This window comes from Myotis myotis, unplaced genomic scaffold (genome assembly GCF_014108235.1).
Source record: "Myotis myotis isolate mMyoMyo1 unplaced genomic scaffold, mMyoMyo1.p scaffold_m19_p_3, whole genome shotgun sequence".
In the NCBI taxonomy this organism is placed as follows: Eukaryota; Metazoa; Chordata; class Mammalia; order Chiroptera; family Vespertilionidae; genus Myotis; species Myotis myotis.
In genome coordinates this window covers 200,671,895-200,784,543 of record NW_023416335.1, presented here as the reverse complement: position 1 = coordinate 200,784,543, position 112,649 = coordinate 200,671,895, and the positions used below count along the sequence as shown (strand labels likewise).

Below are 112,649 nucleotides of genomic sequence, written 5' to 3'. Positions count from 1 at the left end.
GGGGCTGCCGTCCCAAATGACCACCAGTTCGGGGTTTAAAACAACAGAAATTCCTTCTCTCAGAGTTCAGGAGGCCAGAAGTCTGAAATCAGGGTGCTCACTGGGTTGGTTCCTTCTGGAGATGAGGGAGAATCTGGTGCGTGCCTGTTGCTTAGCTACGGGGGCTGCTAGAAACCCTGGCATTCCTTGGCTTGTAGCTGCATCGCTCCATGTCTGCCTCCATCTTCGGAGCCTTCTTCTCTGTGTGTCTGTGTCCTATTCTCTTCTTTATCAGGACACTAGTCATTGCATTGGGGGCCACCCTAATCCAGTAGGGCCTCATCTTAACCAGTCACCTCTGCAAAAGACCCCACTTCTAAACCAGGTCACACTCTTCAGCCCAATATGATGGTCCAGCCTGCATTCATCCTCCCGGCCCCAGGCAGGTGAATCGGCCTCATGCAGAGTGAGAGAGGGCACGTATGCATTAAGTCGTTTGGTCGGACCTGTGCATGCATCCAATGTCACCTCCTCAATAATGAAGGTCAGAAGGGAGTTCTGACGAACCCGGCCTTCTGCAGGCAACGAACACCTGGTGCTTCAGTGGGAAGATGTGGCCAAGAGCAGTGGTTTGCTTTGCAACCCCTTTGAGACCCTGAGTCCTCCAGGTTCCTCCCCAGCCCCCCCACCCCCCTCTCGAGAGCAGTCATCCTTCTCCAGCTTCCTTGGGTGGCTCTTTTCCGTTTAATTATGCAGCTACCAAGCCCGGGCTGTGAGCAGAATGCCTAAGCGAAACCCGCACCCTGCAATTGAGAGGCGTATCCAAGGAGACTGACAGGTAAACGTGAACGTGATAAATCAAGATCTTGGTGTTGCATTCTTAATGCCTTTCTCGTCTGAAAGGGCCTCTGTGCTCTCCCCTCAGCAGTCTTGCTAGGGATGTAATCCAACCTTGGGCTGTCCCTGAATGAGAATGTCACTCTGTGTGATTCCAGAGCTAGGTGGGACGCAATCCTCCAACCCCCAGAAACCCAACTCCAGCTCCCCACCCCCCCTCAGGATTTGGCCTGGAAGTGGGGGTGGGGATGGATTATGTGGCAGAGTGAGCTCCGGAATCTTCCTTTCCAAGTAGCTTCATCTCACAGGGCTGGGTCAAGGCCTCTGGCCAGTTCAGCCAAGTGAAGTGGCCATCCTTGAATTTTTCACATTTCCATTGGTTGCTACAAGGTGCAGGTACAGTGGGGGCATACTCATCCCTCATGGCTGTGTGAAGAAGCTTCATAAGCATTTGTGGTAGCTTGTTACAGCAACCGCAGGAAACTAATACACACAGAGCTGTTATCATCCCCATTTTACAGATGAGAAAGCCATGGACTGCAGAGGTTGAACAGCTTGCCCAGAGTGTTCGGCCCAGAAACAGCAGAGTCAGGATTCCAGCATCCCTGCTCTTGGCTACTACGGTCCTTGCCACGAGAAGCTTTGCAATCTGTATACATCTACATATATAAAAGCCTAAGCGACCGCTGCGACCAAACGACTGAACGACCGGTCGACCAGTCACTATGACACGCACTGACCACCAGGGGGCAGACGCTCAATGCAGGAGCTGCCCCCTGGTGGTCAGTGCACTCCCACAGCCAAACTCCCGTGGTCCCCACCCCCCACCCCTGGCCAGCTAACCTCTCGTGGTCCCTCCACCCCCACCCCCAGGCCTGCCGGCCCTGGTCGCCCTGATAGGGACTGGATGAGATGGCCCCGATCAGCCCCAATCGCCAGCCAGGCCGAGGGGCCCCGCCTATGCACGAATTTGTGCACCAGGCCTCTAGTAAAGAATAAAGCAATGCAAAACAGTAAGAGCCTAAGGCAGCCGTGGGCAAACTACGGCCCGTGGGCCGCATCCGGCCCGTTTGAAATGAATAAAACTAAAAAAAAAAAAAGACCGTACCCTTTTATGTAATGATGTTTACTTTGAATTTATATTAGTTCACACAAACACTCCATCCATGCTTTTGTTCCGGCCCTCCGGTCCAGTTTAAGAACCCATTGTGGCCCTTGAGTCAAAAAGTTTGCCCACCCCTGATCTAAGGTCTAAGGTCAGTGCAGTCAAAAATAAAAGAGGTGTTGTCAGGAGGTCAGGAAAGTTTCACATAGAAGGTAACTTAGGGCTATTTCTATGACAACAGACAAAAAACCCACAGACTGGTAAAAGCAAGAGAAGAACTATAATGGCTTGTGTGTGTGAATTTGAGAAGACGAGCCGCAGTTGGAATCAGGCACTCAGACAATGTTGGCACCAACCTGTCTTTCTTCACTTCTTGGCCTGCTTTCCTCTCAGGCAAGCAACTCTCCCACCCGAGAGGGCAACACCCACATCCTCCCAGCAACCCCTGAAGAAATGGAATCTTCTCTGACAGTTACCAAAAATCTCCTAGGACTGAGGCTCATCGAACCAGATTGAGTCCTATGCCCATCCCTGAAATAATCACTGTGGGCAGGAGGCGGAGGGAGCTGATCGATCGATCAGCCAGGGTCACCTCAACCCTGGGTGTCTCCACCCATTGCATGTGTTCCCAGGGTCAGGGAGAGGCGATTCTCCAAAGGAGAATGAAGGTTCGGCCAACAGAAGAAAGAGGAATGGACATCAGGCAGGCAGGATCAGGTGTCCACTCGTCTACCTGACCCGCCTCATAGAGTCAAATTTAACATGTGAGGGTCATACATGTGACATTTATTCATTACATGTGACAAATATTGCCCCACCCCTCCATACCCCCATTCCTTACTAATAGAACCTGAACTTGAGTTTTGCTCTGATATGAGATGCAGAGCCCTTGAGTTCAGGGAGTAAGGACTCCTCCCCAAGCTCCAGGGGATATATCTAAACCAACATGGTGACCTACTGTGATTTTCCAGATACTGCTGCTGGAGGTGGCCATGAGCCCACGTTCTGGCCAATGAGATACAAAAAGAGGTCTGTTCAGGGGCTTCCAGGAAATGTTTTGCTTCCTGATAAAAGTGGAAAGAGTTTTCTACCACTCTCCCTTCCTCATTTCTTGTCTTGGACATGGTTGTATAAGGAGGAGATGCTTGGAGCTGCAGCAGCCAGGTTGCAACCATGAGGCAACCAGCCGAAGATCAAAGGGAACATGATGAGGATGACAGAGGGGAGGTGGGAAGTCATCAGTGAGCCCCTGCACCAACCTGGAACTGCTTATTGCAGAAATCTTGTTGTGAGAGATAATTAAATGTCTTGATTGCCCCAGCCATTGTGAGGTATTCTCTACCATGCGGCCAGACACATCTTGACACTTCATTATGAAAATGAAAGATTATAACTCCTCCCCTAGACTTTTTAGAAGCTCTCACCGAAACCATTAACTCAGACGCTGCCTCTGCCAGAATTTCAGGAGCTGGCCATTAATATACCTTCCAAAAGCAGCAGGTAGGGCATTCACAGGTAGTGTTGCCAATCGATAAAGCTGTTTGACAGCAAAGTGTGCTATATTATTAGCTGCATTAAGCAGGCAAGTCCATTTCTGTTCCCTCTGAAGTACACAAAGGAGCCGGGGATAATTTAGTCCTTTCTGGATATGAAAGTGAAAATCAGAAGGGACATTTTTCAAGCTTTCAAGAAGGTGTGCTTTTTTTGAATCATGAAAAGCAAAAGATTTTTTTTTTTTTTAGATGACAAAGCCCTGAAACTCCAACAATATACTAGCAGGACACTCTTGATGCAATTATAGAAATATCTTTTGCTAAATGAAAGCGAACCAGATCCTACTCAGAAAAGACTCATATGCAGCAAAATGACTTATACATGACCCACCTATCTGGGAATCTGTGGAAATCCACAAACTTAATAGGAGATGGAGGGCAGTACTTTGTTTGTTTGGGGCTTAATTCATCAGATATAATCAGGTGTTTGTAAACTGTAACAATGATTGCAACCATTACTTATAGAGTGCATACAATCACACTGGCTAGCACGTTCACCCATCAGCTTGTTTAATATTCTCACCCTCCCCAGGAAGTAGGCACTAATAATATCCACATTTTGCAGACAAGGAAAATAGCCCAAGGATATTAAATAAATTGATAAAGGTCACACAGCTCCAATGGGGTGCTCTTTGGTAAGTCTTTAGGACTTTTGCGAGACAGTTGTTAAACATCGGTAGCTTGACATTATATGGTGGGAATATTAACACCAGAGAAACTGGCAAATGCTACAAGTCAGGGCTTCCCTCCCAATTAGCCAGCACACCACTGAGCAGCTAATAACTGTGTAATACAAATATTCACCTTTGACCCAAACTAATGCAGGGATCTATTGATGAGAAATGGTAGACCAGGTATGTTGTTGATGGATAGAAAAATGGGTGGGATTAGTGAATATTGCAGAAATAATAAGCTCCCAGAGAGATCCAGGCAATGCAGTCTACGTACGTAACAAGGATTTTTAAGGATACGAGAATCATCGCTGTAAGTCTCAAAGTCTAAATTCCTCAACGCTTAATCAGTGGCACACCCCCCAGCTCAGACATCTGAGTTATGTAAATATCACAGATTTGAGGGCTGGGTAGTGTAGAATACATTTGCAAGAATATAACTATTTTAAAGACATCTGCAGAAGCCTTCACATTGGAGTCGTTGAAAAGATTCCACCTGACCCGGAACAAGAATTAAATCCAGAGTCCACTCACCAGCCCGCTGCCCTCCACTGTTGTACCACATAAACCCGCCTCTCTCCTGGGCCAGGAACTGACTGGCCCCAGGCCCTACCAATACCCAGGGCTGACCCCAGAGCAAAAGGAGGAGGCATCTGACTTTGCTCACCGCATCGTGGCTCTGAGCAAGGGCACCTGGCTGCAGATGAGTCCACTGGGAGCATTGCCACACGGCTGCAGTCCATTGGCACTGAGAACCCCAAGGAGACCAGCGCTTCTCCTGCCAGCTACTGGTGACGGCCGATGACTGCAAGAGCCCCTGTATTGGGGTGTCACCCTCTTCCATGAGATGCTCTATCAGAAGACAGATGATGGGCATCCCTTCCCCCAAGTTATCAGATCCAAGAGTGGTGCTGTGGGCATCAAGGTGGACAAGGGTATGGTACCCCTGGCAGAGACTACTACCTAAGGGCTGGATGGGCTGTCTGAGCGCTGTGCCCAGTACAAGAAGGATGGAGCTGACTTTGCCGAGTGGCGCTATGTGCTGAAGATTGGTGAACACACCCCCTCAACCCTCGCCGCCACGGAAAACACCGACGTGCTGGCCAGTAGCGCCAGAATCTGCCAGCAGAATGGCATTGTGCCCATTATGGAGCCTGCGATCCTCCCCTCAGCCTGCCTTCCGTGAAGTACTGGTGGTGGCTTCAATGACTACAGGCGGACAGTTTAACTGTCCAGGTTGCAAACTGACCTAGGCCAATGCGGCCAGGCACAACCTCTTGGGCTCTTTTTGATAGATGTAAGACTTTTCCAGAATGTTTGAGGTGGGCTGCTTCTCTGCTGCCTCACCACTGGCTATATGGAAAGTGACCCTCACACCAAACTCACCTCACCTCACCTATTTTTATTGATTAACAAGCATAATTATAAACTTGGTGATGTTCCAGCTTTCTGACTTTTTAGCTGATTTGCTCGCCTGTTGGTTGTTTCTTAAGGACGAGACAACCACATTTCAGAGGCAGGAGTCTGTCATCCCTGTGTTTGCTGTTAGGCAATCAGCTGGCCTCCCACCCCAGGGCTGCACACAGGCCCCTCCCTGAGAATACAGGACAAGCCTCGATGGGTCCTTACGCTCCATCCATGCAGCATGAGGCGGGTCTCAGAGCGCTTCAGCCAATCTGCTAATCTTGAACAGCACTAAGGAGAGCCCATTTCTACACACATTTCACCGATGAAAATGCACTTGTGCTGTTCTCTGTGCTAATCAGTAAGACGCCTGGTGAGCAGCGATGAACCCTTCTGATCTACTATTATCTTATTGCCCTGGAGTGTGGCATCCAACTGGCTAAGAGGGTCACTAACACACATTTATATCACACTATCTAGAACTATCTTAAAGTATCAACAGACATTGTAACACTAATGTGTGTGTGTTTTACGGACACCCCCCCTTCAGGGAATCCATGCATAGAATTCAGGGGTGCCATGATTTTCGTGGGGGGAAAATTACATCTTTTATTTTCATTGACCTCAGTATTTGCAAACCCTGCAACTTTGCCATCAACAAAGTCAGATAGTCTCCTTATCACATTACGTCTGCCATCTACATCTGGAAACGTCATTAATGCTCGTTGCTTCTTCTGAATTATTAGCCCCTCTGGTCTTTCATTAACTGTAGCACTACATCCCAATCATTTCTATATTGCTGAGGTGTAGGAGGAGCCTTTTGACCCAGAGCCCGGGCCTTCAGAATATTATTTTCCTTCTCAGCTCTGTACTCAAGATTTGCAGTATCGTGTCTAAGATCCTGGCCAAAAAGCAACACCTGATATTCTAGTCCTTAAAAGCCTTCTGCCAAGATCTTACCATCTGTTGCAAGTTGGGTTCCCTGGGAAGCAGACTCGGAGATGGAGGCTGGCATGCAGGGAGTTTATCGGGGAGCGCACTCACTCAGGAGCAAAACCTGCCTTGGAGGGCCAGTGAAGGAAGCAGGTCTGGCTGGGGGGAGGGTGCAGGGGCAAGGGACAGTCACAAGCAAGTCTCCGCCCATCCCATGGGCTCTGCAGCTAGGCTGGGGCTGCAGACTTGTCCCAACGTGGCGGGGAAGCTGAGCCTTAGCACCCACACACCTATTCAGTCACTGGATGTAGCTGATCCCAGGGAAGGAGGCACATCCTTGGGCGAGGCAGGGCTCTGCAGGGACTCAGTGGTCAGCCATCAGCTACCAACACACCCCTCAACTGGGGGAATAAACACATCCATCCTGGAGCGGTTCCAGCGACACCCACACTACACTGCATCCTGTGAGTCACTCACTTACCTGTGCTACCTTGCAAACTCACGGCACTTCCAGGTATGCCTGCACCCCAGTTGCAGGCCTGAGAAAGGAGGTGATGCATCCCCTGCCACTGTCCTCAGTATCACAGGCTGAGCCCTTCCTTAAGCTCTAGACTTCGGGTTATGTAACCCTATCAGTTTCCCAAACTAGAATCAGGAACCGATTCCTCTATTTTTACTCACCTTTCCCCAGAGAACCTGACCCTCCCTTTAACCCGTTCTGATCAGAGCACCGCCCTCAAGGGTCTAGGCCCCTGGTCCCTCACCCTCACTCCATCACCAGTTTCTCTTTTTTAAAATATATTTTTATTGATTTCAGAGAGGAAGGGAGAGGGAGAAGGAGAGGGAGAGGGAGAGGGAGAGGGAGAGGGAGAGGGAGAGGGAGAGGGAGAGGGAGAGGGAGAGGGAGAGGGAGAAGGAGGGGGAGAGAACATCAATGATAAGAAAGAATCATTGATCAGCTGCTTCCTGTACACCCCATACTGGGGATTGAGCCCGCAACAGGGTCATGTGCCATGACAGGGAATCAAAACAAGACCTCTTGACCTCTTGGTTCAGAGGCTGATGCTCAATCACTGGGTCACGCTGGCTGGGCTCAATCACCAGTCTTGTTTCTCACCAGCCTTCCACACCTAGCCCTCCCCAGCTTCCCGCTGGTCCCCTTGCTCCCCTGCTACCACCACACTCCTTTTCACACAAATTGCCTCAAGAGCCTCTGGCAGCTCCTGGTCCCCATTCTCAACCCACCTTCTCCCTCTCCCTCTCCCCATCAGCCAGATGGCTACTCCTCAAGCTGACCTGTGATCATATCTGACCAATGCACCCATCACCAGGAGGCCTACACAGAATGCTCCCAACCTTCCTCACCAACCACCTCCTCTACACACTCTACTCGGGCTCCAGCTAAAGTGGGTGACTCATTTTATCCCCCACTTTTGCTCACCATCTCCCCTTTGCCAGCACTGTTTGTCCTGCTTCCTGTCTCACTCTATCTCCCACCCACTCATTCATTCAATCCACGGGGGGAACATTTGCTAAGCACATGCTTGACACCATTGAGGAGAGTGACAAGCGAGATGAACGGGTCTGCCTTCCAGGGCTTTCCCTTCTCCTGGGAAAGGCAGACAGTAAGCCAATCAATCAACGTGATAATTGCAGATTCTGGTCAAACAGGTTGATGCAACGCGGCTGAGCTTCCTGGCCACGTGCCCAGAACAGATTACAAATGTGCAAGAAACGGAGCCCCGAGGTTTTGCTCATCCATTTAGTCCAGTATTGTCTTCTGCCTCCGCTACGATGTGAAGAAAGCTTGGAAGTACTGTGTGAAACAGGCGGGGGTGCCGGTGGCCTGTCTGACGTGTGGTATCTGAGCAGAGACTGGAGAGAAGCCCTCCGCGTGGGAAGGAGCAATCCCAGCGGAGGGCCAGTGGGTTGCAGGCCTTGAGGCAGCCAGAGGGTGGGTCCAGGACACAAAGGGCAGAGGGTCAGGTGGAGGCCTGGTGTGAGGCGAGACTGGAGGGAGTGGTCAAGGTCCAGGCCCTCCCCACTCAAAGTTCCTGAAAGTTCGGCCAGCGCCCAGCTCACCTGGGAACACATTAGAAATGCAGAATCTTGGCCCCACCCCAGACCTACTGAACCATAAGTTGCATTTTAATAAGATCCCTAGGCGATTCATATGTACATTCTTTAACGCTGTGATTCTGGACCAGATCACACAGGTCCTCTTAGACCCTGGAAAGGGATTTGCAATCCCTTCCCCCCTCCTTCCAGGTCAAGGGTACATGCTTCTTCTGGGAAGCTTGTCCGGATCGCCATAAGCTGACAGGAATCCCCACAGGGAGTTAGAATTCACATCCTTATGGATGACTAAAGTGTGTGCGGTCCCAGTCACTGAGTCACAGGCTCCTTGAGGTCAGAGAACATGTCTTAGTTATCTTTGTCTTCTCCAAATCCTCTTGCAACATCTCGCCTATGGGTAAATTAGCAAAAAAAAAAAAACCTCAAACAAAACGCCCAAACAGTACAGTCATGTCAGGTGGAATGACGTATCAGAAAGGACTCTGAACTCTTTTAGGGGAAAGTGACAACATCTAACTCTACTGGCTGAGGCAACAAATGATGCATTTATTATCTTCCACAGCTGGAAACTATAGCAGAGTAGCTTCAGGCATGGCTGCATTCGGGTGTGCAAACAATGTAATCAGGAGTCTGTTTCTGTCCACTTCTCTACTTTGCTTTCCTTTATACTGGCTTCATTTTTTGGATCAAGTCCAAATATTGACAAAAATGACCTTCAGCTGTCCTAGACCTAGAGTCTACCAGCCTAGCAACCTAGAGAAAAGAAACCCCTCTTCCTTGATATTTATAGCTTTGGCCCCAGGCCCATCCTGAGCCAAACAGACTGGAAGGGGGAGAGGGGAAGGTCCCTAAAAGAAAGTCAAGGTGCTATTATGAGAGGGGAAAAAAAAAGGTGGGGGGGAGAAGGATGTTGAGCAGAAGGGGAAGCCATTCACTATAACCATCATGAGACAGGCCTGCTGTGCTATCATTACAAATCAGGATGTTCAAGAATATTTATTAACCTAGGGAAAAATTCATGGAGTCTTGCAAAATGAAAAAAAAAAAAAATGTAGGCTGAAAACATTAATGTGAAGTTATACCTTTCAGGGGTATGAATATATTCTTTACAGAAAGATTCCATGTGCTTAGAATTAAAGTAGTAAGAAATATCCATCCCAGTGGAACCTGGTAGAACTGAACGTTGTTTTTTTAATATTTTTGCAGTTTTCACATTTCTATACTGAATATGTACTACATTTGCCATCATTAAGAAACGTATTTTTAAGTAAATATATCTGTGATGGTTAATTTAATGTCTCAATTTGGCTGGGCCACAGTGCCCCGATATGTGGTCAAACAGTATTCTGGATCTTCCTGTGAAGGTGTTTGTTGGATGCAGTTAACATTTAAATCAGTGGACTCTGAGTAAAGCGGATTCCCTTCATGCAAGGGTGGGCCTCATCCAATCAGTTAAAGGTCTTACTAGAACAAAGACTGATCTCCCCAAAGCAAAAGGGGCTTCTGCCAGCAGATAGCCTTTGCACTCAAACTGCAACTCTTCCCTGCGTCTCCAGCCTGCTGGTCTACCCTGTAGACAAGAGCCAATTCCTTTGAATAAAATCTTTCTAGATATACATGTGTACACATCCTCTTGGTTCTGTTTCTGTGGAGAAATCTGACTTGCGCGGTATGGTTCCTGCCTTCTATTATTAACTCCCCATCAAAGACACCAGCAGTCCTGGGTCAGGAACCTGGTTTTGAATCCCAGGCTGCCTCTGACCAGCAGGCTGATCTCGGGTGAATCCATGCAGCTCTCTGATCCTGCTGTCCTCATCTCTAACACAGAGGTGACTATTCCAGCCTCAATCTCAGACCAATGGTACGACTGCCATGACTGTCCTTTGCATTGTTTTCTCAACGCTGAGCCGCCAGGTCCCTATTTCTGAAGATTGAGTCCTGCCATAAATGTCTTCACCTTAGAAGTCGGTGTGAAAATAAAATACAACAACAAAGTCTCTCGAGTGGGGAGACTTGTCCAGTCACTAAGGAACAGATAGAAAGAAGCATCTATGTTCACACTTAAACACCTGCAATGTCAATATGTTTTCCATTCTCATCATTGGCTCAGAGCAGACTGATCTGTGTTTAAACCCAACAAGACTTTGCTCCCACAAGAAAGGAACCCTCACTCCTTGGCTGGACTTGGTACCTCTCTGTGCACTGAACATCAAGTATGGCATGAAGGGGACACTCCCCTCAAACCCCCGCTCTCTGATCGCTGACCGGGGTCTCAGAACACTGGAGACCAATGGCCTTCTCTCCGATTCCTGGTGCTCACTGGAGATGCCCAGAAAGGAAGGCCCGCCTTTGTCCCAGATGTGTGTCTCATTGAAGACACCAGCGGAGTTTCCCAAGGTCCCCAGAGCTGCCCTCGGCCTGCCCAAGTTCTTACAGCTTCTGAGACGCTCAGGGTGACCCCCAGGGCCTGTTAGAACAGAAAAGTAACTGAGAATCATTCTGCCTAACCCAGAAGTTCTCACACCTGTCAGACCCAGCAGCCCCTTCATAAAGATTTGAATGCTTCCTTCACTGTACTCCAATGAAATTCATAGATCATTTTATTTCCCTGCACACACAATTTTGAAAATATCAATAGAACATCCTATCCATAATACGAAGGAGGAATAAAAGAAAAGTAATCTAGAATAAAAATTAAAGTCACTTAGGATAAAATAATAGCCATGCATTCAATCATTCAATAAGTGTTTGTGAGCACCTCTTCCCAGGCAACTCTGTAGGTGCCAAGCAGTGGACAAAAGTGGCAGGAAGAGGGATAGGAAATGTTGAGGGTGTAGGGTAGGAGCTCAGGCAGCACCTCAATGGAAGTCCTAATGACCTAATTAGACGCTGGCATCTTCCTGTATTAATTCAATATTTACTGAATGTTGACGATGGGGCAGGCACTATTCCGGGAGACAGAGAATGAGCTGTGCACTAGCCTGCCCCCGTGGAGTGCCATTCTAGGTACAGGCGTACATTTGAATGTAAGAGGAATAAGAATGTCAGGAGCCAATCCGTATGAGGAACATGAAGGAGCTGGAGGTATAGAAGGCATGAGAGTAAAAGCGAGGCTCACACTTCCCACAGAAAGCCATGGCACTTGGACAGGAGGCAGAGCCATGGGTCTCCCCAGTCTCAGCCCTTGCCTAAAGTTAGGGTGCAAATGCTTTCCTGGAGACAGCCAGACATTCATCCGTGTCCTACAGGGCAGCCCCAGCTTCCCAGATCTCTGGACCTTCGGAAACAGACTCAGTGCCACCCCCAGGCATCCTCCCAACTCCCACCTCATTGACTCTGTGCTTGTTTTCCCTTTTCTCTAGAATGTTCTTTTCCCAGGCATCCTCATGGACTCACTCCTTCCCTTTATTAAAATGTGTGCTCATGACATCCCTCTGAAAGGCTGTCTTGTCCACTGTACCCCAAAGCACTCCCCCTCACCTGTCACAACCCTTCCTCTTACTCTGCTTTTTCACTCATCACTCCTTGACGTGATGTTACATATTTATTAGTTTGCTTGTTTGTTTATTGTCTGTTTCGTCTACTTGATTAGGGCAGGGGCTTTGTCTATTGGTTCACTGCTGTGACTTCAGCAGCTAGGACAGTGCCTGATACAGAGTATGCCCTCAACCAATGTGTTTAATATATAATGTATAACCAGTGATGTGCTGAGCCAGCTCACACCAGCTTTGGAAGTTAATTGCCCACATCCCATCCCAACCGTGTATTCCATGATACCACATTGCTATCTCTCATGATGGCAGTATTTACACCACAGCAATTGGCCAATGCTATATATCAAGAATTTTTCTGCCTGGAAAGCTGGTTGTTAAACATTAACGAGCACTTCACTAAACATAAATGGACATGTACTATTAGATATGTCTTCTTTGTTAAGAGAGGTGGTTCCCATATACCTCCGAGGAAAACTAACTCATTTCATTTCAGGAATCCAGAAACAAATTGTTCCAACCCCAGGCTATTTTTCTATCACAGGTCTAATAGCTGGATGGTAAGCCCAAATACTTTCTACTTATTCCCTGCATGCTAAGTTACTGATATTAATGTGCAAATGCATTCTTAATGACACTAGAGCCATCTCACCTAAGGGTAACATTCTCTTTTGCCCTAGTAATTAAAAAATGGCAATTGCTAGTCATCAAAACAGGAAAGTAGATAAATGGTTGTGATAATTACGCATTCTTCTCTTCAGAGAAACAGCAATACTGTATGCACTCATTTTCGATAAATATAGACAATAAGTAATTATTGCTGGAGCTCTTCATTAGGAATCTCTATTCCCAACCTCACTTCTGTCAACACCATTCATTGTTTAAAATACTCCTCTTGAAAGGGCAAGCCAGACCCCTCCTTGCCGGCTGACGGGCACCCTTCGGATGGTTCAGCCCGATAGTTGGTTGGTTGTCTCAGTGCTGACTGTGAAAAACAAGTTTGAAAGATTATCTTTTCCAACATGGAAAAAGCCAAAAGGAGCAAGAAACAGCCAGCGTGTCCCTGTGCCAGTGGCGGCTGCGGGGTCGGAGATCTAATTAAGAAGTGTGCAGCGGGTGAGTTCTCGGGGGCTTGACGTGGGGCCACTGAGCCCACAAGCGCTTCTTTCATGTCTAACCTTGACTGAACCAGGCTTCTCAGAAAGCCCGGCCCTGATGGAAAATAAATTCCGCGAACTCGAATGGAGCCATTAACGTCTCCCTTCTCAGGCCCTGAAACATTTATTTGCTTTAAAATACACACTCTCGTCTGAGTTTTATTAGGAGGCAGAGCCAGCTTTTACCTCGGAGGGAGATTTATCTCTGCCACACTCTCCCCTCTGCTGCACGCTCTCCTCCTCCCCCAGGCAGGGCTGAGCTGCTGGGAGAAGGGACAGGGGACAGGGGACAAGGGATGGGGAGTCCCATGGGCTCCACTCATCAGCTTCTGGGAAGAACCTTGGCACCACCTTGGGGTGCTAACTTGAGACCAACCCCAAATTTGGAGCATGTAGGAGTCTATGAGAATGATTAAAATCGGTACATTCATAATAACTATTTCTGAGGACCCACTATGTGCCAGGTACTGTGTTGGGTTCTGGGACCGAGCATTGAGTCAGACATAGATCTTGTCTGCAAGGGGCTCATCGTCCAGTGGATTCAAATCTGTAATCCTAGAAAGGACGTCTCACTGCCCAGGTTGTCTACACCCAAACCATCTACTGGTTTCCCATTGGGTGCCGGGCACTGAGCCACACTGACAATTCCACGAGGAATAAGGCAGCTCCCCATCCTTAAGCTCAGAGTTAGCAGGGTATGTGATAAGCATGTCAACAGTGAACCAGTCCTATGGTGCGGTGGGCTCAATCCTGTGATACAGGTCTGCCCATCACAAGGTGAGAGCTACCATTTATCACACTGACTATGTGCCAGGCCTCGGAGAGGTCCTTCCCGTACATTATGTCATTTTAGCCCACAACCACCTCATGAAGTGAGCCGGTGTGTGTGTGCCACTGTTAGCATTTCTGCCATCCCCACCTAACACTTGCTCTAATTTACCTGATATTTTTCTTAAACCAACTCACATGATTAAACCAACCCTTATTTTAAGTAAGAATACATCTAAAATCATAAGACTGATGAGCTAGTTTTATGTAGACATGTGTTTTTTCTAATAGCCATCAATCAAACGTATAACACTGAAATTTAAAATCATCTTGTGTATCAGCCACTGGGATACACTGGGTAAGGAATGTTAGCTGCTATAGAAACAGCACAGTCAGGGTTGGTTTTCTGCTCATGTCAGTTCGATGTAGGTGGTTGGAGGGCCTGGGGTTCTCCACAAGTCTCTCAGGGCTCCTTCCATCTCAAGGTTCCCTATTCCCCTAGGGTCTCAGGGCCTCCCCTGGATTCTCTGCACCCAGTTGACAGGTGAGGAAAGAGAGAGTATCACATCCCATTGGTCAGAACTCATCCATGGGACCCTTACCTAACAGCAGGGGATTCTGGGACATGTGGTTGGCCCATGGGCCCTAGAGAAGTGGAAACCAGGTTTAAAGGAGATGTAACATCACCTCTGCCACACTGAGGTAAGGATCCCTACTTTGGAAATATTAATGCAAGTAGTTCCATTTTCCAAGGGAGGAAATGGAGGCTTAAAAACGTTAAGTGCCCTCCCCCAGGTCACACAGGTATTAGAGATAAAGCTAGGGTTCAAACCCAAATCAAAGGCTGTGTTGCAACCACCACCTCTCGGTTGCACAAGGACTCCCGCTCCTCACCTCCACTCAGCTTTCTCCTCACCTCCAGGTCTGACATGAGACCTTCCGCAGATGTCCTCACCTGGGTGTCCCGCAGGCACCTCCAACTAAACATACCTGAGCCCACGTCATCATTTCTCTCACATCCCAGCCCAGTCACCTTCTCCTTCTGAATTCTCTGTTTCGGTAAATGAGTTCTCTGACTAAGCCAGAAAACCAGATCTTATCTAGAATTTTCCTGTCTCCAAATGCTTCAGGCTGCAAGGAACAGAAAACCCACCTCAAAATGGTTTAAAACCATCAGAAAATGTTCTATCTCATAGAAAAACAGGTCCCCAGTGTGACTGTCCAGGAGCGGATAATGTTTCGGCTCAAGCTCAGCATCCAGGGACCAAATTCCCCTGTCTTTCCATGGGGCCACCCTCAGCCTGTTGGCTGGATCACTTCACCTGGTTCCAAGCAACAGGAGAAGGCAGCAATGTCCAGGAGCAGGAAAGGAAGGTTTCCCCTCAACATTCCCCTTAAAGAGCAAAGAGCCCTTCACAGAGGTGCCCCAGAGGAGAGTTCCTTCACGTCTCACTGACCTTGACTGTGCCGCGTGCCCATCCTACACCAGCAGGGCAAAGGGAGTGGAGCCATCAGAATGGCTGAAATGAACAACTCTTTGCCTTCCGGGGTCGTGTGAAGACCGGCATCTCTTGTCACACTAGCCACCTGATACCAGCACCAAAATGGTACTCTTTCCCAAGAAGATGAGAAAGTAGATAAGCAACACAGAGTGTCAACCACTCCCTCTTCCTTACTCCAATGTCCAACCAGTCACCTCCTTCGTTTGCCTCCTTCGTTCTCTGGGCTCCATGCTTTGCTCCTGGTCTCCACCTAGGCCATCATAATTCAGCACCTCAGTAAGCTGGGCAAACTTCTACTAATAGTCAGTGAAATTGTTAACATAACTACATCCTTCTCAAATGCTAAAAATTAAACATTCTTTCCCTTCAATGGCCTGTACTGTCAATTTGCTCCAGCAAATCTCTTCCTTAGAGTCAACATAATGAATTTTATCCCAGTTTTGTGCAAACTGTAAAAGAATAAGTAAATTCTACAAGTGAGACGTCAGAATTAATGGGTTGGTATGTATTTGAGATTCTCGGTTTCTAGAAATAACTGTGACTTAAATGATCATAGAATCTTATCTCTGAACATGCACTCATTAACATTTCAAGAAATGGTCCATGGGAGAGCATTTAGATCATATTTATTGGTAGGTCACTACCATCTGAAAAATCCATGAGAAACATTATCACAGAGACAGAAATATGAATGTATTGTACATATGCAAAACCAAATTTTCTATTTTCCCATAAAAAAACCTTCAATTTACACTCACCTTATGATATGAGAAATGGTCATTTTATTCGTCCAGTTGCCCTGACCAAAAATCTTGTGTATTAGTTATGTATGGCTGTATAACCAATTATCCTCAAGCTTATCTTAAAACACTCATGTTACGAGCTCCCGGTTTCTAAGGGTAAGAAAGCTGGACATGATTCGCTGGGCCTTCAGCTCTAAGGTCCCTGACAGGTGCAATCACAGTGTCAGCAGAGGCTGTGATCTCATCTCAAAGCTCAACTGGGGAAAGACCCCTCTGAGCTCATGTGGCTGTTGGCAGGATTCAGTTCTTCGAGGGTTGTTGGACCGAGGGCTGCCCTCAGATCCCTGCCATTGGGGACCTCTCCAACACAGCGGCTTGCTCCAATGAAGTGTGCAAGCCAGCAGGGAAGCAGAGAGAACCCACTAACAAGAGGAAGCCACAATCTTCTGTACCCTAATCGTAGACATGACATCCCATCAACTTTGCCATCTTCTACTCATTAGAAACAAGTGACTGGGTCTAGCCCAGACTCAAGAGGAAGGAAATTACACAAAGACATGAGTACCAGGAGGCGGGGTCATTAGGAGCCACATCATCAGCTGCCTGTCACCCATCAGAGTCATTCCCAATTTCCCTCCTTTTACACCCAGTCCATCAGGCAACTCAACAGGCTGTACCCTCAAAACCACAGACCCAGCATCCGACCATTGTTTGTTCAAATGTCACCTGTTCAGCGATATTTGGTCATCCTACTTAATATCATGGCCAACCCATTAACACACACATATTCTCATCCCTCCTTCCTTATTTGTCTTTATAGATCGCCACCAGATATTCTAGATACTTTTATCATATTTTAAATTCTCTTTCTCCTTAGCAGGTAAACTTCATTAGGGTAGGGATTTCACCTGTTTTGTTGGCTGCTGCTGCATTCTCCATGCCCAGAGCAGCTCAGCAATACTGTTGAATGAATGAATATTAGAATACATGGAAATGTGTTCTCTTTTTTCAAAATCCTAATACAATGGGAAAAACTTTATTCTAAAATGTGCAAACATTCCAACCTCTATGTACACAGAGGTGTGGACTCTATTGGTTTTGCAACGTGTTCTTGTCTCACTGGACTTCCAGACTGAGCCCCTCAGAGCTCCACCTCCCCATCACCAAACCAGAGGGGACCGAACAGAGGAAAAGACTATTTCAGACCCAAGACTCCAGGGTGGTCTCTAATTTTGCCTTGCAAACCACACTACCTGGGCCTCCTGGGCTGAAACTACCGAGGACATTCTGCCAAGGGAGCCCTCAGCTGCGAAGACCCTGCCCGCCAATGGGCAGGCCATGGTCATGGGTGGACACCAATGGAAGGCAGCCCAGGACAGAAGGAACCAGGCGTGTTTTCCTACTTCCATGACCAATGGCCATGAGGCTCAAGGGACTCTTTGTAAAGCGGAGCTTCTCAAACTTTTCCACACCAGTTTCCCTTGGGGCAGACAAAAATGAACCCAGGGTGCTTGGGGGTCTAGGTCAGCTTCATTTTCCTAAACGTCCTGTTGCTGAGAGAGCAAGAAGCTTGGGGCAGACAGCGGCTTTAAGGGTCTCTGATACCAGTCTTCTCTTTTGTTGTTGTCTTTGTCCTAGAAAAACAGTTTTCAAAGGAAATGTTCCATGAGCAGAGATGACGGATTCTTTGGTTTCCATTTTATCACCAAAGCTGTACGTTTTGTCACCTGCTGATGATCTGAGCCCCCAAAGATGGTCTCCATGATCAACTCCAATCACTCATATCCCAAATGTCACTGTTACCATATCAATCTCATCGTGTGCAATAAAAGCAATAAAATTTGTGCTAATTCAGACTTTTTAGAAGCTGCTACATGAAGTAAACTTGGGGGATAGGCTTTACCATTAGGTCAAACATTGAATCTACATTTGTACCCTTGGCCTTAGTGGCTACGTAATCCTTTGCAAAGAATATAAATTCAGTCCCTGAAAGCTGGGACTGCCTCTCCCCCTGACAAAGGCAGCAAAAATCTGCAGATCAGTCATCATGGGAGTCACTCCCTATTTCAATGTAGAAACAAATTTTGTGTCTACTCTTTTGAAGTCTCCATCCAATGCAATGAGAAGCCACAAGAAACTTTCTGATGTGCGGTGTTCCTGGTGGATGAGGGCGTGCCTGCTGGGGGCTTCGGGACAAGAAATAACCATGATGTAGGCTCCCACCACGGCCCTTTGCCTGCACAGAATTGGCCTTATCTTTGCAAAAGGTTTGCACATTTTCTTCCTGATCCATACCATGCTCGTTAAAATACAAATCTGGTGGGATATTCTTCACGGGTTATTATCCAACACATTGCAAGCTTATACACTTCTCAGTCAGACCCTCAGTACAGCAATGAGCCTGGGCCCCAGAGCATACTGCTTGCATGGGAACCCACCCAACTCTACCAATCTCCTCATCTCCCAAGTGCCTCAGTTTCCTTCTTGGTTGTTCTGGGGCTTACAGTAATGAGGATCTGTGTGAGTTTGTGCGCATGAAGTGTTGACAGCCGGTGCAGGAAACGCCCTGTGTGTGAGCTGCTACTGCATTTCATTGTACCTAAGATGCCATCAACTGTCAGAGGCACCACTGTTTTATGTACCACTAGGAAAGGAAAAAATACTCCCAATTAAACTATTCAATGCTTCTTATCTCTTAAAATTTTTACTGTAGACTTATCAAAAGTACTCCTTTAGTGACTTATTGGATATATCACCTATCTCCCTTGGGCACACCTAGAAAGAAAAATAGAAGTGAAAAAAAAATTGGTTAAGTTATTCTTAAAACTTCTTCAGAGTTCACATTTTCTTCATGATTTTCAACTGAATCCTGAATGTTGTCAGTGTTCATCTTTTTTAACACGAAGTCACCCTCCAGGCAACTGATGGCATTGACAAAGCATTTCTTTCCAGGGTCTGCACTTTAGGGCTGAGGGGAGGTGTCAAACAATGGCAGCCACATCATGACCTCATGCCAATGACAATGAGACCTTTAATCATGGACTCATCCCAATTACACAGCTGCTAAGGTGTGTGCTTGTGGGGGTAGGTGATCTTAGAATCAATGAAATATGTTAATATCAATGCATTCTCAATATCAGTAGAACAGATGAAGATTCCTGAGCTGCTTGAATCATCTGAGTCCATCTTGGATGGACCTGATCATAAAGAATTACTGCCCTAACTGGTTTGGCTCAGTGGATAGAGCGTCGGCCTGCGGACTGAAGGGTCCCAGGTTCAATTCCAGTTAAGGACACATGCCTGGGTTGCGGGCTCAATCCCCAGTAGGGGGTGTGCAAGAGGCAGCTGAATTGATGTTTCTCTCTCATCAATGTTTCTAACTCTCTATTCCTCTCCCTTCCTCTCTGTAAAAAATCAATAAAATATATTTTTTTTAAAAAGTAAAAGAAATAGTTGAAATTAATAAAAAAAAAAAAAAGAACTATTAACCTCAGTTGGGATCTCCACCCACTCATTCGAACAAACCTTTTGAGCACATCCAGTTATCATTCCACAAGGACATGGCTTTCAGTACAGCTGTTCAATTTTAATCCAGATAAGGTGTATCTAAGTCTTGACTAACGTTTCTCCTGGGACGTGAAGGTCACCATCAAGGATTCTGAAAGGAAGGTCAGGTCATGTTTCATTCCTGTGTTTGATTAGGCATTTGAAGGAGAAAGCAGCAAGCACCATGTTGATTGTCTTCAGACAGTCTCTTCCCTTCATCCCCCCTGGGCTTTACCCATGATTCCAGGGCATGTGCCTCAGTGCAGGGGAACAGTGGTCCTCACTCACTCCAGCTGCAGGACAAGCACCTGGAGAGGTGGGTAAAATGCAGAGACGAAGATCTGCCTAGAGCAGACCCTGGAAGGGAGGCCCAAGAATCTATGTCTTAAAGAACTGGCCTCCCCATGCTTCCAACCCAACCAAAGCTTGAGGGTCACAGCTCCAGAAAAAAAGATGGTACAAAAAATGGGCAAAAGATGGGAACGAGGGACATGGGGAAAGGGGAGTGTAAAAAAAGGTTATTTCTACAGAACACATTCTCCAAAGTGGCTCCTTTTTAAAGATAGTCTGCTGCCCTTACAGTGCTGTTAAAATAGGGTAAAAGATGAGGAGAAGGCCGTGGAGAGGGTTAGGTTTATGATGCTTTCTCCTTCCACCCAGGAGGAAGTCAGAAGTGCCTGCCAGCAGCTCGCTGAGACCATGAGGGCCCTTGTCCCCTTCTGTCCCTCCACTCTCCACACATATCATCCATCCGAAGGCTGGAACCCTCAAGTTCGAGGGCAGGAAATCAGGAAATCAGTGTCACATGCTCACCAGGCAGACCCTGGAAAATGGCAACCAGCTGGTCCACCCGTTCAGAAATGACTGCAGCAGAGCACCATCGCAATGCTAAGGAAACAGCAGCTATAAAGGCTCCACTCTTTATATTGTCGTAGTTCTAGAATTTTATTTGAAAACTAGAGGCCCACTGCATGAATTCATGCACAGGTGGGGTCCCTGGGCCTGACTGGTGATCAGGCCGATTGGGGCCGGCTGGCCCGGGGGAGGAACCACAGGAGGTTGGCTGGCTGTGGGAGGTTGGCTGTGGGAGCACACTGACCACCAGGAGGCAGACATTCAATGCAGGAGCTGCCCCCAGCCCACAGGCCCCAGGCTAGCCAAGGTGGGTGCCAGCTGTGGGTGGGGGGCAATTGCCCCGCTGGTTGCCCCATAGATCGGCTCTGATAGCCGGCCAGGCCTAGGGACCCTACCCATGCACGGATTTTGTGCATCGGGCCTCTAGTATATACTGGTATGTAGATAAATAATCCACATATCTAGAAATCTTTCCTGAAGTGGAACAACAATGAATGTACGAAGATGTTAATGCTGGGTTGGCTGCGAAAAATTTAAACCATCTTACTAGTAAGAGTAGCAACATAGATAAATACCAGAGTTATAAATTTATCTACGAAATATTATGAAGCTCTTTAAAAAGGCATTTTCTAAAAAGGATCATTATTACTGTAAAGTGGGGAAAATAGGGCACAAAATTGGATATGCGACACCAAGTTTGTAAATCAAATTTAGGTAGACCCTCAGAAAATAAAATCAGATTATACACACACAATAATAACAACAAACAAACAAGAAGAAATCCCTGCAGGAATTCTTTAGAAGAAATAAAATATAGTTGTCCACTGCAGAATAGTTTAAAGGGTATTTTTAGCTACTCATAACCCCAAGCAGTCTTACAAAGTAATTATTTCCATTCGTTAATAAGGGCCTTCTAATTTTAATCCTTGTAAACCCACATAATGTTTTCATGGCTATAATCATAGAATATGTATATTCAGTTTTGTGCATACTTTTTTCTCAGTACTATTCAACAGAGTTTCCCTCCAGTCTTACAGTCACCACAGCACTGCATTGCTTCCTGCTACACCACTGCCCACTTAACCAAACTCACGATGTCTTCCCGCCGTTCACGGTTACTGGCAATGCTGGGATGAAAATCTTTTGCATGTGGCATATGTACACACCCACTTGCCTACACTGATTTTCATTCCTGTCCCGTGGAAGAGAGAACTATCCCCGGAGTCTCCACACACTGGGCCTCAGCTCACTGGGTCCCATGATTAAGGTAAGAAGCTTCAGGTGGGGAAATTACCCTGGATGATCCAAGGTAAAAAGGATCCCTAAAAGAGGGAGGCAGGAGAATCGGAGTTAGCCCGGCTGGCGTGGCTCAGTGGTTGAGCATCGACCTATAAACCAGGAGGTTTGATTCCCGGTCAGGGCACATGCCCGAGTTGCAGGCTTGATCCCCAGTGTGGGGCATGCAGGAGGCAGCCAATAGATAATTCTCTCTCATCATTGATGTTTCTATCTCTCTCTCTCCCTCTCCCTTCCTCCCTGAAATCTATATATATATATTTAAAAAACAGGGTTGGAGTTAGTAGGAAAAGATGTGATGGTGGAAGCAAGAGGCTGGCGTGATGCGAGAAAGGGGCCACAAGTCAAGGAATGTGGTGGCATCTGGAAGCCCGGTAAGTCAAGGACATGGGTCCTCCCTGAAGTGCCCAGACAGAATGCCACTGGATTACAGACTCTGGCCTCTAGAACTGTGAGAGAATAATTTACAGTGTCCTAAGCCACTACGTTTGTAGCATCTGTTCCAGCAGCAGTGGGAAGCAAATACATCTGGTCCTAGGGTAGGGATGGGAAAGGCACAAGGATTAATCATCAGAGTGATGATAAAGGTACCTGCTCATGCCCACCGAGTGTTTATGTGTGCTGCACATCTACCTGGATTCAAGCTTCACGGCACGAGGAGGTGAGTGTCATGGTTATCCCCGCGCGACAATGAACCTGAGGCTCTCACAGCTGAGGTAACTTCCCCCAAGGTGGCACAGCCCCGGCGTGGTTGAGTCAGGATTTGGACTTAGTCCAGAGCCAGCAAAAATGCTGCACGAGACCTGCCCAAGGCACACAACGAGTGGCAGAGGCAGGCTGACCCCAGGCCTCCCCACGGACTCCCAGAGCCAGGCCTGGAAGGGGACCAGGGCAGATGGGTTCTGGAGTCTGCTCCAGGCCTGGCTGGGTGTCACTGCTTCCTAACCAGACAGAAGCCCCAGGGGGCATGTTTGTCTCAGAGTGGGCCTTCTGCTCTTAGGTCCTCGGACACCTCTCAGGAGCCTCCAGCCAGCCTCTCAAGCCTTAGCACTTTTGTCTGAGAACGCGCTGCAAACTCCACCAGCCCAGAGCTCCTGTGGCCCTTGCAGGCTCTAGAGCAGCGGTTCTCAACCTGTGGGTCGCCACCCCTTTGGCGGTGGAACAACCCTTTCACAGGGGTCGCCTAAGACCATCCTGCATATCAGATATTTACATTACGATTCATAACAGTAGCAACATGACAGTTATGAAGTAGCAACGAAAATAATTTTATGGTTGGGTCACAACATGAGGAGCTGTATTTAAAGGGCCAGAAAGTTGAGAACCAACCTGCTCTAGACTTGTGTTCATCTCACGGAAAGAACAAAATGCCCCCACAGACCTGTCCTGCTGAGCTGAGCTTCTTGGAGCCACGTTGGCCAATGCAAGCAACTGTGCGTTCTGAGCGCCACCTAGTGGTACCTGGGGCCCCTGGAGATTCTTCTCAAGTGAGGGAAGGGGCTCCACCTCTCTTCCTCTGAGGTCTCTCTGGGAGGCTTAGGTCTCCAGCCCTTCGGGTTCCAGGACACTAGAGAAGCCCACGGACAGCTGATTCCCTGAAACTCTGTGAGTTTTCACTGGGACTGTCCCATCCTGGGCTCTGCCTGAGTGTCCAAGACACAGACTACAGCTTTATGTCGTTTCTCATCTCTGACCTGAGTGAGGGTGGGTACGGCATGCAGGGAAATCAGCATCTCATTTCAATGTGAGAAGAACGAACACAGGAAAGTGAGCTTTAAAAATGCTATCGAGAACACACATTATTTGACAACTTAGATAAAAGGGACCGATTCCTCGAAAAATGCGAACAGCCACCACTCACTCAATATGCACTAGATCATTTGAATATGCTCACGACTGTTAAGGAAATTGAATTTGTAATTTAAAAACTGAAAGGGAAAAAAAAGATGTCTTCAGACCCAGATGGTTTCACTACAGAATGCTACCAAACATTTAAAGAGAAAGTAACACTGTCTCTCTCTATATTCTCTATCAGAAAATACAGAGGAAGGAACATTTGCCAATTCACTCTATAAAACTAGTATTACCCTGATATTAAACCAGACAAAGACAGTACAAAAAGAAACTAGATTAATATCTTCATGAATATAGACACAAAAATCCTTAATAAAAGATTAGCACATAGGATTCAGAATATATAGAAAGAATTGTATACCATGAACAAGTGGGGTTTATCCTTAGCATGCAAGGCTGACTCAATATTTAAAAATCAGTGGGAAGAGATCAACCAAAGAACCTGTATGCATATATGCATAACCCATGGACACAGATAATAGGATGGTGAAGGTCTGGGACTGGGGGGGGGGGGGGCAGGCAAGCTAGAAGGGATCAATGGGGAGAAAAAAGGGACTTTCAACAATAAAGATTTTTTAAAAATAAAAGTGTTAGAAAAAAAATATATATATATATTTGAAAATCAATCAGTGGAATCCATCATATTAACAGACTAAAGTAGAAAACATCACATGTACATATAAACTGATGTTGAAAAGGTATTTGACAAAATTCAATGCCCATTCATGATAAAAACTTACAGAAAAATGGGAATACTTAATAAATAAATCTACCTGAGAAAACCCTACAGCTAACATCCGTGATGGTGAAGGACTGAGAGCTTTCCCCTTAATACTGGGAACAAGGCGAAGATATCTACTCTCACCACTTAGTCAGCATGGTGCTGCAAGTTCTAGCCAGTGAAATAAGGCAAGAAAAGGAAATAAAAGGCATACAGACCAGAAAAGGAAGATGTGTTTGCAGATGACATGATAGTCCATGTAAAAAATTGCCAAGGAATCTACAAAAAAAAAATATCCTCAAGCTATATAAATAAGTGGGTTTAGCAAAGACACAAGATACGAGAGAGATATACAAAAATCAGTTGTATTTCTATATAATAGTTATGAACATCTGGCCATCAAAATTTGAAAACAATACCACTTACAGTTGTTCATAAAAATATGAAATACTTAGTTGTAAATATAATAAAACATGTATAGGACTTGTATGCTGAAAACCACACATATTTATGAAGGAAATCCAAGGAGATCGAAATACACGAAGAAACATAACGTGTTCATGGATTGGCTGACTCAATACAGTAAAAGATGTCAATTCTCCCCAAACTGATATGTTTTATATAAGGCCCTGCATTAAATGTCAAGGATGTAGAAATCAGTAACACGAAACTCCCTTTCAAACTCTCAGCAAGATTTTTGTAGAAATAGACAAGATTGTGTTAAATTTTATATGGGAAGGCAAAGGAACTGGAATAGCTAAAACAATTTTGAAAGAAGAGAATAAAGTGGGAAGGCAAGGGGTCAGACAATGAAATCTTATTCAGCACAAAAAGGAGTGAGTTGTCAAGTCACAAAAAGACAACGAGGGACCTTAAATGCATATCACTACGGGAATGGGGCTCGTGTGAAATGGCTACACTGTGTGAGCCCAATTATATGACATCTACAGAAGGCAAAACTATGGGGGGGAGTGAAAAAGATCAGTGGTTATCAGGGGGTGAGCAGAGCACAGGGCATTTTTAGAGCAGTGAAACCGAAATTCTGAAAAATAAAATTACTCTACCTGTGGACCCCCCTTCCCAGCCCCCCGACCCCAGGACTCTCCTCTCCCCACCGCCCCCTTGACTTTGAGAGACAGCAAAGGAAAGGAGAACACACGGGATTAAAGAGGCAGGAGCCTAAGTCGTCTTTGTCAGCCCATCCTTTCTTAGGAACCTAAGGCAGGAGAGCACCTTTGTCCGGGCTCCTCCGCAGCACTGGCATTGCCATTGACATGCAGACTGGGTCAGAGGCGCTGAGTGAGCTTGTTGTCTTCGCCATGGAGTTGAACACAGGCTTGGGAATAAGGAGATCATCCATCCAGACCAGTTGCCAGTCTTCCCCTCACCCTGCCCCCAGAGTGAATCGTCCCTCCTGTGTGTCCCCACCAGGACATGCTGCCCATAACCTTATCCAGCTTATTTCTTTATCTGTTACCCTTCCCAGGACTGTGACAGGGACCCTGTTCACTTGTCCTTCATCTGCTGAGCCCCCATCTATGCGACAGCAGGTAAAATGAGAAACGTGGAAGACAGAGATGAGTAAGGTATCACCACAGCCACTGGGAAGAAGACAACTTAGGAGCCTCCTGTTACTGATTTCTACATCCTTGACATTTAGCGCAGGGCCTGATAAATAGAAGACATGTTTGTCAAAGGAACAGATGAAAATCCCTAAACGACCCACCTCAGGTTGCAGAAAGTGCAGCCACTGCAATCCACCTAGCGCTCTGGCTGGGGGGTGGAGGGGGGTGGGCGGGTGGGGAGGTGGGGGGGAGCATGCCCGCCTCACTTTGCTGGCTCTGGATGGGCAGTGCTGAGGACAGGAAGCATCCTAATCACATCAGTGGGAAAGCATCCTTTTCATTGCAGATCCACGGCCAGCCAGCCAGCTCCAGGCAAAGAGCCCAGTGCTGTCCTTTGGGTGAGAAAGCTGGAGAACTGTTCTTCCCGGGGTGGAAATGATTGACAGTGAGATAGATATATAAAGAGAGATATATATACTAGAGGCCTGGTGCACGAAATTCGTGCATGGGTATGGTCCCTAGGCCTGGCCTGCGATCAGGGCCATCTTCCCTGGCTGCCCCTAGCTGGCCCTTCCCCCTCCCACCACTCACCCCAGTTCCCCTTTTGCCATCAGGTGATTGGTGCCTGACAGCTGGGGGAAGGAACCAAGAGGTCAGCTGTTCTTGCCTGCAGGTTGCCCGCAGGTTGCCCTCTGTGTGTGGGGTGACTGGTAGGGCAGGGGCCTTGGCCTGGTGCTGCCCGCTTCCCCTGCCACCCACCCCTGGCTCCCCATTCACTGTCAGGCAATCAGAGCCTGCCAACTGATGGTCAGTGCACCTCATAGTGACTGGTGCAGTGGTCATTCTGGTCATTTTTCCATTAGGGTCAATTTGCATATTACCCTTTTATTTATATAGGATAATTGATTTCAGAGAGGGAGAGAAACATCAATGATGAGAGGGAATCGTTGACTGACTGCCATCTACTGGGGATCGAAGAGTCCGCAACCTAGGCATATGCCCTTGACCAGAATTGAACCCAGGACCCTTCAGTCTACAGGCCAAGGCTCTATCCATTAAGCCAAACCGGCTAGGATTGATTAACTGTTCTTTCTTGCGATAGCCAGTTTGACGCAGTGGATAGAGCATTGGCCTGCGGACTGAAGGGTCCTGGGTTCAATTCTGGTCAAGGGCACATGCCCTAGTTGAGGGCTCAAACCCTAGTAGGGGGCATGCAAGAGGCAGCCAATCAATGATTTCCTCTCATCATTGATGTTTCTATCTCCCTCTCCCTCTCCCTTCCTCTCTGAAATCAATAAAAAATAATAAATACATAAATACATCTAATCTAATAAAAGACAAACATGCAAATTGACCGTACCTTCACTATGCCTTAAGCCACACCCACCAGCCAATCAGAGTGACTATATGCAAATTAACCCAACCAAGATGGCGGCCAGCAGCCACAGAGCTGGAGCGAGCAGGAGGCTTGGTTGCTCCAGTGATGGAGGAAGCCAAGCTTCCTGCCTGTCGTGGCCAGCTCTGAGCTCCACTGAAGGCAACAAAGTTTCAATTATAGAAGATAAATAAACCCCAGATACCTGCTTTCAGCCGGCCGTGGCCACAGAGCTGGAGCGAGCAGGAGGCTTGGTTGCTCCAGTGATGGAGGAAGCCAAGCTACCCACCCATCCTGGCTGGCTCTGAGCTCCACTGAAGGCAACAAAGTTTCAATTATAGAAGGTAAATAAATCTCAGAATAAAAAAAAAAAGAAAAAAAGGAGAGGCTGGGAGCTTCCATCACCGGGGGGCTTGGCCAGCCTGCAAACGGCCATCAGCCCCTCACCCAGGCTGGCCAGGCACCCCAGCAGGACCCCCACCCTGATCCGGGACACGCTTCAGGGCAAACCAGCCGGCCCCCACCCATACACCAGGCCTCTATCCTATATAATAAAAGGGTAATATGCAAACTGACCCTAACAGCAGAACGACTGGGAATGACTGGTCACTATGACACACACTGACCATCAGGGGCAGATGCTCAATGCAGGAGCTGTCCCCTGGTGGTCAGTGCGCTCCCACAGGGGGAGCTCTGCTCAGCCACAAGCCAGGCTGAAGGCTGCCAGTACAGCAGTGGTGGTGGGAGCCTCTCCTGCCTGCTCAGCAGCACTAAGGATGTCAGACTGCAGCTTAGGCCTGCTCCCTGCTGGCAAGTGGACATCCCCCGAGTGCTGCCGGGCTGCCAGAGGGATGTCTGATTGCCAGCTTAGGCCCAATCCCCCAGGGAGCAGGCCTAAGCCAGCAGGTGGTCATCCAGACTGCGAGAGGGCATAGGCCAGAATGAGGGACCCCTCCCCGAGTGCACAAATTTTTGTGCACAGGGCCTCTAGTAAATAAATAAATAAAAACTGTTCTTTCTTGTTGGTTTTTCTCCTTTTAACAAATATAGGACCATATAGTATGTACTGCTTGTAACTTTGGGGTCTCTCCTCCACTTACAGCACTTAATGAATATTTTTCCAGATTAGAAGACTTACAAGTCAAGCACCAATGGCTCATAGGGTTCCATTGTTTGAATGTATCAGCCTTTTTCAAAGCTATTTCCTGAGTTTAGGGTATTTACTCTATTTCCAGATTTTCACATGCTGAATCCTTAGAAGAAACTCTTAGGAGAGGAACTGCTGAGTCAAAGGGTGTGTACCTGTCAACCTTTGACCTTTGTTACCCAACTGCTTCCAGAGTTCCTACAGGGCCTGGCCAAGCAGGGGGCCAGGAAGCGAGAGTGGGCAAGGTTCCACAGACCTCAGCGCTCAGCTCAGTCCTTTGGGACCATACGCCATTCAGAAATCGGGATTTCCCGGGTTCGAGAGGAGCTCTGCTGTGTACATTCCGTGCACTGTGCCTCGCCTCCAGCAGATATGGGGCGGACCCACAGTCCAACTCATCATTAATGTTTCCTCAGTAAACGTATGAACATTCCCAGTGAGTTGGATAAATCGAGACCACAAGGAGCTTCATGGCAGCTCTGCACAGGTTTTGCTGCTGTATGAGTTTTGGAGCTAGAAGTGTGTGTGTTTGGTTTTTTTAAAACACAACTTTTGGGTGTTCAGGATTTGTGCAGTTTGGGTTTATGGAGAAGTGAGCACGGTACACAGTTCTGCTGCTTCAGAAGGGAAACTGGCTTAGCAGGACAGAAGGAGGTAATAAGGATACGGATTAAGTTATCAGCGTGGGAGCAAAACCCATCTGTGTTTGGATCCTGGTTTCACCATCTACAAGACGGGCACCCCAAGGCCAGCAGCTTGCCCTTTCTGGGCCTCAATGCTGAAGCGTAGACACAGCCCACAGCTGCAGAGATGAGAAAGGAGGAAGCAAAAAAAAGAAAAAGGATGAAGCATATAAAACGTGCAGCATCTACCAAACTAGATGAATGGATGAGAGCTGTTATTACACTCGCCCTGTAAGTGGCTGAGCTGGGACGTGGAAGTGAAGGGACATTCTTGCTCATTCCCTGTAATGCCAGGTGGGGCCAGAAAAACACCAAGACCCTTCTAGCCTGTCAGCCCCCAAAGCTGACCCTCAGAGTTCTGCTCTAACTCACGTAAGAGGAATCCCAGACATGGGTGCAGAAAGAAGGGCCCCACAGGAGGTGCAGTGGACTTTCTCTCAGGGCCCACCTGGCTTCGCCTGCTGTGTGGCACTGGGCTTTGTCTCGCTGGTGCCCAGTTGTGTGGGGCTGAGCCCACCCAGCTCCGCCTGGACCTCCACAGAGACCTATTTCCCCGTCCCAGAGTGTGGTTGTTGCAAACAAAGGCCTGGATAGTTCGAAGCTGTAGTTCCAGAAGCAAGTCAACCCAACAGCTGGGCAGGATACCAGGGGGTCCCACAAAGAATCAAACGTCCGTTAGGACATGGGCAGAAGCAAAGGTTTGCTTTGGGCGAGTGCTGGGTCCCCGTCAGACCACAGGAGGGTGTGGGTGGGAGGGGGGCAGAGGCCTGGGCTCCGCAAGCAGCAGGGACGAGCAGTGGAGGGGAGGGACCAGGCTACCTTCCACACGTTCCAACCACAGACCAGGCTGTTTACTAAATCTGGGAAAGAAAAAAAGAAGAGAAGGAACAGACTTTGGAAATAAAAGCCCGGAAAGCCCTCTGTTGGCCACGTCTGACCAGCACAGATGATGGCACCTTGGTCCCCGGGAGGCCCTCTGCACTGAGAACCTGAGGCCACTGTGTTTGCCTGGAATAACCTGTTGCCCTGAGCCAGGAAGTGGGGAGACGGAAATTTCCAGAAGGCCCCTTCCTGTCCAATGAGGCCTTCACAGCTCACCAAGCAGACCCTGGAAAACAGTGAACTGGCTCATCGGTTTAGAAAGCGTCTTTAAAAGAGTTTAAAGATATTCTCGAAGCCAGTGTAAAACATTATCAGAAGTGTTTAATTGCTCATAAGCCCACTAATTTTACACAATAATAACTTCCTTTCTAAATGTGCCTTAGCATCTTCATCTAGATTTACACATTTATATTGTTTTAATCACGACATTATTAAATTTCATCTATAATCTTTTCCTGTATTTTCCATAAACACTTTTTCATGTTTTATACTCCTCCTGTTAACTCTAATACTAACATCCACTACATTGTATTCAATACCACAGACTTCTTAACCAGACTAGAAAAAACTAGTTCTCTATTATAAACCAGAGCCCGGGGCACAGATTTGTGCACTGGTGGGGTCCCTCGGCCTGGCCTAAAACCAGTAGTCCGACATCCCCTGGGGGGTCCTGGATTGTGAGAGGGTGCAGGCCAGGCCAAGGGACCCCACCGGTGCACGAATCCAGGCACTGGGCCTCTAGTATGCATATAAGATCTTTGGTTAATCTTTTTCTGTCCTCCCCCTTCCTCCCTTCTCTCTGAGATTCATCAGTCTGTTCCATGTTTCCATGCTATGGTTTTGGCTCCTGTGTTGAACACCTGCCCCCTGGTGGTCAGTGTACATCACAGCTACTGGTCGAATGGTCAAACGGTCAGACAGTCACTTAGGCTTTTATATATATAGATAATGCTGTAACAAACGTCTTTGTATATATGGGAGCTTCAAATACCAGCTACTTAAATTCATTTTCAGTTATTTAATCAACCTGTATTTATTGGGTACCTATTCTTTGAGGCCCTGGGGATAAGTGAACAAAGCAGACATAGTCTCTGCCCCAAAGGCTAAACATTCTATATTTTAATAATCTTGATCATTCCTGATCTTCCTGAGTGGGTCTCAAATACAAAAACAATCCTCTGAACTAGAAATGGTAGCATTTGCAGCCAAGAAAGCCTAGATTGGGGCCTGCTATTTCACCTGGAGGCCCCCATCCCGGCCCATGCTACATGGAGGTTATCCAGTCTCTTCCGCTTACAGCCCCTGCCCCACCCAACACCAGCTCCTGACACCCCCACCTCTCAAAGCCCAGCCCCAGTCACTGCTCACACGCACCCACCGGCTGAGAGAGGATCCCAAGTGGCTAGCACCCCCCTACACACAGCTGGGACCGCTTCCACCCTGCACCCCATCAGGGTCTGCTGTTTAGTGAAATGATGGATTATGGGGCAGACAGTCAAGAGGCAAATCCCTCTCCCACAGCCGCAGGCTGCTTCTGACTGAGTTATTGTTGCCGCATTAACTTGTTGAACGCCATATGTGCCAGGCATGCGCCAGCTTTTTTCTATCAGTGTCCTATTGCACCTTCTGAGCGGCCCTCGGGCCAGGAGCATTTACCATCTCTCCTTCACACACGAGGGCAGAGAACTACTCCAGGATCACACTAGTGCCGACCAGCAACAGGGTTCAAACTGAAACTGAAATGCATCTGATGGAAAAGTCTGAATTCCTATGCTGTTTATACAACACTTGGTCAACCCTCTTCCCACTTCCCCCCTTCACCCCTTCTCTGGGCCTTCCTTCTAGAAAATACATGCGTTGCTTTCAAAATCTCTGCTCGGCACAAGACATTCGCAGGCATAGCTGGGAAAAGCCAGCATCCTGTGGCCAGATCCGCTGCTTGCCTGCCGGCGCTCACGTCCAATAATCGCTGACTCCCACGGAGCCCTGCCCACATGCCAGCTCTGTTGCCAGCTCCTTACTGACCTAAGTTGACTTGTTTAGTCATCATCACAACCATGGGAGGAAAGTACTGATGCTATGGGGTGATTTCATACCCGAGGAAACTGCGGCACAGAGAGGTCCAACAACAAGCCCAGGGTCACACAGCACGTGCCTGAGCTGGGATTTGAACTGCCCTTCTCTAATCCCTTTATGACTGGAGAACAAAGCAGCCAATCCACTCAGGATACAGACCGCTGTGGTGGCTGGTAGCAGTGGTTCCCCCTCCATCTTTTGGCATGAGCACCTTTAGATTTTTGCACAGAACAGTCCCTGGGAAATGTCCATTATTTCTTGAAATGGGGATGTGGGGCGGTGAGGGTTGGGGTAGCTTATGGAAGTCTTGCTTTATGTCTTAGCCAGTAGGCTCGTCTGTGCCTAATTCTTATACACACGTACTTCACTCTTCTTTATTGATCCTCCCGGGTTCTAAAAACGTCTCTGCATACAACATTCCATCTCCATAATGTGGCCTTTTCTTACGTGTGGCAACTTCGCCTCCCCACAAATATTGACACTTTTCTCCCTGTTGGTGAATTAACACGCTCCCAGCCCAGTCGGCATTCACCGCGCCTGTGTACGCCCTGCAGTGTACCTGGAGGTTTCTCACTGATTTTATTTAAGGAGAGAACGGACTGGCCCCTGCTGCACTGAGGATAAAGAATGGCCAGACGAGGAGGGGTCATGAGAGGTGAGGTGTAAAAGCGAGTGCTTCGACTGCTTAATGATGATTTAACTCAAACCCAAACCTTCTAATAAGTAAACAGGGGTCAAGGCAGCCCACTTTGATGGTTCACTTTGCTTTCCCCGTTGGCAGCTCTGACATTCCAGATGATGACTATAACTCATGCAGCACATTATGGAGCTCTTTGAGCCCTACAACTGTAGGGGGAGTGGGGGAGCCTGCAGGAGGAGGGCAGACAGGAAACAAAGATTCGTTTTCCTCCGTTTCCCTCCACTGTCTAGTTTGCCTCTATTTTAGATACTGAGATATACACTGTACATTGGCTGATCCACTCAATAGACTGGAAAAGCTAAAAGGAACTCACTTTCCCAGCCTCCCTTGCAGCTAGGGAGGAAGGGAGCCTGGGGGAGGGTACAGCCCTCACCAGGAAGGCTCCAAGCCATCGAGGGAAGCCATCCAAGGAATCTATCGTTGGGACCTGGACCCCAAGTCACACAGAACGTCAGAAGTTTTGAGGGCCTGTTTCTGTTGTTGCATCCACATAACGGAGGCTCTGTTTTAGGGATGGGGAACATCTGGCCCACAGACTGCATAAGGCCCATGAAATCATTTGATCTGGCCCTGCCAAGGCAACTGCAGGTGGGACTTGAAATTCAATAAATCTAGGAGCTTTATTCATAGCAACACAACTTTATATTAAGTGAATACTATATAATAAAAGGCTAATATGCAAATTGACCAAATAGCCAAACAACCAGTCACTATGATGCACACTGACCACCAGAGGGCAGATGCTCAATGCAGGAGCTTCCCCCTGGTGGTCAGTGTACTCCTACAGGGGTAGAGACACTCAGCCAGAAGCTGGGCTCGGGGGATGTCCTCCTGCCAGCTTAGGCCCGCTCCCTGCAGGGTCCCGGACTGTGAGAGGGCACAGGCTGAGCTGAGGGACTCCCCCCGCCCCCCACCCCAGTGCACGAATGTCACGTACCGGGCCTCTAGTGATGTTATAAATACCCAATGGCCCTCGGCAGAAGAAAAGTTCCCCACTCCTGTTAGATCAGACCTGACATGTTTTTGCTTCCAGAAAGAACATGTCACCTGAACACTGTTCTCCTTCTGCTGCGCGAGGGGCCTGGGCAGAGGTGTGTACACATGTGCCTGTGTGGCTGCCTGAGGGAAGGAGCAGAGAAGCTACAGAAACAGAGCGATGACTCCAAACTCAGACCCAGCACAGCGCTGGCCTAGTCTACCAGCGCTTAATAGTCATGAATAAAATATTCATGCCTCTTATTTATGCACTAATGAATTTCATTATAAATACAATTAATGCCCTCATTCTCCTCAGATACAACACCTCATGAATCTAATGAGAGTCACATACTGTCATTATCTAAAACTAAATTCAGATTTCTGAAACATACGCAGACTCAAAATCAGCCCTTCTAACGCAAAGCTGCATAATTCTAGTAGTTTTAGTAGCTGTGTTGAATCCAAAAGAGGTGGGACAAGTATACCATCGCACGGAGCAATTCTAAGATCAATGTCCCAAAGGATAAAAGGAAAACATGCTGGGAACTGCCTGCACTTGTCCCAGCCACTCTGTGAGGCCCATGGTCGTCACTTCCATAGCAACAGGCTGGGTTGTCCTGTGATGAGATTCTTGCTCATTCATTGGTTGGAGGGATCCTCAGACCATCAGGCCCAGGCGAACCTCGGGGAACCTACCTGGGCATCTTTCATAGAGAGTTATTCACAAAACACTCCAAGCCCCAGGTGCTCTGTCAAATAAACGTGGGCCTCTCCACTAGCCGTGAGAAGACGGACGGAGGCCACACCATCTGGGTCTTCCATATTTGGTGCACGTCTCTAAAACTGGGTGTTTTGGTTTTTTTTTAATAGGCTATTGTTTTAAGGGCAGTTTTAGGTTCACAGCAAAGTTAATCAGAAGATACAGAGCTTTCCTCTAATTCCTGACCCTACACACACACACACACACACACACACGCACGCACTCCCCTATTAGCAACATCCCCCACCAGAGCGGCACATTTGTAAAATCCATGAACCTACCCTGACACATCCTTATCACCCGAAGTCCAGAGTTTACAATGGGGATCACCCTTGGACAAATGTATAGTGTCACGTAACCAACACTGTAGTATCATATAGTTTCACTGCCCTAAAAATCTCGTGTCTATATACTGATTTCCTTTCATTGAAATAGAAACTATAAGCTTTTTCTCATATCGTTATTTTCTGAAAAAATTTCCTCCAATTGCTGTATTAGTTGGAATGCTGCTATATTTGGTAAAGCTGCTGTATCAGAGTCCCCAAGTGCAGTCCCTTCCAAGAGGGGGCCAATAAGACACACGCGTCTTTCTCTCTCACCCAGCAGATGGAGGTGGGCAGGTACTCGGGGCCGGTCACCTGGGGGCCCAGGCTCCCTCCACCTCTTTGCTCTCCCTTGACTTGATTTGCTGAAGACACCAGATTGTCCACATTGAGCCTGAGCCACCACCCCGAGGTTTTTCTGGGAAATGGAGCAATATGCCCTGTTTTCTGGCCCACCTGGGAGCCGAGTGAGGTCCTGGCGTGCAGCGGGGTGGGCGCTTTTATCAGAGGAGCCTTATTTCAGAAGCTTGGGGGAGAGCAGGATTTATGATGCTGGCGACAAGCTTTTAAAATTGTGCCTGTGGCAGCCGGAGCCCCCACCGCAGTCTCTCAGAGCTACCTGTCCCCCACCCCCCACCCCAGGGATGAGTCCTGCTATGATCAGCTGCTGACATTCTTCCCTTCCTTTGCTGAATGGTCCTGGACGTGAACCCCGGCAGAATGCCACCAAAACCATAAAAATACATTTATAACAAAGCACTCTTCAAGCTGCGTGAGCCACACAGGAGGCAAGGCAATTGCATTCCTAATCATTTCCCAGCTCCTCACTTCACCATGAGAAATTCATTTCACCAACTACCGGGCTCAAATTTACTACAGTAGGAAGGAAGTCAGGGAAGGGAGGTGCCTGCGATGGACCAGTCACCACCCACCTCCAGGATGGGGAACTCATCCCACAAAATCCCCAGGGCTGTTTCCACACTAGGGCTGGGGGTGCAGGGAGGAAGGCGTCAGCCCCGATAACACCCATCAGTGTCGCCTTCTAGGGTTCCCAAATGGAAAGATACTTTATGGGGCCATTTTTAATTTTGTAATTATTCTCTTAGGGGAGGCCTACGTGGGGTTCCAGGTGGGCGATGGGGGCAGAGCGTGGAATGCTTCCCACGCTGGCTCTGTGCTTGTCCCCTGCTGGAGACAAGCCTGTGCTTCTGGGTCGCCCCCTGCTGGCCCAGCGCTCTCCCTAAGGTCACCCTCACTTCCTTGAGCATCAAATGGGGCTCTGAGCCACACTCCAAGTCAGAGGGGCTCAGAGTCACTTGGTCCTTCCCAGACCAACAGACTCCCTGGCTGCTGCCTGGGCAGGAGGGGGCCTGGCTGAAGTCTAAAGAGGCAGGTCAGCATCCTGGGCTTGAATCCCAAAGCTGCCCCTTAATTTGTTTTGTTTTTAAATCCTCACCAGAGGATATTCTTCCATTGTTTTCAGAGAGAGTGGAAGGGAGGGACGGAGGGAGGAAGGGAGGCAGATAGACACATTGGCTGCCTCCTGCACACCCCCCACTGGGGATCGAGCCGGCAACCCAGACATGTGCCCAGCCGCAATGGAACTCGGGACTCTTCAGTCCACAGCTGATGCTCTATCCACTGAGCAAAACCAGCTAGGGCCCAGCACTGCACCTTTACTTCTTTGGACCTCCTATGCCGAGATTTGAGCTCCTCCTCCTCCTGCTACGAATAGTAGCGCCCACTCACCCAGCACCCGCTTGGTGTCAGCCACTATTCTGAGTAGTTCTACATACGTATTAGCTAATGTGATCCTCCCAGCAACTCTGGAGGTGAGCACCATTATTATCCCCACTTTATGGGGAAGGAAAGCAAGGCTTGGAGAGTCCTTGCTCGCCACCTGGGCTGCAGGACAGCTGGCATTAGTGTGTGCCCTCTTTTTCTTTAACTTCCTTTTATTTCCACTTGCTTCCTCCTCTGCCCTTCACAGTCGACCGCTCTGCTATGCTGGCTGGGTGCTGCTTGTAGAGGTTCTTGTAAGAGGTGTGTCACTTTAATACACAACAGCAGTTGTAGGGCTCATTCTCTTCCTTGGTTTTCTTCATTTGCATCTACCCATGTCATGGTACCTCCCAGAATGCCGTGTGTCCTGCATCCACCCTGGCCTGCTTGTCCACCCTGCAGGGAGAGACAGCAGGATTGGGTCCAACTTCCAAAAAGATGCTCAGCGGACATCTTTAAGCACTTTCCCTTGGGGACATGTGTGAGAATTTCTCCGGGGCTGATGTCAGGAGCAGGACTGCTGGGTTCTGGGGTCTGAGGTGCCTGATCTGTCTCCCCACGGAGCAACAAGCAGTCTATCCTCCCGTCAGCAGAGCCCCAGGTCCCCTCATTACGCATTAATCAGCTTCCTGATGTCTGCAGATCTGGTGAGTATAACGTGCCCTCATTATCCTATTAACCTCTTAATTAGCCAGAAGCTTGTGTATATCTCTCCTGTTAGATTATGGGGTTTCCTCTTTCAGGAATAACCGATTCAATGTCCTTTGTCCATGTTCTTTTGGGGCTCCTGTCTTCTTGTTGATTGGGCAGAATTCATTGTCTAAGTCCCTCGTCAGTTCTAGACACTGAAATTAGCTTCTCCTGATTTTCTTGTTAATCCTGTTAACTCCTTCCTGGTGGTCTTTGGGGTCAGAACTTGTGATACAGTTGGCCCACACGATGTCTTTGCTTTATGGTTCATGCTTTTAGGCCGTGGCTTAAGAAGTCTTTCTCCACCTTTACGTCACAGAGATATTTTTCTACCTTTACCATAAAGACTTTATGGCTGCACCATATACATGTAGGTCCTTCATCTGTTCCGTGTCTACCTTTGTTATTTGGCACTCGTTTTATAGTTGAACATACAGTGATTGAGCTGTTTCTCCTCCTGCCCCCTTTTTAAAAAATATTTTTATTAATTTCAGAGAGGGAGAGGGAGAGAAACTTCAATGATGAGAAAGAATGATTGGTTGCCTACTGCATGACCCCTGCTGGGGATCGAGCCCGCAATCCAGACATGTGCCCTGACCGGGAATCTAACAGTGACCTCCTGGTTCATAGGTTGACGCTCAACCACTGAGCCATGCTGGCCAGGCTGTCCTTCCCTTTTGATTCGCAAGCCCTGTAACTTTTAAGTCTGTGGCCTTATTCATAGCAAGGAGAGAGGCCTCAGGAAAAAAGAAAGTGAACTGGTCAGCACCTTGGTCTCAGAGCTCCAGCCTCCAGGGTAATATCCATCTCAGCTCTTCCAGGACAACTGCCCCTTTTTCTTGCTCTGACTCAGCCATCGCCAACCTTTCGGACCTCATGGACCACCAGTTGGCGACCGCTGCTCTGACTTGCAATTGCCTGTGACTTCATCTCTCTTTACTCTGACCAAATTGTATAAGAAGTCAATTTGACCACATGCTTACTCTCTGCATAGTAAGGTCATGTTCTAAGTGCTTCATGTGTTTCAACTTGTGTAACCCTCACAGCCACCCTAGGAAGGCTCAATGAATATCCCCATTTTACAGATGAGGAAACTGAAGCAGAGAGAGGTTAAGCATGGAAAATTTGGCCAAGAGGTGGCAAAGCTGATTCAAACTAGTGTTATCTCAGTCTGGAATGCAATAGGATGCTAATCTGCTCCCAACTGAACAGCCCATCAGTTATGCAGGACCAGGAATAGGGGAAATGATGGTGCAAGTCTAATCCAGTATGTGCACGCCTCTCCTCACTCCAGTCCCAGCCTGCAGTCCGGTACCTTCCCAGCTCCCCACGGCCCCAGAATGCCATTCAAAGCATTGGCCTGCTGTTTGGGGCCTTTCACAGGCTGCTTACAATTCACCTGTCCATCTTCCTCTTATTTTCTGTTTCCATGTTGTCTGGTTGCCTGCCTGCAATGTCCTTTCCCTGCCCACATTTACGGGTCTAAAACCTGCCATTCTTCATGAAAGGAAGAATCTGTGAGAGGTTCTCTGGCTCTGCTCTATTCTCCTTTGGGGCAGCTGCTGGTTTCTAGCAGGGATTTCCTCATTTCTCCCTGCACTCGTGCCCTGGGGGCCTCCTCCTGGGGACTTGACACACCCTCTCTGGGCTGACCCACATTTAACTCTCCATCCTGACCTTCTTTCTGCAGCTCCAGACTCATGTCCAACTGCCACCTCGCCACCTCTACTCCGAGGTCCGACAGTCATCTCAAATTCAGGACCCAAACCTTGAGCTTCTGATGCTCCCCTCAAACCTGCCCCTCCTCCCATCACTTCCCATCTCAGTGAAATGACACCTCCTGCCTCCATCCTCCCAGTTGTCAAAGCCCCAAAAGTTGAAATCGTTCCTGACTTCTCTCCCACCCACATCCAATCCAACGCTAAATCCCACCAGGACTTGCCTACCGCATCTACCACCACCTTGAACCAAGAGCTTTTCCCCTGGATGACTGCGGTCACCTCCATCCTGCCCGAAGCCTCAGGCTGCCTCAACCCTGACCCACACCCCTCCTCTGCCCAGAGACCTCCAACGGCTCCCAATGGTGCCGGTTCTTACATGCGCTAGGCCAGTGGTTCTCAACCTTCCTAATGCCACGACCCTTTAATACAGTTCCTCATATTGTGATGACCCCCAATTTCATTGTTACAAATTGAACAGAATTAAAGCATAGTGATTAATCACAAAAACAATATGTAATTGTATATGTGTTTTCCGATGGTCTTATGTGACCCCTGTGAAAGGGTCATTTGACCCCCAAAGGGGTGGCGACCCACAGGTTGAAAACCGCTGCTCCAGGCACCCACCACCACTTCACGTTGTGTAACTAACTTGGTATTTCTGCACATTTCCCTCAACTGTAATGTAAATACCTTGAGGACAAGGATTATTGTTTTGTTCACTGCTGGCCTCAACTGCCCTCCTAACCATGCACAGCTTCAGGGCAAGGTCTGTTTTAATCATATGTAATATACATACACACATACAGAAAAGATTTACTATAAAGAATTGGCTCGTGCAATTGTGAAGGCTGAGAAGTCCCAGACCTGCTACCGTCTGCAAACTGGAGATGCAGGAAGCCGGTGGGAAAGCCAGTGGGTAGTTCAGTCCGAGTCCAGCGGCCTGAGAGCAAGGAGTCCAGAGGGCAGGAGAAGGTGGATGTCCCAGCTCAAGCAATCGGGTAGGAAGAGCTGAATTCCTTCTTCCTCTGGTCGGAGCCTCAGGGGACAGATGATGCGACCCACACCGGGGAGGGCAAACTGCTTTCCAGTCCACGGGTTCGAGTGCTCACTTCATTCAGGAACATCTGACCCTCCCAGTCAAACCAGAAATGAGGTTTAGCCAAATAGCTGAGCACCCCATGTCCCAGTCAAGCTGAAAGATATATTAACCAGTGTTTATTCACTTTGTGTCCACCGTGCGTTGGATGTAAGCATTCCATACTTTCCTCTCGTCTCTTCACTCAGTAACAGAGAGAGACAGCCATGGGCGTACCAAGTCCCGGGACCCAGAGTGACTTGGAGTAGGAGGGGTGGTTTCGTCACCCTGAAGGCCAAGACTGACAGGTGAAATCAGGACGAGCTAAAAACTGGAATGTGAAAAGTCGATGCCATAAATTTGTAAACGTCAGCATACCGCCCAGTCCTGAGAGGCCATCACTGCCGCTTCCTCAGCAGCTGGTTCTCGCGATCGCTGATAAGAAGGCTCATGCAAAGAACCCCAAGACCACCATTCAGTAAGAAGGCACACAGGGTTGGTTATCAATACCTTTTAATGGTTCACATTGGTGTTTGGGTTTTTTGTTTGTTTTTTTTTTCAGAAGAATTATAACAAAAATACATAGAACTTAATATGTTTCAATACAATGGGCAAGTACAGAATCTAAACAAGACAAGTCCATAAAGTACAATCCTTCTTGTGGGGGCAGAAGCTTCCATTCCACTGAGCAGGGAGAACCACATGATTCGGCACAATCCTCTCTCACTGCCTCCTGTTCAAATTTCAGAGACTGGCAGACTTGGAGACAAAACATATTAAAAAAAAAAATAAAACTAGATGTCAACTGCCTCAATTTCCCTTTCTGTTTTTCCTTTTCTCATTTTCGTCATAACCAGGTGGGATGAGGGCGCGAGGCAGGGCCCTGTGGGAGGGTTATGCTCTGTGATGGAATGCCAGGCACAAGCAGGGGTTCCCTGAGGTGACGAGAAATGTACTTGGAATCAACTACTCGGTGTTGTAGCTGACAGATACCAGCAGAGGGGAGGGAGTGAAACAGGAGCTACAGGACTGCTGGTGGGAGGCCTGATGGCCACAGCACACATTTAAATCCAACTTACACAGTGAGAAGATGCCCGAGTATGATCCTCAGTCAGCACATTCACACAGGAGTCTGTAACTGTGGATACCTCCTCTTGGTAACACAAGTTGGAATGTTAATGAAGCACAGACACTTCCGCTAAAACCCCACCAGGTACAGTCATTCACTCAACAGAAGTATCAAAACCATTTGGTTTTTAAACAAAAATCCTTCACATCCACCTGTGTTCAAAAATAATAACTTATGATATAGAATGAGCTACCTTAAAAAAGTAATTACCACAAAAGTGTTGAATGGTAGTGTGGAAAGACCCATTTTCCTATAAATGTAGTTCTTAGCAAGGGACAGATACGTAACATACATGAAAAATAAAGCCGTGACATTTTGTGCTTTTAGCTTAAAGCTAAAGCTAACCCCCTCAAAAAAAAAAAATGTTTTAAACAAGTATTAAGCATTTCAGCTCACTTAGACCAGCATGCAACAGACTCAATAAAGACATGTATTGTTTTTCCCCATTTAAGGAGCACACCTGCCTCCATGATGAATAATGATGGCGATCGTACTGGACCAGTAGGGTCCGTGCAGTGGAATATCGCCCAGATGGGCTGGCTAAGTAGCCATTTCCTCTCCTAAGCAGAACAAAAAACAGTAACTAGTGATGGGACACATGGGGCAGATTTGGCCAGAGTCGACCACACATTTACTTGCTTTAACATGTAACTTGTTAGGGGAGACACTGAATGGGTCAGTCGAGTAGAACAGAACATTTGAATCTCAGGGCAGTTCTGGATCATGGGATGAGCCTATCAGCCTCCAAGTGAGCCAAACCATGCCTCCCAAGCAACAAGGCAGCCATGAGCATACGCGAGCCAAGACTTGCTTTGGACAAAAATCGAGCCCTAACATTTTTTTTCATCTCTAGTATCATTAACACCTTGGAGAAAATAGAAAACAGTAATCAACAACAGAAGCTTGGCAAAGGGGATAAGAAACCCACAGAAAGAGTCTTGCGAAAACTGCTTCGCCAGTAGTTCCATCACGGCCCACCGCGGGGGCTTTAGGCCAGTGACTTCATGGACGCACCCTACGATGCACTGCCGAAGGTCAGTTTCGAGTCCGTCATGGTGACCCCAGTGTGATGCTGCCCGCCTTCCACTCACCACCTCCTACCCATAAGATCCAAGGGTGCCTCGGGTGATACAGGCCCAGGACACAGAGGTGTCGAAGCCAAAGAAGCTTCCTGAAAACTTCACCTTGGACTTGGGCAAGGAAACACCTCAGTGGTTTGGAGTCTTGGCAGCAGCATCCACACTGGGGCTTAACCTCAGCAGCCAGCCTGCAGGATGCTCCCCCCGGAGCGCTTGGTCACCGACAGAGTCGTGAATACCTGTGGGAGGAGAAAGCACGAGATTCTCAGACACACGAGCAGATGAGTTAACAGGAGTTCAGATCACACCACACATATGGAGTTAAAATGACGACTTAAAAGGAAAGAAACAGAGAAGTGATATAACCACTGATATCCTCAACTTCTCCAGAGAATAAAAGGGGAAAACATTTTAAAACAAAGGCGAAAGAGATAAATACTTACGTTTTAATGACAAACTTCATTAGGAAAAGAGTAATTAAAACAAGTTACCCAAGTTGCCTGTCTATTCTCTAAGAAAACGCACATGAACTATTTGGGACGCGCAGAAATGTGCAAGGTGTATCATTACAAACACCCGTGTACCCAACCAGCTCAGGGTGCTTTAGGAATGTGGCTAGAGTCCCACGTGTGCCCCTCCTGGTCGCCTCCTCCCTACTTCTCCCCCAATCACTGCCAACCCTTCCTACGAATTTCTTCCTGTTTTCTTTTGTAAGTTTTTAAAACTTTACATGAAAATGGCAAGATAGTGTCTTCTGCTACCTGCTTTCTAGGCTAAACATGTTTCTGTAACTCACCCATATGGACGGACACACAGCTCTAATTCTTCCATTTTTCACTGAAGAGTATTCAATTACTACAGTATGCTACACATGCTGTACACTACATATCCAAATCATTCAAGTGGTGCATCTATTACGATTACATATCCAGGCTCCTTTGGTTGGCCATCCAAGCTATTGCCAACATGCCATGTGCAACATGCTCTGCGGCATCCAGGAGTCTCCTCATACCTACAGCTGGAGGTACAATTGCTGGGTTGGATGGGGAAATGCAGCTCTGACTTGACTGGATTTCCAAGGTGTTCGACCAACTGACACTCTTATTTGCAGTGACTGACAAGTTCTCATTTCACATCCTTGCAAACATGTGGCACTGGTGGATTTACAGCTAATTAACATCTTCAGGCAGCTTTAACTTGCTGCTTTACAAGATGGCGTATATGTAAAACAATGCTTCTCCAACTTTAGTGAACACAGCCTGTTTAGACTGACTGAAACACACAGAAATTATACGGATTTTCATTTGGCAGAGCTAGGGTAGGGCCCAGGAATCTCATTTTTAGCAGGAGTCCTAAGTGATTGGTTGTAACACAGGTTGCCACATATGAGGATTTCCGTGGAACACCAGTGTCGCAATCCTGGCCTACAAGTCTACCGAAAGGTAGCCTAACCAACAGCTGCTTATTGCTGTAGTTTCACCAAACAGGAAACAGAGTCGAGATTTAAAAAAACATCATATTTCTACATCTAGAAACAGATCTTCATTCCTGTCCTACTGGAGTAATTGGTACCAAACCATCTCTCTCAGCTTAAAAAACAAAAAACTAGACAAAATATATGAAACCATTATTTTAGATATGGGACGACAGGCACTGGGCTGTGATTCCTGTACTCAAAGAAACAAGTAAGATGAGCCTTCCACAGGCCTGGCTGTCTACCTGGAGGCATCTAGGAGACGCTGGTGCAGGAGCCAGAGAGCACAGACATCCTGGTGACTTGCAGCGACAAGAAGGGAGACTGGGGAGGTTGAGGCAGCTGGATTTGTGGGGCAGAATTTCCCAGAGGCAGGAGCTATGCAGATAAAGAGCTCCAGAGATCTGCATGCAGGTCCCTCATCTCTGGCTGAATACCAAGCTGTGCAGGTCTAGGGGGCAGGCCCTCACGAGGCCAGGGAAGAAGCCACAGCCAGACAGCTGTAAGCTGAACCACCACCAGAGCCCACTCGGGGTTGGGAGAAGTCCCAGTTCTCACGACCTAGAGTCCAGTGGCTTCCCTGAACCCCTGAGACAACCAGTGGAGACCCCCACAAAGCCATACCTAGGAATAAGGCTAAGCATTACCAGAGTAACACCTACCCTAGACCACCCTAACAAAGCTTAAAACAAACCCCCAAAGGATCCAATGAGCCACAAGGACATTAATGGTCCACAAGAAAACTCGGGACTCTTGAAAGGAGGACAACAAAACATGGGTATCTGGCACAGATTCAAAGTGCTGAAAGAAGAAAACCCTGTCAACCTAGAGTTCTACAGTCAACAAAAAATACATAAAGAAAGCAAAATAAAGACATTTTCAGACAAACAAAAGCTGAGTGATTTTGTCACTAGCAGACCAACACCACCAAAAAATGTTCAAAAGTTTTTCCAGCGAGGGAAACAGTAACAAGAGATGACACCTTTCCCTACAAGGGGAAACAGAGTCACCATCACCTGCCTGGTGCGCCACACCCACTGCTCTTATGATCAAACCTCCCCCCTTACAATTCAGGGCAAGAATGCCCCCTCCAGGCTGGGATTTGGGTCTCATCTCCTCACGTTATTTCACACATCACCTGACCTCACCCCTTTTATTCTTAACCTTGCTCTTTCCATTGGTCTTTCTTAGATCGCATTTATCATAACACAATCCTCCCTCAACACTATGATCAGCTCTATCACTGATGTCTCTTGTCCTCCTTCAGCCAAAACCGTAAGCTGTTGGAATCTGTGGTCTATTTTTATTCCCCATTTCACTGACATCTGGCTTTGCCCCCACCACTCCACGTGAACACCTCTCCTGAGCTCGTCAGTAACTCCAGCTGCCAGATCCAGAGGGCACCTTGCAGTCTCATTCCACACAGCCTCTCCGCAGCATTTCCCACTGCTGATCTCACCTACCTTTTACAATTCTCTCCTCCCTTTGTTTCCTTGACAGTAATCTTCCCTGTTTCCTTCTTCTGTGGCTATTCCTCAGCCCTGGCATAGGGGTACTGAAGCACCGACTGACCCAGCCCTCGCAATGGCCAAGCCCCTGGGCGGGCTGGCTGTAGACCAGAGCTACCTAAATGTACTTACTCCAATGTGTTGCATAAATACTGCCACTGCCCATGCATGCAGGACATGACAAGGCCAGAAAGCACCACCCCAGGGCCCTATCCTCAGCTCTCTCCCATCTAGATACCCTCCTATGACAGTGGTCTCGTTCAGTCAACTACACCCTCCTAGGCAGATGAATTAGCCATCTCTCCAGCCATTGTGTCTCTCCTGAGCTACACACCAGTAAGACCTAACTGTGCCTCTTCTTGGATGACACTTCACACTTAAAATGCCCAGCACTGAACCCGTTCTCTTCCCCTAACCCCGTTCCTCCCAATGCTGGCATCACCACCACTTGGATGCCCAGGCCACGTACCTGGAATTAGTTCTTAATTCTTCCACCTTCATACTATGATAGGTCGTCAATTACTGAGTCACATATTTTGCTTTTTATCTGTTAAATCTGATCTCTCGTTGTGTTGACACTTTATAATAACTCATATAGTGTTTTCACCTCCCTGTGATGACCTTTGTGTGGACCACACATTTCCACCCTATTGGGACACAGACCTGGGGACCGGGGCTTGCTCTGGCCAAAGACACGTGTGTGGAATTGGGATGCATGACTTCTTGAACGCCAAGTGTGCTTGCCTACCTCCCTTCCCCTCTGCCACGTGCCAGCACTGCCTCAGGAAGCGGCTCCATCAGCCTGGTCCTGGTGAAGATGCATAGAAGCTGAGCTCATCCATGAAGACCAGAGAGCATCAGCAAGGAATAAACCTTTGCTTTTATAGGCAAAACACACCAAACCAAAACATCACCCAACTGTCCATCTATACTGCCTAGACATGAAAACACAAAAGGGCTTGTGTCCAATAAATTAAAGTTAGAAACATATTTGATCTCTGAGTACAACTGATATTTTAATCCAAATCGTTCTGGTTGCACTAAGTAGACTGGGAGGTAACATTGCTAAGATTCTGTCGAGTCCATCAGTCCTACCCTACAGGGATGGACCAACCTCTGAAGCCAGTAACTGTCTTACTGAGACTGGGCGCCATGGCTTATTTGGGGGCCTCTTGTGTGGACTCACTGAGTGCCTGCATCCTTGTTGGCACCTGGATTTCTTTTTTTAGTCTGCTGTCTCTTTGGCTCCTGAGAAACAAGTGATTTGCTGGTTTTTAATACAAAAATGAAAGAGCACAAAAATATCAAGGCCACTTTGACTTATACAAATCAAAACAACAGCTATCAGCATCAAAAGTACTTTTGAATAAAAGGGGGAAATGCTGTTATGTAAAGGAGAAACAATACTGAGAAAAACCCTTGGTCTGTTTTAGCTTAAAACAGTAACAAAGCCTCTCCCCTTCCTGATATACCAATATGTCATCAGCACCTCAAAAAATTCAGATCCAAGAAATAATGCCTGTACCCGAAAACATTTAAAATAGGAAGTTGGAGGAAACTATAAACAATTCTTATCCAGAAAAGTAATGATGAGAAAAGAGTTCATACTTGTTAGCAAAGATATGTGAAAATTCCTGAAATAAGTTATCCCCATAACTTATTTTACACTGAATTTGCAGCATTTTCATTAGTACTCTTGAATTCAATGCTGATGACACTGTAAGTTAGTATGACTCTTTGGAAAAGCAATAACGTTCCTTTGCTTAAAAAATGTGTGACTGTGGAAGAGGGCAGAAAGACAATATTCAATAATGAAAATAGCTGTTAGAATGATATCATGGGCAACTGAAAATATCAACAAACACACTCTCTTTTCAATTTTTACAATGAAAGAACAATAAAGAGCCAGGGAATGCATTCAAAGAAATTTCAGGCTTATGAATTTGCCAGCTTAAGTTTTCTTTCTTGGGAATTAATTTAGAAATAGAACCTACGATTTGGAAAGAAAATAAAACCTATCAAACATGCAAGCAGATAAGAAATAGCTCTTATCTATTTTTCTTATACCGATAACACACTCACATTAAAAAGATGGGGGAAGCCAATATACTGCCACTGTTTGTTCGTAGACATGAAAAAACTGATGGGGTCGATTTTTACAAAGATTTCATTTGCATATAACTGCTTTAGAAGCTTCATAAAATTTTAAAAAACGAGCACCGAGGCTGCCCCTTCATATTTTTCTGTGCAACACAAAGAACACTAACAAAGGGTCAAACACTGCTTCGGGCTTCACCTCACACGCACATCTGCTCCCAACACCTCCCAGCCTCACAAGAACCCCTCACTCTAGACCAGTGGTTCTCAACCTTCCTAATGCTGTGACCCTTTAATACAGTTCCTCATGTTGTGGTGACCCCCAACCATAAAATTATTTTTGTTGCTACTTCATAACTGTAATTTTGCTACTGATATGGATCATAATGTAAATATCTGATATGCAGGATGTATTTTGGCGACCCCTGTGAAAGGGTCGTTCGACCGCCAAAGGGGTCGCGACCCACAGGTTGAGAACCGCTGCTCTAGACTATGATTATGTTGACTATTAAAACGTTTGATGTTTGGCACTGAAGTTCATTTAAAGACATTTCACAGGGGCCTTTCTAATGTTCTTTCCTCTTGAGCTATTATATTTCCCCTACATTTATACTTGACAAGTTGAAATTATGACTCCAAATGATGTACAACCAGTTTCCCATTCAAATACTGCTGCTCAGATGTCCAGAATAAATTATCACCATACTATCTTCACACTGAATAATGCTAATGCATCACTGATGCTCCCGAGCTAAGATTCCCTCTCATATTGACACCAACGGGCTTCTGGTTAAAACAGCAATTCCTGCCCTAATGGTTTGGCTCAGTGGATAGCATCAGCCTGCGGGACTGAAGGGTCCCAGGTTCGATTTCAGTCAAGGGCACATGCCTGGGTTGTGGGCTCAATCCCCAGTAGGGGTGGGGTGCAGGAGGCAGCCAATCAATTATTCTCTCTCATCACTGATGTTTCTCTTTCTCTTCCTCTCTGAAATCAACAAAAATATATTTAAAACACACACACACACACAAAAACAAGAGCAATTCCAGAAGAAAACCCTTTAGAAGTGATATTGCTCCAAAGAGCAAAGTCTCAACTGAGGAATTTGTCCACTTTTCTAAGTAATTACTCTTCAAAAGCAAAGGTTGCTCAATTGCCTGGGTTATTTTGTCAAAACAGTGTTAACAGACATCATTTGATGATTCATTCTGCCAACCGCCCACAGCTGGCCTGGGAGCTGGGACTAGTTCTCAGCACTTCAAAGCAGTGTTCAGGACCAGTGTTTAAATTATTATTTCTAAGCCATCCAATGGACTGACACTTGTGAAATGCAATAAAATGTATTAGGAAAATGAATTTTTAAAAGGCATATTACTTTTAATTATTAAATCCAATGCTGTCAAATTACTCTCCAAGTTTCTAAACCTTTCTTCATTTCCATCCTTAACTCACTAAGGACAGTAACAAACATTCTGTGGCCAGCATTGGAGCAGCGCCCCTCTACAGTATATAGCTTGACATGAAGAGGCAGTGAGTGGTCCAGTAGCAAGTCCATGTCAGACCCCAGCATTTAGCACAGAGAAGGGTCCCTAAAATGCCCTACCAATCAAATTTCACTTTCCCTCAATCAAGTAGCTTCAAAAAAGATTTCCATAGCCAGGGGTTAGAAGCCTTTGGTTTTTCAAATTCGAATTTCTAAGCAAATAGTTCATAACCAGGGATTTAAAAAGTCCAGAGGAGCTTTTTCAAAATACATATTCCTTCCCCACCCACCCTCCCCCTTCCCCTTAAAAATACTGTAGTGATGACCATTTAGTCAAGGCACTTCTATAATGAAATACCCTGGGGAAACCCATCTATCAGATGTAGTCAGTCACTGAGTAGCTATCATATGCCAGGAACTGTCTGAGACGCTTCCACTTTCCACATAGCATTGCTCACCAACCCTATGAGTTAGATATTATCTCTAATTTATTTAACGTGGAAACTAAGCTCCTGAAAAGCCAGGTGACATGCCAGGTTCACTGAGAAGAATTCGCTGAGATCACAACCCAGGTCTGTGTGTCATCATTATGCTCATGTTGTCACCAATATCATTTCCATTTTTTAAATTCTGTTAAATATTGTAAGACGGTCTGTGGAAATGGCCTATCATCTGTACTACATGGTGCCTCAGGAGTCAGATGGCTTGGATTTGAATCCCGGCTCTGCCACCTCCAAGCTGGTAACTGTGGGCAAGTTGCTCAACCTCTCTGTTCTTATCTGTCAAATGGAGATACTACTGCACCGACCTCCTGGGCTTCCTCCAAGGGCTGAGTCGATACATATAGAGCAGAGTGCTGGACACACACAGGAACCCACACAAACATCAGTGCTGTCATCGGAGTTCTCCCCTAGAACCTGCTCTTTCTATCGCTCCCTACGTCAGACACAAATGTGAATCATTCTCAGTTCTTCCCTGTTCACATTTCCAACCAGCTGGCCAGCACTATCAACTCGCCCTTCTATTTCAATGGATCAGTGTCTCAATTTCCACTGCCACCATCCTAGTTCAGGCTGCCACTCTTGCCTCTAGACATGTCTCCTCCAGTCTATTTTCCAGTGTAGCAAGAGTGATTTCTCTCAACGTGTCTGATCATGTTATTCCCACTTTAAGCTTCTCTCAGCTGAAGCCCAGTGCCTCAGGATAAAGTAAAAGTGACCTGCACCTTGATTTACAAGGCCATGACCTTCCACTTATTTCTCCAGTATGTGTATGTGTATGTATGTATAAGTGTGTACCTACATATATATGATTTTTAAACCTATAAGCTCTTCAAGCTACAGCAGTACTGAGGGTTTCTCAGTTCCCTGAGTGAGCCATGCTGCTCCCACAAAGGCCTTGCATTTGGTGCTCTTTCTGACTGGCTAACACAACACATTCTTCTAGTTTTAGGCAAGACTCCCTCCTCAGCCCCCCTGCCCCGTATCCCTACTCCAAACACCACATGATTGCCGGGAGCCAGTCCATGCTTGCTGTTTCAAGGGACCAGGCATATATGGCATACTGTTCTTAATATGTTTGCTCACCTTCTTGGCACTATGTGTTTTAACCAAGGTCTCTGAGAAAGGTTGTTTCCCCAGGTAGGGATTTTCCCCTGAAGTTAGGGAGGGAATAAAACCTCTTAACTAAGTGCGAGGCGGGTAATTAATCACTTTAACTATGAACAATCATGCTTAAGCTACATAATCTTTACTCCCTGGAATGGAGATAAGAAACGCCCTAACCTTTGTAATAGAGATTGATAGGATTGAATCAACTGGTATAAATACAGATGTAACTAGACAGCAAGAGACAGAACATAGAACACAGAACTTAGAACACAGAACTTAGAACACAGAACTTAGAACACAGAACTTAGAATACAGAACCAAGAGAGACAGAACCTAGGCACAGAACCTACACAGAACGTTCTCTAGAGACAGAAGTGGGCAAGAGAACCTGACTAGAACCTGGTGACTGAACCTGGCTGGAGAATCTGGACAGAACCTGGCTGGAGAACCTAGCGAGGGAACATGGCTACAGAACCTGGCTGGAGAACCTGGAGAACCTAGCAAGAGAACATGGACACAGAACCTGGCTGGAGATCCTAAGCAGAACTTCGCTGGAGATCCAGACCAGAACTTGGCTGGAGATCCTGGCTAGAGATCCTGGCTAGGCTGCTGATCAACTGAACACTGTCTCCGTGTCCTTCCTTCTTCGCCGACTCCGTCTACGCCTTTGGGGACCCCTGGACCTGCTGGGGTTGGACCCCGGCACATGATACTATTACCATGTCCTAGGGCTTGACACACTGAACTGCACTTCACTCACCTGCCTCCCTGCTCTTAAGTGCATCTTACATCCCTGCTGTATCCTCAAGGGCCCAGCACAGTGCTGTGCACATAGCTGCACAACAAGTGTGCTCACAGAGTGACATTGCACCCAACTTTTATCTCATAAATCAGCCAATAGCCGGGGAAAAAGGGGGGCGCGGGGCTATCAAAGCAGTGAAATTAGCTTCAGAGCTTCAACGTCAAAAAAGAGAATCAACAGATGGAGATGCACAGCGGTAAATGCTTAGAAAAGGCTCTCAATGTGCCAGGTGTACCAAGGAAACAGGCTTCTGGCTGGCCTCCCTGTAGGGGGGCGTCAGGAAGATGTCCTGCCTCTTCACTGCACCCCTCTGCCCAGCTGGCCGCTACCCTGCCAGATGCTGCCGGGCCCACCACTGCTGAGTCACAGCACAACTCTACCAAGGGGGGGCCGCAGGAGCCAAGCCCTCAGCGGTCTTCCTTCTAACCAGCCCAGTGAGAGCTGAATTCAGATTAAAACATTAGACACACAGATGTAAACTGGGAAGTTATCTTTTCATCCACATTGGAGATGATTGTGGTAGCTTTTAAGCCTCTTGGACTGGCATCAAGAATTTAAATACACTCATTGTTGTGAGTTGAATTAAGCCCCCCAGAAGGATATGTTCAAGTCTGAGGCCCTAGCAACTGTAAATGTGACCTTATTTGGAAATGGGGTCTTTGTAATCAAGTTAAGATGAGGTCACGGTGGATTAGAGTGGGCTCTAACCCAATGACTGATGCCCTTACGATAAAAGGAAATCTGGACACAGACACATAGGAGATAAGGCCACGTGAAGGCAGAGGCAGAAACCGGAGTGATGCACCTATAAGTAAAGGGACACCAAGGACTGCCAGCAACCATGGGAAGAGCAAGAGGATTCTTCCCTAGAGCGTCTAGGGAGCGTGGCCCTGCTGGCACCGTGACAGCAGACTTCTAGCCTCCAGAGGTCTGAGAGAATACCTTTGCTTTAAGCCACCCAGTTTGTGCTATTTTGTTAAGGCAGCCCTAGGACATTAACATACTCGCTAAAAGTTATGTGTTAGGGGGGAAAAAGTTAATTGGCTCCTCCCCTAGGCAGACAGTGACAGTCTTATTCATTACACTGAATAAAATATATTATCACAGCGCATTGTTTAAGAGCATTAATCTAGACAATTTTCAATTTTTACATTATATTTTTGAAGCTTAGATTGAGTTCATAAGACAGTAGTTCTCTATGAATAATGCCCTAATTACTGAACATGTTAAACTTTCATGCTACTATCCCAGCCAGGTGCATAATAAGGTCGAGGACACTATCCCTAACATGGCAAAGCAAAAGAATGAAAATATTTTCCCAGGCCTTGAAGCTGACATTTCATACTCAGTAATGAGTTCAGTTGTACGAGGGCAATGAAGAACAGAGACCACCAGTTAGCAGGCTGCTGAACGAAATCTGGCAGGAGTGAGTGTGTGTGCATGTGTGCGTGTGTGCATGTGTGCACAAGCACAACGTACACTATGGAAACCACTGACTGGTGGCCAGATAAGTTGTAATTTCAATTCCATACCTAAGCTAGTATGAGATACCTCTTCCCAGTCTTCATCAACTTCTTCAACATAGACACATTTTGGGTTTACAATTTGTAGTTAACAGTAAGCATCACAACATTCAACTCCACAATAATCACTGACAAACATGAAGAAAACTAACACCCAGGCCCAGAATGGTCAATTTCCAATTCTATTATCATGTGCCTGATCTTTTAAAATCATCATTTTCAAATCTCATTCTCTAATATCCAAAGCTAAAGAGGCACCCATTATCATTTATCCTCGAGGTGCATCTGAGATACCAAGTATTTAAGCTGTTTCTGGGTATGAATGGCATTATTAACTGACTGCCATAAAAATAATTTAGAAGACATGACAAATAAAAGATTTAAGGCACATCTCTATAAATCACTCTATGGCTTTTACCAATTAATAGCATGGCAGTACTATCCAGTCCACACCAGGAACAAGAACCGTTTGAGAGAGGAAAATGTGGGTTCTAGAGACAAGGTCTTTTTTTGAGGTATTCTCACTCATTCACAAGCTGCAAGGAGGTATAGAAGCAGCTCGATACAGCAGGAAGAACACTAGCTCCAGAATGCTAGATGTGCCACTTGTAAGCCAGATTGTGTGTGCATTTTAGGCAAAGCCATGAAAGTGCAGATGACCCACCTCTGCGCAGACGGGGTGGATCCCAATGGTGCTGTCCAGCTGCTGCTTGGTCAGTCCACACTTGAGCGCAGCTGCAAAGCCTTGTGTAACTTCTCCAGCGTTTGGACCCAGTATGTGGAAGCCCACAACACGTTCCTAAAATATAAAATAAAGTAATACAATTATGCTGATTTCCCACCCACCCCTTAGCAGCCTGAAGTATTTTCCCAGTCCATTCTAAAAACCCCATTCAGAAGTGGCCATAGGATTATATTAATGCTTGCTGCTAAAAGCTGTTTAGGCTGAAGATAACTCCAACATGGGCCCATATAGAGTGTGGGGTCCCCTCAAGCAAGAAGGAAGAGAAGAGCACTAGCGACAAATGACGAGGGAAAACACTGAAAGCAGAACTGCCTGCAACTCCAAAAGCTCAAAATGTTCTGGAAAATGTTTTCAAAGGGCAGTTATGTCGTCATCTCCTCTATGGGCTGTCTCAAAGCCCCAAATAACCTATCTGTGACAGCTGAAACATTTCAGAGCACTCATTCAAGTTAAAATCATTTTAAGTCAGGTTTTGGGGATAGATAGCATTTTTGAAAAACAATAGAAAAATGTTTTGCAACTCTGAAATAACTGTGTAGGAATTATTTGGGGTAGATTCTTTATCCCAAACTCAGGAGAAACTCTGCCAAGAAGAGAGAAATTTGATTCACTCCATTGTTCAGACTTTGAGAGCCAACTCTGACTGAGATAGACTGTCTAGTCCAATCTCCTCATAACCGACGAGGCAACTCAGGCTGTGGGGTGCTCAGCCTAAGGCTCAATCACTCTATGGAAAGCAATCAAGAAGTCATTCTGCTGCCAAAGTACTGTAATATATTCCATGTTGGACTTACATCATTCATCCTGACAATCAGGGGTTCAGCATATGGATAAACAAAGCACAAAATACACTAGGTCTTAAAATACACTCGAAATAATGTAGTAACATGGATAGATCCCAAAAACTGAGATTAAAAACAAGTTGCAGGCTCTAATTAGCTAAGGATACCACCAAATCAAACCACAATCTATAATGTTTACAGATACATCAGAGGTGGCAAACATAAAAATATGAACAGGTGAGACACTCCAACTTCAAGACTGCTGCCTGTGGGGTAGGGAAGAAATGAGGGGTACAGGATCAAGGACTACAAAAGACTACAAAAGGCATGGGATAATGGTTAATAACATGGAATCGACCTTGCCTGGGACTGAATTCCAGCCCTTCCATTAGCTACTACATGCCCTGGCACAATTACTTAACTTCTATCTAATGTATGCTCACACAAATAACCTTTTCATTAAACTTGTCTGAAAAGAAAAAAACTGTACCTAAAATTGTTTTTGATGCCAACTGTGTAGAGTTTGTTATGGTTATCCTAGTATATTCACTTACTAGATGTATTTATGATGATGTCTTTTTGCACAGGATCCAGGTTTTCCTAGAACCCTGGGTTCTGCAAAAAGCAATCTGCTACTGTGCTACTGTCGAGAGCAGTAACTTCTCAACAGGATATATAGCTTAATTATATTCAATCCCACATAAGAAAATTATGAGTTTATTAGGCTTTTAATATATGGTTTCTTTAGCATCATTTGTATTTTTTCTTAAAGTAAGAGCCTAGCTAAGTTAAATATACCAGTTCTCATAAGATTTAATTCACAATACTTACAGAGCATGTGCACAACAAATACGTGTCCTGGGTTACAATATAAAATGGGGGGAGCAGTCAGAAAAGTTTGAAAACCAATGACTATTCACTCGCTTTGTACGTATGGAGACAAACTGTGAGGTCAAAGAATTTGCCCCTAGGCCTTCATTATCAACTGACACATGCAGCCTTAAATCAGATGATAATGAAACCTTAAATCAGAACCCAATTAAGAGGTCTTCCCATTACCGCTTTCTCATTCGGGACAGCTGCTTAGGATATAAACTTGCAGTGCTCCTGTTCTTTTCTTTTTGCCATTTTTAGGTCATTGATGACTTAATTGGTTTCCTTTCATACACACAAACACAGAGAGTTCTCAAGTTGTCCCTATGGCTCCTTCACTCAGCAAGTTTAGCTGCCTGCCTCCTATGTGTAGGGCTCTGTGCCGGTGAAGCTGGGGGGAGAGCACTGTGTCACCATGGTCCTTGCTCTCAGAGGTCTATGCAGCTGGGGAGACCGACAGGTAAAACAGGAAAGAAGTGTAGTGTGTAAACATGTGATCAAAATATAGCTACATATTAAAAACAAAATGAAGTTAGCTGAAAGGATTAAATGAAAATTGTACTTACACTGTCTTTCATATTACAGACTATTTTTGCGTAGCATTTGTTGCTATCTCTTGATGGAACCGTCCATTCCAATGGCCAAAAGTAACTATGGTAAACCTAAGAAGATATAAGCACAATTAGACTCAGCATCTTAGGAAGCATGTTTGTCAAACACTAGCTCTGGTACAAAGACAATGGAAGCTCTTTAGTATTTAGACTTTCACTAAGCAATAGAATTCATACAGACACAGACACAGATTGACAGACTCAGAGAACTAACTGATGGTTTCCACAGGGGAGGAGGGTTAGGGGACTGGGTAAAAAAAGTGAAGGGATTGAGAAATACAGATTGGTAGTTACAAAATAGAGATGTCAAAGTTCAGCATAGAAAATATAGTCAATAATATTCTAATAACTATGCATGGTGCTAGGTGGGTACTAGACTGATTCGGGGGGGCGGGTGGATCACTTTATAAATTACACTAGAGGCCTGGTGCACGAATTCATGCACCAGTGGAGTCTCTCAGTCAGGCCTGCAGGATTGGGCCCAAACCTGCTCTCCGACATCCCCCAAGGGGTCCTGGATTGCGAGAGGGTGCAGGCCAGGCCGAGGGACCCCACTGGTGCACGATCGGGGCCAGGGAGAGACATGGGAGGTTGACCAGCCATGGGAGGGACTGCGGGAGGGCTCCAGGGCACGTCCAGCCCATCTCACTCAGTCCTGATCAGCTGGACTTCAGCAGCAAGCTCACCTACCAGTTGGAGCATCTCCCCACTGGTGGTCAGTGCACATCATAGCAACTGGTCGACTGGTCAACTTTCTGCCCCCTGGTGGTCAGTGCACATCATAGCAAGCAGTTGAGCAGCCTTAGCATATCATTAGCATATTATGCTTTGATTGGTTGAATAGCTGACCAGAAGACCAGACACTTAGCATATTAGGCTTTTACTATATAGGATAACTAACCACTATGCTGTACATCTGAAACTAATATAAAATAAGATTGAATGTCAACTGCAATTGAAAAATCAAAGTTAAGAAAACACATACAAAACACCTCCCAAAAAATTCATGAAATAGGAACTGGTCAGAAAGTAAATGACTTTAAAAGTCCTGTTGTCAGATCCTTTTGCTATAAGCTCATCCCTTAATTACAACTCAGGTTAAAGAGTAAACGTTAAGTCATAATAACAATAAAGAGCCAGCAAATGAGAGAAAGAGCCATGTCACTACATGCTGTCTTGCATTAACATACGAATTTAAAAACAAACAAACACAAAAAACCTCTATTTTGTTACCTGAGAGGAAGGACAACTTTGGGCATGAAACAAGTCAAGTGCCAGCAACAATTATAGCAATTATCAAGTTTTCTTGCTTAATGCTTCCAAAGATATTCCCTCCATTGACATTATTCACCAGGAGTAACGAAGGGAAGCAGAGGAGGGAGGGAAGGTAGGCAAATGGAAGGACACAGACATCCTTATTGATGTTTCATAAACTTAAGTCCTGGATGACTAAAGGGATTTATTTTCTCCTCTAACTGCTAGCCTCAATTCGAAACATATATGGCTGGCTACCTTTTAAAAACATACTGATCTTGTAGACATTATAAGTGTTCTTTTATATTATAAAAATGATGTAATTTTTCTTAAAATATGGGTTACCAAATTGAATGTAAATCATAGTAAGATAACAATTATATAGGAAAAAGATGATTAAAGAAATTTTACCCAATTGCTAATAATTACTGTTACCAAAAAAAGAGTAACTGTTTCCTATTTCCTTTACATGTTCCAAAATTTCAACACAAATGCATTATTCATATAGTAAAAAATGCAAATTCTAATAAAAAAAAATCCAAAGATGGTCTGCCAAGAAATATGCAATGTATATTAAGAACCTTAAAATTTAAATACCTCTTGATAGGAATCTATTCTCAGAAAATAATCAGAGAGACAGACAGTGAACAATGAAGAGGTTCATTATTCTATTAATAGTAAAAAACTGTAAACAGGTTTTCACTATAAAGAATGCCACAACAAATTATTGTATAGCATCCCTAAAAAGAATTACACAAGTCATTTTAAAAATCATGTTTTTAGGGGGAAGTGCTCATGATCTAATATTATTGTAAAGTAGGCCAGAATACTGCACATAACTTAATCACACTTTTAAAAAAATTAAGATATAGCCCTAGCCGGTTTGGCTCAGTGGATAGAGCATCAGCCTGTGGACTCAAGGGTCCCAGGTTCGATTCCGGTCAAGGGCATGTATCTTGGTTGTGGGCACATCCCCAGTAGGGAGTGTGCAGGAGGCAGCTGATCAATGTTTCTCTCTCATCATTGTTTCTAACTCTCTATCCCTCTCCCTTCCTCTCTGTAAAAAAATCAATAAAATACATTTTAAAAAATAAAAAAAATTAAGACATATGTACCTACACAAAATTATACATGCATTCAATATATAAAAACATACATAAATGCTCAGAGACTAGAATATGCCAAAATATTAACAGCAGTTACTACTTCATGAATTAAAATTTCCTTTTTTATGTTTTTGAGCTTCCTATAACAAGGATACATTATGTTTAGAATCAGAAAAAAGTTAATATTACTCCTAGACCAAGATATTGCATGCGATTACTAATGCACATAATAAAGAAAAAGCTTGGTAAGAGATTTAAAATAAATTCACATCCTGAAACTTACTCTGGTCTTTTAGAAGGTTTTACTAAAAACTTTTCCTCAAATGATTTAAAAAATAGCAGTCACTTTGTGTAGCATTATTTGTGTATATGAAAATAGTGCACTTCATGTGCATTTTCCTTGACTATATGATAAAAGTTAGTGTAAATTAGAGGATAACAGCAGAGGGACAAAACCTAATAGAACAGCAGAAAGTAAGTTAATTTTTAATTTTTTTCTTTCTATTTTCCTATATTTTTCCTATTTCCAACAATATTGTTTTAATAATAAAAAGAAACCAGTAACATTGGTTTTAAAAAGTAGAAGCAAGTATTATTGGATCAACTGATGAAACTGAAAAACAGAAGGTAGATCACATAAAAGTATCCATCTATATATATATATAAAAGCTAGCAAACAACCGGTCGCTATGATGCGTACTGACCACCAGGGGACAGATGTTCAACACAGGAAATGCCCCCAGCCTGAAGGCCCCAATCGCCTGATCGGAGCCAGGCCCCTGGGCTGGGATGGGGAACCGGAGGTGGGTGGCAGCGGATGTGGGTGGCGAGGGAAGGAGAGGGGAAGGTGGGAAGGCAGGGAACCTGATCAGCCCTGATCGCGGGCCAGGACTAGGGACCACAGCATGCACGAATTTGTGCACCAGGCCTCTAGTTGTATCAATATTAAGTTTCCTAAATGTGATAACTACCCTGTGATTTTATAAGAAAATGCTCTTATTCATAGGAAATATATACTGAAATGTTTAGGAGAAAAGAGGCATTCTACTTACTCACAAATGGTTCAGGAAGGAAAATACACACAGATACACAGAAATAGAGAAAGAGAGACTATGCGACATAAAAAACAAATATTAATAGTATGTGAATCTGGATAATTGTACAGAAATTCTTTGTACAATTTTCCTACTTTTCTGTATGCTTGAAATTATTTTTAATTTTGAAAGCAGTAGAGTAGAACTTACCTCAATATTTTCTTCCCCAAATTTTTCCACAGCTTTTTCTTCAGAAAGACCACAAGCACCATATTCCAAAGGGGTAAATACAGTTGTTGGAACATTTTCATAGTCACACTATTTCAAAATGGAGAAGAGTTACAAGAGAAGTTATAACTCAAAAAAAGGGTATGCTTCAAAAAGGTTCAAAATTAGGGGAGAAAAGCAGACTAATAAATTTCTACCAAAAATATGGGAAGTCACAACAATCCCAGGTGTAAACCTACCACATGAGAACCATGAACCGATGTCATGAAGTTTTGGCAGAGGTTTAATGTCTGGCAAGACTAGTCATGAATAAATGATTCATGGATGTTAACAACAAGGACATACTTTCTCTACCTTTAATAAAGCAGCCAAAAACAATACAAGTGTACTCAAAGCTGATGGTCTCATTATCAGTGACAGAAACTAATAGACTTCTATGGGAAATTAATTAGGCAATACATATTAAGAGTCATAAAAATATTTTATACCTTTTGGCCCAATAAACCTATTCTTAGACATCTATAATAACATACAGAAACAGCTGCGTGCATTAACTGAGCAATGCTGTAGCTCTCTTCAATAGTGGCAATATGGAGCAGCTTTAAAGAGCAAATAAGGAAGTAGTTCTATAGTACATACACTCTATGTAACAATATGCAGTAATTAAAGTGAAATAAAAACTAGAGAAACAAAAAAAGTTAAGGATTCTATTTCCAAAGCACATTTTATGATAATAGACATAGATGACAAACGAATTCTGAAGTCAAAGAAGTTGTAAAATGCTGTATTAAGCAAATAAATGTTTCTCAATTACCAAATATCTCAGTCTCTAATATGCTGATGTAAATTCTGTTATTATGTAAATGCAAAATGTTTGTAAATGCTATTTGATAAAAACCTACCCAGTCACATTTACCCACAGAGGTGAGCCATTCTGCGTTTAAAATATGAGAAGTTGAATTCTCACTCTCTAAAACAGTAGGGTGAAATCTTTCAAATGAGTCACCCTGTGCAAACAATAAATAGAATCCTTTTTCTCTAAGAAGAACATAAACCTTTGGAATTCTGATTCAACAGTAAAGGCAGATCTCCACTGACAGCCACAATAGTGTACCCGGGACCAGACCTACCTCACTGCTTTACACAACTAGAAAACCAGACAGATATGAAGCAACACTGTTTAAACATCTGGCGGCAGCTGCAGGGCAGAGCCCTGAAGCCAGTAGAGCTGGACAAGAACTCCTGGGATCTGGGCTGAGTACTGATCTGTAAACGCCTCAGAGGAAAGAACCACTGGAAAGCAGTAGGCTCCAAAATGACCAGAGCTCCAATAGGACTGGAAATAGTTCCTGTTCCCATAGTCAAAGCAGAAAGAATTCATCATGTGAGAGAAATGGGGTTAATTGATGCCCAAAGGCATCAATTTAATGGTTGAAACTAAGCCCTAGGTGAAAGGTTGCTGTAGCCGAACCCTAAAAAAGCTTAAAAGCAAGTTACAAAAGGGATAAAACACCTTATGTAACTTAACGAACTGTCAGAACAAATCCTAACACTGTATAAAAGAACTCAACAAAACCCAGCACTGAACAATGTAAAATACACAGTATCTGCGTCCACCCAACAGTATCTGGACATGCAAAAGAGCAGGAACATGTGAACCAATACCACGAGAAAAATCAACCAACAGAAACAAACACTGAACAAAAGATGATGGAATTAGCAGAGGACATTAAAAGAACTATTATAAATATGTTCTGTCTATTCAACCAGGTAAAGGAAACCATCAACCTGCTGAGGAGAAAAAATGAAAAATTTATTTTAATAAATAAAACTTAGAGATGAAAAAGACTATTTGAACTGCAAACCACACAGATTGGGATTAATAGCCCAAGAGAGTGCAGAAGAAAAAAAATCAGTGAACTTGAAGACATGGCAATAGGTTTTCTAAGAAAATGGAGCACTGAGATGGGGTCGGGGTGGGGAGGAAATGGACACAGGAGCAGAGCATCAGAGATCATGGGATAGTATCGAGTGAACCAATATTCATTAATTGGAGTCTAAGGGAAAACAAAAAAGGGAGGAGACAGAAAAAAATAATTGAAGCCCTGGCCAGTTGCTCAGTGGTTAAGAGCATCAGCCTGTGGACTGAAGGGTCTGGGGTTAGATTCCAAGTCAAGGGCATATACCTCGGTTGCAGGTTCCCCATCCCCAGTCACCATGTGTAGGAGGCAACCAATGGATCAATGTGTCTCTCTCACTTCAATGTTTCTCTCCTCCCTTCAACCCTCTGTAGAAATCAATGGAAAAAATATCCTCTGGTGAGGATTAAAAAAAAATAATAAAAAGATAATTGAGCCGAAACCGGTTTGGCTCAGTGGATAGAGTGTCGGCCTGTGGACTGAAAGGTCCTGGGTTCGATTCCGGTCAAGGGCATGTACCTGGGTTGCGGGCACATCCCCAGTAGGAGGTGTGCAGGAGGCGGCTGATCGATGTTTCTCTCTCATCGATGTTTCTAACTCTCTATCTCTCTCCCTTCCTCTCTGTAAAAAATCAATAAAATATATTAAAAAAAAAAAAAGATAATTGAATGGCTGAAAATTTTCCAAATTTGGTGAAAACTATAAACAGATAAATCCAAGAATCTTGGGCACATCACAAGCAGAACAGTTATAAAGAAAAGCATGGCAAGTCATGCAATATTCAAACTGCTAAAAAAAATGACAAAAAGAAAATCTTAAGAGGAACAAACATAGAAATGATAGTGCATTTCTCTTTATAATCTCTGCAGCCACAAGACAATGGAAAAATCATTAAAATATTTAAAGAAACACTGTAAATCTAGAGCTCTATATTCAGTAAAAATACCTTCCAGAAAATGAATGAAAAATAAAACATTTTTTTCAGCCTTGGGGAGCCCTCTTCTCCCCGTCCCATTCCAAGTTTGTATCTTACTTGGGTGTTCTCTCTCAGTGCTAATGTTTCCTTTCTCACTTCTTCCTTCCTTCCTTCCTTCCCTCCCTCCCTCTCTTACTTTTTTTAACATTTGAAATAGAATTCTTGTACCATAAAATTCACTTTTCAAAGTTAACAATTCAGTGGTTTTCAGTATAGTCACAAAGTATGCAACTAGTACCACAATCTAATCCAGAAGATTTTATCACCAGAAAAAGAAATTTTATGCCCATTAGCTGTCACTCCCCATTACCCCCTCTCTCTCCCCGCCCCCAAGCAAAATCACCATGAGCAGACATACACTCAGTAACTGGTCCCATGAAAGATACCTAAGAGTTTCAATTTCCTACTTTGATTTTTAAAAACCACATTGTTATTAATAGAACACATTCAACATTCTAAGCACAGAAGACCAATTTTTAGAAAGGACAGGGAAATAAAGCCTAAACACTGATTTAAGCAGCTCTGTACACTGGCATTATTCCCTAGATCCCCAAATCCTTTTACATACCCTACATAGGTACCACAACAAGATTTCTTACCTTAATAATAATAAAACTGATATAAAATGCAACTATTATGTGTAAATGGAACATAACAGTGCTGAAACTTGATTAATCAAGCTCATTTTATTCTTATTGTAATTCCAAGAGTGACAGTTTTCTTAATAAAATCACAAAGGTACAGCATTCCTAACAATGTCATTTGGAATTCAGTAATAAAGCACATCTAGGATGCCATCATCAAAGTAACTAAATTATTTAAGATCTGGGAAACTTCCCAACTATCCCTAAATAGAGAACTGGGCATATTATTAAAAACAGTCTTTCAGTGGGTGAAGTGTCACTCACCTTGACAGTGGAGCCAGCGTAGAGCCTCTGAGCCAGCAACCTTCCCGCCTGGATGGCTACAGGGGTGAGCTCCGGCTTCCCCTCCAGAATATCGCCAATGGCATAAATGTAAGGCACATTGGTCTGCTCTTCATCCGTGACAGGTATTTTTCCGTTCCTGCAAATTGATCCCATTAAAAATCATGACTAATTACCATTAATAATTAAGTAGAACAAAATCCCCTTTATCCCAAAGAAGCCCAAAATTATGACTCCAGCTGGGGACAATGTTCTAATGTATTACACCAAACAAAACAACTTTATTTATTTCAGAAGAAATAAAAGCTTAGAGACCATTCTCGCTGCTATTCTGAAAAATAAAGGAATTAAGAAAACTTGACAGAAACCCTGGAATGGAAAAACTGGAACATAGCAGTTAAGAATAAGAATTATAAACTGTAATAACCAGGTCTGTTAGTTATTACCTCTTTGATCTTGGGAGAGCTATTTACTATCTCTAAGCTTCATCCCCCCCACATATATAGTAAATGGGAATAATGATGATGGGAATAATAGTAGGAAGAAAAAGAACACCATCTCTATCTACCGTAAGGGATTGTGAGGATTGAATGTGAATGTGAATAAAACATTCAGCACAATAGTCCATGGCTCACAGTAAATACAGAATAACTATTAACATCATATGAAATCTAAACCTTAGATCTAATTGGAAACAGGCTAGCAAGTTATGAAAAAAAGTAGAAAAAATAATCTTCACAGGAAGATTAGAAATCTCTTCTCCTGAACAGATGTGATTCCTGCAAGGATTAAGAGCTTGCCATTACTCCAAGGGAGCTTGCCATTCACAGCAGGTGTTTTTATACTTGGATGTAAGAAAGGCAGTATTGGGAAATACCCCATGCTGCTCCCGTAAGCAGATACCAGAGTCTCAATTATCTGGTGCAGGAGTACAGTCCAAAGGACTTTACCTTTTTTTAAAAAGTCTTGTCAAAACAAGGCCACCAAAAATTCTGATTGCCTCCCCCTCAAAAAAATTGGGAGAGAGATGGAAGGACTTTAACTTTTAAAAGCCTTGAAGAAATGTGTTTTCATACCTGCAGCTGTCACTAGAAACGTAGTGACCACCCTAGTCCTAGTGACCTTAAAACCTGGTAGCTTTAAACATGGTTCAAATCTACATGCTGAGTGAAGCTAAAGCATATCCCTACAATTAACCGTGGATGGATCTTTTTCTGTACACATACACACTAAAGAAACATAAAGCAAGCCAATATAGCTCTCAATTCGATTCTGAAAAGAAAAAAGGAAAACAGAAAATACTATGTATGAGTGGCGCTGGAAGACTTTTTCTGAACTTAAAAAGAGAACGCTTCAACTATGATAAAAATTAACTTCAAAAATCAAAACTCCAGCAATAATCAATATTATAAGTACCTGAAATAGTATTCGATAAGATATAATAAAGGTTTTTTTCTTACTTTTCATTTATCTTTACACCCACGGCTTCTAAGCCAATTTTTCTTGTGCAAGCATCTCTTCCTATTGCCAGCAATACCTGAAAAAAAAATTAACATATAGGTAGTGACTTATAACAAAAAGGCTCTGCATGAGTTATTTAATCATTATTTTTTCTGCTTATTAAGCCAACCTGATTTATCCAGACCTGGGAAGAAATTTCATTAAGAAAATAATGCAAGAGTTAAAATAAATTACAACCTTTAAAAAAAAAATCCTTCAAACATGATATAGCAGAAATCCTTATCCATTTCGTATTAAGAAAAAGGAAGTTAACAATTCCTCAATTAATCTAGAAAAGATTAAAGACAAAGACAGCATAGCCTATGACTGAATTCAGTTATTTTAAACAGTAAAAGTATTGGGCTGGATCAACCAAAGGACTTGTATGCATGCATATAAGCCTAACCAATGGACACAGACACCTGGGGGGTAAGGGCATGAGTGAGAGGTGCGGGGGGGGCGGGGGGGGCGGGAGGGAGGCAATGGGGAGATAAGAACACATATGTAATACCTTAATCAATAAAGAAGAAAAAAAGTGGTGGGCTGGGGAGCTAAAAGGGAAGAACATGGGACAGAGAAATTCTAGCTCATTTAAAAATGCTGATGCCCTTTTACAGCCATTTAACAAACAATATTTTAAGTTACAGTGGAGAAATCTGAAATCTAAAATGAGGTATGAACCTGGATCTATATCCATTCCTTACCGTATTGTACTCTCCTTCGATGATTTTGTCACTATTGGTGGACTTAGCTACCACCTTGAGTCGGCCTGGTGTCCCTGCTTCAATTTGTTCAACCTATAAAAGTGATAAGGTTTTACTCAACGATAAAGACATGTATCAAGTGGATACTTTCTCCCTTTCTGTCTGGTTAACCCAACGTTAACACAAAATCTGGTTTGAAAGGTTTTTCATGTCCTATCTCCCTCACCCCAGCATCATTAGGATAATGTGATTCTCTTATTAATCCCTTTTCTCACTGCTTAATGTTTGCTAGAGGGGTTTTCTTTCACAGAGCTCTTATGCAGAATTCAGAGAGAAAAGTGAAAGGGAAAGCCAGAGAAAGCAGACTACAATCCCTAAAATCAAACCAATGACTAACAGTCTTTTAAGTCACCCAGAATCACTAATCCCCTGGAGAGCCACTGCTGCTCATATTCAGACGTTCTCTTTTGACTACAGATGCTCAGCTCTATACAAAGAACAGACATGAGGGTAGATCAGTCATGATACAGATAACACCTAGAAAGCCCTAAAAAGCATAGTGGGCAAGGAGGTGTGTCTGTCTGTCATCACCATGGGCTGTCTTCAGTTAGGATGCAGGGAGGAAATGAGCAGTCCTGGTTCTTGTGCTGTGATGAGACTGGACATACTAGCCTACTACACATAGATGTCCATGGTAACGTGGTGACAATGACTAAGAAACCCTACTACCTGAGGCTTCTGCAAGTATGTAGTGAACCTTCGTTGTCTCTGAATGACAGCCAAATCATGGGTCTCTGTAAAGTATTTACTGGAGAAATCCATAAACATAACCTGCAATGTCTACCCTCCCTTTAAAATACAACCGCTCTGTGTGGGAAACTGTCACGATTGATTTTATTTTCAACATCTAAATAGACAGTCAAGATTTCCTTCTTGAACTCCCTTGCTTTCTTATACAGTTAAGAAATGTCTTTCCCATTTAATTTAAGGTATAATGTTCTAATCTTTGGAGAAAAGTTGAACTGGTCCATGACTTAGATTTGCTTAAAAATTATAAGGGCCTCACCCCACCTCTAATTCCTTCCTGCCTTACTCACTTTTCTGTTCCAGTCAGGCTTTTTCTGTATCTAGAACAATTTCTGCATTTAGAACAATTTTATTCCCAACAGCATTTTTGCTCATACTTTGTTCTTTGCCCAAAATGCCCTCTATCCCTCCTCTCTGCAGAGGCTTCTTCCATTCAGTCGCTTTATAATGTAGCAAGCATTCACACTAGCCTCTGGGAAATCAGACACCAGGTAGCCTCAGCAAGATGCTATGTACACAGAAACAGGTTTATTTCACCAGGAATAGTCCACCAGGTCCTCAAAGGGGCCCACAAGTCCCCAGATGTTATTAAAAAAAAAGATGCTGCTTTCCTATCAGTATGGCATTACTGATAGCCGTTGTTTTCTTATCATATACCTCCACTCCCTAAAAAACAGCTACAGTAATAAGTACTGATAACCTTCAGGACATTTGTTACTTAATCCTCACTACAATATTATGAGATAGATTCATCTTAGACCTACTCTGAGCCAGAACCGTCTTTCTAACTGTAAGCTACTGCGATCTTCACAAGAACTGAGATAGGTGCTATTATCATCCCAATTTTATAAAAAAAACTGAAGCTCTGAGAGGTTAAGTAATTCCCCCAAAGTCATATGGCAAGAAACTGGCAGAACGGTATTAAATCCACGCCATTCTGACCTCAGTGCTCCATGTGCTATCAACACTATGAGATTCATGGTCACACAATGAAACTATGTTAACCCACGAAGCAATTTTTAAAATAACAGCTAAAATTCCTTAACTTTAACAAAACAGTTCCATCCTCACCTGCACTAAAGGAAACTATTAATCTGAGATTCACAAAGTGTTTGATTTTGTCACTCTTACATATCAAACATGGTAATATTAACAAGTCCCAATATAACTTGTCATATTGTTCGGCCCTTTCAAGAGAAAATGAAATGAACAAAAAAGGCCACCCCACATAATAAAAATAGATAATTGTATTCAAGGAAGCCAGAATAGTATAGCACATCTACTGACTACACTGTACACCAAGGAGAAATGTCTTACGGGAAATTTTTTAAAATCAGCCTAGTCTTGAACTCTTATTTAAATCACTGGTATGTATGAAGGAATAAAGTATAACAGACCAAAGATAATAAAGGAATGCATAAAGGGAAGTATTAAACAGAAGAGAACCAAAGGTAATGAAGAAATTATTATTCTGCAAATAAGAACAAAGCTATTTAGGCGGTAGGTAGGTACAAGTTTACATACCACTACCACACAATTGAGGAATTACAGTGTCCCTTATGGTTTATAATTCTGAGAGGATGCTTCTATCACCTATAGAAATCTATTTCCTAACTTTTAATATGTGTATAGAACCAACAAACTTATAGGCAACTCCACTTACCTTTATTGGTACAAATTGTTTTATAAACTTGACACCATGTTCTTGCATGTGTTCACCAATTTTGTTGGCCATGTCCTGGTCAAATCCTCTAAGGAGAATGGATCGTACCATAACAGTGACATCCAAACCAATGCCAGCAAGAAACCCAGCACATTCTAAAGCGACATAGGATGCTCCGACCACCAGGGTCTTGCCCGGGCAGTAAGGTAAGGAGAAAAGATCATCACTGAAAAGAGATTTTTAAAAAAAGGCAGAAATAAAAAAATGTTCATGGGAATAATGACCAAATCAAAGCAAATATTTTTACTTTCTTCGGAGCGAGACACCTTTAAGATGTAAAAATTTAATTACTACTACATACATAATATGAGAAGTTTTTATAAGGACTTAGACTCTCCCTTTGTTGCCACCCAGTGGCTTGGGGAGTAGCTCAAGCTACTCTGGGGCCAAACACAGCAAACTATGTAACTTCTGACCACAGTCCAACTCACAGTCAAACAAACCGATTCTGAATTGTCTGGAACAATTCTTCACTACTGTGTTTAATATCCTACATTTGAAAATCTAAACCCTCATCCCACCACTCAGCTCTCCCTGAGGTGGAAAGTCAGGTACTTCTTATCTGGAATACCAATTATCAAGAGTGGGGAAAAACCCAACATACAGTCTTTGTATGTAAACGTCAATTATAAAAAGTAAAATCTGACAAAATCTTCTTGCTCAATGAAGAATACTGAATATATGAGTGAAATCACATAAGCATTAGAAAATAAATTTTTTAAATTCTGAGAAGGAAGCCTATTCAAAACAACAAAGACAACAGTTGCCATCAGAGCTGCTCCTATATGAAGCACAGAGGAAATAAATCATCCCCCCCCTCCCAAAATGGCCTGAAAAAGAGTAATCTATAACACAATCAGATACACTGGGGAAAAAGCATCCAAGAGGACATGTTTATCAACAATCTATCTTAATGTCTTGATAATTTAAAACATCTGAAAAACAATGTCACCAGTATTATCACTTGGACAAAAATAAATCACTTAGCAAAACCTTCTTACTTGACTCACTTATTTTGGAAGATTCATCTACACTGACACCGCAAACATTTGAACAGGGAATTGAACAGTGAATAGGGACCAAGCTTTGATAAATCTAAATGGTCTGCCATCCTCTCATTCTTTCAGTGTCACACTGCAAGTGTTAAAGGGTAAGGTAACAGACGATCCTATATATATACACACATATGTATCATTTCACAAAATGTTTGTGACTGTCCATCTGGTTTTATAAAATACATTCATAAAACATATTCACACATATATAAATTTCAATATAAGCATACATCTATATGTTAGTGATGTAAACTCTGGGTGGTAAGATAACCAATGTTTATAGTTTTTAATTTTTAAAATATTCTCATATCTAAAATAATTTTTCCTTTCTCTTTTTTCCCAAACCCCTGCCCCTTTGGGCAAAAATATGGTAAAAAAAATCCACTAAGTTACAGGAAATGGACATAATGGGTTTTAAGACAAAAGCAAAAGCATAAATCCACAATGGGTTTTTCTTTTCTCCCTGCGATTTTTTCCTTACCTGCTGATGCAGTATTCTTTGTCACCAGGGATGCCCAAGTAACGTGGCCTTTCACCGGTAGCAATGAGAAATCTCTCTGCTGAATAAATTTTTTCTTTGCCTTTGTTATTCGTTGTCTACAAAGGAACCAAAATGTCAGTTTTTAATAGTTCTCATGACGTAGAATTGTAACTTCACAGTTAATAAAGGCCATTCACCACATTGTCCAATTTGATCCGCATATAAATTTGGTAATACATAAGAGATATTAAGGCTCTGAGCAATTAAGGGACTTGCTCAAGGTCACTATGCCAGTAAATGGCAGAGCCACGACTCAAATCCAGATGGTGTGGCCCTGAATCTAGTTCTCTTACTCTCTCCAACACCACAGAAGAAAGCCCCACAAGGAGATGTGATGGCAGAATCTCCACACTGGGCACTCTGGGTCACAGTGCTATTACTTTCATGAGGATAATCCCCTTCTCCTTTCCTCCCTTGCCTCCAACACAAACCAAAAGGAGCTACTTAGGCTGTCACACAATTACCTTAATCCTATGAGGACCCACAAACTGCCCATATGCATTCTCATAGGTGACTTTCTTCTCCCGCAGAGCCACGCGGTAGCCCCAGTTCAGAGAGCCAATGTGATTCTGCACGGCTTCGGTCATTTTCCCCCAGTCATGTCCAACTGCACAAGGAAATAAGACAAGACATTTAGCCTTTCAACTGCCTGGAGAAGATCGTTTCTCAGTAACTATTTACATGGAATACAAAGAGCAGAGCGTTCAGTTGAAAAGGGCAAGTCCTTCATTTCAAGCCATAAACAACCTTTTAATCTTCAAATATTCTTTCCTTTTTAGAAAACTACCATAATACTAAATAATGCAAAGCTTCCTGGACATTCTTAAGACTAAAATAACCATTCTCAACTTTTTTCTTCTTTATCTAGAAATGAAAGGGAGGGAGGGAGGGAAGGACGGAGGGTGGGGGGAGGGAAGGAGAGAGAGGGGGGGAGAGAAACATCAATGATGAGAGAGAATCATTGATCGGCTGCCTCGTGCAGGCCCCCTACTAGGATCAAGCCCACAAAACCAGGTATGTGCCCTGATTGAACCAAGACCTTCTGGTTCATAGGCCCATGCTCAACCACTGAGCAACACTGGCCAGGCTCCACTCTTTTTAAAAAAAAAAAACTAGGATATTTAAGCAAACCCCAGCATTTTATTAGTGGTGATTTTGGCTTAGTTACAGTGATTTAGGGATGCCCAAGGGCCAGTAATGCTAAACATCCTTCACTACAGTTCCTTACAACTAGGAGCTGTCTGGCCCAACAAAGTGCCAGTGCCATTAACCCAATGCCATTAACACCCCCATGAAGAAAAAGTGGACTAGATTAAAGGGAAGATTCACTTCTGAAACTTTACAGTTGTAGAACTACTAAGTGAACTATACTCTGCTAATCCTATAGCAGATACCATATTCTAAAAGAAGACACAGTTGAGAGTAAATAACAGCACCAACAAATTGTTATTTCAATGACAGAAATCCAAATTCAACGATTAGACCTGTTCCAATCTCAGTCAGCCTTCCTTTGTTGCCGTCAGATCCCCCGATTTCCAAACTTCTCAAACCCCCTTTTCTACCAGAGATCCTTGATCCTCTGATAAGGGGAGAGCCAACCACCATCCATCCCCAGTCTCTATAGAGTGATTCTGATCAGGCAGAAGGATTTTAAAAGTTCCACCCACCAGTTTGGGATTTAGCATAAGGGCACTCTAGCTGCTCCTATGTCCTGACCTTGCATTCCAGTCTGGAAACTGAATTTCTGGTCTTGTAAAACCCAAATTCCTACTTTACATACTATTATGGTCACTGGATCCTTGTTGGACTATTCGTCATAGCATTCCTGAACCCCAGTTCTCCAGGGCTGCCCTGTCTTCTGATAATGCCTAAATCCACCACCTTCAATGGATAAAAACTTCTAAATTGTATAATAAGGAATAAATGCACTGCATTCCCAAATATTACTTGAATACTCCACATCCCCACACTCACCCATCTGCTGGCATGGCCCCAGCATTTCTCCTAGGCCTCCCAATTCCACTGGCCTGGCCTACCAGTTGTAACCCAAGAAGGACGAATGGCCTGCCCAAGGCCACACACTAACCCAGTGGCAAACGCAGACAGTGTATGTGAAAAGACAGGTGTGTGGTAGGAGAATCTATCCCAAACTACAAGCCCCCAATTGCAAACCAATGAGCTTGCTTTCTTTCTATTGACAAAGGGATTCTAAAGCTTTCCAAATATTTAATATTTTAAAGATACACATAATTCTTAAGTACAAGAGAATTCAAATAGGGAAATCTTAGAAAATATAAAGCCTATACATCTTCCAGAAAGGACCAATTCATCCAATTTACATAACGGAGCTCAAGTAATTTTTTTAAGGCCTTAGATGCTTTCCGTACTTTCTCCATTTGGAGCTTCAGGGAAATGTCAGATCACAGGCTGCGTCCCGTAGGTGTCACTCCCCTGTCACTGGGCAGACTTAGCTGTCCCTGTCCTCCCTCACCACACTGGGAACTATTTTCAGTGTCAGAGAAGACTCTTCCCAGAAAACTGAGCACTGTTCTTTGTTCAAGGACACACAATTAGATCTGTTTCTATAAGAAAAATGCAAAATAAGCCTTCTCACTTTATCTGTTAGGAACATGAATCAGCAGTCTCTAGGGGATTCTCATCTGAAAATTACATCTCTAAGTTTCCTTCTTCCTCTAAGATCTAATGACATAAACATTTGTCCAAATCCACTGATTCTTTACCACAATCATTTAAACACAAAAGGAAGGGAGTAATTACTGCTCCCTCAGTGGATCCTGATAGGCCACTCCTACAAAGCCCGCCTCTGGTCCTCACAGCAAGGCCACTGCCTGCTTCAGCTTAATGAGAAAAGCTGAAGATTACAATAAGCAAACCACCAGGCTTCAACTTGGGAAGAGTGAAGGGATTTAACTACAAAGACGGAGATTGCTTTTGTGGCTGACAAATACAAGAGGTGTAAGGTATAAAAATAGAAAACTATGTATTTCTACTTTAAAATATGGAAAGGGGGAGGAGACACAAAAGTGGCAAAACTTAAATTGGTTGGATAAATAATTTTTGTAAGGATAGACAAATAAAAAAACCTTGAATTAAGTTTTAAAACTCCCATGACATTCAGGGAGCTTTTGCTGCACAGATGTGGGCTATGCTTCTAGTGGCTTTTATTACCCCTGTTGCAGTGCATTTATTAGTTCTTATTATATAACTTAGAAATAAATTCAACATAAAAAATAGCCAATGCTTATTATCCTATCTAATAAAAGAGAAACATGGTAATTAGCATACGACCGCTACCCTTCCCATTGGCTAATCAGGGTGATATGCAAATTAACTGCCAGCCAAGATGGCGGCTGGCAGCCAGGCAGCTTGAAACTAACATGAGAATTGCTTGCTTCAGTGATGAAGGAAACCAACGTTCCCCGCCTGCCTTGCCAGCCTCTGAGCCTGCAGTTTGAAACATTGTAATAAATATAGAAGCTAAAAAAAAACCCGGAAACCTGCTTTCAGCAAGCCGGGATCTCAGAGCTGGAGTTATACATTGTTTCCATTATAGAACCCAGCAGAAGCCTCAGAGCTGGAGCCAGAGCTAAAGCTGGCCCAGAATTAAAAAAAAAAAAAGGAGCAGTTGGGAGCTTCAGTCACCCGCGAGACTGAAAACAGCCCTCAGCCCCTCACCCAGACTGGCCAGGCACCCCAGTGGGGACCCCCACCCTGAAGGGTGTGTGACCAGCTGCAAACAGCCATCATCCCCTCACCCAGGCTGGCCAGGCACCCCAGTGGGGACCCCCACCCTGGTCCAGGACACCCTTCAGGGCAAACCAGCCAGCCCCACCCATGCACCAGGCCTCTATCCTATATAGTAAAAGGGTAATATGCCTCCCAGCACCGGGATCAGCGGAACTGAGGGGCCTCCCGGCACCGGGATCAGCGTGACAGGGGGCAGCGCCCAAACCCCTTATTGCCCTGCGGCTCTGTGTGTGACAGGGGGCGGGGCCACAACCTCCCTATCCGCCCTGCTCTGTTCGTGACAGGGGAAGGCGCCCCAACCCCCTGATCAGCCCTGCTCTGTGCCTGATACGGGGGAGCTCCCCAACCCCCTGATCGCCCTGCGGCTGTGTGTGACAGGGTGTGGCGCCCCAACCCCCTGATCGGCCCTGCTCTGTGTGTGACAGGGTGCGACGCCCCAACACCCCCCCCACACACAGGCCCTGCTCTGTGACGGGGTAGAGCCATAACCTCCCCATCGGCCCTGCCCTGAGTGTGAGAGTGGAGGCGCCCCAACTCCCTGATCGGCCCTGCTCTGTGGGTGTAGAGGGCAGCACCCCGACCCCCACTCCCTCCACAGGCCCTGCTCTGTGTGTGATGGGGTAGAGCCACAACCTCCCCATCGGCCCTGCCCTGAGTGTGACAGTGGCAGCGCCCCAAGCCCCTGATTGGCCCTGCTCTTCCAGACTTGGGAAAAAAGTTAATTTTATTTTATTTTTTTATTTATTTACTTATTTATTTATTGGTGGAGATGCCAAGGATAAAAAAAGTTAATTTTAAATGAGAAAGAAAAGCATCAATAAAGGAAGCCTGACTAGTTTGAGTGGAAGCAAAGTTTTTCAAAGCATGTATGCAGGCCTTTTTAAAAAAATAATCAACTATTAATTAAAACTCCAAAAAAAGCCACAAAATAATTTACCCTAGCTTCTGGATGAAAGATGTCCCTCAAATGTCCCATAACCCATAGATCTCAAAGCTAAAATCAGATAGGGGCTAGAGTTTCATTCTCCAAGGACTTAGTGACCTACGTCATTAATTAGCCATGAAGCTGTGCCAGACCTCATGTCATTCTCCTACCAGATAAAGTCAACAAATTCCTCTTCAACTTTTCTAGGGTACTCTAAATGCTTTTTTTAAAAAATATGCTTTTATTGACTTTTAGAGACAAAGTGAGAGGCACGAAGAAATAGAAACATCGATGAGAGAGAAACATCATCAACTGGCTGCCTTCTGCATTGCCCCCAATGGGGATCAAGCCTGCAACCTGGGCATGTGCCCTGACCAGGAATCAACCAGCGACCTGTTAGTTCAGCGGTTCTCAACCTGTGGGTCGAGACCCCTTTGGGGGTCGAACGACCCTTTCACAGGGGTCACCTAAGACCATTGGAAAACACATATATAATTACATATTGTTTTTGTGATTAATCACTATGCTGTAATTATGTTCAATTTGTAACAATGAAAATACATCCTGCATATCAGATATTTACATTACGATTCATAACAGTAGCAAAATTACAGTTACGAAGTAGCAACAAAAATAATTTTATGGTTGGGGGTCACCACAACATGAGGATCTGTATTAAAGGGTCATGGCATTAGGAAGGTTGAGAACCACTGTGTTAGTTCATGGGTCAATGCTCAACCACTGAGCAACACTGACTGGGCTCCAAATACTTTTAATCTGACAAAGACTAACCATCCTCCACCCCCAAAATATCAGCTCATGAAACAGACTTCTTTGAACTGAGAAAAATGTAACAGCTTCAAAGGAAAGTAAATGTAATTTGTACTCCTCTATGAAATTCTCTATGATTTCTTTGAAAGAATTCTGGTTTTCTAGTAAAGAAAGAAACTCTAAGTGTAATATCTGTTCTTACCATAATAGCTATGTCACCACCTGACACAAGATAACTGTAGTGATTTTATCCATTAAAAATGTAAATAAAAACAACTTCCAGGTTATTGCTAGTCCCATAAAATGGATGATGTACTGCAAGATCACAGCTCAAACCCCCCAAAGCACAAAGGGAACACAGCTTCCCCCCCATACCTTTCTCCTCAACATTCCATCCATAGTTCCGAGAGTCTTGCACGGCTTGTCCTAACAAAGCTGCTTGGTGCATCAGCTTCTTCGGTATGCATCCCACATTCACACATGTTCCTCCGAGACCTGCAACAACATTGAGAAATCAGTTCACAACCTGCTTTACAATCCTTCAAAGAAAAAGATCCACAATTATTACTAGTCTATGAACCACAGTTTATTTGCTTAATGTAGCCAATACTGTTTAGACAAGTTTATCCCTAAGTCTCGTGACATTTCTAAGTTCAGATAGCCTTATATTCCAAACACAGACATCAGAAAACACAAAAATGAGCAAATGTCCACATACTGCAAAGATTCAAAATTAATTGCCTGCTGATAAAGATGCTAGAAATTGAAATTTTACTTTGTGCACAACCCATACTTGCCATTGAATCTATGAGCAGAACTACCTGATAAAGGGGTTGTGAAACTGAGCATAATTGAACTGTAGTGGGCCTGGAACTACATATAAGATATGGTATATATGAGCATTTTATAAACTGTATTTTTATTACTATTTTATTATTAAGGAATCCATCTCTATGACTATCATGAAGCCCAGACTGGGTTAACAGTGACATATTCTGGAAGTACCTACACCCCACTCTCAACTTTCCAGTTCTAACCATTATCTTCTCTTTCTACCTCAAATGAAAACCCAGACTCCTGAGGCCTCAATACTTGCCCTCCTATTCCTAAAAGATGACAAAACAAACTATGTGAGAGGCTTTTTCAAAGGAGAAGACGACTTAGTCCTCCCAGAAGACAAATCCTCTGCTTTACTTTATGAGGCGGATAGCAACTCCAAACCACAGTCAGGTTGGGACCTGCGCAGGCCTCAATATATGAGCATGTTTTAAAGAAGATGGAGCATGTTTTAAAGAAGATTCTTTCTCACAAAAGAATTCTTAAAAAAAAAAAAAAAAAAAAAGATTAGCATGTTTGAGCTTAAAACATGGTAGCTGTCACCATGAGAGTAAAATGTAGGCAGGTGAGAAGGTGAACAAAATGGTATGATTTAGCTTTAAATCATCATAAAAGTTGTGGATAAAGTTTTGTATGATCTTAACTTCCAGGAACCTAAATTTTCATAAGTAAAAGGTACATGTTTTGGGGTTTGTTTTGTTTAATTGATTTGAGAGGAAGGGAGGGAGAAAAACATCAATGTGAGAGAAAAATATGGATTGGTTGCCTCCCACACACTCTGACCAGGGACTGAACCCACGATCTGAGTATGTGCCCTGACCAGGAATTGAACACTCCACCTTATGGTGTACAGGATGGATGACGCTCCAACAAACTGAGCCACACCAGCCAGGGCTGGTTGTTTAATTTTATAATTGGATTTTAGGAGCCATTTAAACCAATACCAAGGAAAAACCTGCTCCTACAAATATTCACTTCTAAAATATTTTAAAAACTTACCCCATCTAGTACCAAGAGGAGTTGGAGTGACAAAATCCAGGACCATCACCTTCTTGTTATATTTGGCTGCCTCCTAGAAAATAAAATTATTAAAATGAGTTAGAAAAGTTAACATGACAGACTGGAAATGGGATGTTAAAAAATCCATGCTATTTTTATTAGGCTACAATGCCTAAAGCAACACCAGTTATTAATACCTGGGAATTTCATATACCAAAATTAGTGCTATTTCAAGAAAAAAATTAAGCAATATTTAGATAATCCTATGAGTGGCTTTAAGAACACACAAATTAGTTATAAAATTGTCCATCAGCTGGAAATCTTAGCATCCTCTTACATAATTCCACTCAAACAGTAACAAATTAAGAGATCATCTGAAAAACATGACCATTTCAAAGCAAGTGCTAAGTAGCCAGTAAAACAGACTTACTGATAATCTATAACCCTTGATCCAGCCTGTATCTTAAAATCTTTTTTAAAGTACTTTTAAGTTTTGTTTCTAGGCAGAATATTGGAGAAGTTTTTCCTTTAAAATTGTCAGATTTACTAATGTGAGGAGCCAATGAAAAAGTTGATATCTATAAGATTTCCCAATCTATTTTAGGGGAGTGATGACAGTCAAAAGTTCATTTTGAAGAGCATCCTTTACCTTTCTCAGAGAATAATAAGCTTTGTGTATTGGCAACTAGACCTCCAAGGGTTATTTGAAAATACTGAGTCTATGTGTCCTCCAAAACCACCATCACGTCAGTAAAATACATATACACAGTACTAGGCCTTAGTCATTTATAGCAAAGCACTGCTTAATACCAGGTATTGGCCTATTCCGATATTGGGCAGCTTCCTTTGAATCTACCTTTACTGATTCACCACAAGATACAAGGAGTATAAGCACCTCATCTTTTAAAAGAACCTCTTCAGCAAGAATGACAGTTCCAAGGGCCCCTTCACACATGGCAAATCAATCTCAACTCAGGGCTAGGAGCCTCACTCCGACCTCTCTTATTTGTAATCCTCTACCGGCCACCCCCAGGCCAGTGTTAGTGGTTATTCTCTTAGCTCACAGTATGTACACAAGAGGCAAATCATTTTTACTGAGTTTAAGAAATCTAACCACTCTCCATCTTTCTATTGTGGAGGAGGAGTTGTGAATAGGAACATCAAAGTGGAAAAAAAATATTTATTAAGAATAAGAAATATATTTAATTTCAAACCATTTCCACACAACACCCTTATTATCTTTGAAAAATCCACCAAACTTAAAATGAATAAAAATGCATCCCTTGCCCTAACCGGTTTGGCTCAGTGGATAGAGCGTTGGCCTGCGGACTCAAGGGTCCCAGGTTCGATTCCGGTCAAGGGCATGTACCTTGGTTGCGGGTACATCCCCACTGGGGAGTGTGCAGGGGGCAGCTGATCGATGTGTCTCTCTCATTGATGTTTCTAACTCTCTATCCCTCTCCCTTCCTTTCTGTAAAAAAAAATCAATAAAATATATTAAAAAAAAAAAATGCATCCCAACAATACTAAGTCCAGTACTTTTATGTAAAGAACGTATCGTTCAGCCCGGTCAGCGTGGCTCAGTGGTTGAGCATCGACCTATGAACCAGGAGGTCACAATTCAATTCCTGGTCAGCGCACATGCCAGTGTTGCGGGCTTGATCATCAGTGGTGTGTGTGTGTGTGTGTGTGTGTATGTGTGTGTGTGTGCGTGTGCGCGCACGCGCGTGTGCAAGAGTCAGCCGATCAATGATTCTCTGTCATCATTGCTGTCTATATCTCTCTCCCCACCTCTCCCTTCCTCACTCTGAAATCAATACAAGTATCTTTTTAAAAAAATAAAGAACATTTAGTTCAAGCTGGAAAAATGACTTATAAAGTGGTCCCCTTAACATGCCCTACCCAAGTTAATGTGCAAAATGTCACAAAAGTGGCTCAAATTCCACAGAGAATCTGGAGAACTGCTGTAACCCACATAACACATAAAATGACTTGCCTTAGCAGCGGCCAGTCCTCCTGAGCCCCCTCCAATGATGATGAGATCATAGTCGTAGGTCCCGGGAAGATCCTCAGAGCCATTCATTTTTAGTAGCTTTTGAAGTCTGCCCTCTTGATAAGCCTAAAGAACAAAAACAATGAAAGGGAAAATAATTTAACTTATAAGCAGCAATGTCTGAAGTTTTGTGAAAAACCTTTCTTTAAAGAAAAGCAAAAGGAGTTTTTCAAAGAAAAAATGTTGTTTCATTTATATTACAGCACACAAATGAAACAGTCAATCTTCTCACATCACAGATAGCTACTCGAAGTGTCACATAAGTAAGGTGCTGATGGCCCAACAAAATCAATTTAGGCCTAAATTAAATTTGATCCGTCCTTTTATTCTAGAACTTTTTTTTTTAATATTGAAGAAGCAACTCAGGATTGTTCTTTTTTAAAAAATATTTTTTTATTGATTTCAGAGAGGGAAAGAAAGAGACAGAAACATCAACGATGAGAATCATTAATTGGCTGCCTCCTGCATGGCCCCCCACTGGGGACCGAACCCACAACTTGGGCAATGTGTCCTTGACCAGAATCGAACCTGGGACCCTTCAGTCCACAGGCCAGTGCTCTATCCACTAAGCCCGTGGTTGGCAAATTGCGGCTCGCGAGCCACATGCGGCTCTTTGGCCCCTTGAGTGTGGCTCTTCCTAAGCCTTAGGAGTACCCTAATTAAGTTAATAACAATGTACCTACCTATACAGTTTAAGTTTAAAAAATTTGGCTCTCAAAAGAAATTTCAATCGTTGTACTGTTGATATTTGGCTCTGTTGACTAATGAGTTTGCCGACCACTGCACTAAGCCAAACCAGCTAGGGCAAATCCCAGAATTTTTAAACTAGGTTTTAAATTAGGTTTTTAAACATTTGTACTGTATGTTTTTAATAGAATCATCAATACAATTTGTCAATCATCTTTATTTTCCAGTCAAAGGTACAATAATGTGTGGGCTAGGGTCTCAGATGAAGATAGTGAGTGGCCTGGTGACTAGCCATTGAAACAGATTAGCCAAATACTTAAGACTTTTCTATATTGTTTAGGTAAGGCATAAAATCTAGAAATTCAGAAATAAATCATCAATTGACATAAATGGAAAAGTCTCTAATTCTGCAGGGCATTTTGAATAAAAAAGGAGGGGTGGGGGTAAAGAAATAAAAACTCTATAAAGCTCATTTATTTAATCTACCTGTACATGAAGCCTCCTGTATTGTATTCGGTATTTAGATTCCATATACTTGGCACATAACAGTCTTTTTTTTTTTTTTAAATATATTTTATTGATTTTTTACAGAGAGGAAGGGAGAGGGATAGAGAGTCAGAAACATCGATGAGGGAGAAACATCGATCAGCTGCCTCCTACACACCCCCACTGGGGATGTGCCCGAAACCAAGGCACATGCCCTTGACCGGAATCGAACCTGGGACCCCTCCGTCCACAGGCCGACGCTCTATCCACTGAGCCAAACCGGTTACAACCATAACAGTCTTTATACTATAACTGTTGGACTTTTAATTTTTATATATATATATTTTATTGATTTTTTACAGAGAGGAAGGGAGAGGGATAGAGAGTTAGAAACATCCACGAGAGAGAAACATCCATCAGCTGCCTCCTGCACACCCCCTACTGGGGACGTGCCCGCAACCAAGGTACATGCCCTTGACCAGAATCGAACCTGGGTCTCTTTAGTCCACAGGCCGACGCTCTAGCCACTGAGCCAAACTGGTCAGGGCTGGACTTTTAATTTTAAAAAAGTTCATTCCCCTGGTTTTTATACACATTATTTACCATTTCACATTAGCTTTAAATACAGTTTTGGTGATATACTTAATATTACCGTTCATTAAAATAAAAAATCTGTGCTAATATGTGATAATAACTGGAAAAGTTAATAAGCATAATAAAAAATGTTTTTTAAAAATCAAGTTTTAACCTTAATTCAAAAAAAGCCCCCAACTTACCAGCCTAGACTTTACATTTTTCTCCTGCCTACCTCGGATGTTGAGGGTGAAAGGCTGAGCTTGGGGTCAGTAGAACAGGATGCTTGGGATGTGGAAGGGGGTGCAACAGAGGGAGGTGGTGGTGATGGCGGAGGAAGAGGAGGAGGAGGGGGAGGTGCAGCACTGTGGCTGCCCCTTGGCAGCATAGCAGGTACACATGATGGTCCAGGGATGCAAGGCAGAACACCTGGAAACCAGCAACAGTGGGGACAAGTCTGCATCACCCTGACGGTCTGTACAAAAGGTCTAACATGAGAGGCTGGTAAACACAGCCAGTATTCATCAACTGGCATTATGGCAGAGGCTCCTCCTTCAACACAAGGCACTGTGGGGGGAAAAACAATTTGGTAACAATAGCCATTCAGATCAAAGGACCAATATAATCTTCAGATAACAAGCATTACTCTCTAGTTCAGTGGTTCTCAACCTTCCTAATGCTGCGACCCTTTAATACAGTTCCTCTTGTTGTGGTGACCCCCAATTTCATTGTTACAAATAGAACATAATTAAAGCATAGTGATGAATCACAAAAACAATATGTAATTATATATGTGTTTTCCGATGGTCTTAGGCGACCCCTGTGAAAGGGTCGTTCGACCCCCAAAAGGGTTGCGACCCACAGGTTGAGAACCGCTGCTCTAGTTGGTATCACAGAGCATAAAGCTAGAAAAAAATTTTTTTTTAAAGAACATAAAGCTGACTTGCTGGCCTGAAAGAATTAATAAATGCACTTAGATGTTCTTCTGGAAAATAACCATTTTGAATCTCAGCCTCATTTTATCTGCATCTACTTGACACAAATGATGCCAGAACACAGTCACTGGCTGCCTAAAAGAAAACCACCCATTCTTGCAACCACCTCCCCCAACATAGCTACTAGAGCAAGAAAAAAAAAAAGCAGCATTGTCATGCCACATACTCCCTCCAACAATGTTTATAATCTGTTCTGTGCTGAAATTCTGTATCAGTCCTGGGTTCTTATGGTCCAAGGTTAAAGTCAGATTATATCAACCAGTGTAGAGACTTTACAAAGCAAGCTCTGAGAGAGCCTGAACATTTTTAACTGTGTAAAATCACAAAGACAGGCAACTGAAGCATTCAGCTGACTCCAGAACTAAACATGATGTCTTCAAATTTTAATCTAAATTAAAAGTGACACTACTGTAATTCAGCTGCAGGAAAGTGGTTTCCCGTCTGAAATATAAAGAAGAGACAGTAGAAGACAGCTCCCTCCGCCAGGCATTGTAAGAAAGGAGCATACAGATGGGGTAAGCAGACTAGAGAAAAATGTTCCTTCCTTTCACCTTCAATTACAACTACTAGAAATAGTGGCTGCTAATTATAGTAGCTGATACAGAAGAGTTCTCAAAGTTTTTTAGTCTCAGAATCCCTTTACAATTTAAAATTTTTAGAACCCCAAAGAGCTTTGATTAATGGGGTTTATTTATAATATTTATCATATTAAAAATTAAAACTAAGAAAAGATTTAAAATATTGTAAGTCATTAAATATCTTAATATTTTATTAAACAATTTATTTAAAACATTTTTAATTGGCAAGAACAGTGGCATTGTTTTATATCTTGGTAATTCTCTTTAATGTCTGTCTTAATAAAAGGCAGCCCATATCTTTTCTGCGGTTCACTCTATTGTAACATCACTTGTCATGCATGTACCCTCTGGAAAACTCTATGGTAGACTTGCAAAAAAAATTAGAGTGAAAGGGACAAACAGCATCTTAGTATTACTAAGATATTTTTGATCTCAAGAACTTCCTGAACGAGCCTCAGGGGCCCCTATAGGAATCCAGACCTCACTGAGAACCATGCTATTCTATATAATAAAAGCCTAATATGCAAACTGTCCCCTTGAGAGCTCAACTGGGAGTTCAACGGCTCACTATTACGTGCGCTGACCACCAGGGGGCGGCACAAACATGGCAGGCATCGGTGATGCAGCGCTGGCAGCGGGCAGCAGTGGAAGCGCTGCCAGCCCCAATGGGCCCTGATGAGAGTGGGACCCTGGCAGGATGGTGGAGCAGGTGAGCGGGCAGTGCCAGGCCAAAGTGCATACAAGCAGAGGCCTGATCGCCTTGCTGATTGCCCCACAGACTGCGACCAGCAGCAGCAGTGAGGGGTGGTGGCTGCTGCCTGGCTCCCAGGTGCTGAGGGAGCCGGTGGAGGACCCAGCCCCAATCAATCGCCCCGCAGGTGGGATGGTGGAGCAGGTGAGGGGGTGGCGCCAGCCAGGCCAAGGCAGTGTGCCAGGAGTAGCTACGGAGCTGAGGGGCTGGGGGCTGAGCTGGGGCTGCAAGCCTAGGGGCACGAGCTGGGGCCAGATCCCCGCAGGCTACCCCCAAGGGACCCCACCCATGCAGGAATTCATGCACCAGGCCTCTAGTAGGACATAAGTGTTAATACACAACACCCCACTGCAGGTGTTTGCTGGGCTTACATATTAGCTATTCTTTTCTCTCTTTCATCTGCCTCTCAGTAATGTCTTTCCCCCACCCCAGTAAAACACTGCTCCAGATTCCCCTTAAAAAGGCCAAAAGCAATTCAAATGTGCAAAAACAATGCCAAAAACAATTCAAGTGTGCAAAAATAATACCGAAATCAACTCAAGTGTGCAAAAATAATACTGAAAGCAACTCAAGTGTGCAGAAACAATATTTTAGCCCAGAGAAACCAATTTTGGACTTCCAAACTCCAGAACTATAAAACATAATTGGTTTTAAACCACTAAATGGTAATTTGTTATAAAAGCAATTGGAAACTAATACACCCAGTAAAATATAAATTCCATGAGAGTTGGGTCATATTCTGTCCACCACTTTTTCCCTAGTGCCTAGAGCAGTAACTGGCCACAGTGGGCACTCAAGTAGTTGGTACATAAATCAACAAAGCACCAATTCCAATCTCTTGGTAACTGATTTCCTAAAACAAATGAAGTCATATCTAAACTTAAAATAAAGTGCATAAACCATGACAGAGATGGTCACCATGGAAGGAGGTGGCAGCATGGATTTTCTAACCCTGATCTAGAGAATGAGGCACCAATATGAGTGCTCACGATGAGTGCTACAGGAGGTGGGGTGGGGTAGGTGTATGTGTGTGCACGCAAATAAAGTGCATAAACCATGACAGAGATGGTCACCATGGAAGGAGGTGGCAGCATGGATTTTCTAACCCTGATCTAGAGAATGAGGCACCAATATGAGTGCTCACGATGAGTGCTACAGGAGGTGGGGTGGGGTAGGTGTATGTGTGTGCACGCGTGCACATTGTACGTACGTGTATTACCATTTAATTCTCACAATAGTCTTCCAAGCAGATGTCTTTCCCATTTCAGAAATGACAATATAAAAACACTTAGAGATTAAGAGCTTTGCCATGAACTAAGAATGGAACTCAAGTCTGTATGATAAAAAATCTCTTCTTTTTCTCACTATATCATACCCAATCGTTCATATTTTAAAGTACCTGTCGCATACATTTTCTAATTTTATCTTTACTGTAAACTTGAGATAGGTATTATTTTCACTTAGTAAAAAAAACAAAATACAAAAAAAAACTAAGGTTTACAGGTTCAATGATTTGCCCAAAGTCTCTACTAGAATATTAGAGGGTCAGGATCTAATCCCAGGTCCTTTGAACAGAAAGTGGTTGTTATATAAGAAAGTTCTAGTAAAAAAAAAAAAAAATTGCCATAATATTCTCCTAAGTTCAGTTGATTTTACTGAAATCTGAAATTTGAGCCACTCTAACTGTATTAGTGGGAAACCCACAAGATTTGCAATTTGGTGGATACCTAAGTCTCTATAATTAAATTACCTATTGGTCAATTCACCTTTTTCTTCAAGGTAAGCAAGCAGTCATTTTAATTTCAAAGTGATAAGGCAACCCAGGTATCATGACAACCAGTAAAAACAAAACAAGTGGTTAATTTTATTTATATTTTAACAGCTATAACTGTAGAGAAGACCCCAAACCTTCACATTCTCTATTATTGCTTTTAGTCATCACTAAGTCTCAAATACTCCTGGTAAATACACTAGGCATTTAACAGAGCAATCTGGTGGCAAGTAAAGAACTGAGGCAAGATTTTTTTCTTTTTTTTGCTATCATTTTAAGAGTATCTTTTCCGCAAACAGCAAGTCTCTGGAAATCAAGGAACTCAATTGGTAGAAAGAAACAGGCTAAAGTGAAGATCAGTGAGACCAAAAGATGCTTTCTGACTGCTAAATAAAAGGGTGATAGACAACCAGGAAGGGTCAGCATTCCTTCAAAATTTTGTGTGAGAACTAATCTGTCTACATTATGAACTGTGGGGGAGGTCAAGGGTCATGACATGCAGAACCTCCACTCAAACTGACTGGGAAATCTAAGGGTTAATTTGTTAGGAAAATAATTGGCCAAGTTTCATAAGAAATTTCTATTTTTGCTTAAAAAAAAACCCTTCAATATTACACATACAAAAACCTCTCCTCTCAATCTTGATGTCATTCATTTAGTCTTTGGATTTCCCCTCTCCATACCACACTAGACTTAATAGGAAAATTTATCATTATTGCTATGCAAAATATGTATCCACCCGCCAAATAATGTTTAATGGCAAAAATCCACTAGTACCAAAGATTAAATTCCTATAGGGATCAAGAAAAGAAGCTTACAGGCATGCTCACTGCACCTTCAAAACTGCTTTCTTACAAACCCAAATTTTCGGGAATAACCTCCAAATAAGGCATTAGTTTATGTTTTAAAAAGAAGGAAAAGGAGCATTTATGGCTTTATGAATAAATTAATCAATTATTTCAGTTGAAACAGGGGCAGTTCCAGGCATTGAACGCCCTATTAAGAAATGCACAATTGAATTGAGAACAGATATTCAAGGCTGTTGTTACATAATGAAACATCACTGATTTCTGAAGGACACACGGTGTACTAGCAGAAATTACAAAGAAAAACTAGGAGTCAAAGAAGAAATTAACCAAGCAGATAAAGACTAGAACTAGATGTTAAAAGATTTTGTTTGAAATAATCTAACAAAAGTATCTTCTACCTCTGAGAATACTAACAGAAAAGGTAATTCATTTTTGCCCAGTTTAACATTCAACTGGAATAAAGATCTTATGGTTTTCTAATGCCACAAACCTCTCACAATTCCCTATATTTGCCTCCATGTCCAGTATACCATTCCTATCTGTGACCAATTCCTACTCACATTTCAGCACTTAGTTGACACCTCATCTACTACAGTAGATACTATATTTCTTTTGAACTAATCACAGGAGAATTATTTAGAATGTGGATACCCACGAGTTAATCTTACTAAGTCTTCCTAGCAATGAAGCAAAGCACCTGTTTGTGTGTGTGTGTGTGCGTGTGTGCGTGTGTGTGTGTGTGTGTGTTAACATTGCACATTCACTGCCCTACAGATAGTCTTTCTTTAATTTAGCATTTTTTTACCCACTCCTTCCCCAACCTGATTAGGAATCCCATATGGGATTCATTTTATTCCCTGTAACAGGAATACAGTATCACAGAGCATAACCGATACCTTTTTTTTTTGCAAATTATAACATACCTTTTAATTTATGAAATTTGGAACTGAATTTTATTAATAAAGTCTTAAAGGACATTCAAAAAAATTTCCATGAACATGCTAGTGATTGTTTTTAAATAACAGATCATGACAACTTTATAAACTACCAAGAAAAATACACTGCACAGTAAGACAATTTCTGATGTTCTTGAAAATATTTTCTCACTTTACAAGACATACAATATGGGCTTCTATTTAGGTTTTACACTCTATTTTGAGATGATACTTTAGAAAGGCCACGAAATGCACCCTATACTAAGAACAAAAATATTTAGTAAGAGCTTTTAATCATAGCCTCTGAAATTTCAAAAGTCGCCACAATATTTTTCCAGTCCTGTAAACTCAAAGATATAACTCCTTGTTTCCTGCCATGGGAACTGGGATCATTTTCCTCACCCACTTGGTTAACATTAATGGGCTCTAATATTGGCAGCCTGTCTTGATCAAGCCTTATTCTTGCAAAACCATCCCTTATAATGAAAGAAACATAGAATATATTCTCCACAGTACGAGAAAAAGAATTTGGATCAATCACAAACTCAAAATAGGATACGGGGGTGTCAGGATACTTTCGAAAATACGTTTGCAACAACCCCAAGATTCTTTCTACTTCTTTTTCTGTCCCTTCTTGATTGCTACTCAGGTCCAGCCTCCTCAGCTTTGTAGGCATATCCACATTTTCCTCCACCCTGGGAGCTTTTTTATGGTGTCCAGGTCGCCGCTTCGGGGCAGAAGACTCTGACTTGAATGAACCAAAGAGAAAGTGGAATGTTTCAGCTTGCGATATCCAGGATGTTGCTTCCTTATGTACTGTCTCCCAGAAGGAAAGAACTATGTTATCATCACAACCATTCAACGCATCACGTTCATCATCTTCCATCCAGTTCAGACCCACAAAAATAAACAGAAAATCACAAAATGCTACTTGATTAAAAAAGCTCATATCAGAGTTCAGCTGCTTTGCTTTTTCTTTACCCAAATCAGAAGCCAAAACAAGAAACTGGGCATCGAGAGCTGCTTCCCTCGTTCGGCTCACTCCATCAAACAGGACATTGGCTTCCTCCAGAGCCTCGGTTAATGAGTCGCTCGCCGTGTTCACGATGTCTTCCCGGTTCTGCTGGACGTTATAGATGAGCTGCCGGTACTGCCTGCGGATATTCCGGCATTTCTCCTCGTCAGCCACAAGCAATAGGAGATTTGGATCTATGTGGGCTGCCGCACAGCTGAGGTCGTCGGAGCAGTCCTCGGAGCAGCTGTCAGAGAAGCCGTCAGCCCCCATCGCCACTTCCAGCTTCAGGGGGTCCACCTCCTCGGCCTGCTTCAGAGAGAGCGCACTGCCGGGGGTGGCACTGCCGGGGGTGGCCCGCACCACCGGCTCCTCTCCTTTCTCTTCGTCTCCCCGCAGGGAATCTTTTTCATCAGACATGTCGGGGACAGCGGAGCTCGGGTAGCGCTCTGCTCCGGGCCTTCGCAGATGTTTCTCACCAACAACGGCGGCAATTGAAGGCCGGCGTCAGGCCGAGCTGAGAAGACGTCCGCCCATGCGCAGGGGGGCGTCGCAGGAGGCCCCGCCCCAAGCTCACCCGCCTCCCGACAGCCCGCCCCGCGGAGCCCAGGCGCAGGGCCCTGCAAAAAGCCCACCTCGCGGAAGGCGGCGCATGCACGGAACCGCGCCGGCGCACAGAACACACGACGCAACAATGGCTCCCAACCCCACACTGAACACCCGTGTAGGCGATAGGTATTAGCGTTTACTGACAGTGTCTTCTAGCTTTCAAAGAAACACCTGGATGATCTTTGATAAAACTGTGGGGAAACTCAAGGTCCTGCGCTTTAGATTGCTGTCACATACTGCAGTTAGGTCGACCCTGGTTTTTTATTGTTACTATGATTATTCTTTCATTTTTTGAGAACTAAATCTGTCTAGATTATAAACTGCCCATGCCCGTAAGGCCAAGGAGCAAGACTGCAAAACCCTATTACAAGTAGGCCTAACTCCAAGGGCTCATTTGCAAGATGGCTGTTTGTAACTCAGTTCTTTATTATACAAATGTAAATTGCGTCAATTACCGTGGTGGGCCCTCTTAAGCCCTCTAAAGCCCAACCCCCCTCCAACCTACCTGGTGATGGGGAGGGGGGCGGAGAAGGGGGAGGAAGTAGTCACTTGTGATCGAATTTCAGCGCCAGAGCAAGCTCGAAGATGGGGAGAGGGGTATTACTCAAGTGATCTTCAGTTCTCCACAACCCAAGGGTGGGAGAATAAAGTGGGTACAGTCTCTGCAAGAGCTGTTTATTTGAAAGCTTGCCAAAGGCTAAAGGCCACAGACTGAATGGATAGTAAATCTGAACCCTAAAAGGTGAAGCCATGAAGATTTTAAACACAATCTGTTATAAGGATATGCAAGTGAATGCTGTAAATCGGGTGACTAACCTAAATTGGAAAATTCACACACTAGTTCACTGGAAATTCTAGTACAGTTGGAGAAAGGGCTCAGCTCAGCAGTCACATGAGCAACAAATTATACATAACACTGGAAGGGAATAATTTTGTTTTTGAAGATAACATGCACTCAGCCCACAAGATAAAAAGCTTTTAATCACTGCAACAGGTGTTCCTTTTAAAGGAGAGGGGATACAGCACACTTCATCTATCAGCTCTGGTTTTAAGGCACCAGGAAGGAAATTAGCCCTACCTTCCATCCTTTGCACCTAGGCTGGTTCATTTGTCTTTTTTTTTTCTCTTTTTCATTGAAAAGTTAACTTTATTGTTTGGGAAGTGGGAGCTTTTAACACGATGGGGAGTGGAAGATTGTACGACTATTTGTTCAAAACCGAAATTGGGATACATGTTGTAATGGTCCATTTTTCTTGGACATTAGCAGAAAGTTTCTTGCAAATCCATAAACGCAAAACTTACTAAGTTATTCCAAAATATTTCTATTACTACCATTCACCATTATTTCTTTAAGTAAGGGTAATTGAGGAAGAAGCATGCATTTTTCAAAGACACCATGTTATTACGATTAGTTGTGCATATATATAGTTCTGCCCTATTAGACTGTTAGCTTCTCTAAAGCAAGAATGTGTTAAGTCTTCCAAGCAAAACTGTTTTCACATGGATGCATTTGAGTATGTAGATTTTAATGTATAAATGAATATAGATGAAACACTTTCTTCCAAGACCTATTACAAGTTACTTAGCAGCAAGAGATTTAATTTCAAATAGGAAATGAAAGTTGATGCTTTTCAGAAAGTCAGGCTTATCCCGTCTCTGAAATAAAGAAAGAGCAAGAGAAAAAGTTGGGACCCATGATCAACAAAGGGCCATATTTTGCCTCCAAGTCAGCCAATTACAAACTAATATTTAAACCTGTTTTAAATCTTAGATGAAAACACATAGCTAATTCCAAGTCCCAAACCCAAAAATGTTTGCTCTTACAGCTAACCATACTCTTGGGAGCTTCTGATATTCACTTGCAAGTCAATAAAAGTAACTTATAAAGAAGTGCTAAAGATAAGCCAACCTTCCCACTCTAAGGTGCCTATTTTCTCTGAACTCAGAGAAAATAGCTGACACCAATTTCTTCATACAGAGCCTTTCATCTAAGAATTTCAAAATACTTTAGAAAAGTAAATTATTTCTCCTAACCTACTTATAAAGTATTACTAATACATTTTACAGGGATTTCTCAGGAGATAACAGCCCACACAATTTGCTTGAAGCAACAGAACACAAAAAGACAAGCATCATATTATTAAGGTGTGATTTCCAGTACTTAATTCACTCTATGCTAGGTCCCTGTCCCTAAGAAACCTTAGTAATACATAACTTAAATCAGCCTCAGAAAGAAGACATACTTGCATTATATTCTGCCTTCTTAAATCTGCCTTTGGAGCACAAGGTTCAAATGTAGCCTCAAAATAAAAATTTCATGTCTAATGATTTTCCCTAATAATTTATAGAATGGGAATTTCTACTCTTCTGAATCCTTAAATCACTAAACAGTGACTTTCTAACCTAAGGTCAAATTACTGGTAATCCTATATAATAAAAGCCTAATACGCAAATTGTCCTCTCAGGCAGTAGTTCAACCAGGAGTTTGACCACTCGCTATGATACATGCCATGGCAGCGGGCGGCAGTGGAGGTGCTGCCAGCCCCAATGGGCCCCGATGAGAGCAGGACTGAGGCAGGATGGTGGAGCACGTGAGCGGGTTCACCAGGCCAAGGCAGGTGTGAGCGGAGGCCCAATTGCCTTGCCAGTCGCTGCAGTGGCCGTGAAGGGCAGGGCCACCGCCTGACTCCCAGGCCCTGAAGGAGCCAGGTGGGGGCCTGGCCCTGATTGATCACCAGGCAGGCAGGATGGTGGAGCGAGGGGGGTGGCGCCATGAGGCTAGGGGCGTGAGCTGGGGCCCGAACTCTGCAGGCCACCCCAAGGGACCCCACCTATGCAAGAATTTGTACACCGGGCCTATAGTAATTATATAAATGACAGCAATACACAATTGCAGTTATACTGGTAAACTTCTTTATGATTTGTAAAATAAAGCAAAAATGCATCAGTATTAGTTCAGGCAACCAATGACACAACTTGGCCTGCAAGATAACTTAGCTCCTCTTCTCCCCTTTTTCTTCTTTCAGGAGTGGCTCTAAGGGATCAACATGGCCCTCCATTTTCTTTCTTCCTTTCTTTAGTTTTCCTTCCTGCGTTCTTTTTCAGTCCCTTTGCTAATAATTCAGGTTCATTCTTTCCAAGCATTCTTGAGCTCTGTCCCACAACCCCCAGCACTCAACACAAACATGATGGGATGTATGTCACAGATCACAGGTCTCTTTCTGGCCAAATAAGAAAAAAAAAAGAGCTCACATAGTGCCCACCACCTTTTCCAGTGGGATTTTACTTCAGGATTAATCTATAACAAATAGATGTTTAAGGGTTTGAGTCCTGTACTCCAACAGATAAGACTTATTCTGCCTTTAGCTACCTCCCTAATAATTTTGTTTCTTCTCTCACAGCAGCTTTTCTCTCCTCATCCTGCCAGGGTATCTATTTAATAGTGAAGAGACGTAGTAAAAGTCCTATTTGATTTGTCAGAGTAGCAGGATGCTAGGATACTAGGTATAGTTTCTTTTTCTTTTTAATTTCCTTTAATGTTATATTTCTGAGTGTATAGTTTTGCTTTGTTTGGTTCTTTAGACTAAAGGTAAACTGTGCTATGATCAAGGCAGATATGTGTTTTTCAAACGGGTTTCTGAAAAGACCATGAACAGTGGAAGAAGGCAAACCTGGGTTCCAATATTGACCTATTAGCTATTACTGTTATCTTGGGCAGGTTGCTTAACCTCAGGCTCCAGTTTCCTCATTTGTAAGATGGGAATACTACTTCTTACATCATGAAGTTACTCTATGTATTAAGTGAGAATTATGTGATAGATTTGACAGTATTTTCAACTGTTGAGTACTTAATCTTAAATTATCCCAAAGGTAACAAATGTTTAATAAATATCAGACATCAAATAGAAAGAAAAAAAAAAATCAAACCAGTAGTTTCACTCCTTGATGTTGATTTAGGAAACGAAAAATGTTTTAAAGATTAAATCTGTAAGGAGGAATACAAAATCCCATTATAACAAATACCAGTGAAAAGAAATTTGATATATAATAAAATTTTAAAACGTAAGGCTTCAACTAATGTAGTGTGTATAGTACTTTGAAAGGTAATCCAATCTACTAAATATTCTGAAGCAAGTCCACAAAGTCTGAGACGACATGCAAAATTATTTATGTGTATTTTTCCCATGAATGGCTCCTTGGATTTCAGCAAATTCCTTTAAAAATACAGTATCCGAAAGAGGTGTTGAATAACTATTCTATATTCAGATAATACTGCTTTATTATTAATGAAATAAAAGATAAAATGACAGTTGAGTCCCACAAAATAATCTGGAGCCATTCCCTGAAATATTTCACAGTATATAAAACCTCCACCTTAGTCTGTGGTAAAAGTCATACACTTAACTGACACTTAGGAAAACCCAGTGGCAACTGACTTGCCAAGCCTCAAGAACTAATGTCAACAAGGGTGTGACAGAGGAGAATAGAGCCTTTCAGGCTAGAAGAGCAATTAGCAGCTCTCTTGGGACACCTCAGGAGTCAGCAATGACCAGGAGCATAGTTTTCATGGACCAGGGTAGCAAAGCACTGGGTATGTGGCTTTCAGAGGAAGCGACCTAGAAGGAACTCTGCCCTGGAGGCCTGGGTTCAAATCAAAACTAGTGCTTTGTTAGTTTCCACTTATTTTCTTCAGAGTTTGAGTTTCCTCCTCTGCCGTAGAGAGGGGTTGTGACTCTACGTAAAAAGTCATATACAAACATTCGTTGACAAACGTATTTTAAAGTACACACTCTGCCCTACAAACCTGTGCTAGAGATAACAGAGTACCTAGCTAAATGACGAAAACACAGGTGCTCAATAAGTAGCAAAATAGACATAATGTGAATTTCTTCTCAACTGACCTGGACACACCTGCATAGACTGCTGAACAGTGTTGACTGGTGGACAACACTGCTGTCATACAGCTCTTTAAAATTCTGAACTGCTCTATATGCTTCCTAGACTCTCTCCTGAACATCTTAGGGGTTGGTCTCTGACAAAGATAGCCCACCTTCACAAAACCAGACACCTTGTACCTAAACACCTCACTTAAGTGAGCCCTAGCATCATTCATTCAACAAATATTAACTGAATGCACATTAGGTATTACAACACAGAGAAAATATAAAAATAAATCATTTTCATCTTAAAGGAAGCTACCATTTAGTAGGCACAGAGGAATGCAGTTCCACTCGGCAAGCATCTAATGAATGAATTCCAAGTTGCCAGAGCTATGCTAGGAATACTAAGATTTGCATGGGCTCAGCCTTGAGTCATGAGCACACCATCACACCAGGGAGATCAGCATGTATCCCAACAGCAATAACACACAGCCAAGTACCAGAAGTGTGAGTACACCAAAGTGAACTTTATAGATAGGCTTGGGTTCCATTCCTGGCTCTGCCACTTAACTAGCTGTGTAATCTGGACATGCTCCTTAAATTCTCAGGGCCTCCATTTTCTCATCTGTAAAACTGGATGATAAACCATCTCCTTCATAGGACTAATGTGAGGATTTACTCAACCAGCTATTACAGCATTTAGAGTCTAGCACACAGTAGACATTCAATAAATGGTAGCTACTGTCATTAATAGGAATGCCTTTAAGTATTTGCTGAGCTCTATATAATACAGATCTGGGATCACAGGCACAAAGAATTAAGACTAACTCTCTACTTCTGATATGGAAGCCAAAAAAAAGTCATTGGTGGGCTTCCTCCTTTTCCAGAGAAGGATTTATGGGAGTGCTGTGGGAGCACATAGGAGAGAAAGAATGGGCAAAGCTGGCCTTGTACTCTAACACAGGCAGTTGGAAGTGGGTTTGAGCAGGAAGTCAGGAATTGAAACAAAGAGCAGAGCAAAAAAAAGGGACATTTGGGGACTATGGCTGTAACAGTATTCCCAGGAGCTTTCTGTAGGTGAGGGAGCAGAGCAGAAAATAACCAGAAAAATAGGTGGGACCCAGAGCTTTGAGGACACAGAATACCAAAGTAAGGAGTTTGCACGTTATCACCGGTACAGATCTGGGGGCAGCACAGAAGCAATCAGCAAGATGACTCTGAACACAGATGGACTGGAAAGAGAGGGACATCAGCAGTGGAAGGCAAGGTAGAGACTGATGAAATGCTTTGGGCAAGAGGAATTAAGTACCTGAAATAGCCTGGGCAAAGTTCAGATAGACTGCAGGCACACACATAGGAAGCAGTCAGGTCCTGGTAAGTGAACAGACAGGAAAGGCCAGAGGAAATCTGAACCCTGGACCACCAGAATAGTGAAATAGTAAAAGAACAGCTACACAGCAAAAAAGACTTGTGTTGTCACTGGGTTAAAGTGGGAGGAGGAGTCAATGGGTCGCAACATGGATTCAGCACCAGATAAATTCATTTTCGGTCCTAATAATCTATCCTCCTTTAAACTCTTGTTAGTCCTTACCCTTTTCCCTTTTCTTAAGTAAATCAGAGCCTGTTCACTTCCCTCATCTTCAAAGTTCTCCTCAGGACTCAACCCTTAACTAGACCAAAAGCAGGTACCCTCCTCATCTCCCTCGATGGAACTGTCTCAGAGGAAAGAATAAAAAGAAATGTTTTCTGTCAGTTTTGGTAGAATATTAGGAGAGAAAGGTAATGGTTGGAGAGTTACTAAATTACCACTCATCTCCTGGTGTCTATTCAGTTAAGAGTCTGATTTCTGGTAACTGGAGATTAGGCTTGAAAGGAGGAGACCTGCCTTTGTTTCAGTGTGTACCCACCTTCAAGGCTGGAACACGGGGCTACCGCGCCTGACCACTACCCGATCACATCTGAGCTCCTCTCACAACCGTCTCATAATTCACTTGGATTGTTAATCATGCACAGATTTGTGTCTGTCACCTGAAGAAATTAAGTTCCATGTTGCCACAGTTTAAGTCTTATCTCCCAAACTACTATTTCAAACTACTGGGGACTACTAAAGTCTTAAGTATGTCCAGCACTTAGTATTCCAATGAGCACTTTTTCATTCACTTTGCTGTTCCTCTCAATACCAACAAAAGGCATTTATACAAGTGGTTTCAATGCTCTGGAAACCTAGAGACACTGATTTACATATAAGGTTCCCTATAAAGAATACTTGCATTATGCCCTTAAGAACTCAAATGTTCATGAAAGCCAGTTCCTTTGAGCAATGGGAGCTCTATTTATAGTTCTCAGAATTTAGTAGCTCCCTAGTTCTAATTTTACACATGGACATACAAGTCCTAGCCACAGACAGCATATTTCCCTATTTTTCTATTCACATATAAATTGTTACTCACCTGTTGAGTTACCATTAGCTATCTTCTATTATATTTTGGGTATTAAAGAATAGTTCTTTGTTTCCTCGCTTCTAATTATTTAGCAACCAATCCTGACTAACCTACCTTAAACATTAAAGTTCCAAACTTGGTATTTATAAGAATTACCTGAGGGGGCTTGCTTAAAAAAATAAATAAATAAAGGCAGCTCCTAGCCCCGTCCAGAGGGCTTATTCAGCAAGACCTCAGGTAAAGCCCAGGCATGCATGTTTAATAAGCACTCCAGAGAACTGTGTAGGTGTTCCGTAGACTAGTTTTTGAAACGCTTCTTTAAAACCTTCTTCCTGTAGGTGGTCATCTGAGCTTATCAGTTCCTTGAAACAGGAATCTCACTCCCTTGTCTTCTACAGTACTATGAAAGCAAGGTGAGTTCTGCTGTTGCCACTGATACTTGCTGAGGAGGAAAGGAGGCAAAGGAAAAAACTATTAAGAGAAGGGAGAAGAAGACATTTGTAAAAACGCCCTCTCCGTTATTTATGTTGCCATCAGAGTATGAAACCCTAACCTTTTTTTAAGGTGTAGACTTTAGGATCTTAACACTCAATTCTCCACTAAATAAATGCCTTTCTTTACTCAAACCCAATGTTCCTTAAAGGTTTTCAAAACCCACCAGTTAGCCCCAAATGTGGGCAACAATTGGCTGGAAATTCACAAACGTTTCAAACCAGTGGTCCTTACCTTGTGTCTCTTCCTCCATTCCTTAGTACTCACTAAAAACCCAAAATAAACCAAATGATACAGAGCTGAGTGGTAAGTTTACTTAAAAGAGATGTGCTAAATGATTTAATTGTGAGTTGGTAGTGTGCTTTTCTTTCATGGTGTTGCACTTCCCTAAATGTCTGAAATTACCTATGATCATATGGCATTGAAAACATCAGATTATATCAGTAAAATGGGTCCAAAGCGTATAAAAACAGTGATTCTTTTTCCTCCCATTGATGTTAAAACCAGGATCATCTGTAGAATTTATATAAAGCTCAAATGCCTATATAACTTTTTAAGTGCAATTTTATGAAATAGGTGGAACAAAGAGAACAATCAGACAGGAATATTAATAGACCTTTGTCTCATTTTCCCTGCAAACTAAAGGTCTGAGTAACACAACGTATTTTAAATGAAGCCAAAAGCCTTTTTATCTCTTTATTGTCCATTAATTTGCTATTTGTCTTTGAAGTCTATCTCCATTTCCTATAACCATTTTTCAAAAACGTAAATAAAATTTTTAGAATAATAAAAATGCAAATTAATTGCTAATATCCTTCCTAAAGGCACACATGTCTAAATAGATTTTGCATTTAACTGTGCCACAAGTTTACTTTCTCAGAAGGCAATGTGTTCAAATATGAGTTCCGTTTCTTAAAAATTATATAGGCACAGACAAGGACAAAAGATAATTAGCAGAAATTAAAGCAGATGTGTCCGGTGATGGTCACCAACCCGATGTCGATCATCCCTGTTACACAGCCCCTACACCAGCCTCAAGCATTCTGCCAGCGCCAGGGCATGACCCCTGCCTCCCTCAGGGGCCGGCGGCAGGAGTGCAGCACGCTTGCCACCGGCCAAAGGAAAGACTTCCCTCTTCCTTCCACACAATTGCTAACTCTGGGCTAGAAAGGAGACACCTGAAGAGAAACAAAACCACTCCACGAGCTTCCTGGTTGCTCTCCCTGCACCGGAGGTGTCTGGGTTTCCCTCCCAGAGAACAGAACAGGCGGACAGGGGCCCAAAACGACAAGCATTTCCTGATCCCCTTTTCTCAGCAGTTCCCTAAACAAACAAGTCTACACTGCTCCTAAAAGTTCTTAAGTTATTTAGGTTTACGGGGAAAGAGGAAGGGACAATAGGAGGAAAGGGACACTTTACAAAAATGCATTTTTAAAGATGAAGAGAGTTACATATTCCCTTCGCCAGTTCGCTTTACTCCACGGTTCATCCACTTCCAGTAACACGTGGGCCAGCCCGCGCGTTTCCGTGTCATTTCCAAGGCCCGGCTCCTGCGGAGTCGGTGCACATCCGCCCGGCTCTGAAAGGCGGCGTGCGACCACGCGGGGCCCCCTCCCAGCGCGGCGGGCGAAAGAAACGTTGGCGTCTCCTACCTACCTTCAGGGTCGGACCATGGCCGCCCAGCTTTCTCCGTTTCACAAACACGGGCACGTCGGTCTCCGAGGTCACTCGGCCAGCGCTCGCTCGAGGCGCGGCCCGTCCTCTGCGGCACAGAAGCCGAGCCGGGCGCGGTGAGGCGGGCGCTCCGGCCGCGGCGGGAAGTGCGCGCCGGGGGCGGGGCTTCCGCGAGCCCAGTGCGCGCCCCCCGGCGCCCCGCACCGCGCCTCCCGCGGAACAGCGCCCCCTGCCGCAGCCTGACCGCGACCTCGCCCGCGCCCGGCTCGGGCCCCACAGGCCAGCGTTCCGATCAGACCCGAGTCAGTCTCCTAGACGTGCTCGCGCTGCCTTTCCAGGACATCCGGAACCCAGGAAAGCCTCCAAAAGGAAGCTTAGGGCACAATTACCTCAGCTTTTAAACGGAGCGGTTTGTAAAACACCTCCCAACTTAATCTTCCTTTAAACTGCATCCGTACAGGGCGTCAAAATCCAACTTCCAGCGTTTCTTGGAAATTTGAATCCGTAGGGCAGAATTACGAACACTCTTTCCACTTAGGGTGATTATTTACCCGGCCTAAGCAATACAGCAACACCCTCCATGACATATGGGACCTAATGGTCCACTTTTACAGGTGAGCTCTGAGAATGCGTCAGTGATAGAACTAAAAAGACGCCAGTTACACTGATACCAGGCCCATTCATGAGACAAAAACCACACCACCACTTAAAAGTAGAGTTGTTTATAACAGCAATAATAGCTAACACACTTGTGTAGTGGCTGTGCATATATAAACACAATCTTCACAACCTTCTTGAAGCAAGACCTATCAGGTCCATTTCACAGACAGGGACACTGAGGCACAGAAAAGCTAACTTGCCCAAGGTCACAAGCTGGTCAACAGCAGGTGGAGGACCCACACTCGGGCAGTGTGGCGTGTGGTTTTACACACTGTCCTGTATCGCCTGAAGAAGTCAGGTAACAGCCCTGGCTCCTCTCAGCTGTCCCCGCTTAATTGCCTAGGGCGAGTCCAACGATTCTGAGCCTTGAACATGTAAATACATGTAATTTGCCAACCTCTCAGGATTTCCGGGGACTCGCTGGTGTGGAAATCCTGGAAAAGCGTCGTGAAATTATTACACTCTCTTAATGCTGTCGAGGATCTGTCAAGGTCGTGCACTAAGAAACGATACAAAAAACCATTTTCTCGGATATTCTGCAAGCAAACTGTCTCCACAAAGAAGAGCGAGGGGAAGGAAACCGCCAGGGGGCCAGTGTCCCCTACCACAGGTGAAGCTTTCACTAACCCGGGCTAAGAGCCTCACCCTCCCTCAGGCACCCCTGCACGTCTCCCCTCCCCGCGTTCCGGGCACCCAGCAGGCGGTGTTCGGGTCCGGCCGCTCGCTCGGGGCTGGGTCGGCCGTCAGGTCACCCAAGGCTTACATGCACACGCGCTCCCGGGCCTCGGCCCTCCTTCAGGCGTCCCGCGCCGCCCGCTCCGCTCCGATGCAATGCGGGACTGAAGCGAGCAGTGGAGCCGCTGCGGGTTCCCGGTGGCTACGGGAAGCCACGCCTCGTGTGAGCCGAGCGGTGGCAGAAAGCCAGAGTCAGAATGACAAAGCAGAAATCCGCGGCTCGTGCAGCCCTGGCGACCTACGCCCGCGGCTCGGCTAGCTAGGCTCCCCCAAGGGTGACGCCACATCCTCTTCCTGCTGATAGCGCCCCCAACCCAAGAAAAGAACAAAAACAATTTAAGGAATGTCTGGAACCAGAACCCAAAATAAGAGTGGGTTTTCAATGAACAACACTGGACTATGCCCTAAGGCGGTGACTTCAGAACTTTGCTGCCCAGTGTTATCACGGGAGGATCTTATAAAAATCGCTGGCACCTGGTTCCCCCCCCGCCCCCCCCCCCCCATATTCAGATGGAATGGGTATGGGGTGCCACCTGGGCATGAGTTTTGTTTTGTTTTTTTAACTCCTGAGTATTCTATAGAGTGAACAGCAAAGTGAGGGGGGACCCAGTGCCCTCAGGTAATGGATTAGTCAGCCTGGCAATTCCCTAAAGGAAGTTACTATACCCTGACTAACCCTGAAACGAAGTGACAAATTGCACCAACACACAACTTCCCCTTAGAGTTCTTCCTCCTTGTCCCACTCAGGTTTAGGTTTGTCATGGATGTTTTAAGGAACACTGAAGAGTATACAACTCCAGCCATGCCAAGCCTGGTGTAGCTGCCGAAGTACCCGTGCTCTCTCATATATCCATGCTCTGTCATATTCTGACACTTGCACTAGTGGCCAGCTATGTATATTTGCTGAATAAATAAATAAATGAATGTCTTCCCCACCTCTTTGTCTGGATACTGCCAGACTGAAGCAGACTTAGGTGAAAGGGTTGCTGGTTTCTTAAGGCTGTGAGAAACCACACTTATGACCTGGCAGACAAACACAATCCACTTTTTTGAGCCCCTTCCAATCCTCTCAGCTTCTGAACGTGCGCAAACGCACGCACGCATGTGTGCACTAACCTGACACTTTCCCTACCTGATAACCACTATTAGGTAGGGAAACTGAGAGCGTGCCTCACCTGATTCTGGGGCCCTTAGAACAGACGATGGTCAGGATACAATGTTTTAAGGAGCAAAGAATGAAAATTGTGTCAGAAAGAAAGCTGGGACTAAGGGAGAAAGCAAACTCTGTACTAACCATTTTATAGGCCGTAGCTCATTTAATCTATACAGTAATAGCCATGAACCAGGGTCATAAACTCCTCCTTCTTAAAAATATATAGAAACTATACTTTATTCAAAAGTCTTAGGAGAGGGACTTTAAAATCATTTACCTTGAAATAAGTACTAAAAGCAAGTGATAAGGACTGATTTCTAAGAACCCTGTATGACAGACAGGTCAGCATTACCATAGTTAATATTTTCTAACAGCATACCAGAAAAGGCTAATAAGGCATCTTAAGTTCACACTATTCTTAAATGAGCAAATTATAGTACAAATAGCTAGAATACTGCAACAGTTATTTTTTTTTAAGTAAAAAAAAATCACCATTTTTAAAAACCTTCACTTTTTTTTAAGCCCTTTTTGCTACTGTTAGGGACCAGATGCCTTACCCTTGTCACAAAATAGAGAATTCTTTAGTTCTATTTAGTTGCTGGTTAATGGAAGAAGTGTCTCATCTCACATTTTCCATGATGCAGCATTTGTTCTAGTTATACATTTTATGTTATTCCCCTTGCCTGACTTCTCTTCCCTCCCTAAAGGCCTACTCTTTCAAAGCTCATCTGAAATGTCACTTCCTCTGGGAGGGCTTCCCTGATTCCAACTCATTGTTTATCGATCCTCCCCTTTTCCGTGTCCCCAAATAACTAAAAATAATTACAAGTCATCTAAATCCAAGAGAGCTTTGGGAAGGCAAACCCTTGTTTGATTTATCTTGTCACCCCAGAACCTGCTATATATAGTAAGTACTCAAAAAATCCTTGAAAAGGCCCTCTGTTCCTGAGCTAACATCTAAGCACTCTATAAACAGATCTATGCAGGTGTTTGATTAAGGGTCCTATTGCATTGAACTACTGTTCCTCCTACAAATAAGTTTCTCTCACCTCACTGAGCTAGAACACCTTTCTGACACCCAAATCTCTGCTTAAACCTTCAGTAGCTCTCCAGGACCCTCAAGATAAAGTCCAAACTCCTCAATTGTACTGACTTGGCCAGGCTCACTCTTGTTAAACCTAGATGTCCACATATTCTGCACCCAAAACATTGCTGGAAAAGACACAGAAATTAAAAGTGATTTCACTTTAAAGTCAAGTGACATATTGAGGTATGCTTCAAAGCTTCCCAACAAGGCTTTGCATCTCCGATATATTTATTTTCCCTGTTTCCAAAGTTACTATTGCATTCTTATTCCTCTTTTGTCAAACCTCTAATACACCTACAGCTTATCATGGGCTCATAACTTGCTTTTTCTACCTTAAGAACATTGAATCAAATAGGCAGAACTCCCTCCTACTTCCCTCTCGACCTCCACTTGTGTGTGGATTCTCATCTTTCCTTGTCTTCTCAATCTTCAGTAACTTCACTCATGGTATCATCAATTTCTTGTTCTCTACCTGATCATTCCCATCACCATACAAACACACTGTAGTTTTCACATTAAAAAAAAAAAAAAAAAAAAAAAAAAGCCTTCCATCATCCCATGTGCTCCAACCCTCATAGTTACCATCCCATTTCTTTGCTCCCCTTCACAGAAAAAAAAAAAAAAATGAGGGAAAATTCTTTATAACCTGAAAAAAAAAAATAAAGTAGGATAGGGAGGTGTAGGAAAGCATGTCTCTTTGCATGAGGTTTATTTTAGGTTGATTATTTTTAAGAAACAAAAGGCGCAGAAAGAGCTTTTTAACTCCCCCTTAACTGCCTAAAAGAATTTAGATCAGTGGTACCTAACATGGGGCACATGCCCCACAAGGAAGCAATTTGATTTTTAAGGGGGGGGCAACTGGAGAATGAGTTATTAACAGTGAATTTTTTGCATTTCTTATGGTTCTAGGGGACTCATATACAGTATATAAGTATATATTGTGAGATTTATGCATTTCAGTTCTCTATTATGTTTTGAAACTTTGCTATTTTTTCATATCATTTTATATTATCTTTTTAACAATTTCTTAGTGATTTCTTCCTCAGTACTTCACCTGTCCTTTTGTACTTTTATTTTTCTCTTTCATGGATGCCATGTTCTTTGGAAGCTTATTTAGACCAAATTAATGGCCTTTTAGGCTTCCTCCACGTGAATGGGAATTCACTTTTTGAATAATAAGAATTATATGTCACGGGGGGCATCAGGATTTTAGAGATGCTTAGGTGGGGCATGGCCAAAAAAAGGTTGGGAACCACTGATTTAGATAGAGAGCCTGTTCCAGGAAGAGGATCTATCACCAGGGATAACTGCAAATAATATGAGGTGTAGTGAGCCGGGGACCTTAGCAAAGCCTGCTTATTCAAAGTACTCCCTCTAATAGACTTTGCATGGCATAGCAAACATTTGTTTACCAAACATTTATTTTGCCATCTCCATGTGAAGTCCCAAATGCCTATTCCTTCTCTTTAGCTCTGGATGGCATATAAGCCATTGCCAATTACCTGACTGTTTTTGGGCCTCAGATGAAATTAAACTTGATTTTCTGCAATTAACTTGTCTCATCTCAATTTAATTCTTAAACCATCTAGAAGAGTAGAGGATAAAATTTTCCTCCCTGACAGAAGCCAAGAAAGATCTAAGAATATGATCAATGTCAGTCTCCAGTTTTAGAATAGCACAGCTCAATAGAAGTTTCTGTGATGATAGAAATGTTCTATATCAATACTATCCAACCCAAAAGCCCTCACCACGTGTGACTGTTGAGCACTTATAATATGGCTAGTGCAAGTACAGACCTGAAGTTTTTGTTACTTGTTTAATTAATTTATTTATTTATTTATTTATTTATTTTTATATTTTATTGATTTTTTACAGAGAGGAAGGGAGAGAGATAGAGAGTTAGAAACATCGATGAGAGAGAAACATCGATCAGCTGCCTCCTGCACATCTCCTACTGGGGATGTGTCCGCAACCCGGGTACATGCCCTTGACCGGAATCGAACCTGGGACCCTTCAGTCCGCAGGCCGACGCTCTATCCACTGAGCCAAACCGGTTTCGGCAAATTAATTTAAATGTAAATAGCCACATGTGGGCAGGGACCAGGATTATTTATGCTCATCATGATGTTCCCAGACCTTAATACAGGGCCTACATATATAGTAGTTGCTTAATAAATATTTGTCAAAAGATTCAATCTGTAAAATGGTATATTATTAGTTAATTTGTGGGTCCCATCTTTTTCCAATGAGGAAAGGGGGAAAAAGACTTTGTGTGGTGCCCTAGCTGGTTTGACTCAGTGGATGGAGCATCAACCTGTGGACTGAAGGGTTCCGGGATCGATTCTAGTCAGAGGCACGTGCCCGGGTTGCGGGCTCGATCCCCAGTGGGGGCTTGCAGGAGGCAGCCAATCAATGATTCTCTCTCATCATTGATGTTTCTATCTCTCTCTCCCTCTCTGAAATCAATAAAAATATATCTAAAAAAAAAAAAGACTTTATATGGTGTGGGAGCACAGCTGCTCCTCGAACCTGCACACACCCCTGACCCTGCTGTTACACAAATTGTTGGGGAGTAAGTTTCTCCTTGACCCTGCTCCGCTACACTAACTGTTGGGTCTGAGACCCTCTGCCAGGGACTGACGTCCTTGGACGTGAGGTCTTTAAGAATTTGCTCTATCCCAGAGGGTAGATGGGATAATAAATGAGAACATACTGGGTGGTCTGAGTAAAATAACAATTGTAATATGCCTATGAGCATGCCTGGAACATAGTAGGTACTCAGATGTGATGGCCCATCAACTTCACAGAGGGAAAGCAAATAATAGTATGGGAGAAGGCCTTAAAAAGCAAGTGATATCTATAAGGGAACCATATCTTGAGGAATAATGGGAGTAGAAGTAACCCCTAAGGATTTTTCACTGCTTATGTGCCCAGCGTAAATCTGGGTCTCTACATGACTCATTTAATCCTCACCACAATCCAGTGAGTGAGATACTATTATTTTCCCCATTTTACGGCTGAAAAAGACCCCACTTATGGACAGTGAGGATAATTATCTTGCCCATGATCACTGAGCTAATAATTGACAGAGCTGAAACTGCCACTCAGCCCTTGGCTCTTACCACAGTGCTGTCCCAGCTCTTGAACAGATTTTCAAGAGGAAAGATACTGTTTGTTGTTGCATGTTATACAGAAGCATAAGGGAAGATGAAACTATAAATACGTTAGATTTAGCTTGGGATTCACAAGGCAGCTAGGGATTTAGCTCTTTTCCCCTACATTCTCAAAATCATCCATGTATTACACCCATATTACAAAATTACAAACTGAAATTCCAGGAAATGAAGAGTCTTGCCAAAGGTCACAAAGCAGGTGTGTTAGATTTGCCATATAAATCCAGGTGTGTCTATCCCTAAATCCACTGTTTGTCTTACAATTCAAAAGTGTATGTAGTGAGGTACAGACTAAAAAGAAGTAAAAGCAACATGATTTAAGGACAAAAAGAAGCATTAACTTTCTGACAATGACCAGGGCAGACTTCATGCATGAAATACCTGCCCTGAAAACTGCTCGGGGGAACCATGATTTCTGAGAAGCCTCTGAGCAAACATAGGACTAGTCACTCTTTTACATACAACAAGCTGCAGTAATGCCGTCTGTGTACACGCCTGCCAACCTTAGTACTGCCACTTACTGAGCACCTGTGTGCCAGGAGCTTCACATGTCCTCATGAATCATCTCAATAAGCCTTTGGGATATGTATTACCATCTCCATTTGCAGATGAGTAAACTCAAGGTCTGACAGCTAGCCCGGGATTTACGCCCTCATTCTCTTCTTTCTCCACCACACTATTTTTCACTTGAGGGACTGGTCTTTGAATCCCTAGTACCTGGCACAGTGTCTTTCCCATAGGAGGCACTCACTCAAGATTTCGATTATAGTGGAAATAAAACATTTTTAATGTAGAAAATCTCTGGCCAGCAGAGCTTCAGGAGGTACAGGCTCTATTGCAGTAAACTTTCAGATGTCTCATCTTGTAAAACGAGATCAACCACCCTCACCCCCAACCAAGATGTGTATTCATTAATAGTGGTAAACAGATGGAAGAAATAACACAGCTTATTATTATTAACCTCTAAATGTTTAAACCCTATTTGAGTTGATATTGAGAGGAACATCCCCTCTAATTTCTCTTATTCATTCCCACAACTTCAAACCTCACCTATAGAGTAAACCTCCCCACTCATCCAGACCTATGTACCCACTAGCCTATAGATCCACACTGGACAATCATAACGTGTCCAAAACCAAGTTCATGATCTTCCTAGTCTAAATCCTGTGTCCTCTCTAAATGATGATTCCACCATCATCTTTCTTTATGGCAGAAATCAATGCAGTATGCTTGACTTCCTCCTCTACTTCATCCTGCATGGGATTATGATCATGTATCTCTGCATTAAAACATCCCTTAGCCCTGGCCGGTTTTCTCAGTGGTTAGAGCATTGGCCTTTGGACCAAAGGGTTGTGGATTCGATTCCCAGTCAAGGACATGCACCTCGGTTGCAGGTTTGATCCTCCTGCCCCAGTCGGGGCGCGTGCAGAAGGCAACCAATCTTTCTCTCTTTCTCTCTCTCTCTCTCTCTCTCTCTCTCTCTCTCTCTCTCTCTCTCTCTCCCTCCCTCTCTCTCCCCCTCCCTTCCACTTTCTCTAATGGAAAAAATATCTTTAGGTGAGGATTTAAAAAAAACTTGCCCCTAAAGAAGAACCAGATCTTATTCACCTATGTTTCCTCAGAACCTACTGCACTGGCAAGACAGATGCACAAAAATTTGAGTGATTATTCATTTTTATGTATTTCTTTCCAGTCCTTTCCTATGCTTTTTAAAGCAAGATGTGACTATTTTACACTCTTTGTTTTTTTGTTTGTTTGTTTTCTCTTTTCTTTGTTTAATTAAGTCTTTATTGTTCAAATTATTACAGTTGTTCCTCTTCCCCCCGCCCCCATAGCTTCCCTCCACCCGGTTCCCCCCCGACCCTCTGCCCTCACCACCACCCCCACTGTCCTCATCCATAGGTGCACGATTTTTGCCCAGTTTCTTCCCACATCCCCCACACCCCTTTCCCCCCAAAAAATAGTCCACTCCCTTTCTATGCCCCTGATTCTATTATAATCACCAGTTTATTCTGTTCAGCAGATTATTTATTCACTTGATTTTTAGATTCACTTGTTGATAGATGTGTATTTGTTGATCATAATTTGTATCTTTACCTTTTTCTTCTTCTTCCTCTTCTTAAAGGATACCTTTCAGCATTTCATATAATACTGATTTGGTGGTGATGAACTCCTTTAGCTTTTTCTTATCTGTGAAGCTCTTTATCTGACCTTCAATTCTGAATGATAGCTTTGCTGGATAAAGTAATCTTGGTTGTAGGTTCTTGGCATTCATCACTTTGAATATTTCTTGCCACTCCCTTCTGGCCTGCAAAGTTTCTGTTGAGAAATCAGCTAACAGTCGTATGGGTACTCCCTTGTAGGTAACTGACTGTCTTTCTCTTGCTGCTTTTAAGATTCTCTCTTTGTCTTTTGCTCTTGGCATTTTAATTATGATGTGTCTTGGTATGGTCCTCTTTGGATTCCTTTTGTTTGGGGTTCTCTGCACTTCCTGGACCTGTAAGTCTATTTCTTTCACCAGGTAGGGGAAGTTTTCTGTCATTATTTCTTCAAATAGGTTTTCAATATCTTGCTTTCTCTCTTCTTCTGGCATCCCTATAATTCAGATGTTGGTGCACTTGAAGCTGTCCCAGAGGTTCCTTACACTATCTTCGTATTTTTGGATTCTTTTTTCATTTTGCTTTTCCAGTTGGGTGTTTTTTGCTTCTTCGTATTTCAAATCGTTGACTTAATTCTTGCGATCCTCTAGTCTGCTGATGGAATTCTGCATAATATCCTTTATTTCAGTCAGTGTATGCTTAATTTCTAGTTGGTCCTTTTTCATAACCTTGAGGGTATCACTAGATTTCTTGAGGGTCTCACTACATTTATCGGCAGTCTCACCAGACTTTTTGAGGGTCTTACTAAATTTATCGGCGGTTTCTAGAAAGTTCTTGAAAAACCTTAAAAGTGTGGTTTTGAACTCTATATCCAGTAGTTTGCTTTCCTCCATTTCTGTCATTTGTGACCTGTTTCTTTGTCTCCGCATTTTTTATGCTTCCCTGTGTTGATAGGGTGGCTTTCTGTGCTAGGTGTCCTATAGGGCCCAGTGGCTCAGCCTCCCCAATTACCTGAGGTGGACACTCTTTTACCTGAGGTGGTGCACCCCTTTGTGGGCTTTGTGCACAGTCTTGTTGTAGTTAAGCCTTAATTGTTGTAGGTATCACTGGGAGGAAGTGACCTCCAGGCCAATTGGCTGTGAGAATAAGCTGTGTCTATGGTGGGAGAACTTCTGTGCTGAAGACACCCTTATGGGGCAAGACTTGCTTCAGTGGGGCTTTGGTGCTCACTGAGTCTGCCCCCTGAGTGTGTCCCTTATGGATCGGAGGGGTTGTAATCTTGATGGTCCCACTCTGACCACTGGGTACACTGGCTCTTGGATCTAAGGAGGTGCTAATTTAGCCTCTTCCTGAGGCTACCCAGCAGGAGCTATAAGAGATCTGCAGATTCCCCTTCCTTGTTTGGGGTTTGGAGGTGCCCAGATGAGGCCCAGCTGTGAAGCAATGCAAGCTGCTGTGGGGTCTTGGGCCTTCTCTTGGAAGTTCTGGGTCTGTCTGGCCCAGCTGCAGTTTGTTAGGTAATTTTCAGATTGCAAAGGCCCAGGGCATTCATATGCAAAAGCCTCTGCCTCAGGTTGGGTGGGGCGGGGTCTCAAGGAATCAACAGGGCAGAGCAAACAACTATGGCTGATCCTCAGTCCTGCCCTAAGAAGCCCCGCATCTCAGTGTCCCGGTGATCACTGCAAGCACCTCAGAGAGAAAGCTGCCCTCGAGTTCTGAGTTCTGCCCACTGCCAGACAGTCCAGTTTCTCCCCGTATGAGTCTGGGTCCCCAGAGACTTCCCAGAACTGGAGTTCAGAGCAGTCAGGAGCTTGTGACTCCCTCCCAATTCAAAAAGACAGCCGCGTCCTCAGTTGCCAGCTCTTGCCGTGTGCGCCTCCATACCTCTGCACTTTACTTCTGCACCTCCTCTGAGTCTCAGTGTGCTTTTCTCTTTCCTTCTAGTTGTAGAATTTCCACTCAGCCAGCCTTCCTGTGGTTCTGGATGATGTCCGTTTTGTCTTTTAGTTGTATTTTTGAAGTTGTTATGGGAGGCAGCAATTTCCGGTGTTTACCTATGCCGCCATCTTGGTTTTCCTTGCTCTTTGTTTTTTTAACATGATTTGCTTTTTTATTTTTTGAAATATTGTTTTTATTTTTATTCAATAAGCGCTTTGTTTTTTAATTAAACATTATTATAGAAAATTTTCCCATGCTATTAAAAATTCTATGTGAACCATTTTTAATGGCAGCTAATAGTACATGAGTTAGTAGCTACTACTGAACACTGACTATGTACCAGGAACAGTACCAGGCACTTTATATCCATCCTCATTACATCCCCACTTGATAGATGAGGAAACAAAAGCTCAGAGGAGCAAAGACCCCTCTACTTATGACTATGATTAATGAAGGTAAGACTCCTATCATTTATGTATAAGAGCAGGTCCTCCAATATTTGTTGAAAGAATGTACACCTAGCAATTAAAAAGAGATTTATCTTGCCTTATAAAAAGCTTAATCTAAATCTATCCTTTTTATATCTAAGTACATTGGGAAGATGACATTAATTAAACACTATGTTAGATGCATTGCAAACATTATCTTATTTAATCCTAACAACTCAGAGAAGTTGTTACCTGGTAGGGAAGGATTTGAACCCAGGTCTGCATGGTACAAAACCATATTTTCTACCTTCTATAAAATGTGTGAGCTATTTTCTTTTTGTTGTTGTTAATCATCACTGAAGGAAATTTTTCCCGTTAATTTTTAGAGAGAATGGGAGGGAGGGAGATGGAGAGAGATGGAGAGAGAGAAAGAGAGAGAGAGAGAGATAGAAACATTGATGTGAGAGACACCTATCAGCTGCCTCCTGCAGGTGCCCCAATGGGACCGAGGATCAAACTTGCAACCCAGGTACATGCCCTTGACCAGGAATTGAACCCAGATTCTTAGGTCCTGGGGCCAACACTCTAACCACTTAGCAACCCAGGCCAAGGCTGTAAGTTGTTTTCTTAAATGGATAATCAACTCCTTACCCTCCTTGCATTCATTCCAAACAGACATTTACTTAAACAGTGGTATATATGTATGGATCCTTAAATGAACGCTACATAGCCACTGGTCTCCATCCTCTTGACCCATTTACATAAGAGCAAAGCACACACTAGGGGTCCAATCAGTGCAGTGCTTATTTCCATAAGTAGCACTAATACAGGTATAAAGAGCAGCCTGGTGGGGTGTGTCTGTTTCTGTGTATAGACCTGGGAGGGGAGCACCATAACCAACAAGATTATAAGCACAGGTTAGCTCAGAGAACAAGTCAGCATTAAGAGCCTGGCCTTTGGAGCCAGATGCCCTAGTTTCAGTTCCAGCTCTGTCAGCTACTGGTTGTACAACGTTGAGCAAGTTATCTAACCTCGTTATGCCTCATTTCCTCATCTGTGAACATAATCTCACAGAACATGATTAAGTTAGTTAGCACTTGAAGTGCTTAGAGCAGTGGTTCACAGCAATTGCCATATCAGGCCTTCCTGCCATTATTATTATTCCATGAGGAACATGAAACAGACAATTCAGATAATGAATTACAATAAATAAGATACAATTCAGATAATGTAATATAACATATAGAAAAAGTTTGCCTCATTAATAATCAAAGAAATACAAATTAAAATACAGACCCTTTTACCTCTCAAATTGACAAACAATAATTTTTGAAAACCGATTACTATTTAACATTTCATTGAGCTTGTGGGGTTATCAATTAGTACACATCACTTAAAAGGCTCTAGAACTTGAGAAATGTTCATACTGCAACCCAGAAATTCATTCCAGTAATCTATCCTAAGGAAAAATTCTAAATACAGCAAAAACTTTATGTACAAAGAAAAATAATTCTAACCTACTATTCTATAGTAACAAAAAGACTATTTGTCCAATAATAGTGAAGTGGCCAAGTAAATATATGGAATATTTTATAGTAACTGAGTAAATTATTAAGAACTTTAGCCCTAGCCGGTTGCTCAGTGGTCAGAGCATCGACCTGCAGACTGAAGGGTCCTTGGTTCAATTCTGGTCAAGAGCACACGTCCGGGTTGTAGGCTTGATCCCCAGTGTGGGACGTGCAGGAGGCAGCCAATCAATTCTCTCTCATCATTGATGTTTCTTTTTCTCTCCCCCTCTCCCTTCTTCTCTGAAGTCAATAAAAATATTTTTTAAAAGAACTTTAATAACATGCAAAGTATTTAATAAATAAATGAGAATATTATTTATAGAATATTCTGATATATAGACTATTAATAGTGGTTATCTTTGAATGTAAGTATATGTGATTTTAAAATTTTATTGTATTGCAGTCTTCAAATTTTCTAAAATGAACATTTTTACAGACAAAACTAAAATGCTTAAAGAATATTTTAAGCCTAATTCCTAAAATAAATAGAATGACCTCCCATGGATCCCTACTTCCTATAGGAAAAGACTCCTTGCCCACTTTTATCTCTCATCATCTCACTGCCGCACACTCCTTACTATATTTACTCTAAGTGAACAAGTCATGATGTTTTCTAATTTGCTTTTGTTTACAGCCATGAATTCCTTGCTTTTTTCCACCAGGAGAACAACTACCCAATATCCTATCACAGCTACTCTGTGATCTGACAGCCTTTCCAGACACCTGATTACACAGATGCAAACAAGTAGAGTGGCCTTAAAGAATGAGACTGTGCCTTATTCGTCTTTTCTCTCCTGCCAGAGCTTGGTAAATAAATAGGTGCCCAAAACACATCTGTTGAATGAAGAAGCATCAATATCAAAGCGGTGAAATCGGAGCCAGCCTGGGATACCTCTGCATGCAAGGGGCTTTTATTTGTTTAAGGAAAGGGCACTGAGAACCAGACAGGCCTGGGCTTGCCACAGCCACACTGAGCAAGTTACTAAAATGTGGAGCATCTGATTCTTTGCTTGTAAACAGAATTAAATCCAGCAACTCACAAGGTTATTGTGAGGATAAAGAGAGAGAGATGTGAAACACTGGCATAAAAACAGAAATTCAAATGTTAGATTCTCTCCCTCTTGCTGAAGTCATTAAAGCCATGTGATCTATTAGCAGCCAGGGAACAAAGGTGATACACATCAGAATCCCCAAATTAGTGACATATGGCATCCAGATACACTTTTGGCAAACTGACACACAAGTCCTCTCAAACCTTACACTGTTTTCCATATTGATAGCTGAAGAATGACAGCAGCTGCCAGCCAAAATTAAGATGATTACACTGATGATGTCTGTTACTCAGATCAAAGCCACTGGGCAGATAGATACCTGAGGCCAAGATACAAGGCTCCATCTATCAACAAGCCCTGTGAGTGGCAGCTCATTCATCCACAGGGGTAGGCACAGTGCAGCTGGCATGGTGGCAGGTTACACAACCTTTGGTGACAATAGCTGCCGTCACATCTAGGAACACCTACCATAGTATCAATACCATGCACATCATACGTAAGGCAGGTGGGGTGAGGCATGAAAAGTTCTAAGGAGGTAGTGGGAGGAAGCACAGGGAGGGACCAGGAATTACCAATGGGTTTACTAACAAGCCAACTATCCTCTGTATTAATACTTTTCTATAGTTTGTTTCCTCATCATAAGAAGGTGATATCACTACCCATCTCACTGATGTACTTTGAAGACTGAGTAGGAGAACATGCCCTTCGGGCACAGGGAAGGCAGCATTTATGACTATTACCACTGCCCACACACACATGCTAATGCCTTGTCTTCCGGTGCTAAACTCCTCCCTCCAGTACCAAACTCAATAGATCTGAGTTGATCTTTATGGTTGTTCTCAAGTAATAACCTTAATTTATATAGACTGGTCCAAAATACAGCCCAAAAGAAGGAAGAGGAAAATGTCAGGGTGGTGGGGGATGGGTCCCTGGTAGCACAGCTTTCCATCTTGATTTTAAGAGGAGATACTATTG

The 112,649-nt window shown here is 43.7% G+C and overlaps 2 protein-coding genes and 1 pseudogene across 5 annotated transcripts; 1 reads left to right on the top strand and 2 right to left on the bottom strand.

The window, feature by feature from the left end:
- The first annotated feature begins 4,316 nt into the window (after positions 1-4,316).
- LOC118650749 lies at positions 4,317-5,331 on the top strand (annotated as a pseudogene).
- A 35,413-nt stretch (positions 5,332-40,744) lies between these two features.
- On the bottom strand, positions 40,745-99,340 carry TXNRD1 (thioredoxin reductase 1). 4 transcript variants are annotated; one of them, XM_036301129.1, is made up of 14 exons: positions 99,205-99,340; positions 79,032-79,154; positions 77,036-77,108; positions 75,575-75,694; positions 70,200-70,342; positions 69,676-69,791; positions 68,080-68,305; positions 65,610-65,702; positions 64,866-64,942; positions 63,388-63,544; positions 59,567-59,674; positions 55,918-56,013; positions 53,616-53,750; positions 40,745-42,695 (listed from the first exon to the last, which is right to left on the bottom strand). In XM_036301129.1, exons 2-14 carry the CDS (start codon positions 79,116-79,118, stop codon positions 42,633-42,635), a joined length of 1,494 nt encoding a protein of 497 aa, XP_036157022.1. In that variant the 5' UTR covers positions 79,119-79,154; positions 99,205-99,340; the 3' UTR covers positions 40,745-42,632. The 4 variants fall into 4 exon arrangements, with proteins under 4 accessions (XP_036157022.1, XP_036157024.1, XP_036157021.1 ...); XM_036301131.1 differs by lacking the exon at positions 99,205-99,340 and adding an exon at positions 97,764-97,917; XM_036301128.1 differs by lacking the exon at positions 99,205-99,340 and adding an exon at positions 81,070-81,401.
- Positions 86,669-99,274, bottom strand: EID3 (EP300 interacting inhibitor of differentiation 3). The gene is made up of 2 exons (XM_036301132.1): positions 99,205-99,274; positions 86,669-91,515 (listed from the first exon to the last, which is right to left on the bottom strand). Exon 2 carries the CDS (start codon positions 88,103-88,105, stop codon positions 86,951-86,953), a length of 1,155 nt encoding a protein of 384 aa, XP_036157025.1. The 5' UTR covers positions 88,106-91,515; positions 99,205-99,274; the 3' UTR covers positions 86,669-86,950.
- Positions 99,341-112,649: the final 13,309 nt, after the last annotated feature.

Coding starts and splice junctions, on each gene's coding strand:
- TXNRD1 (XM_036301128.1), bottom strand. CDS start 81,369: ATGCCAGTTGATGAATACTGGCTGTGTTTACCAGCCTCTCATGTTAGA. Junction 77,109..79,031: donor GAGGACTGGCCGCTGCTAAG/GCAAGTCATTTT, acceptor TTTATTTTCTAG/GAGGCAGCCAAATATAACAA. Junction 56,014..59,566: donor TTGGGGAAGAAAATATTGAG/GTAAGTTCTACT, acceptor ATATCTTCTTAG/GTTTACCATAGTTACTTTTG.
- EID3 (XM_036301132.1), bottom strand. CDS start 88,105: ATGTCTGATGAAAAAGATTCCCTGCGGGGAGACGAAGAGAAAGGAGAG.